This window comes from Tasmannia lanceolata, unplaced genomic scaffold (genome assembly GCF_043159265.1).
Source record: "Tasmannia lanceolata isolate RefF3 unplaced genomic scaffold, GAP_Taslan_0.1 ptg000025l, whole genome shotgun sequence".
Taxonomy (NCBI): Eukaryota; Viridiplantae; Streptophyta; class Magnoliopsida; order Canellales; family Winteraceae; genus Tasmannia; species Tasmannia lanceolata.
This window is the reverse complement of record NW_027518702.1, coordinates 1423060-1556627: the sequence shown is the minus strand read 5'-3', so window position 1 is coordinate 1556627 and position 133568 is coordinate 1423060. Positions and strand designations below refer to the sequence as shown.

The 133568-nt window shown below is 39.8% G+C and overlaps 6 protein-coding genes and 1 long non-coding RNA gene across 9 annotated transcripts; 5 read left to right on the top strand and 2 right to left on the bottom strand.

Moving 5' to 3' along the window:
- Positions 1 to 12074: 12074 nt before the first annotated feature.
- LOC143858032 (cold-responsive protein kinase 1-like) lies at positions 12075 to 37960 on the top strand. Of its 2 annotated transcripts, XM_077368619.1 has the most exons (8): positions 12075 to 12259; positions 25381 to 25513; positions 28935 to 29050; positions 29127 to 29249; positions 31786 to 31996; positions 32108 to 32339; positions 35997 to 36147; positions 37098 to 37960. In XM_077368619.1, the coding sequence occupies exons 2-8, from the start codon at positions 25441 to 25443 to the stop codon at positions 37464 to 37466; spliced, it is 1275 nt and encodes a 424-aa protein (XP_077224734.1). In that variant the 5' UTR covers positions 12075 to 12259; positions 25381 to 25440; the 3' UTR covers positions 37467 to 37960. The 2 variants fall into 2 exon arrangements, with proteins under 2 accessions (XP_077224734.1, XP_077224735.1); XM_077368620.1 differs by lacking the exon at positions 29127 to 29249 and having other exon boundaries at positions 37098 to 37924.
- A 3142-nt stretch (positions 37961 to 41102) lies between these two features.
- On the bottom strand, positions 41103 to 47521 carry LOC143857966 (lanC-like protein GCL2). The gene is made up of 6 exons (XM_077368532.1): positions 47307 to 47521; positions 46999 to 47177; positions 46787 to 46898; positions 45847 to 45963; positions 45456 to 45770; positions 41103 to 41590 (listed from the first exon to the last, which is right to left on the bottom strand). Exons 1-6 carry the CDS (start codon positions 47457 to 47459, stop codon positions 41252 to 41254), a joined length of 1215 nt encoding a protein of 404 aa, XP_077224647.1. The 5' UTR covers positions 47460 to 47521; the 3' UTR covers positions 41103 to 41251.
- A 17631-nt stretch (positions 47522 to 65152) lies between these two features.
- Positions 65153 to 66666, top strand: LOC143858122 (uncharacterized). Its single transcript, XM_077368754.1, has one exon. The coding sequence runs from the start codon at positions 65224 to 65226 to the stop codon at positions 66502 to 66504; it is 1281 nt and encodes a 426-aa protein (XP_077224869.1). The 5' UTR covers positions 65153 to 65223; the 3' UTR covers positions 66505 to 66666.
- A 1338-nt stretch (positions 66667 to 68004) lies between these two features.
- LOC143858074 (epoxide hydrolase 3-like) lies at positions 68005 to 113437 on the top strand. Of its 2 annotated transcripts, none has more exons than XM_077368669.1 (5): positions 68005 to 68155; positions 68251 to 68465; positions 69068 to 69238; positions 70293 to 70528; positions 113019 to 113437. In XM_077368669.1, exons 1-5 carry the CDS (start codon positions 68086 to 68088, stop codon positions 113263 to 113265), a joined length of 939 nt encoding a protein of 312 aa, XP_077224784.1. In that variant the 5' UTR covers positions 68005 to 68085; the 3' UTR covers positions 113266 to 113437. The 2 variants fall into 2 exon arrangements, with proteins under 2 accessions (XP_077224784.1, XP_077224786.1); XM_077368671.1 differs by lacking the exon at positions 113019 to 113437 and adding an exon at positions 70732 to 71171.
- On the top strand, positions 79066 to 83174 carry LOC143857750 (uncharacterized). The gene is made up of 2 exons (XR_013238745.1): positions 79066 to 79351; positions 82854 to 83174. It is a non-coding gene; the product is annotated as an uncharacterized LOC143857750 (long non-coding RNA).
- On the bottom strand, positions 82741 to 85493 carry LOC143857749 (peroxidase P7-like). The gene is made up of 4 exons (XM_077368212.1): positions 85264 to 85493; positions 83666 to 83857; positions 83317 to 83482; positions 82741 to 83226 (listed from the first exon to the last, which is right to left on the bottom strand). Exons 1-4 carry the CDS (start codon positions 85474 to 85476, stop codon positions 82835 to 82837), a joined length of 963 nt encoding a protein of 320 aa, XP_077224327.1. The 5' UTR covers positions 85477 to 85493; the 3' UTR covers positions 82741 to 82834.
- Positions 110451 to 113034, top strand: LOC143858075 (epoxide hydrolase 2-like). Its single transcript, XM_077368672.1, has 4 exons — positions 110451 to 110603; positions 110705 to 110919; positions 111621 to 111791; positions 112561 to 113034. The coding sequence occupies exons 1-4, from the start codon at positions 110534 to 110536 to the stop codon at positions 112798 to 112800; spliced, it is 696 nt and encodes a 231-aa protein (XP_077224787.1). The 5' UTR covers positions 110451 to 110533; the 3' UTR covers positions 112801 to 113034.
- Positions 113438 to 133568: the final 20131 nt, after the last annotated feature.

Sequence of the window (133568 nt, the reverse complement as noted above, 5' to 3'; positions counted from 1 at the left end):
GTGTCACACTTATCTTCGTATACTTTATTTTATATCAATCATGCCTCAATTGAATAAATTCACTTATTTCACACAATTCTTCTGGTCATGCCTTCTCCTCTTTACTTTTTATATTCCCATATGCAATGATGGAGATGGAGTACTTGGGATCAGCAGAATTCTCAAACTACGGAACCAACTGGTTTCACACCGGGGGGCCGATTATTGACCCAGTGACCGGGGTAGAGCTAGTTGGAGAGACATTACCTAGCCTTTGTCCGCATCAGTGGTTGTCCCACCACCGGAAGCAGAGGAAGCTAACCGAGTTGACTAAGAATCAGTCGTTTACCTCGCTCGGTTTTCTTCTTTTTCTTTTTCACTAGGGTCAATCAGGGCCGACCCGGCTCGGCCCAATCAGGGCGGGTCAGGGCTGGGCTATACTCTGTAGGGCGGGCATTGGGTTGAGGTTTTTAGGCCCTGACTCAGGGTCAGAGCTGAGGATAATTGGAAACAGGGTTGGGCTAGGGTTTTAAAAAACCCGGCCCAACCCGACCCTGCTGCAGCCCAACTCATATCAATAAAATGATTTGAACCATTTATTGAAAAAAAAAAAAACATGGGTGCCTCCTCTCCTTTTTATATCCAGTGCTAAATCGATGGCTATAAAATAAGAAGAATTCTTTGGATTTGAAGTTTGCTGATTCTTTCTTTTTAATTATACTAGTAAAATGCACGTGCGATGCACGAGCTATCCATTTAAATAATCCATTTAAAATTGTACAGACTACATCATAGGTTTATCTAAACCGTTCATGTGATGGAACACAACATCAATAGGTTGTGCCCGTAAAATCATTTTCATAGGCTGATCCTAGCCCACCAATCTATAGAGGTTTCCATGATTGTTGTTCCTCTTAAGGTGCCCAGAATTCGTCAATATTTTTACAGGTGTTCTGCATTCGTAATATCAACATTTCTGTAATTTGACCCGGCATAGTGAATAAGGAAAAATAGTTTTTTCACCATCGTTAGGGGTGCAACTTGGGTGTCAACCCGACCCAATTCGGGTTGGGTTGGGTCGGGCTAACCTGATTTGATATGGTACCAATTGTTGACCACCTCAACTCAAGCCGGGTTGTTTTGGATTTTGAGAACCAATAGTGAGTCACCAATAATCAATTTTTAACTCACAATCGGTTCTCAAAATCCAAACCAAACAAGGACTAACAATTAACGAAGGGAAATATTATCCGAACTACTATATTTTGATGATCACACTCCTCACTTTATTCAAGTACGGTATGGCCCGCAACATAGGATTATCCAAACCGTCCATTGTGGACTGTGGAGACTATTTCAATGTTGAAAAAGAAAAACACACGTATACAAAACTTCTTCAGATGGAACCCCAATTCGGGTTTCGGGTCGGGTCGGGTTGCTCGATAGCCCAACCCGACCCAACTCGATTTCCAATTGGGGTTGATTTTTCCCAACCCAACCCAACTTGATTTGCGAAAAAGCTAGGGCTGGCAATTTAACCCGGAAAACCGGGGATCCGCCCCGCCCCGATTCATTACATTATAAAAAATAACTTATTTAAAATTTGAAGATCTATCAAATGATCATTTCATTTCCCATAGGCTTTCACAGCAAATTAATGAAAAAAAGACATTTGAAGTTGTGCAAATATCATTTTCACAAATCTACCAAGATTTTATATGTAAGCAGTTCTCACATTTCTTATTTCATTGGGCGGAGATTGTACGGGGATTTTTTCCTCGGCGGGGATGGGGATTAGATTCCCCCCGCGGGGTGGGACTCCCCCAAATCCCTGAAGCGGGGAAGGGGAATTTTCCCCGAGGTGAGGACGGGAACGGGGAATGCAACATTCGGCCCCACCCCGTTGCCGGCCCTAGAAAAAGCTTAACCCGACCCAACTCAAATTCGGGTTGAACCCGACTTGGGTGGGAACATCCAAGTAACAACGACGGTTTGAAATTATATATAGTGCTAATGTTCTCACTACCATATTTTATAATGGCACTACTCACCGTATTTTGATGATCGCACTACTCACTCTATTAAAATGTACAGTATGGCCCGTACCCTGTGTCGGTACTTTTCGTATGTAGATTATTACAATTTTACCCTGAAATAATTTCTCATAGAGATAGATGTTAGATATCAGCAAAGGGGTTAATGGTAAAAGAATAATGCTGACGTGTAAATCACAGACAAAAAGAAAAGAAATTTCTTTTGGATGGGCCACTTCCTACATAGGTTGTTCCCCAAAAATAATTTTCATACGTTGATCCGAACCCTCCGATCTATATAGGGTTATAGGTTGATCTAAACCGTCTATGTGATGGAACACAACATCAATCGGTTGTGCCTGTAAAACCATTTCCATAAGTTGATCCTAGCCCTCCAATTGATATAGGCTGATCCTAGCCCTCCAATCGATAGGGGTTTCCATAGTTGTTGTTTCTCTTCAGGTGCCCGGAATCCATCAATATTTTGCAAGTGTCCTGCATGAGTAATATAAAGTAGTTTTTTCGTCATTGTCATATGTCTTTACCTCTTCTTGGTAGTTTTTTGCCGTAATTGTCATAGACAGGTACCCTGTGTTTGTACTTTTCGTATGTAGATTACGATTTTACCCTCAAATAATTTCTCATAGAGACAATGTATGGATCAAAAGGTGGGACACAAACGGAAATAACCGCAAATGACTCAAATGACCTTACATGTGGGATACAATTGGAATTATGGCAGTGGGACACAAGCGGAAATAACGGCAAAGGGTGAAAGAACTTAACCCATCATTTTTCGTTTATATATAGTAGTTAGATTAGATTAGATTACTTAGCTTAATATTGTTTTTGTTTATTTACTTTTCACAATAATACAAGGGTTATTTACTGTTACGTGTCAGAGAGTTGCATTATTGACATAAAAATGTCACTTGTTGAGAAAAAATGAATAAATGCTAATTTATAAAAAATCAAAATTTTAGGACCAAAATGCCCCTCAGTACATTTATTCTGCTTCTCTTCTTCTTTTTACAGTTTTACTTTTACCCTGTTTTTAACCTAGTTGAAGTGCTTCTTCTCCGGCGAAACCTACTCTTTTCTCCGGTAATACGTAAGAAGGTAAGCCTGAAATCTCATTCTCCCTCTCTCTTTATATTTCTAATTTTTTTTCAAAACTCCATCTAACATCATTTCCTTCTCTCTCTCTCTCTCTCTCTCTCTCTCTCTCTGTGTGTTTAGGGTATTCAAAGGTTTTTTTTCCTTGAAATGCAAAAAATTGGACCCATCAGCCTTCTGCCTCGTCAAATCTTTCTCAAAAAGGGTTTCGAGATCTCCCCCTCTTCTTCTCAACGCAAAAATAGGTACTCGAAGCCAAAACAGGATATTCGAAGCCAAAATTTACTTGGTTGAAGCCAAAAATTACTTGGTCGAAGTGAAAAATGTGTTTCCTGTAACATTCGCCGTTGTGTTTTTCGCTTCGACTAAATTTTTTTAGGCTTCGAATAACTGGTTTTTTTGCTTCGACTAACATGTTTTTGGCTGCGACTAAAACTTTTGAATTCCAGTAACATTTGAAACTTTTTTCGTCTTTAACTAATATATTTTAGCTTCGAGAAATATTTGTTGGCTTCGACTATCACGTTTTGGGCTTCGACAAACTTCTTTTTTCGCTTTGACTAACACGTTTTGGCTCCGACTAAATTTTTTTAATCTTTGACTTCTTTTTTTGGCTTCAACTAACTTTTTTTTTTGCTTCAAGTAACTTTTTCTGGCTTTGAGTAATTTGTTTTTTGGCATCGACTAGTTTTTTGGCTTAAGTAAATTTTTTTTTGGCTTCGACTATCATTTTTTTTTGCTTCGACTATCTTTTTTTGGATTCAACTATCATTTTGGGCTTCGAATAACTTTTTTTTGGCTTCAACTAGCATTTTTTGGGCTTCGACTATCATTTTTGCCTTCAAATAACTTACATTTTGCTTCGAGTGCCTTGCTTCTTATTTTGGCTTCGACTATTACTTTGTGGGTTTGAGCTATCGATTTTGGATTCGAGTTACATTTTTTTAGCTTCAAGTAACATATTTTTTGGCTATGAATAACCCGTGCGAGTACCATTTTGGCTTCCACTACCCTTTTGCCTAGTGAAAGCTCTTTGGGCAACTGATTTTGGCTACAACCACTAGAAAAGGGGAAATACTTACAAAGATAATGAGATTTTGGATATTTGGAGGAGGAAAAAGAAAATGAGAAAGGGGCGTCTCTAGAGAACTCCTTCTAACCTCTCAAGACAAATGAGCATATGCCAGAGAAATGAAGATGTTTCGCCGAAGAAGAAGGCTTCTATCGCCGGAAAATGGGCCGTTTCACACAAAAAGGGTCGGAGTAAAACCTAGAAATGAAACTATAAAACTTGAAAGTAAAAGTAAAAAAGTGTAAAAACAAAGAAGAGAAAGATAAAGTAAGGTTAGGGGTATTTTCGTCCTAAAAAGTCATTTTTTTAATAAAACAACATTTCTTAGAGTTTTTTCAAAAGTCAACATTTTCTCGTCATTTTTTCAAATGTCCAGCATGTAACAGTAAATAACCCATGGGTAAATTACTGTTGCATGCTGCAAATTTGAAAAAAATGACGAGAAAATGTTGACTTTTGAAAAAACTCTACAGAATGCTATTTTATTAAAAGAAGGATCTTTTAGGATAAAAATACCCCTCGGCTTACTTTAATCTTTCTTTTCTTTGTTTTACAGTTTTACTCTTTTACTTTTTCTTCCAGGTTTTACACTTTCTTTCTAGGTTTTACTCCGACTCATTTTGTGTGAAACGACCTAATTTTCCGGCGAGAGAATCTTTCTTCTCCGGCGAAACATCTTCATTTCTCCGGCAGCGGATGCTCATTTGTCCTTAGAGGGTAGAAGGAGTTCTCTAGAGACGCCCCTTTCTCATTTTCTTTTTCCTTCTCCAAATATTCAAAATCTCATTATCTTTGTTGTGTTACTGTGGCTAATGGAAAAAAGAGTTCCGAATGTTACTGGAATTTGTTACTTGAATTCAACATTTTAGTCGAAGCCAAAACGTCTTAGTCAAACCAAAAAACAGTTAGTTGAAGCCAATCAGGTGGTAGTCGAAGCAGAAAAAATATTTGTGGAAGCTAAAAATTGCTTGGTCGAAGCCAAACAACACAATGGCGAATGTTACTTGAAACACATTTTTGGCTTCAAATAACCTTTTTTTGCTTCGAGTAGTTGTTTTTGCATCGAGAAGAAGAAAAAACGTTATTTGAAGCTTAAATAAATTAGTCGAAGCGAAAAACACAAATGCGAATGTTACTGGAAACACATTTTTGGCTTCGACCAAGTATTTTTTTGGCTTCGACCAAGTATTTTTTGGCTTCGAATAACTTATTTTCGCTTCGAGTACATGTTTTTTGCGTCGAGAAGGAGAAAAACAGTTATTCGAAGCCTAAAAAATTTAGTCGAAGCAAAAAATACAACTACGAATGTTACTGGAAACACATTTTTGGCTTCGACCAAGCAATTTTCGGTTTCGACCAAGTATTTTTTGGCTTCGAATAACCTTCTTTCGCTTCGAGTACCTATTTTTTAGTCGAGAAGGAGAAAACAGTTATTCGAAGCCTAAAAAATTTAGTCAAAGCAAAAAACAGAACTGCGAATGTTACTGGAAACACATTTTTGGTTTCAACCAAGCAATTTTTGGCTTCGACCAAGTTTTTTTTAAATTCGAATAACCTGTTTTCCCTTTGACTACCTGTTTTTGCATCGAGAAGAAGAGGGAGAGATCTCGAAACTCTTTTTGAGAAATATTTGAGAAGGAAGAAGGCCGATGTGTCTAATTTTGTGCATTTGAAGCAAAAAACCACCACAAGTTTTCTTTTGCAAATGCAATTTGGAAGCTCCAGTAACTATTTGGCTTCGATTAAACTGTTTTCCCTTCGAGTAACTATTTTTGGCTTCAACTACGTTTTTTGTCTTCAAGATTGAGAGGGAGAGACAGCTCCAAACCATTTTTCAACAGCAAGAGGGAAACCCTAACTGTAATGGAAGATAAATTTATAAAATAAAGCAACCCTAATTTATTCCATTACTTCCCTTCAACAATGAGAGAGAGAGAGAGAGAGAGAGAGAGAGAGAGAGAGAGAGAGAGCTTGTGCCTACTTTAGAAGAGAAGAGAACAGTTCGCCGGAGAAGAGAACATTTCGCCGGCAAACCATCTTCCTCGTATATATGCTTGATGAAGGTAAAAGGTAAATGGAAAAAATAAAACAAATGCTAAAGGGTATAAAGGGGCATTTTCATCATTGAATTCCCTTTTGTCTTTAAAAATAACATTTATAAGGGTTTTGGAAACAACAAACATTTTTTGGTTAATTTTTAAAGACTATAGCACGTAACAGTAATTTACCCTAATACAATAATAGTGTGGCAGACTAAACCTGTCAAAGAAAACAAAATTTCAACAATTCCGTATATTGGGCGGAATTGACAAAAATCCATTGTGAGATTCAACCTTTTCTTTCCTAGAGACGTCCTATATCTTCTTTTGTAACTTTTTTCGTCTTTAACTAATATATTTTAGCTTCGAGAAATATTTGTTGGCTTCGACTATCACGTTTTGGGCTTCGACAAACTTTTTTTTTCGCTTTGACTAACACGTTTTGGCTCCGACTAAATTTTTTTTATCTTTGACTTCTTTTTTTGGCTTCAACTAACTTTTTTTTTGCTTCAAGTAACTTTTTCTGGCTTTGAGTAATTTGTTTTTTGGCATCGACTAGTTTTTTGGCTTAAGTAAATTTTTTTTTTGGCTTCGACTATCATTTTTTTTTGCTTCGACTATCTTTTTTTGGATTCGACTATCATTTTGGGCTTCGAATAACTTTTTTTTGGCTTCAACTAGCATTTTTTGGGCTTCGACTATCATTTTTGCCTTCAAATAACATACATTTTGCTTCGAGTGCCTTGCTTCTTATTTTGGCTTCGACTATTACTTTGTGGGTTTGAGCTATCGATTTTGGATTCGAGTTACATTTTTTTAGCTTCAAGTAACATATTTTTTGGCTATGAATAACCCGTGCGAGTACCATTTTGGCTTCCACTACCCTTTTGCCTAGTGAAAGCACTTTGGGCAACTGATTTTGGCTACAACCACTAGAAAAGGGGAAATACTTACAAAGATAATGAGATTTTGGATATTTGGAGGAGGAAAAAGAAAATGAGAAAGGGGCGTCTCTAGAGAACTCCTTCTAACCTCTCAAGACAAATGAGCATATGCCGGAGAAATGAAGATGTTTCGCCGAAGAAGAAGGCTTCTATCACCGGAAAATGGGCCGTTTCACACAAAAAGGGTCGGAGTAAAACCTAGAAATGAAACTATAAAACTTGAAAGTAAAAGTAAAAAAGTGTAAAAACAAAGAAGAGAAAGATAAAGTAAGGTTAGGGGTATTTTCGTCCTAAAAAGTCATTTTTTTAATAAAACACCATTTCTCAGAGTTTTTTCAAAAGTCAACATTTTCTTGTCATTTTTTCAAATGTCCAGCATGTAACAGTAAATAACCCATGGGTAAATTACTGTTGCATGCTGCAAATTTGAAAAAATGACGAGAAAATGTTGACTTTTGAAAAAACTCTATAGAATGCTATTTTATTAAAAGAAGGATCTTTTAGGATAAAAATACCCCTCGGCTTACTTTAATCTTTCTTTTCTTTGTTTTACAGTTTTACTCTTTTACTTTTTCTTCCAGGTTTTACACTTTCTTTCTAGGTTTCACTCCGACCCATTTTGTGTGAAACGACCTAATTTTCCGGCGAGAGAAGCTTTCTTCTCCGGCGAAACATCTTCATTTCTCCGGCAGCAGATGCTCATTTGTCCTGAGAGGGTAGAAGAAGTACTCTAGAGACGCCCCTTTCTCATTTTCTTTTTCCTTCTCCAAATATCCAGAATCTCATTATCTTTGTTGTGTTACCGTGGCTAATGGAAAAAAGAGTTCCGAATGTTACTGGAATTTGTTACTTGAATTCAACATTTTAGTCGAAGCCAAACGTCTTACTCAAACCAAAAAACAGTTAGTTGAAGCCAATCAGGTGGTAGTCGAAGCAGAAAAAATATTTGTGGAAGCTAAAAATTGCTTGGTCGAAGCCAAACAACACAATGGCGAATGTTACTTGAAACACATTTTTGGCTTCAAATAACCTTTTTTTGCTTCGAGTAGTTGTTTTTGCTTCGAGAAGAAGAAAAAACGTTATTTGAAGCTTAAATAAATTAGTCGAAGCGAAAAATACAAATGCGAATGTTACTGGAAACACATTTTTGGCTTCGACCAAGCAATTTTTGGCTTCGACCAAGTATTTTTTGGCTTCGAATAACCTGTTTTCGCTTCGAGTACATGTTTTTTGCGTCGAGAAGGAGAAAAACAGTTATTCGAAGCCTAAAAAATTTAGTCGAAGCGAAAAATACAACTTCGAATGTTACTGGAAACACATTTTTGGCTTCGACCAAGCAATTTTTGGTTTTGACCAAGTACTTTTTGGCTTCGAATAACCTTCTTTCGCTTCGAGTACCTATTTTTTAGTCGAGAAGGAGAAAACAGTTATTCGAAGCCTAAAAAATTTAATAAAAGCAAAAAACACAACTGCGAATGTTACTGGAAACACATTTTTAGTTTCAACCAAGCAATTTTTGGCTTCGACCAAGTTTTTTTTAGCTTCGAATAACCTGTTTTCCCTTCGACTACCCGTTTTTGCATCGAGAAGAAGAGGGAGAGATCTCGAAACTCTTTTTGAGAAATATTTGAGAAGGAAGAAGGCCGATGTGTCCAATTTTGTGCATTTGAAGCAAAAAACCACCACAAGTTTTCTTTTGCAAATGCAATTTGGAAGCTCCAGTAACTATTTCGCTTCGATTAAACTGTTTTCGCTTCGAGTAACTATTTTTGGCTTCAACTACGTTTTTTGTCTTCAAGATTGAGAGGGAGAGACAGCTCCAAACCATTTTTCAACAGCAAGAGGGAAACCCTAACTGTAATGGAAGATAAATTTATAAAATAAAGCAACCCTAATTTATTCCATTACTTCCCTTCAACAATGAGAGAGAGAGAGAGAGAGAGAGAGAGAGAGAGAGAGAGAGAGAGAGAGAGAGCTTGTGCCTACTTTAGAAGAGAAGAGAACAGTTCGCCGGAGAAGAGAACATTTCGTCGGTAAACCATCTTCCTCGTATATATGCTTGATGAAGGTAAAAGGTAAATGGAAAAAATAAAACAAATGCTAAAGGGTATAAAGGGGCATTTTCATCATTGAATTCCCTTTTGTCTTTAAAAATAACATTTATAAGGGTTTTGGAAACAGCAAACATTTTTTGGTTAATTTTTAAAGACTATAGCACGTAACAGTAATTTACCCTAATACAATAATAGTGTGGCAGACTAAACCTGTCAAAGAAAACAAAATTTCAACAATTCCGTATATTGGGCGGAATTGACAAAAATCGATTGTGAGATTCAACCTTTTCTTTCCTAGAGACGTCCTATATCTTCTTTTGTAATTTTCTGCAAGACTTTAATTAAACTCTGCTGAAAAATGTTCATCTCCACCCTCAATCCATGCAGACACGCTGACATGGGGTTGGTGCATACATTGGGCCCATCTTTGACATGTGAAGGTAATATAAGAGCTAGCCCACTGCATTCACCATTTACATTAAATTTTACACTGAACTTATCATAGGTTTATGATTATCCTAAGTTTTGATGCAGTCTATCTATGGTGGGGACGAAGAAATGAATGGTTTAGATGATCCAACATTTGGGTCCCAGTTATACTTTTGCCGAGCTAAATTCTCTGGGACATCATATAATTTCTCATATTATAATGTTGTTTAACTTTAAGCCACTCAAATTGAACTTTTGTCAAAGTAGAAAGGTGGTTGTAAGTCTCATGCCCGAGGCTGTCCACACATCATAATCATGTGATAGTTTGGCGACTCATCACATAAATTTAGACTCTTGGTTTTAAATATGTTTATTTTTACCTTAGAAAGACTTTCAGGTAATTTTTGTATAAAATCATGTTGATGAATAACACATATTAATATTTTTTTGTCATAAGATCACTGCCCTAATAAAAAAATTGTTTAATAAAGACCAGAGTGACAGGAGTCGTTTCCCTTATTGGAAATAATGGGAAATGATATTTACGCCCCTTTTATCACCAGGGACACCCATTTGCCAGTATACTCAGCAATCAAAGCCTCTGAATTTTTCTGACATAAAGTACATGAGCCCCCTTTTTGCCATTAATACACTGACGCTGGGTGTCCCTGGTGATGAAAAGGGGCGTAAATATCACTTCCCGAAATAATTTAGGTGAAAAGGACTCAGCAGTAAATACTAAATGCCAATCAAATAATGTTTGGAAAAGGAATGGGAAATGATAAATTCACCCTTTTTCTTTACATGGGACAGCCCGCTCCGGTGTACGTGACAATCAGGTCCATTGAATCCTTCACACTTGAAAAGTACATCAGCCCCTCCGCAGTCATATTTACAATGAAATGGTTATTCCATATTTGTGCAACTCCCAAATATCTTAAATCGACTCCCATGTGTCTTTCTCTCTCCTTTGGGTTAGGGAGAGAAAGACACATGGGGAGCCGATTTAAGATATTAGGGAGTCGATTTATCACTCCCCTTTTTATTATTGTTGATTACTTAAGCCCTGTTTATTTGAGATTATGACAACTGATTGTGAGCCCATAAAACCGATTATGGGACTCAAAATTACACTATTTTTGAGCCCCATAATCAGTTGGAAGGCTCACAAATTGGTTGTCACAATCTCTAACGAATAATAGGGCCTTAGGATATGCTTCTTTCTGACATGAAATGGGTGTAGAACAAAATTTATGCTCATTTTTATGTTGAAAAGTGGATGTAAAATTTGTTTTACTCTCATTTTATGAGGAAAGAAACATAGCCTTATTTGACATTATTATAATAATTAATATTTATCTAGAAAAGTGTATATAAAAAGAAGAGTGGGACTTATAGCACTGTAAAAGGCAAAGGCATTAAATGCACTCTGAGTTTCGGACAACTTTCAACCAATAGGGGCGCCCTCTCCCCTTAGTTATGCAAGGGCGCCCTTCAGTTTAGACTTCCTCTTATTAAAATAAGGAAAACCCAAAGCTGATTTTGGTGTGAAAGCCTTTGGAACAAGATGGACTTTGACTTCAACAATATATTTTTAAGGGTTACTTTCATATTGTTAAAACTGAGATTGTCCAAATAAACAAAATTCTTGAGGTTAACACATCTAGACGATAGGTCCGGCCAGATGAGCAATTCAAGCCTTAGGACCTCTTTGAAAATCTAGACAAATTATTTAGATAATGATATTTATAAATTATACATGTATAACTAGGGATTTGCTAGCCACCTTTGCAAAAAGCCATTTCGCTCCCATCTTTTGCATGTGATGACAGCGCAAAATGGCTCTCCGCATAGGTGGCTAGCAAATCCTCTTATAACTATAAGGTTTCAAATCACATGGAGGGCCATGCAAGTTTTCACATTATATATAGAAAAAATACTCAATAGTTTGGGAATTTCGCATAAAGGCATTTTGAGGCTGATTTTTGCATCACAGAAGAGATGAATTTGAGATGAATTAAATAAAGGGTAAAATGTAGAGTACACCGCCTCAACTTTCTTACATTTTCAACGATAACCCTCAGTTTTCAAAATCATCAACGACACCCCCTGACTCTTTACCGTCCAAGAAGTAGAGCCCTTGACTTTGTACAATATAGTTGAAAATTCATCAAAGACACCCCTGGATAATTTTTTTCTTCCCGTCGACCCCGTCACGTAACAAGCATTATTAAAAACTAAGGGGGTGACCTCTCAAGCCGCGAAATGCAAAATTCCCTAGATGTTCTCTCAAGCCGCGAAATGCCATTTTGCGAAATTCCCTAGCAAATCTCACTCAATAACTTGCTAGGGGCTGACTTCTGTATTCGAGAAGACCCAGCTCACCAATTACTTGTTTGAAACGTGGAGAGAATAGAAATAGAATTTGTGATGTGAAGTTGCCAGGAAGGCCAAGAAGCTTGACAAGGAAAAAATGAAGAGTTTTTCTTCTTAATGACGGTTTCGTGTCCTCTTTAAGGATAAAGGAATTTTGCACCACCATCTATTTGCCCATCATTTTAATCCCCTTGATAGGATTTCACTCTCTCGTCTGGTAATCTTTTTCTTATAATATATTTGCAGATTAATTTTTTTTTTTTTTTTTTGGGTTTTCTTGAATCCTTGAATTTAAAGTTCCAGTTTTATTTTGAATTTGTTTAGAACCCAGAATAATTGATGAAAATATATACAGAGAAGCTCAATTCTTTATGCCCTGTTTGGATTGCAGGAATTTTCTGAAAAAGTTTGAAGGGAAAATATATTTCTAACAGTTCTTACTTTTTTAACCCACCAAAAACAGATAACTTGAATCAATTTTATTCAATTTTAACTTAGAGGGACCTTTAATTCATGATGATCTTCCTTTTAATTAACCATAAACATATCATTTGCTTCCAAATTGTGTGAAGAATTATTTTTCCTGAAAAAACATTTTCCATCAGAAATGTTTTTCTTGGAATCTAAACAGGGCTTTAGTTCCTCATTCATATATTGTGTCAATAAAAAGAAATCTTCAATTTAAACAATTCAACGCGGAAGAGGTTCATGAAAGAGCACATCTTTTTTTTTTGTTCTTTTTAATATTACATGGTATTCTAATCTTACATGAGATGCTTTTATTCTATTGGGCTGCATCATGTAATCGGTTTAGTACATCATAATTGCATTTTTTTTTTTTTATGTTCATATTCTTCTTCTTCTTTAGTTTGCTAGATTACTCGCGCCTCTCTCTCTCTCTCTCATATATATATATATATATATATATATATATATATATATATGAGAGAACATTTCCTACACACTTGTGTAGGTAAGTTACCTACATAGATGGGGTGTGTACCAAAAATCAGCTCCATAGGATCATTCTAACCCATCCATTTGTGGAGGGCAAAATGGACAAACCACAAATCTGCCCATTTTTGCCCTCCACTTTTGGAGGGGTTAGGATGATTCAATGGAGCTGATTTTTGGTACACCCTATCTATGATAGGGCCTTGCAAATGAATGCTTTGGATCACCACAAAAAATGTGGGACCCATGTGATTGGGCACTCGAGCGTACCATAAGCTTGGTGATGGGGTGTAAAAATCCCAGCCTCTCACAGGCCGCCACCTGTCCAGGAGTAGGTGAACTCTAGCCTCTCACAGGCCGCCACCTGTCCTGGAGTAGGTGAACTCCAGCCTCTCACAGGCCGCCACCTGTCCAGGAGTAGGTGAACTCCAGCCTCTCACAGGCCGCCACCTGTCCTGGAGTAGGTGAACTCCAGCCTCTCACAGGCCGCCACCTGTCCTGGAGTAGGTGAACTCCAGCCTCTCATAGGCCGCCACCTGTCCAGGACACCTGTCCTGTACACCTCACCAGGTTTTCCCCTATAAATAGGGGATCAAAGCTCAAACCAACGGGTAATGCGAAAAACCCTCTCCACCCAAACTCTTAGACTTCTCCCCTTCACTCCTGCTCATACTGACTTGAGTGTCGAAGGGCCTGTCCGGAGTAAAACCCGGGTTGGTCTTCTGACCTCGCTTGCCTTGTGCAGGACTCAACCCTCATAGCAGGACTCGCTTCCAGCCACTTCACTACTCGTTCACTTCGGTCCCCCCAGGACTCAGCTCCTTTGGTTATCTGGCTCAGTTCTTACGTCACTGCTGTACCTGTTACCGATTTTCGGTCTAACAGATTGGCGCCATCCGTGGGACCGCAGAACTAAAAGTCGTTCTCAAACACCTCATAAAAAATGGCAGGGCGCAAGAATGCGCGTGTACCGGCTGCACTGGCTGATCAAGCCGTGCTGCCTCGCAGGACCCGAAGTTAGCGAATCGCCTCGTTGGTAGTGGCGGCCTCTGCAACAGCTGAGCAGAGCCCTGCTAGCTCAGAGCACCTGAACCCCCTGCCCACTCCGGAGCAAGTTCAAGCTCTATTTCAACAGATGACAGCTCTCGTCGGGCAGTACCAGCAACTGCTCCAGACGCCTTCACAACCTCCCCCAGAGGCTCCGCGATCTGTCCAAGGAAGGCCAGACGTCCACAGGGGAGAGTCGTCGCGCCATGGTGAGGATCGAACTCACCACTCCACCAGACAAGTCCATCACCCCACAGCGGGGTATGCCCGAGCAGAACCTTACCGCCGTCAGAGGTCACGGTCCCGCTCCGCACCAAGGCCCCGAGCTCACGAAGACCGTGCTCCACCAGTGAAGTCCCGGTCTCGTCGAAGGAGTCCGGAGAGCCAGTCCGGCTCCGCGGTAAGCCGATCAATGGGAAGAATCAGGCCCGCGGAGCACAGAACGGATCCGCTCCTACAGAGAATGGAGGAGATGGATCACCGGATAGAAGAGCTGGCGAAGGATCAGAGCCGGCCCGCCTCCAGGGCGTTCTCAAGCAGAACGCCGTTCACTGATGATGTCTTGGGTGCTCCAGCACCCAGTGGCTTTAAAATGCCCGCTGTCCCGCAGTACGACGGGACCACTGACCCCGTCGACCATTTGGAGACATTCAGAACAATGATGCTCCTTCACGGCGTCTCCGACGGCTTCATTTGCAGAGCGTTTCCAACGACGCTAACTGGCGCGGCGAGAGACTGGTACTCCAGGATCAAACCGAACTCCATCAGTAATTTCGATGATTTCGGAGAGGATCTGGTACGCCACTTCATGAGCAGTCGCAGGCCGAAGAAAACGACAGCATCTCTGATGGCTTTGCGACAGGGCGACAATGAACCTCTGAAAGTGTTCGTCCGCCGCTTCAACAGGGAGGCACTTCAGGTGCCCAATCTAGATCCCTCAGCAGCTATGAATGCGCTCCTCGCGGGTGCCAGATCTCATGGCCGGGGCAGAGGAGTACATAACGGTGGAAGAAACACTGGCAGCTCTTAATTCAAATCGGAGGATAACCTCCGAAGAGAAAAATCCCACCAAGCAACGCAGGGAGGATAAACCTCCCCGGAGAGAGAAGTCTCCGCCTCCTCAAAGAAGAGGAGAGAACTTCACGCCCCTCAACACATCTAGAAAACATATATTGGCTGCCATCAGCGAAGAAGAATTCGTGAAGTGGCCTGCGAGAATGATCTCCAAAGGGAACAGAAGAGATCCCTCAAAATACTGTTGCTTCCACAAGGACCATGGCCACGACACGGATGAGTGTTGGCAGCTCAAAGAGGAAATTGAGCAGCTTATCGGCCGCGGTTATTTGAAAAAGTACATTCGAACTGATGGCCGCAAACAAGAGCGAAGAGAGAAGAGCCCCCGAGGCCGCAGTCCTCGAAGATCACAGCCGCCCCCTGCTCGTAACAAAACTCCTCAGCCGCCTAGTACGCAGCAGGAGGCACCTCGATCTCAGCCAAGGGGGGTTATCGGTACAATAATGGGTGGACCAGCCGCCGGGGGCACATCCTCTGCTGCCCGCAAAGCATATGCGCGACGAGTTAACGCCGTGCACACAACCAGCAAAAAGACGAGAACGGAGAATGAGATCTCCTTCTCAGATGCAGATCTGGACAACCTTATCCTACCCCACGACGATGCACTGGTTTTAACCATGCTCGTTGCCAACTGGGAGGTGAAGAAAATTCTCGTGGACAATGGGAGCTCAGCGGACATTTTATACTACCATGCCTTCGAGAAAATGATGATAGGCGACGACCGTCTGAAGCCGGCGAACTCGGATCTATTTGGCTTCTCCGGAGAGGTTGTAAAGGTGGTAGGGCAGATTGAGCTCCCCGTTCTTGTCGGAGACCCACCTTGTCAAGCCTTCGCCATGGTCAACTTCCTGGTAGTAAAGGCCACCTCGGTCTATAATGCTATCCTGGGACGGCCTGGCTAGAACCTGATCCGTGCAGTGGCCTCGGCTTACCATCAGAAAATGAAGTTCATAACGCCCAATGGCGTGGGCGAAGTCCGAGGAGATCAGCCTCAATCCAGGGAGTGCTACGCGACGGCACTCAAAGGCAAAAATGCAGTGGAATCACTGCCAATTGAACTACTTGATGTAAGGGACGAACTCAGGGGGAACCAACCCGTTGAAGATCTCATCTCCATCCCACTATGCCCAAAAGACAGTGAGAAGGTGGCTCTGATCGGTTCTTCACTCAGCAATAACATTCAGCATCAGCTTGCTGAGTTTCTCCAGGAGAATGCAGATGTTTTTGCATGGGTTCCTGCTGATATGCCAGGCATTGACCCAGAGATCAGCACCCACCGACTCGGCGTCGATTCGACCTGTAGACCGGTCAAGCAGAAGAGGAGACATTTCGCTTTTGAAAGGCGACAGGCAATAAAAGAAGAAGTGGAGAGGCTTTTGAAAGCTGACTTCATTCGCGAGATTCGGTATCCGGACTGGTTGGCAAATGTAGTCCTAGTCAAGAAGGCAAATGGAAAATGGAGGACCTGCGTCGACTTCACCGACCTGAATAAAGCTTGTCCTAAGGACAGCTATCCACTCCCGAAGATCGACCAGCTCATTGACGCCACGGCGGGTCACGAATTGTTGAGCTTCATGGACGCCTTCTCCGGATACAACCAGATCAGGATGTACGAGTCAGATATACCAAAGACCTCCTTCGTCACAGATCAAGGGACTTATTGCTACCGAGTTATGCCCTTTGGCCTCAAAAACGCCGGAGCTACTTACCAAAGGCTAGTGAACCGACTCTTTCAGCACCAAATCGGCCGGAACATGGAAGTCTATGTGGACGATATGCTGGTCAAGAGTCACAGTGCGCAGGATCATGTATCTGATCTCAGGGAAACGTTTCAGGTCCTGAAAAAGCACAGCATGAAACTTAACCCCACCAAGTGCACCTTTGGTGTCAGTTCAGGGAAGTTCTTAGGATTCATGGTAAGCCAGCGAGGGATAGAAGCAAACCCGGAGAAGATCAAAGCTGTGATGGAGCTCACTGTTCCAAAAACTATCAGAGAAGTCAAGCGGCTCACGGGAATGATAGCCGCACTGGGACGCTTCATCTCGAAATCAGCAGAAAGGTGCCTGCCTTTCTTTAGTGCGGTGAAAGGACTTAAGGCCGCGCCCTGGACGGAGGAATGCCAGACCGCATTCGAGGAATTGAAGAAGTACCTGTCCTCCTCACCACTACTAACAAAGCCGGAGCCGGGCGAGGAGCTATTTCTGTATCTCTCCATTAGCTCCACGGCTCTGGCAGCTGTTCTCGTCCGTGAAGAACACCGCCAGCAAAAACCTATCTATTATGTCAGCAAGGTTCTTCACGACGCAGAAACGAGGTACCAGCGGGTCGAGAAATTGGCTTACGCGCTGGTAATGGCGGCCAGAAAGTTAAGGCCTTACTTTCAAGCCCATACCATAAAAGTCTTGACTGATCAGCCACTCCGGCAAGTACTCCATCGACCAGATATCTCCGGGCGACTTGTGAAGTGGGCCGTGGAGCTAAGCGAGTTCGATATCCAGTACGCACCTAGGCCAGCCATCAAGGCCCAAGTATTGGCAGACTTCGTGGCTGAATGCACCATCCCCCAGCAGCTCGTTGATCCTGAAGCAGTACAGCTCCCAGTTGCAGAGAGAACAGCTCCTGAATAATGTATAGCAGAGGAAATCCAGACAGAAATTAGGCCACCGTCAGCCGAGCAGGACTCCATAACCAGCGCATCGACTTGGGAAGTATACGTCGACGGATCTTCGAATAAAAACGGCTGTGGAGCCGGCCTCATCCTCACTGGGCCTGATGAGTTCACTGCGGATTACGCCCTGAGATTCAGATTCCGCGCATCCAACAATGAGGCAGAATATGAAGCCCTCCTTGCCGGAATGAGCCTAGCAATTCAGACCGGCGGCCAAAAATTAAAAGCATACTGCGACTCGCAGCTGGTAGCAAACCAGATCCAAGGGGTCTACGAAGCTCGAGACGAGCGTATGATTAAGTACCTCGCCAAGGTTCGCCAACTTTCCAGCCGGTTTGCAAGTTTCGAGGTCATCAGAGTACCAAGAACAGAAAATGCCAAAGCCGACGTACTGTCAAAACTGGCTGCCTCTGGATATACTACTCTCGGAAGCATACACATAGAGTTCCTACAAAGGTCCAGCATCGAAAGTAAAGCCATGGAAGTCATGCAGTTGGAAGATGAGCCGTGCTGGATGGATGAGATCGTGGGTTATCTGCGCGACGCTAGACTCCCGGAGGATAAGAAGGAAGCCCGCAAGGTGATACAGAGAGTTGCCCGATTCTCCTTCAGTGGCGACAATCTGTATAAAAGGTCATATACTCTCCCATATCTGAAGTGTCTGAGGCCGAGCGACGCCGCGTATGCGCTACGGGAGACTCATGAAGGAATTTGCGGAGAACATCTGGGGGGCAAAGCTCTGACGATAAAAGTGTTGCTCAGAGGACTGTATTGGCCTACCATAAGGCAGGATGCACTGAGTCTGGTTAAAAGGTGTGAGAGGTGTCAGAAGTTCTCTCCCACCATCCACCAGCCCGCTGTAGCAATGGCTCCAATTATTAGTCCACTCCCCTTCGCAGTATGGGGGATGGACATCCTGGGCCCTTTCCCACCGGCCTCTGGAAAGCGCATGTTCGTGGTAGTGGCGATCGACTATTTCACTAAGTGGGTGGAGGCAGAACCTCTAGCACAGATCACAGAGCAAAATGTGCAGAACTTATTCTGGAAATCAGTAGTGTGCCGATTTGGGATTCCCCGTGCCTTGATAACCGATAACGGCAAACAGTTTGACTGCCGGAACTTTAAGAAATTCTGCTCCGATCTAAAGATTGAACAGAGGTTCACTTCGGTGGCTCACCCCCAGACCAATGGGCAAACGGAAGTGACTAACAGAATCCTGCTTCAGGGGATAAAGAAGAGACTGGATGAAAAAGCTGGTCGATGGGCAGATGAGCTCTATCACGTTCTATGGGCATACCGCACTACTCCTCGTACGACAACTGGTGAATCGCCGTTCAACCTCTCCTTTGGTACTGAGGCTGTGATACCGGTTGATATAGGCGCTCCATCTCCCAGAATCACCAGCTTCAATGAGCAGCTTAACAGCGACGGGCTCCGCGCCAATCTCGACTTGCTAGAAGAGATCCGGAAGAATCTCGAATCCGGGTCGCTGCTTACAAGCAGAGGGTATCCAATTATCACAACTCCAAGATTCGTCCCAGAGAATTCAGGACAGGGGATTTGGTCCTGAGAAAGGCAGCGGTCTCCCAACCGACGAAAGTCGGAAAACTCTCCCCGACTTGGGAAGGGCCGTATCGGGTGAAAGAAGTTATCCGCCTAGGAAGCTACAAGCTAGAGACACTGGAGGAGTACTTATTACCCCACGCATGGAACTCTAAAAATCTCAGGAGATATTATCAATAGACAAAATGTCCTGCGTAAAAAGGTGACTTTGTAAATTTGTAAATTTGTTATTATGAATAAATAATGTTTTTTGCAGACTCAGTTTCACCCTTACTCACTGGAAACCCAGTTCACAAAACTTGGGTACTCACTGGAAACCCAGTTCTTAAACTTGGGTACTCACTGGAAACCCAGTTCACAAAACTTGGGTACTCACTGGAAACCCAGTTCACAGCACTTGGGTACTCACTGGAAACCCAGTTCACAAAACTTGGGTACTCACTGGAAACCCAGTTCACAGCACTTGGGTACTCACTGGAAAGCCGGTTCGTCAAAATTTGGCCATCAACAGCCTTGGTCCCAGGTTATCAAAACTAAAGGGCAAGTCGAGCAAGTCACTCAGTTAACAGTTAAAGCTTATTAGAGACAAAGAAAACAGAATAGGACAAGTATGATTTCATTAATCAAAGTGTCGGGCCTCGAGGGCCATTACAAAATTAGCCTCAAAAGGCTGTCAAAAATTCCAGGGTCTCAAGGACCATTACAAAATGATAACAGAAAAATACTAAGCATCTGGAAGAGAGGTGATGTCAGCAGGAGCATCAGCAGGGGCATCTGGCTCCTCATCAGAAATCTTCGGCCTGGCAGGAAGAGTCATATTCTCCATCACTAAGTTTGGATTGCAGGCCTGGAGCTCCTGGAGGCAGTCGTAGTATCCAAGACTATAAGCCTCACTCGACAGGCTGAAAAGTTCAGCCTCCTTCGCCTCTGTGGCCTCCTTCTCTGCTGCCTCCTGCCTCTCTTTGGCTCTTCCTCTTTGGGCCTCCATGGCTTCGGCAGCCTTGACCAGCTTCTTCTTCTCTGTGGCCAGATCCTCTATCAACAGCTTCTTCTCCTCCTGTACTCGTCCGATGCTCGTTTGAAGCTCTTGGACCTCAGTGGCCAGCTTTCCGTTCACCTCTTCAGATGTGGTGATGGCGTCGGAGAACTTCTTACTCTTCTCCTTGAGATCATTGTAGTATAGTGAGATCTGCAGAAAGGAGCAAGCATCAGCGATGTATAGACAAAAGAAAAAAATGGGCAGAAAGGTAGCAAACTACATCTTTTTCTTACTTGGTAAAGCGAGGACAACACCGCCTCCTCCCCTGTAGCTGGCGGCTCACGAAGGACCTGTTGCTTGTCCTTCTGCAACAGACACTTGCTCATGATCTCCCCTGCTACTCGGCTCTCGCCTAGGGCAGTATCATCCTTCAGAACGGCCCAATTGGGCCGAAAAACGTTCTCACTCAGTCCTGTAGGAGGACGGGCTCCAGAACCGGTTCCAGTAGAAGCACCACCGGACCTAGAAGAGCCACCACCCTGGGCAAAGGGGCCTACTAGCTTCACTGTAGTCTTGGCCCTCTGAGCTGGGGGTGGAGGAGTGCCTCGTGATGGGGCCGGACTTGCCAGTTCAGCCGCCTTTCTCTTTTGGCGCTCCTGTAGTGCCTGTGTAGCACCCTCCTGTGCCCGCGGCTGGGCTCCCTGTCTTATTTTCTCAACTGTTGACTGTTTCTTCATCTCTGCAAAGAAGCAAGCAGTCAGAAGCAAGTATACAAAAATAAACGAATTCTAAAGACAGGTCTAGCTACATACGTTCTGGAGTCGCGGCACTCACGCCCAGCCCAACCAGCATCTCCTCTCCTGAGAACTCTGCACAGCGGATAAGGCCCGATTGCTCAATCTCCTTCCGCATCAAGGCGAAAGTCTCTCTATCCTCACCCTCGAGGAGCGGCTTTCGACTTAATTTGGAAGTGTCCGGAGTGTCCCACACTAGAGGGACAGGCTAGGGCTCACTGGCCTCCTTATCCTCGACGTAGAAGAACCTATTCTTCCACGAATGTATTGACGAGGGGATGCCGGTAATGATTTTTAGCTCAGGGCGCTGGCTGATGTAGATCCAGCCCCCTTCCTTATGCCTCTTCAGATGTGCGCAAGCACGGAATAGCGACAAACTCACGCTCCTCTCTAACCGGCCGTGGACGAGATACAAGAACCCAGTCAGTAGTCTCCACGAGTTCGGAGCTACTTGAGCTGGGGCCAGTCCGTAGTATCGAAGCACCGCTGCGAAAAATGGGTGCAAAGGAAATCGGAGTCCCGCCCTCAGTGACTCCTCGTAGATACAGAGATCCCGGCTCTCGTTACAGGCTCTGTCTCCCTCTATAGCTGCCCTCAGTTCAAATCTTGGGGGCACGCAGTACTTGTCTCGAATATCCCCCAACATGGACCTTGTGAGGTAATTTTTCTCGACCAAAGCTCGCAGATTGTACTTTGGGTTGGCCTCCATTCGCGCTCTAGCGATCACCTCCACCGCCCGGCCAGGAAGGAATGCTGTGGACGCCTCGCCAACGTCGCTTTCAACACTTCCTTCTGCTCGGGGGAGACTACCAGTCGGGAGTGGGGTGGTGTTCAAGTCTAATATCACTTCGTCCCTGACCCCTCCGTCGTCGCTATCTACGAGGTCGATCCTAGCGGAGAACTCAGCCATTACAGGCTCTTGAGGCGGCCTAAATTCTGAACTACTACTAGTGGAGGACTCCGTACCGGACTCAGAACGGGAACTACTATCAGACATGTGTAAAGAGAAGGGCTGAGAGGAATACCGGTGAGTAGAGCTCGTCGAACCCTTGCGCCACTCCAACTACGAACTGCGAAGTCGAGCTCACAGAGAGAGAAGAGAAAAGAAGATAAAAAGTGAAAAGTAAAAAATGAAAGGGGAAAACCTCCTTTTATAAACTTTTCAGAGGCGGTGGGGCAATAAATGCGATGCACGCATCTTGAGAGCACTCAAATAGCGCCACGTGTCCCTTATTAATGACGGGCACATTCTCCCACTCAAGAATAGGGTCAAACACGCGCGTCTCTGCGCGCGTAAAAATTTGCATCTCCAGAAGAAATTTCCGTACTCCGTGCTCCGCGCTCCGTGCTCCGTACTCCGTGCTCCGTACTGGATTTTCCCCAGCCGGACTGGATATAACGTGTTTCAACAAAACGACAAAAAGCAGTCCGGTCCGAACCGGACTGGGCGTAAGACGACAAAAATCAGTCCGGCCCCAGCCGGACTGGATATAACGCGTTTCAACAAAACGACAAAAAGCAGTCCGGTCCGAATCGGACTGGGCGCAAGACGACAAAAATCAGTCCGGCCCCAGCCGGACTGGATATAACGCGTTTCAGCAAAACGACAAAAAGCTGTCCGGTCCGAACCGGACTGGGCGCAAGACGACAAAAATCAGTCCGGCCCCAGCCGGACTGGATATAACGCGTTTCAGCAAAACGACAAAAACCAGTCCGGTCCGAACTGGACTAGGCGCAAGACGAACTCCGGACTCCGAACTCCGGACTCTGAACTCCTTTCTCCGAACTCCGGACAGAAAACGACGCGTCCTACAAAACGTCAGAATCAGTCCGGTTAAAGCCGTACTCCGTACTCCGGACTCCGGACTCCGAACTCCTTTCTCCGAACTCCGGACAGAAAACGACGCGTCCTACAAAACGTCAGAATCAGTCCGGTTAAAGCCGTACTCCGTACTCCGGACTCCGAACTCCTTTCTCCGAACTCCGGACTGAAAACGACGCGTCCTACAAAACGTCAGAATCAGTCCGGTGGAAGCCGTACTCCGGACTCCGAACTCCGGACTCCGGACTCCGGACTCCGAACTCCGGACGCCGGACTGGACTCCCAGACCAATTCCAGCCGGACTCCGGACTGGACCTCCAGACGGAATTCCCCGATTCACTCCCAGACAATGCCTACCCATTCAGAGAAACGATTGATCACACTTTCCCAAGTCCCTCAATGACTTGGAAAACTTGGGGGGCAACTGATGGGGTGTAAAAATCCCAGCCTCTCACAGGCCGCCACCTGTCCAGGAGTAGGTGAACTCTAGCCTCTCACAGGCCGCCACCTGTCCTGGAGTAGGTGAACTCCAGCCTCTCACAGGCCGCCACCTGTCCAGGAGTAGGTGAACTCCAGCCTCTCACAGGCCGCCACCTGTCCTGGAGTAGGTGAACTCCAGCCTCTCACAGGCCGCCACCTGTCCTGGAGTAGGTGAACTCCAGCCTCTCACAGGCCGCCACCTGTCCTGGAGTAGGTGAACTCCAGCCTCTCACAGGCCGCCACCTGTCCAGGACAATTGTCCTGTACACCTCACCAGGTTTTCCCCTATAAATAGGGGATCAAAGCTCAAACCAACGGGTAATGCGAAAAACCCTCTCCACCCAAACTCTTAGACTTCTCCCCTTCACTCCTGCTCATACTGACTTGAGTGTCGAAGGGCCTGTCCGGAGTAAAACCCGGGTTGGTCTTCTGACCTCGCTTGCCTTGTGCAGGACTCAGCCCTCATAGCAGGACTCGCTTCCAGCCACTTCACTACTCGTTCACTCCGGTCCCCCCAGGACTCAGCTCCTTTGGTTATCCGGCCCAGTTCTTACGTCACTGTTGTACCTGTTACCGATTTTCGGTCTAACACTTGGTACACTCGAGCGTACAATCCTTTTCCTCACACACACACACACACACACACACACACACACATATATATATATATATATATATATATATATATATATATATATATGTTATGTTATACTTCATTTTCCATGGTTTCTTAAAGCTCTTCATCTCAATGCCCACCTTGAATTTGTGTTAATGAACTGGTCCATACACTCATACACTGTGGAGAAGCTATTCTTGGTATTGGAAAGAAGAAGTTGACATGTTTGGTAATCATGTAAAGCAGTTAACATCACCTTAATCAAATTTAGGTTTGGAAATATAAAGATTACAATATCAATCAATCTCAACTGCTCTGATTGATTAAATCAGTTTCTAGCTGCTAATTCATGGCTGTTGTGGCCTATTCCATCGGAAGTAGCAGGAGGCGAGAGCTCAAAAAAGATACACAACGATATTTCCAAAGGCTGAGATTGTGAAGGTTGGACGTGGGTGTAAGAGTTTATGGCACTGATTATCATATTTTGGTCGGCCAATGGACTGAGAATCCCACCAATTTCCCTTTGGAAATTGGTGGGTCAGGGCTAAGGAGGGCAGAAAATTGCAATGTGCAGGTTAATGGATATTGATGTATCTTAAGTGGAAGATTAGCTAATATATATGGAGGAATTCCCTCTCCATTTTTCTTTGGTCTAGATTCAATAATTCCAAGTTTTATATGCTACTTAGATGGTACATCTTCAGGAAAGTAAAATGCAGATTTTAGCTTATAAAATCCAAAATTTCGCTTATAAAATGCAGGATTTTACAACCGTGGATTATAAAATCCATGTACCCAAATGGCTCCTAAAAGTTTCTTGGAAATTAAGGGAAGTCTTTTGATTTTGTATCAGGTGGAATGTGGGGAAAAAATCAAGGAGATTAATGTGGAGTAATGGCTGTAGCAAAATGTATTACATTTTTGTGTAGAAAGAAGAAAATAATTAAGAAAAGCTTGGTGACTGGGGGCTTCTAGGGTGTACATTATTGTGAAGAAAGAAAAGAAGGGAAACAATAGAAGTTAATGGTGTACTCCCTTGTCAATAAAGCTTTCTCTTTGTAAATTTTTTGTCCTATCAAACTTTTAAGAATATGTCCCTGTTGTCTGTTGTTCTGTTTTTTCAATTTTGACTGTCGAAGTCGGAGGAAATATGGATATGAAAGTTAGATAAAATTGCATACACCAACTCCTTGGTCTTTTACATGTGATTTTGCTTGCTGTCCTTGATTCTAAACAACATCCCCTCCCTCTCCTCCTCTACCGAGTTATTGGTTGTATAAAGTTTTTTTGATTCCAAACTTTTGATGGAGATAAACAAAAATTTGTTTCATTTTCTAACAGTTTGGTTCCCACATCGCATAGAGAAAGGGGAATACATAGAATTTCAGAAGATCCAACGACATGTCTCGTATGCATATGCGTTGCTGCTGCTTTGGTTCATCAAGAAGGGGTTCATCTGAACAAGATGCTGATGGTGAGAAATTTATTATACATTTATTCTCCACCTTTCTGTTTCTATACGTTACACAATAAAGTAGCAGCCCTTACATTGATTCTTTCCTTTTGGCTTGGTATTGGCACTCGCTACTGAATTTAATATGTAATGGATTGTTGTGCTCTAAACCATGCTCATTTGTTTTGTTCTATGATAACATCCGTGCCAGACTCTTCCTTTCCATCCTCCTAGGCCTTTTATTGTCATTCTGTCATCTCTTTCAATTTGATGTTTTTAATGTTTTTGTTGAGAATTTTTTCTTAAAAAAATTTGAGTCTTACACGTTCATGTCTTCTTTCTAACGAAAATTCTTTTCCTATCAGCTTGTATTTCTGTGATTCACAGTATTCTTGAAGAAAACTTCCACTGGCTACTCCTTGAAGAGAACTTTCATTGGTTACACTTTTAAGATTTGAAGATGTTTCCCTTGCCCTTCTGTCAAGGTTTAGAAGCATGAACCTCAACCTTGAAGAGTTGTTTTGTTTTTTTTTTTAAGCCTTTTGAGTTAGTTTGGTTACAAGATATTAAGATTGCAGAGATTAGTCCATCTGAGCAGAGACCTGTTGAGACTTGAGATGAACCATATGATCAAAAGAAGTGTGACCTTGATGGTTCACAATAGCAAACTTTGACATATGTAGTTGGCTCGGTGATTCTCTAAATAGATGAATGAGTCTTGAGGCCATTATTGGGAAAGATTTTGTGGATGGACTTTTCTGAACACTTTTGGAGTCAACATGTTGTTCATTGGGGACTTCCTCTCTTGTCTATTTTTTTTTTCATATTTGTTAAAATCCTAAGATTTAAGATCCAAATCGGAACTGAATCTTATTAGATGCAATTCAAATCCTTGAGTTAAATGCTATGCAACACTAATCTTGCAACTTTTAATGACTCTTATAATTCAACTCATGAATAGTACGATTGAGTTACATTCAAAATCTCATGGTTGTTAATGGCAACTGTTAGTAATGTTTTATTTATTTATTTATTATCTTATTTTATTATTTCTGGTTTATTTTTCTTTAGCAAAAACTGTTTAATGAAGGCCCTTAAGCCTCTATTTCATTCTATTTTACTCCCATTAGAAGATTCGGTTGTTTTGGATTTTCTATTCAACCTAAACCCGATACTTTATTCTTGAGTTTTCTTCACAGCGGGGACTACAACATTATCTTTTGCATAAGGTTTTTATGGATTCATACACTTTTGTTGAGCTTCTTTTCTTCAAATTGTGGTAGCGAATCTCGAACTCAATTGTATCAACTATCAAGTAGGAGAAATGAACCTTTTTCTTTGGGTAGGATTTTGTGTGTTTGGAATTTTAATCATGTTTGGACTTTTAACATTTTGTTAAGGAAAAAAATGTTTCGAATTGATTGGTATTTGGTCTTTGTTTAGATTTGTTTGGCTTCAAGCTGATATTATTGATTTTTTTAAGAAGATAGATTAGATTAAACAAGCAGACATTACTATGAGGGCAGAGGTTGCCGAACATCCAAATTCTCGCCAAGCACCCTCCCATTTTGCCTAAGGAATCAGCCATAACTTTAAAACTATGAAACACATGAACAAGAGCTAAAACAGACTCAAACCAATCCACAATAACTCTAATCTCGTCAGTGAAACGTCACCGCCCCAATGACTGGCTGCCCACTCAAGAATTCACATTTGACGATGTTAAAGTATAAAAGATAAATAACGCCTTTCTTTAACAGCTTAAGCTTTTGGAGAAGTTGGTAATTTAACATGGTATCAGAGCCAAAGGTCTCGAGTGCAAACCTCCTAGATAGCAAAAATCCACATGTGATGGTCGGCCCAAAGTGGGACCACATGTGCCACGTGTTTGCCAAGTGGGCCACACGTGCAGGGGAGTGTTAAAGTATAAAAGATAAATAACGCCTATCTCGAACATCTTAAGCTTTTGGAGAAGTTGGTAAGTTAACAGACGAGTCCCCTCAACAATCGCCAAAAAGCTGATTAAGCCTGAAGAATACAGCCTCAGTGCTATCCATGATGAGCACACCCAGATGCGATCAATTTAACTCCCGACTAAAATCCTTCATACTACTGGCCCAAAAAATGATAAGATTCTAATATAGTTGATGAAAATGGCTTAGTTTTGTACTTCCGGTATGAAGTAAAGAACCAAAACTAACTCTCTCGTATATTACATTTTTTATTTATTTTTCTAATATTTCCATAATAGATTACATTTTTATGAGTTACAATTGAATTTGATTCAAGTCTACCATTCGATTTTCAGCCATTGGTTTTTCCATTTAGTTCTTTGATTGCTATTTATTCTATTTACACGGTATACCTTTTTTCTAGCCAATATCTTTTCAATTACTTAGAGGAGAAAACAACATTGGTATAGATATGAGTTACAACGTATACACTTTAATTAGTTCTAAGTCCTTACTTAGGCCTTACCTTCTGTCAAAAGTCCAAGTACTGACATGAGTACAATATCTAAGGAAAATTTATTTGTATAATGATTGGTTCCTTCTAAATGTCTCTTGAGGTTTAGTTATGCATTTGTGGTACATAGGATGTGAATCTCACTTTTGCTTTCCCAAACTAGTATAGTATGAAATGTTCAGTCTTGTTGGAATGGATAAGGAAGAGAAGGAGGAGAAGAGTGAGGGAGAAGATGGTTAGTCTCCACTAAAGGGAGCTCACATGTAATATGATGTATATATAAGCCCAACTTAGGGTTACATGGGACAAAGACTAAAATACCCTTCAACACATACGTTAATACCAAAATACCCTTCAACAAGTCTGTCTTATACTCAACATAGCCCATAACTTTCTATATTGTAGACCATATGTAGCACTTTTTTAGACTCTTGAAGGCTCTTGAAGGATTTAGGCTGCAATTTACTGACAGCTTTTTAATTATGACTACGTATAATGCAAAAACATTATGTTTTTTTTCTGATGTGGGGGAAATTTTATCTGATTGGATCAATGTATCCTACCAAGATAATTATACATAAACAGTCCATTGACCTGTATAAAAACAGCTGATGTACCGGTTTGACTGGTTGCGTCTCTTTTTTTAATTTTTTTTTTCTTTTCTTTTTTGTTTCCAAGTTTTGAAGGAGGTCCAGTGTGATTCAAAAACGTAGTTCGAACAAGAAATGCATTCCTCCTATACTAAATGAATGTTAGAACAAGAAATGCATTCCTCTGAAATAAAATAAAATCAAAATGGAAAGTGATTTAATTGATTATCTCATGCAGGTTAGTACAGACACATACATTTGAAAGAAAGGGTGGTTCATAGCAAAGTCTTTTGACCCACTGTCTGATCTGTAATCTTCATGTGATTCTCTGGTCATACCGTGCTTTTCTAGATTTTAATTTCCATTTCCTTGTTATATTTTGCTAGGGTATATGTCGGCTAAGAATATCAAGCTTTTTTCTTACAATGAAATCAGTTCTGCGACAAAGAACTTTCATGCAAGCAATAGGATCGGGCGAGGAGGTTTTGGAACGGTCTACAAGGTATGCAAGTATAAACATTTAAATGGTTCTTGTTTAGTTCTATGAAAGCAATGACTTAAGTTTTTGCTGGTTGCAGATTTTCTGGTTTCATCTTGCCTATATGGCTCAAATTTTGAATTATCCAAGAAACTTCGATTACTTAGACTATGATACTCAAATACAGTATGGATACTACTTAATGTTGAAGTATCGGACACCGGTATGACATTTTGTATGTTTATTCTTGTAGCAACTGGTACCATTGTTCAGTATATACAAGTTTCAAGTGAAAAGGGATTCGAGAAACTAAAGTTAGATTTGCATTTTCTTTCTTATGATCAGAATAGTCCATTGTCCTCATTTAATCACTCCATATTTAAGGCCATTAAAGGAGTTGGGCTCTCTGTTGATGTGTTTGCCTGTGCTTTTATATGCCAAAAGGTAGTCTGTGCTTTGCTTAACTTCGATTGAAGCTTGACAGGCAATCCAAGGCTTTCAGGTATTAGAAGGGTGTGATCAGAAACCATAGAGGAGAAATCAAGTTAGCTTTCATTTGGCATCTTAGGATCAAAGATTATAGTGGAACAGATTTAGTAGTAAACTTATTTGATGGGAATCTTGGTTCTAATTAAGAATAGTGGAACAGGTTTTGGAGCCCATGGGGACTTGCAAGATTGCCTGTTTGGTGAAGTGCAACTGTGTATCTTGTCATATTTTGAGAGAAGAAAATGAGATAGGGACACACGAGTAAGGTTATTAGATAGGAATCTTGCTTGCAATTAAGAAGGAAAGGTTTTGGAGTCCATGGGGACTTGCAAGATTGCCAGTTTGGTGAAGTGCAACTGTGTATCTAGTCATATTTTGAGAGAAGAAAATGATATAGGGCCACAATTTCTAGAGTGGCACAGTCGTTAGTATTCAGCAATCTCTCCCCTTGTATAATAGTTTTCATTTCTTTTGTTTCCTAATAAAGTCACCATTTATCCATACGTTAAAACAGATAGTTGGGAGGATTAAAGTAGGGGAATAGATATTAGGAAGGTAGCATTCAAAGTTTTGAATGGAGATGCCTCTGTTCCCATTTGATCAGTGATAAATTCCCAATTGTTCAAAAATGGAGAAAAGAAAAGAAAATAATAGAAACTGAGATCCATCATTTGGATTCTTGACATAATAATTTTTTGAGTTTAAGGTGATCGGTGTTTGTTCTAAAAGGTTGGCACGTTCAATTGGCAAATATATGTTTTATGTGCACATCGGAAGAGGAATCCATTTCACATCTCTTCATTCATTGTAAAGTAGGTTCTTGCATTTGGGATCAGGTTCTAAGTTGGTATGGGGTTAGCTGGGTCTTGCTTAAAGTGATACAAGAGTTGATGCAGAGTTGGAGAATAACGGTATTGGTTCTTTTGGTCTATCGCTATGGCACCTTATACCATATGCTATCATTTGGAACATTTGGAAGGAGTGGAATCGACATAAATTTGAAGATAAATGATTTGCCATCAATCGGTTGGTTTGGAACACCCGGCATGCAATGGTTTCTTGTGCTCTTCAAAACCAAGCGTTCTTTGGATACTCGGTGTATATCATTATTAGGAATTGGGACACATTCTTGAGATGTAACACTCGAAAAAATGAAGTTGTTGCGAGATGGAAACCTCCTACAAACGACATCAAACTCAATGTTGACGGTTGCTCTCTTGGCAACCCAGGCAAGACAAGCGTTGGGGGCATTTTTTCTTCAGGTGATATCATCTATTCATTTGCTGGTCCTATCGGCATAATTGATTCCACAAAAGCCGAGGTTCATGCCCTTCATCGTGGTTTGACCATCTTTACAAGTCAGCTGGAGTGATGCTCGGAAGTGGAAAGCGATTCTTCTAATATGGTGTTGTGGGCCAAAGGGAAGAGCGACGGTCCATGGAGAATTGGTAATCTTATTGTTGAGATCACAGAATTATGCTTGAATGATGTTTTTTCTGTCTTTAATTCCTAGAAGTGCCAACAATTTGGCTGATCGCTTGGCCAAATTGGGAGCTTCTAGTGACTCCTTTTATATGTGGGTGTGTTGGGTTGGGAGGGGGGGGGGGGGAAGGGATGGGGGATCTTTACCCGGTGAAGTGCTCTTGTAATCTTTTTCCTTCATTAATGGTATCTCCTTAAAGAAAACATGGAATTAGTTATTAGTTGCATTTAAAATTTTAAAAGAAAATGTTTAATTGTTAGACGTGCATATTAGTTGGCATACTTGATACACCCTCTTTTTAATTGTTTAATATGGCAAACATAACTGATTTCCCATTCCCTTTGTTATTTCAAAACCCATTGCTTCCTATGAAATAGAAAGCCCCAGAGGGAAAAACTGTGGATAGAAAAATAGAAAAGAATATGGAGTTTGGAGACCCCCTCCTCTTTTAACTGAATGCTTCATTGTCTGCAAAATATTAATGGGGAAGTTTTTTGTTGAAACTCGGGGAATGTCACATCTTTCTAATGGCTGTTTGTTCGAACCTCTCTAGTATTTCTTGAATGTTCAACTTTTTTATTTTTTATGTTATGGTCTCAACACATGTAAACACAACTCTTTTCTTATTTTTGATGTTATGGTCTCAACACATGTAAACACAACTCTTTTCTTATTTTTGATGTTATGGTTACAAGGCATGTAAACATGAATCTTGTCCATCGCTACGTTCAGATTATTATCTTCTGTTTTTCTTAATTTAATTTTCTTTTGATGCTCTGTTTGCCAGGGAACCCTCAAGAATGGTACCCAAGTTGCCGTGAAGTCGCTCTCTACCGAATCAAAGCAAGGCATTCGTGAATTTTTGACTGAGATTGATATAATCTCAAACATTAGCCATCCAAACCTTGTGGAGCTAATTGGTTGCTGTATTGAAGGAGAAAATCGTGCTTTGATCTATGAGTATGTAGAAAATGGCAGCCTTGATCGTGCATTATTAGGTAAAATTAGACAACAAAGACTAAAGTATGGGATATGAATGTATTCTTAATATAAATTATGCCAAATGAGGCATCATAAAGATAAGTATTATTCTCTTGCCTTGTGTGCAGGGAGTAAAAGGATTAGACTAGATTGGGACACAAGATCTAATATATGCATGGGAACTGCCAGGGGTCTGGCATACCTTCATGAAGAACTTGATCCATGTATAGTGCACAGAGACATAAAAGTTAGTAATATTCTTCTTGACGGGAACCTTGCACCAAAAATTGGAGACTTTGGTTTGGCTAAACTTTTCCCAGACAATGTTACTCATCTAAGTACACGAATTGCTGGAACAGTGTAAGTAACCTTCCATATTTGTTGAATTTTATCCCTTTAAAAAATGTTGTTGAATTTTGACGTTTAATATGTTCGTTGTCCTTTCTTTACTTCGGCATTATATCATAAAATGCTTCTTTACTAGTGGATCAATTCAATTTGAATTTCTGGTTGCTCAGATACCATTTATTTTGTGACATCGGCTGTGCATGTCAATGTATTGGAAAGCGAATTGGATTATTAATCATAAAAAAGGGCCATATTTCAAATTGTAGAACTGTAACGTAAATTGCAAGTTTTCCTTGAAGTTTAATAAAATTAAGAAAATATTCAAAAGAAAAGCTGTGAAGAGTAAGTACTACTAAATCAGTCATCTTTTTTCAGTTCACATCAAATTATAAAATTTAAAATTTATAATAAAATTTCGTGGCATTATTATCTAGTTATGAACTGAATATAGCATCTGGATTCTGGATCAATTAGACAAGCCAAGAAAGAGGTCGAGTTTAGCACGTCAACTGCAATATTATTTCTTTGCCCTTCAATCCTTAAGACAAAACTATGAAACCTTTAACAATCATTACACCTGACAAACTCCATTTTGACTGTTTCTTACGATTCACGTGTGGTCTTCTTCAAATAGGATTCTAGTTGTATATCTTTGGATTTTAAACATCAGTGTACATTTTTTTGCAACAGTAAATGTTGCATATCACCATGAATGAGGCTTATTTTAACAGAAGTTTTTATGCCTTCATTTTATCTATATTTTGGATTGGCCACCCTTGTCTAAGCTGAGCCAATTTATTACGAAAGAAAATAAAAAAAAAGATAATAATTACATTTGAATTTAGTCCTTTTCTAAACAATGATCATTAAATAATTGAAATCCATAAGGAAGTTGCATACAAGAATGTCTTTGTCTTTTTAATGGTCGGCAAATAGAATTAAAACAAACAATAGCAAGGCAAACACCAAGACCGAGGACGTCTCGAAAAAATAAATCAACGAACTAAACAAAAAACAAACGCAAAAAAAGTACACAAGAAATGAGAAGCTCCACATGTGCCTCAGGGAGGAATTCAAACACTAAGATGTCATCTCAGTTGATTACAAAACGAGCAAGTCGGTCAGTCTCACAACCAGCAGTACACTAAACGTGTTGGATTTCCGTATTATGCCACTCACACGTACAGAATCTCTTCAATAGCATTTGTGAACCTCCATTCTCAAAGGATAACAAACATCGTCTCTAACCCATCTGATTACATTGATAGTCACCCTTAATGATAAGATAATCAAGCAAATCTTGATCCACAACTGGATACCAAAAAGAAGAGCTTGCAGCTCAACCTTACTGTAGTCCTGGCCAACACGGCCCGAGAATCCCCATCTAACCTCCCTCGAAGAGTTCCTTAAGAAGACCCCCAATGCTAGCTCGGTCTGGATTTCCAAGGTTTTACCTGTTGAAGTTCTGTTTTAGAAACCCAGGAGGAGAATCCCATTTAGGGTGAGGGAGATCCTCGCCACAACTGCTCAACCAGATAACTCCCAGGACTTGTAGAGAGAAGTTGCTGAAGTACTCCTAAACATTGTAAGGATTGTCGCCCATTGGACAACCACATTGCTAGGAGTTTCAATGGGCCCAGATGGTCTGATGGATACGAAGGATCCGAATATTAAGATGGATCTGAGCCATGCCCATATGATCCATAAGGTCTGAAATTATTTTGGATTATGACCCAGGCGTAGCTGCAAAATCCGATGGAGCATCGTAGATCTGAATTGAGAGCGCCTATGAACGAAATAGCCTTCGTATTTTTGTTCATTTTTAAGTTGCCCAAGCAATGACATTTGTAGAGTCTCCTTCAATGACTAAGGGATCATAAAAAGTGTTGGCATACAATTTCAATCCCCATAGAAGGGCTCTTGCTTCTGCCTCATTGGAGTCACACACACACCTATTGACCCAGAAAAGCTTTAATAAAGAACGTCCATCGAAATTTCGGAAGATGCCTTGATATCTGCCCAACCCAACATGAATTGCCTTTAGAACTCCCATCAAAATTAAACTTGATCCATCCACTAGGGGGAGGGAGCTACTTTGGAATAACTTTAATTTGCAAACCTCTTTCCCAAATAATAGTACTCCTCTTCCTAATTTGCCAAAGGGTCCTCCATTCCAATGTAGGATAATGATGTAGGGTTAAGGTTTGAAGGAGGAGGAAGAGGAGGGAAGTTTTAGGGCTTTTAGGGTTAGGGTTGATTGGAGAAGGAAGTGGGGGAGTAGTATAGTCTTTAGAGTTACGGTTTAGGGTTAGGGCTAGGAGTATACTTTTGGATGGGATGATTTTTGGGTTAGTGGAAGTAGGTTTTGGAGAAGATGGTGGAAGAATTTGATATATTTTTATCGGGGAGCCGTCGGTGTTTGGTGGTGGTTCGAGGTGGAGGCTGCCGGAGATCGGATGATGATGTTGGGTGGTTGGCTATCGTGCATGGTTAGGGGCGGACAATAGCTTTGGGCCTTCGAGCGGGATTTTTGAAAATCGAATTTGCCAGCGGATTGCAGTGGAGAAATTGGTGTGATGTGGCATGTCACAATCTTGACTTGGGGGTTCCACAAATATGGCACTTTTTGCTTTATTCGATTCATTTGAGGCTATTGGGTAATGTAAGAGGTTATGGGTTTTTCTTTTGGGCCAAGGAGAATGCTCCTGGGCAATTCATACTATGTAAATCTAGTGGGACCACTAGTCCCCATTGTAATTTTGCTGGTATGAATATATTTGTCAATTTTCAAAAAAAATAATAATGATGTATTTTAATTTCTTCTTCACTCCCAATACTTTCTTGACTATAAGATTCTGTTTTGGCTTAGCGAGTCTTTTGAGTCGAACAATTATTAGTTCAATAGCTGAAAGCTTTGCAATGGAGGTAGGATGATGGTCCATGGTAATGTTAATGGGCTGAGTAACTGGTCCTTTGTCATTTCTGTCAATTTGGAAGCTCCACTCCAGTTGCTACTTCAACACAAGGTCAAGCAAATGCAAATGAAGATTCTTCAGCTGTTTGTGGTTTGTACATCTGAATGCAATGGTATCTCAATCGCACTAGCTAACTTTCTAATTTTTTTTTTTGGGTGTGCGTACGTGTGTGTGTGTGTGTGGGGGGGGGGGGGGGGGGGGGGGTGGGTGGGTTGGGTGGGTGCCATAATTTTTAAAGGATGCCTTTCCAGAGTGATGTCTGGAGTCTAACTTCACAACAACAATGCTCTATCACGAAAGAACGACATGCCAGTTTGAAGAACATCAAGGAATTCTTCTGTCAAATTGAATTTGAAAAGGAAAGAGACCATATTCGATAGAAAACATATAAAAAGAACTTTCAGCTACCATATATTTTATTTTTCTAATAGTATCTTTACCGAGAAGAAATAAGGATGATTCATAAATATTCATTAGTCCGTCAACGTCTTGCTGCTCCACTTGCTTGAATTGTCTTCAATCTCTTCGTCAGCGAATGGAACCACACTATAGGAGATCTCACCATTCATATTTTTCTGTTGTTTTTTTAAACAGTGATGTCTATCCAATTTTAATTAGTGGGACTTTCATGAAGAATGCATTCTTTTTCTTATATGTATTTAATATGTTCAATCCGACTGTTGTTGCATTGCAGTGGTTATCTTGCACCAGAGTATGCAATGCGTGGTCAATTGACCAAGAAGGCTGATATATACAGTTTTGGGGTCCTTATACTTGAAATTATTAGTGGCAGAAGTAGTGGAAAGTCAATCACTTCAGGGGCACAGAAGTACCTACTGGAATGGGTCAGTTTTTCCTTACATTTGAACATATTTTTATAGCACTAGAAAAAATGGTGGGTTCTTTGCAGTAATATGTTGATCTTGATTTGCTACTTTGCTTGGCTTTTTTACTCCTGGAACTGTGCTCAGATTGCCCTGGTAAATATACTTATACTAACATTTTGGCTGAATTTTGTGGAAGATGTGGTCTTTGGTCAACCGCAGCCAACCCATGGGGGCTACTTGCCCATCACGACCCTACACATGACCGTGTCACATGATCTAAACTGTATGTGCCCCTCAGTGACTCTACCAAAGTTACATGGTCAAACACTCCTAACCATCACATTTTTTTTCTCAACAAGGTTGTTTAAACTTTAAACCAAAGCTGATCAATGGTCTACTTTTAACGAACAAAATCCCATTAGTCAGGCAACTAGGATTGCATGGTCAGTGTGATTTTGTATTATGGTGGATGCTGCACATCCACAGTAAGGCCCCACTGAGACACTCATCTTCTCATTAGCTACATGTGTATGGTGGTAGTAGTTGACTGACTGATTTAGTCATAATTGACCCAATGCTAACTCTTTATGAATATTACTAGGCCTTGTGTTTAGCTTTTGATGAATAACAACTTTATTAAAGAAAAGATCTTCTGCCTATTTTATTTTTTTAATCTAAAGTTCTTGCCAAAGGTGCTGATTTCTTCAACACTTTCTGATTCGAGCTTGGAAATCTGAAAAATTATTTGCTGCAACTGTATTTAGCTAAAATTTTCATATTCTAATTCCTGTCAACACATTATGTTTTTAATTTCATTTGAACAAACTATTGTGTGTAATGCCACTTCTAAAGAATCAAGATATTGGATTTGAGACACATAAATCATGGTGCTCCTCAGTATCAAAGCACTCTGATGCCTCTATTGCTGTAATGGCTTTCCTTTTTAACTTTGAAGGTTGCATTTACAGGCCTGGCAGCTCTATCAAGAAGGGAGACTGGTAGAACTGGTGGATCCAGAGCTAGGACAATACCCAGAAGAAGAAGTCATTAGATATTCAAAGGTAGCCCTTTTCTGCACCCAAGGGTCAGCCCAACGGCGGCCTTCGATAACCCAGGTTATAGACATGCTTTCGAAACACTCCCGCCTCAACGAGAAGCTACTAACACCCCCAGGCATCATTCAGGACTTGGTGAAAATTGGAGAAGGCTTGAAAACCACAAGCTCAAGCAATTCACCAGCACTGCCTCTTTCAGCGGATTATAACTTGCCAAACGTTGACTCGACAGACCCATTTAGTTCTGGGCCATCTACTTTTTCCGAGATGACTCCCAGATGATCCTTCGATGGAAAAGCATATACGTTGGAGTCACCTGTTCGGATATCCAACAGAAATCCATGAGTTTAAAATGCTATCTAACTGTGCTTTTCCATTTGGAGAAGGGATTATGGGTTTCCAATGGAAAGAGGAAGATGGGGCTTGCAGATACAAGGAGCAGACAAAATGCTGATGAGGTGCTGATATAGTTATTGGCAGATTGCAGATACGTAGGCAAAGACAAAAAGGTGATTTGGTTAATGGTGATTTGATTATGAGAGCTAGTGGGCAAGGGGTAGGCTTTGCAGACTTGAGGGAGTTGGGTTCCAAAAATATGAGTGAAAAAATAAGAGTATATGAGGGAGAATATGTCACAGGTAGCTTATTTTTTATTATTTTCTTTGGTTTAGAGAGTAGAAAACCGGTTTTAAATGGAAATGTGATTTGTCTTCTCTTTGTTGGAAGATGGAACTTTTATCCATGTTTGTGATGTTATAATGTAATTAATTTGCTAATTTGCTGTAATGGGAAATGATTTTGGAGGATTTTGGAGGCGCAACCTATTTATGTTGTGGCCCATCAAATGGTTAGCTTGGATCATCCTCTGGTCTGGACTGTACACTTCGTTTTTGAAAAATATGGGTGGGGCCTACAATTGGGCATTAATGTTACTGTACGGACCACACCATAGGATTATCCAAACCATCCATTTGATGGGCCACAATGTAAATAGGTTGTGCCTCGAAAATCATTTCCATAGGATGATCGCAACTGTCCGATCTATAGAGGTTTCCATAATATGCAGTTTCTCTTTAGATCGGAGGGCTGAGCGTAACCTATTTACGTTGTCGCCCATCAAATGGATTGTTTGGATTATCCTACGGTTTGGGCTTTACAATTCATTTTGAAAAATATGAGTGGGGCCTGCCTTGTTCGAAGATTTCAACAAATTAATTGTTGGGTCCACTAACTGTTCATGTTGCAGGAAGGAAGAAAGACCAGTTTAGTAGTGTTGTATCAGTTGCAGACTAGAGGAGGGATTTTATCCTAAAAGGGGTATCACTGCGCGGTGAATGCGAAGACGCCCTCATCTTACTTTCAAATGACTAGATCATGTTATTTCCTATCATTTATCAATGAGCACTGCGAGCAAAATGGGAGCAGACCATGAAATTTTCAAATCAGAGTGGGGAGAAAGTGTAGATAACAGTTGACTCATTATTCCATGCCTAGCAATGAAATCCATCGTAAGATCAAGGCCAACAAAAATCAACAGTTTTGCTATCTACTGGCAGGTCCTAAGCAGGACCCTTAACAGCAACCTGCCATGTCTGGCAAGATGATTTTTTGAAAATAAGCTCAGGAAGATGTTAAGAAATAATTTGAATAGTACCAACTAATAAAGAGCAGTTAATAGGCATAGACTAATGAAGTTATTTTCCCAGACCAGAGAGTATAAATTCAAGACATCATCATACAACTTTTATCTCTTCTTTTCATCCAGGAGTAGTCTGTAACTTAGAACTCTTCTTCCATCTATATTTCCCTCTGTAATTCGAATTGTGCATGGTGAAGGCACATCCAAAATATCAATGAATCTTGCCTCTAAGATGGTATTCTATGGTTATGTCTTTGAGTGGATTTCTTTTCCCTTTACACTAAACAAATTATTAAGTTCTTATTAACAAGGCATTCGAACCAACAATTGTTTGATCTCGATTAGAAATTTACTCGAATTCGAGGCATTCAAAACCTTCGATCAGAGGGTATCTCTCATCTGTTATTAGAGTGTAGGATTTTTGCACCAACACCCTCTTTTTGGCATCCTCGGTGGGACGTTTAGTCATTTAGTCATAAGAGAAAAGAACATGCTGTCAAAAATTCAGAAATAGGCCTGAAAAGAATGAACCGGATAGACAGGAAGTCTAGGCTTCAAGGGGAGTCTCGAATTTCTCTCCTATGAATATTGAAATAGTTCAGGCAAATCAAATACTACTGAGCATCCAAAGATTGTTGGGCCTGATGGGGAAGATTGGCCGAGATCAGATCTTAAGGGTTGTTCTATGAGTATTGTGGTTAGACTAAATGGAGGATTTATCTCCCTAAATATAAATGATCATACCTTGATTATGTTGCGACCACAAGCAAATTCCTAGAGGACTCAAGGCTATGAATTTCACATTGTTTTTCGGGGAATTGAATCAGTCGACTCTTGAACACATTGGCAGATTCACATGCCAGTGCGGGAAAGTAGGGAATAAAAGGGTTTTTCAAAATTAAGGCCACGTTTGGATACCTCATGTTTTTGTATTTGGATTTGGATTTGAGTTTTGGATACAAAATACATCAATCATCCTCATGCTCATGTTGTACAAGAGAGAGAGAGAGAGAGAGGGACGTCTTGCTGCTGCAGCAGCAAGGTCGAGGAATAGCGAGGGTGAAGGTAATTGCCACAAATATTGATTCCAAATAATGTCTCGTAGAACAGATTTGCAAATCCGATTTTTTTTTCACTGTTGTAGCTTATTTGGAACTCTAAGGATTGGTTCCAAATCTCAACTGCAAATGTGAGAAATCCAAATCTAAATCTTGTGGGTATCCAAACGTGGCCTAAGATTATTTTTGAACTGGTACATTAAGTTGCCATCCAATTCCAACACATTGGCAGATTCACATGCAAATGCTGGAAAGTAGGGAATAACAGGGTTTTTAAAACTAAGATTATTTTTGAATTGGTACACAATAAGCTGCCATCCAATTCCATTCAATCGTGGGAAGACATGAAGAGGGCGTTCTATAGCTAATTCTCGAGGTTCAAACTATAGGTTTTGATGGCAGATCTGTCCATGCTAAGACAACAATAGAGAGAGAGAGAGAGAGAGAGAGAGAGAGAGAGAGAGAGAGAGAGAGAGAGAGATGCATCACGTTTGGGGAAATGCTTAGATTGATGTGCGGCTATACAAGGTTAGATCGAGTTAAAAAGTGAAGACATCCATAAAATGGTGGGATGTCACCAATTGAGGACAAGATGAGAGAGCACCGCTTAAGATGGGTTGAGCATATCCAACGTCGGCCTTTGGATGCTCTAGTGAGAAGAAGTGACTCGTGCCAAGTTGATGGGGTAAAAAGAGGTAGGGGCGGACCGAAAACAACTTCGGTAGAAACAGCGAGAAAAGACTTGAGGGCTAGGAACAATACAAAGGCTTAGTTGTGTTGAGTTGAGAATTACATTTACGAGGTTATTGGGGCTCGTCATGGCATTATATATGGTATTTAAAATCAAGTTTAATTAGATAAATAAAGGAAAACGCTTTGAAAACGGAATATGTCTAAAAAATAAAGACATATTCGGTCATTTTCACTGTATTAATTGTGTCTCATGGGGGATTCGAGCTCTTTTCATTGCTTTTTTGTGGATGTAACACAATAATTGATCCCAGATTTTTCTTCCTCTCACTTTGTATTTGTTCATTGGGCAGATGTCCCTCGTGCTTCTCTTTTTAATAAACTCTTGCTTTCCCAACAAAACATAAGATAATTTCCAGATTCAGCTCAGAGGAATTCCTTTGAACTGCAGACAACCGAAAACCTGTTCATAATGGTAAATTTTTCCAGATTCTCCCCCCCTGTACTAAAGATTTTCTTAATCACAGCCAAAGCCAAAGCCAAAGGATATAGATAGCATAAGACTATTTCTATTTCCTATGTAGTATCTCTTATCTGATACATACATGCCCAGAACTGTTCTTTTGAAGAGATGCAAAAGGACATGAAATTCCTCTACCCCTCAGTAGAAAGAAAGAGTTCTAAATTTCATAAGCTGGGAACCTGGCCTCAGAAGGTTCAATCATGTCTAGGAAGAGATAAGCCAGGCCACCCGAACCTTCGAAGAGCGAAAGTGGGCGATCACCACCATGCATTTCCCCATCCGATATCAGACGGTCGGATTTGTCAACCAGGAAGCAAGCAAATGCTTTGGCCCTGTACAAAAACTCGACGTTACCTGTCACCCGGTAGAGCGAGAGAAAGACGTAAGCATTCCCACTTACGCCATGACAGATCCCAACCTTCCTTAGCAACCCTCGGTTCCAGACCACTTCTCCAGCATCTGCAGCTGCTTTCAGAAACTCCTCGTCACCAAACACCTGACCATTTGTTGATGGTAATAAGCAACAGTTTGAGAAAAGACTCGAATCCCAGTAGAGATTCACCTTTGGAAAATATAGTGAAAGAAAGATAAGCCTATTTAATTTGTTCAGAGCGTCTTCCCAAAACATATTAATAGGAAATTTAAGGAAACTGCACGGTCACCTAAGCAAGGATTATCTTAACATTATATTGTGAGGGTTGTTAGTCAATATTAAATTGGAGTTATATAATTCATAATAATTTTTTTTTTGAATGGAATATAATTCACAATATTTTTTTTTGAAAATTGACATAAATATATTAAATTCATACGAAGATTACATAGTGGAGGAACAAGGAGTCCATTAGTAAGTACATCGCATGATGACCTAGGAGATAACTCCAGGTCCCTGGAAGAGCAAAAATACAAAAACTTTTCCCCTTTCCCCGTTCCCTTCTCATACTTCACACCCCGACAGAATTTCCAACTCTACGATCTATTCATGATTAACGTCCCATTCACGGGTGCCACCGCTTCCAATTTCCATTTTCAATGATAAGGTGGAAACTTCACTTCAAGCCCTTTCCCATCCAAATGTCGCTTCAAGCAGCTATGTTTTGTTAAAGAACGCCTTTTCTCCCCAATTCAACCTCTTATAGTAGGGAGACTCTCCTAAACCCAACAATCCTTTCAACTTAGCACTAATAATAATACTAAGATAGTCAGAGAAACCATTAACGCTCCCAAACCTCGAGAAGCAGCCTTAATTTGGTTTGTTTTTGAAGTTTTTATCGAGAGAACAACTTCCAGAATGGCTCTCTGAACCTCCAAGACCGCATCTTTGCTTCCAAAAAGAGCAGGAAATAAAATCCTGAGACTTGAGAATCATGCCAGAAGGGCGCGATCCGATGAGCCTTTTTTTAGAATGCCCAGAGTCTTCTTTGGCTTTGGTTTCTGACCATCAGGACCTTTCGGTTTAGATTGTCTAATTCGCTTTAATTCTTTATCAGAAAAAGGTCTCACCTGCCCCCTTCGATGCTAATACAGATCCCAAGAGATTATCATCAATCCCTGAGGGATCCACAAACTTAGGAGCCTTGGGACCACTGCCCTTTTTCTTTGATGGGGATTTGAAATTTGAGTTTGAATGGTAGGATCCCAAGGACACAACAGTCTTCCTGCAGGGATTCCTCCACTCAGCCGGTAACCCATTTCCCACCTCCGGGATCACCGGCGGCCTTCTACCATGAGATAGGCCCACAAGTGGGTCAACCATTGGAGCCAGAATCGGCGGAATCAACGGACTAATCGGGTTCGAACTTGTCGTTTTATGGGGGCAGTGTTATGTGGAACCGATTGGGGCTCATTGCTTTATAAGAACTGGGGTATTTTAATTCCAATGGTAAAGCAATCACCCAATATCTGAATCTGTACAGAAGGGTGAGATAACTTCCATCTAGAGGTTAGGATTTTAGCCGACACAAATCTCATACAATGATCATGACTTCCTTTCATCCTTACTTCCAAAACCGGGTCAAAATTTTTTCCTAAAGCTTCCATCGTAGAGGTAGCCCAAGGGTGTAACAAAATTCTGTAAAAATTAACCCAAATTTCTTCTGCTCCCTGCACAAAGTCCTTATGCCAAGCAAAAAGAGATAGGAGCTGGCTTCCACATGCCTCGAGGCCTTTTGCCAGAACCCCGGCAGCCAAATCCGTGGAGTCAAACATGAAACGAACTTCATCCTTTGCTAGCACAGGGATTGGTGAGAGAAGGGATGTTCCAATAGCTTTTAGCCCATTTCCAAAGTTCATCCAAGGTCCCATTGCCGTCCCTTCTCCTACCAATCAGACACGCCTTTAAAATGTCAGTCCACATTTCCACCTCCTTCCCCGAAATAGATAAAGTCGAGGTCCCTTCCTCAACAAATGTCAGGATCTCCCCGGAATCAGGCCACCACATACTCTCATCCTCAACACTAGTCAAAGGCTTCTGTGACTGGTAGACAGGAGTCAAGATATGAAGATGAGCAATTGTCTGTTTGCTTTGGTGACACCACCAGCATTCGATTCCGACATCTAAAGTTAAGGTAGTCACACGTTGAGCGAAGCCAATCCCCAGGCCACCTCTCTGATGCTGCCCATTTAGCTGTCTTCCCCAATCTCAAAGAATTATAATTCAAAATATTTGAATAACAAGTTAGTGAAACGACATCTGAATCATTAACTTGGTACTTATTTTGCTAGTTTCTTTACATTTGGGTGCCAAAATTTAGTCTTGTGTTGTTTTAGGAGAAAGTTTTATAAGACAGCTGTGAGGCAAGCCATGCTGTACGGCTCAGAATGTTCGGCCACCAAGAAGCAGCACGTGCATAACATGAGTGTAGCGGAGATGCGAATGCCTAGATGGATGTGCAGCCACACAAGGTTAGATTGAATTAATAATGAAGACATTCGTAAAAAGGTGGGGGTTGGCACCAATTGAGGAGAAGATGAGAGAGCACCGCTTAAGATGGTTTGGACATATCCAACGTAGGCCTTTAGATGCTCTAGTGAGAAGAGGCGACTCGTGCCAAGTTGATAGAGTAAAAAGAGGTAGGGGCAGACCGAAAACAACTTGGGTAGAAACAGTGAGGAAAGACAAGATAGCTAGGAACATAACAGAGAACATGACCTTGGATAGGATAGAATGGAAGAAAATGATCCACGTAGAAGAACCCAACTAGAGCCAAGATTAGAGCTGGGTAGATTTCTTTCACCTTCTTCATGAAATTTTTCTAAAGGATTCATTTAGCCGACCCCAACTAGTTTGGGACAAAGGCTTTATTGAGTTGAGTTGAGGAGAAAACTTCCACACCCTTGTAAGTGAGAGTTGGTTTGCCATATGGTAAGAGGACAAAGCTGAGGGGGAGGTAAACTGAGGCACAAACCGGGGCTGGAGGAGGAAATTACACGGTGTTTGGTGTCAGTGTACCATCCCCCTCCTAAGAGGGAGAAAAACAATGGTGAGTTTCATTTAGGCCCTGTTTGTTTTGTATTTTGATTCCAAAGCTTTCATTCTTTTGGTAGTGAGCAGCACATCATCAAGTTCCAGGGCTTGTCAATATGAGCCCTTTTGGACCATGATTACATTCTAGAGGTCGGTAATCTTTGCCTTAAGGAGTGTGGCACACAGTCAATTCTATCCAAGAAAGGTGACACACACCTATTTGACACAGAAATTTGGTTGCTCGTGGTTTTGAATTCTCCATACTGGTTTCATCATAAAGACATGAAAGAGGGGCGGATTCTCTTATAATATTCACTGGTTGTTTAGTACTACGGGGTTACTGCTTCTTAGTGGTTTCTTTTTTATTTTTTGAATGGTAATGCTTCTTAATGTTTCTTCATATCTGTTTAAGCACATCTTACCAACACACGCAAGGAAATAATGGTTGTGTCGGTCTTTGTTGTTAGGGTTTTGTTTCTTGCAAAGTTTGAGGAAGAAATAAGAGATCGATACAATAGAAACTCCCTTTCCATAAGTTATCTACGTGAAAGAAGATTAATGAGGTGAGTGTGAAAGGGAGAATTGTTAATGGCTGTTCTCCTTGTCTTGTGTCATATTTTCTTTACAAGCCATCATCTTCCATCAAAGGATCTTTTTAAGTTTTGGTCAAGATTGTGATGGTAGGACGGCGAAATAAGCATCACCTTTTATTGTGTGTGGAGCTTCTTAATTCTACACCCTTGACCTTTTGATGGGTATTTGGTCTATTGTTTCATGAATTAGGTGCTTTGGTTGAGATCTCATTATCCACCACAATCAAGAGAAAAAACATGATGAGAAAGATCACAACATTACCTGAGCAGTTACCACTCAAAAAAAAAAAAAAACACATTACCTGAGCAGCTTTGGCAAGGGTGAGAGCAAAACCAGGAGCACCATGACACCAATGCACAAGGCGATCTTCTTTGTTCTCCTCACTTGAGGGGTAATTCCCACTTGGGAAACGATTTCGAATCATGTAGCGAAGGGTACCTTTGACATACTCCTGATCTTCCGGCTTCAGCTCCATGTCCATCAAGACATGCATGATCCCTACCAAACCATGAGCAGCTCCCCAATACTTCTTCCCATGCCATTCATACATCAATGGGCAGCTCCCATTGTTGGACAATTGAATTCCATCCTTGATCATTTCCTTCACTATTACACCCTACAGAGTCCCCAATTTACATAATATCTGTCATCTTTACCCTAGAACAAGGAAAACAGATAAGATGAACACTTACTGTGTGCGATGAAGGGATGGTCCCCTTTCCTATGTGTCTATTTAAGAAGGAACATGCCCACAAATATCCAGCTCTCCCATATAACAGCTCATTTGGAATTTCTCCGGGAATCTGGATCTGTTACAATGAGAGAAGTCATCACATACCTCAAGTAAACAAAGAAGCTAACAAGTCCAGCACCATGGTTGAAGAATATGGTCATTTACAGAGAAGTTTTAGATAATCTGAACATTAACATAGGCTACAGTCCCTGTTTTCTTTGTCTTTGTTCGCGCTACGGATATGAGAAATGTACCCAAAAGACGGACAATGAAAACTCAACCTTGCTATTTATTCATGGATCTAAACAATAACATTAATGAAGGGTCTCTTTGGATGCCACTAAATCTGGTTCTTATTTGGAAATAAGCTTATGTTCATTCAGTCTTATGAGCAAATGTGAAATTAAAGCCTCCTCAGAAGCTTTATTTAGAATATTAGAACCACTACTTGCAAATAAACAGATTTTAGTTCAAAATCTGTTTATTTGCAAATAATTTTTGGAGGTATCCAAAGAGGCTGAAAGTGATCACTTTATGATTATCGATTCAATCAAGATATACGCCAACAGAAGGATAGAAATTTCCTTCTAAAGGTAAACAATTAAACCCTTTACTTCCTGCTGCGCATGAGGGTTTGTGTTTTCATGGGAACAAGTTTCACAGGATACATCTAGGAACCACAGCAACAAAAGAGAAATGGAAGGCAAATGCAGAATAAAGAACAACAAAATACTGGTTACAATACAGAAATAGTAATTGTTAGTTTGGGAGAGGAACCCAATTGCGTTTTGGGTTTTCATTTTGAATGGTGACTTATGTGTAAGATTGCGAACTAAAATTTTTTTTTGGTCCCAAACAGTCCCAAATCATTCTGGTCAGATGGGTTTTCTGAGCATTACCTTTTTGAATTGGGTGAGGTAGTGATCCATCAATCTCTGATCTCTAGCCTGCTTCGCAACCACAGCACCAAGAGCACATACGCCAGCACGCCCACAGATAAATGTCCCAAACCTGGATACCAAAATAGAAACTCAGTTTTTAGGAATAATAAGATGTTCCTTATAATAGTAATACTTGAAACAAGAAGAAGAAGAAAAAGAGAAAGAAATACCCAGAACTTCTTGAAGCAGAATCACAAGCTCTAATAATCTCAGTACAGAAAGTAAGGTCAGCATTGTTGTTGGTAACTTGGTAGGCTTTGAATAGTAAGAATGCAGTTCCTAGAGGACCTGTGTACATACTGAAATCCTTTACACGCCCTCCGGCCCGTGTCCATGTCTCCTTCACTATCTAACAATAAGAAGAAGAAGAAGAAAAACCCACAAAATCAAAGAAGGAAGCACGATTTCTTCAACAACAAAGAGAAATTAGTAGAGAGAGAGAGAGAGAGAGAGAGAGAGAGAGAGAGAGAGAGAGAACCTTGTCTTTAAGATCCAAAGCGAATTGCATGAGTTTTTCAGCTGTTTTTGGATAGGGCAGAGAGAGAAGGTTGGTGAGGGAATCCTCGGTTGTTGTTTCTTCAGATTCTGTAACAAATTCTGGCATTTCGTTGGGGAAGAAGCGATCTCCCATCTCTACACTTTTTCCTTGATTGAAGAAGAAAAAACCCTGGTCAAATTCTCCAAGAAGAAGGAGAGCAGCAACCCTCAGATAAGTCGCACGCTACAAGTGGGTCCCACCCTGAGAAACACTGTAGATTGTGGGCCCCACATTTTAAGCTCATCAGGATCGTACATCCTATAAGTCTAATGTTTTTTTTAGGGAAATGTTACCAGCACGACCATATTTTGATGAACGCACTCCTCACTTTATTAAAAAGTAAGGTTATGGCCCACACCATAGGATGATCCAAACCGTCCATTAGATTGGCCACAGCCTAAATAGGTGGTGCCTCAAAAATCATTTCCATAGGTTGATCCTAACCCTCCGCCCTATAGAGGGATCGAATCTTAGAGGGTTGATCCTGACCCTGACCCTCTATAGATCGAAGGGTTAGTATTAACCTATGGGAATGATTTTTCGGGCACAACCTATTTAGGCTGTGGCCTATCTAATAGACAGTTTGGATCATCCTATGGTGCGGGGCCATACCTTACTTTTTAATAAAGTGACGAGTGTGTTCATCAAACTATGGTAGTGTTGATAACATTTCCCTTTTTTTAATATGAGGAGATTTTATACGGTGTAAGCCTTTAGTCCTGTATTTTTCAAAAAGTACTGTACACCCCACACTATAGGATGCTCCAAACCATCCATGTGATGGGCCGCAACATAAATAGGTTGTGCCCAAAAAATCATTTCTATAGGATGATCCCAGCCCTCTAATCTAAAGGAAATATGAAATGATATAATGTTTCCGTTTCCATTCCCACCTAATCGAAATCTCAATAGATTTGTTCAAACTTCATCAAAAACATGTAAACTCAATCGAAATACACTGAAAATAACAAAATTTGACAGAAATGACCCTAATAATCTTAGGGGAGTGATAAATCGACCCCCCAAATTGACAAATCGACTCCCCATGTGTCTTTCTCTCTCTTCTAGGTTAGAGAGAGAAAGAGGAGGGAGAAAGACACATGGGGAGTCAATCTATCCATTTGGGAAGTCGATTACTGCCCTAATCTTATCATTGTGAATTTCAGACCATAAGAAATATAAAGGTGATATTTTGAATGCTGATACACACATCAAAGAATGGTTGATGATAATTATAACAGCAAAATAATTGGGAAATGATATCCCCACTCCCTCGTTTTGACAAGTAACACTCACCTATCTGAAGTGGAGGAGATGGGGGCATTGAAAGAAGATTACAATAGGCTGATCTTACAAGAAGAGATAGCGTGGAGGTAGAGGTCTAGGGCAAAATGGCTAAAACGAAGGTGATAAAAATATGACATACTCTCAAGAGATCACAAGTTCAAGTGGGCGAGGGAACCATATTAGAGTACTATAGGTTAATGGGGCTTTACTTGAAGATAAGGATGTGATAGTGAAGGAAATTGTGACATTTTATAAGGACCTGTACTCCTTGAAAGGGGTTATGCGACCTAGACCAGATGATGTACCTTTTAGTACGCTGGAGGAAAGGGAGGGGATTACCCTAGAGAGTTGAAGAGGAGATAAGATAGCCCATTTGCTTTGGAGAGAGATCGAGCCGCGGGTCCATATAGTTTCTACCTATTTTTAAGGCATGTTAGGACTATGCCCAAGCGAATATCCTCAAGGCTTTCAAGGAGTTCTTTGAAGGACTGGAGTTGAGTAAAAGAACATGAGTGAACTTCATAGCACTAATGCCCATGGTGAAAGGAGTGCTTAATATCGAGAAATTTTGTCATATAACCTTAATGGGATGTCAAAGGTCACCAAAACGGTTAAAGAAGGTACTGTTAGAGTAATTAGGTCAAGCAAGAGGTTGCTTGAAGCATTACACCCAAGGTATCTAATTTGGAATACCAAGTTTGTTGCCTCCAACCCCTATATATATTAGATACACTAGGGTTTTAATAGGTTAGTGGGCTCTAGCCCAAATAGGCCCACTACACCGGTCCATTATCTTATTGGGCTTATATTAGAACATACATGGGTTATATTATATACCCAACAATCTCCACCTATGTTCTACATATAGCACAATCCAATAGATAGATAGTGTAATGTTCAAAACAAAATATTGAATCATCCACATCACCATATGGTCTATATCATAAAAGATCTGTAATCCAACTGAAAACATGAATCCTTTTATGACAAACCAAGAGTTTTAGATATACAACAAGTTAAACTCAACCAAAAGGTAGTTTCACATATAAGTGAACCACACTGATCTTAGATGAATTCATTCATGGGGTATGATTCTCATCGAGATCCAAAATAAAGTTTCACAAAAAAGTGAATTCTATGCATACTGAAATGCAAGCATAGTCTTTATGACTTTAGAAGATATACTCATCAAGTAAGTCATCTTCATCAAAGTCCAAATCAAGATAAGCTCCTCATTTTTTGCCAATCCCTATGAATTACCAAATATGAATTTCATGAAAATGAATTCAATCATTTGTGTAAAACACTAAAGTATCTAGTTCTACCTGAAGAAGAACTTAGTACAATTCCATAATTCACGAAAGTCTCTAGTTCTACCCGAAGAAGAACTTAGTACAATTCAAAATGGCTGAAAAAGTATCAGTATCACTCTCACCATAAACATCATTGTCAAGTTTCAATAAAGAACAAGACCTAAACAGCTTCTTTTGCAAATAACCATTCCTAATTGTCAAGTTTCATTAAAGAACAAGACCGAATAGTTTCTTTTGCAAAGAATCATTTCATGTTTCTTTTTGGAATGTTACAGTCATCTTATCCATATTTGAGTTAAGCTGTATCATCAAGTTTGGAATGTACAACCTTTCCCAAAAATGACATGTCATCAAATGTGGAATGACACACAACAACTGTAAACATCATCAAAACATATCAAGTGCCTATCTTGGCCAAAAGGGAGATTCGAAGATTCAAAATAACATGGATGTAGGTTAAGTCCTATCTATACAGACTTTAACCCCATCTCCCCTACAATTTTGAATATTCGATCTTTGGTCAATCCCTTTTGTGAGAGCTTCGACGTATTATCCTTCGATTTCGTATCAATCAAAGTGATAATCCCGTGTTCTTGAGATAATTCAACATGTCATTTTTCAGCCTAAGATATCTCCTCTTACCATTAAAGAGTGAGTTCTTCACAACCATAGTTGTTGCTTGATTATCATAGAGCACACTGAAGAAACTAATCCTCAACCGGGTCAGTGGAATATCCATAACCATAATTAGATTCTTTATCTCTTTTACTTCATTTGCAACTGAAGTTAGAGCATAAAGTTCAAATTTGACTTCCACACAACAACAGTAGATTTGTTGTCCCATAATTCTGATCCCATGATTCATCAGAATATCCTTATAGGATAGGATGGCCACCATAACAAAGAGCATAATCTTGAGTACCCTTAAGGTATCTCATCAACCTCGTAAGGGCATCCCAGTGCTCATAGCCAGGATTACTAGTGAAACGACTCAGCATGCCAACTATAAAGGCTATGTCTGGCCTAGTGCAACACAAAACATACATGAGACTACCAATCAGTTTAGAATAATCTAACTGACTCACACTGTCTCTTCCTTAGAGATCAGCTTCTTGGTATAATCAAAATGGTGTCTCAATCGGTTGGCACTCACTGCATCCTCAAAAGGAAAGTAGTTTTTCATATAATGGGCTTGGCTAAGGGAAATCCCTTGCCTGTCAAAACTTACTTTCATACCAAGAATGATGTCAACAACACCCAAGTCTTTCATGTCGAAGTCTTTACCCATGGTTAGTTTCACATTACTCACCACAGAGAGAGATTGGAAACAATAATAAACATCTATATACAAGCAAATAATCATGACATTATTCGACACAAAACGATAGTAAAGGCATTTATCCGAGTAATTGATTAGAAAACCCAAGCTCTTTACTACCTTGTCAAATTTTTGATGCCACAATTTAGGTGCTTGTTTAAGACCATACAAAGATTTGTGTAACTTACAAACTTTGTTCTCGAAACCTTCCATGACAAACCCTTCAGGTTGGTTCATGTAGATTTCCTCTGACAGTTCTCCATTGAGAAAAGATGTCTTTACATCCATTTGATGTACAATAAAATGCTTAATAGATGCCAAAGCAAGAAGAATTCTTATCGTGGCCAAATGACAGACCGGTGAGAAGACATCAAAGTAGTCGATCCCACTTACTTGAGTATAGCGCTTAGCTACTAAACGTGCTTTATATCGAGCTATGGATCCGTCAGGATTAAGTTTCTTCTTCAATATCCACCTACAGCCCACAGTCTTAGCCCCTTTTGGCAAATCGACTAGCTGCGAAGTTAGATTTTTCAACAGAGAGCTCATTTCATCATCAATGGCTTCTGCCCACAACAAAGAGTCCCTAGAGCTCATCGCTTCCGTATAGGATGATGGATCATTCTCTAAATGGTAGGTCACAAAGTCCTCACAAAAATTTTTGGGTACTCTATCTCTTGTAGAAACTCTTACAGGAACTGAATTAGAAATCAGATTGGGACAAGTGTCAGAAGTAACTAGCTCAGACTCAACCGGCAATTCTGTAACCATCTCTGTATCGCCTGGTATGGTCAAACCCTGATCTCTGAGAAATTTATTCTCAAAGAAAACTACATCTCGAGATTCTATAACCATATTGGTTAATAGATCAAAAAACCAAGCAGCAGCACTATCTTCTGCACCTCCTAAATAAACACAAGTGTTTGTTCTAGTTCCCACTTTAGGTCTCCTAGGGCTGGTATCCTTACATAAGCAATACAGCCCCAAATCTTAAGAGTGTCATATCTACAAGGATGCTTATGTCATAACTCATACGGAGTGGATGAGCATTTGGAGTTTGGCACTCTATTCATGATGTGATTTGTAGTCTCCTCCTCTATCACTCCTAAAGCTCTTAATTTTCAAGTTCAGTTGCAATTCAACTCAATTCTTGAAAACTTTTAAACTTATCAAAAGCTTCATCTTTTGATTTTAACAAAGAAATATGACAACATCTTGACATATCGTCTATAAATGTGATCAAATACTTCCGACCACCTCTAGTAGTGAAACTTTTAAAGTCACACAGGTCATAATGTATCAACTCAAGAAGTTGTGTGCTCCTAAAAATCTGACAAAAAGGTTTTCTAGTGATCTTAGTTTGAGCACAAACCGCACACCTGTCAAACTAAATTGACATAAGATTATAAGTTTTAGTAAGTTGGACCATTATCCGATAGTTTACATGTCCCTATCGGTTGTGTAACAACTTAGGATCAACAAGTGGTGAACTAGCCGGACTAATAGTCTCGTTTGCTAAACTCAATCTATATATACCATTGATGAAGAAAGAACAGCCAAAATAATAAGAGTTAATAATTAAAGTTACTCTACCACCCAAAAAGATAAACAAATGCTAGCATTATCTAAAAGACTAAAAGAAATTTTTAAAGTTAATATTTTTCCTGAAGAAAAGACCAAGTTCGCAGTACCAGAGTGAGTTACCTCTGCCTCTGCTCCACTAGCCACTGTAACTGTCTCTTTCGCTGCAACATCAACTAAAAGTTTTTGGGAGTTGCAAATATGACATGTGGCTCCTGTATCTAACCACTAATTTGAAGAAGTACTGGCCTTACCGTTGCCCAACATAGCAACAAAACCATGAGGCTCAGCCTTGCTCACCATCATATGAGCTTCCTTCTGTGGTGTATCAGATTTAGACTTTTTAGGTAGCCTACAATTTGCCGCAAAGTGACCTAATTTTTCACAGTTGTGGCACTTGCCCTTCTTTTTCTGAAAGATAGTCTTTTTGGCCTCCAACTTGGGATTGTCACTTTTAGGTGACTTGAATTTCTTAGAAAATTTCTTGGGATTTGATACCACGTTAGGAGCAGATTGTCACTGTCTAACCATCTCGAAGGTATTCCTAGCTCGATTCTCATCTTCGATTCAAATGAATCGTTTGAGATCATCCAATCCCTTTTGCACCTTTTTCCTATACACTTCAGTTTTAAAAGAATGCCATTGAGATTCATCAACTTCTTCAAGCGTATAAGCAAAGATACTTGTGGACCCTGATCCGAGAGAGAGGTGGGGGACGAGCCCCCAGCGGCCTCTTAGATCATCCACGTGTGAAGGAGAGCTCTACCAAGGAACTCTCGAAACGGATGACACCCTCATAGCATAGCACGAGTGACGATATAAAAGAGACACCTCTCGATTCGGGAACAAGTCCGGATTTGAAACGTACCTAAACAAACGCAGAGTCGCCATCCATGGTATACGGCCATGGATCCTCAAACAAAATAGGCTTTGTATACCATGGATAACCAGAAATGAATGAGTTCGTACCTGATTACGAATGGAGAAGGTCTGAAGAGCACCCCCAATTCGTCCAAGTGTAAGCACCTGGTCTCTTATGCCATTTATTATTAACCTCAAAGAGTTTCAAGCGAGAATCATATGAAATAGGAACAATTCTCAGGAATCGTCTACCTAAGCATGCATTTCCTGAGGATAAAGAAATAAGCATATACAAAATGAAATGAAAAATGTGTCACCTAAGCAAAGCTAGGTTATGAGTGACATGCCTAATAGGTGTCTAAGTTCTGGTGGACATACACATGCAAGCTACAGCTAAAGGTATAGTATCAGTACAAGACAGTAAGAAAACACAGCAAAACATACAACACAAATCAACTCTATACATGACTGGACGTAAGTTAAGACATGTCTACACGGTCTGTGTCTTATTGGGCTTATATTAGAACATACATGGGTTATATTATATACCCAACAGGTACTCCCAAAGCTAATATCCAGTAACCAGTCATCCTTTGGAGGAGGGGGACAATTGATAGGCTGTGCTATGATCACTAATGAGGTGGTGGATCTCTACGTAAGAAAGGGGAGAAAGGAATATTCTACAAAGAATGGGATTGCTTGGATTATCTTTGACAAAGAATAGGATTTAGATAAAGATGGCGAGGAAGGATCCAGAAACGCATATCATCAGTGTGGTTTTTCAATTATGGTAAACAAATCTCCAAGAAACTTCTTCAAGTCTACTAGAGGTTTAAGGTAGGCAATCTTCTATTTCCGTTTTTATTTGTGATTGTGGCAGAGACATTGAGCAGAACGATTGACAAAGGAAAGTCTTTGGGCCTGATTGAAGGGTTTAGGATCGGAAATCAGGGCGTGGAGGTATCTCATCTCTAGCTTGCAAACGACACACTGATATTTAGTGCACCAGATGTAGAGAAGGTAATCAAGCTCAAGGCAATTCTTCAATGTTATGAAACGGTGATAGGACAAAGGACAAATTTATGTAAATCAAGGATGCTTGGCACTAATATCTGCTTAGAGGAGATGTAAGGGTTGGCTAGTCTCCTTGGATGTGCTGTGGACCAGCTTCCAACAACATATATGGGTCTCCCATTGGGAGGGGGAAGGCTTAAGAAGCACCAATGGGACCCGATAGTAGAACAAGTGGAGAGGAGATTGGACATGCGGAAGCAAAATATGGTCTCTCTTGGGGGAGAATTACTTTTATGATGGCGGTTCTATCCAACATTACGACTTATCAACTATCGGTTTTCAAATGCCCACTGAGTTTGGTCAAAAGATAGAGCAGATCCAAAGAATATTCCTTTTTTTTGTTTGGAGGGGGGGGGGGGGGGGGGGGTCAAATGAGAAGCAAAAGATGCCCTTAGTTTTTTGGAAGGAGGTTTGTAAGCCAATTAAGGCGGGGGTCTAGGAAAAAAGAGAGTAAAAGACATAAATAAAGAACTGCTAGGGAAGTGGCTCTGGAGGTTTGGAGAAGAGAAACCCTATCTATGAGTGAAGATCATTGAAGAAAGTAAGGAGGTACCAGGAAAGTGGATCTTAGATGACAAGTTTTGGCCTGTGGGTGCTACAATATGGAGGGTAAATCAAAAGTTCAAATTCAATGAAGGGATAAGATTTAGAGTGTACACGATGGAGAGGATTAAGTGTTGGTCTCATAAGAGATGTGGGAATGCTCCCTTGAAAGAGGTCTTCCCAGATCTTTTTGCTGTGGTGGTACATAAAGAGGCTCGGGTAAAGGACTTCTTTGAGGGGAGAATGGTATCTCTTGGAATATCAATTTCAGAAGGAACTTCTTCGATGGGGAGCTGGACCGAGTAGTGAGCTTACATGAGTTGCTAGAGACCTGCTACATCAAGAAATCTAGTGAAGACAAAAGGGTTTGGATCAGGTGCTCCTCTAGGCTATTCAGAGTCAAATCATTCTACAATATGATTGCATCTAATCCTGTAGCTTCGCTACTGAGTAGAGTGTGAATATTCCGACACCACCCAGGGTATGTGCCTTTGCTTAGAGTGCATGCTAAACAAAATACTTAAAGTGGATCCCCTGTGCAACAGTCATAGTCATATGATGATCGTTGACTCCTATGCACTATGTGGAAGTCGGAGAGAGAGTGGATCACATGTTCCTATATTGCAAAAATGGCCAGGCATGAGTGGACTAGAATTCTTAACAGATTCGGTATAACATGGGTTTTCCTCTCTAAACTCTCTGATTTTCTGGAATGTTGGTCTATTGCTCCTTTGCGAAAGAAAGGGAAAATCTTATAGAATGTGGTATTGTTATCTACCATATAGTTATTATGGAAAGAGAGGAGTGCCAAGGTTTTCAGGGTTCTAGTAAAAAGCCCCAACTTCATATTGACGAAAGTGATTGCGCTCACCATAGCTTGGGTTAGGGCCTTACCCAGCTTTATGTTCGTATCTACATAGATCTTTGGTACAGGTTGAAAGAGGTTTGAACCAATGGTGAGTAGAGGAAGCCCATTTGCCAAGGATTGGATCTACTTAGACAAGGCTATCTAAAGCTCGATTGCGGCAGGGAATCCAGGGCCTCCTGGAGTAGACGGCCTCCTAAGACATGAAAATGAAGTAATGAAATGGGCCTTTTCTTGCCCTATTGGGACTACAGATTCAAGTAAGGTGGGAGGTTAGAGCGGTCCACCAAGGCATTAGTCTAACCAAACCCAACATCCTTGATAAAGTTATATTAGAAGGTGATTACCTCAATGCCAAAAATTGGTTGAAGGGGAGCCTTTCCCATCCTTGGTGGTTCACCCACTGGATAGATGAAATGATAGAATGAGTGGAGGGATCTTCCATCTCCCTCCATCATGTAAGAAGTCCAGCCGACAGGACAATAACGAGGCAGATAGACTAGCACCAAGGAATCTCTAGAGGTTTTTGATTTTCTTCCTCCTTATGGGTTCACAGCTCAGTATTCGTTTTCTTTTATCTTTCCCTCTCTTGTATTGACCATGGTAGGGGGGAGTGTCTGATGCAAGAGCTTGGGCATCATTCCTCTTCAATTCTAAGTTCTTGAGCCACCCATGGGTTGGCTTGGCAATTTTCTTTGAGTTTCAATTGGGAATAAGCAAGTTTCGTAAACTCAATAATCTATTAAGCCTTTACTAAACTGCATAGGGGTATTTTAGGAAGGCCAAATTGTTGTAATGGCTACTATATATAGTCACTTGCTTCTTTTTCATTGGTATTGTATTTTCGAAATTGAGATTTGAACATTTCATTTTTTGGAGGGAATTCTCCTTTTGGAGAAATTTCTGTTGTGAAATTCACTAAGGGAAGGAATTGAGCTTGAATTTTCAAGCTTCTCCCTCTTGGACGTCATCACTCTCCTTGCTTACAAGGATCAAGACCAATTGTTGTAGATCTGGACATCTTCACGCTCAGATCCAATAGTTGCTAGAATACTACGTCCGAAAAGAGAAGCTCTGTTGTGCCATTGTTTGTGCATGTGGTCCTTGACTGCAATTGCATGATTTTAGATGATAAAGTGTGGTTTCTCCCTTAAGATCTACAGGTAACCTCTGGAACTTTTGGTGATTGCTTAGATCTGTGAGGATCAACATGTTGAAAGGGTCTTCTTGAAACGAAATGGATTTAAGCCCTAGGAATTTGAATTCAGAACAGTTTCAAATTGCAGTGAGCACTGAACGGTCGTGTGATTATGTTCTTGGAGTGCTTGTGTGAATTTTTAAGGTTCTTGCCATACTTTGACCACTGATGAGTCCTCATCTTGATTTCTGTTCTCGAAATGAAGGAATCAAATACAAAAATCAGGTATAACTGACTGTCGGTTCTTCATTGTGGTCATACAAAGCGAGAGCTCATTTGAGTCTTCTTTTTGAGTTTGTTTTAACTCAAATTTCAGGCTACAATTCTATATTTTCTCCCCTTCCATTAGAATTTCATGAATTGTCTTTTGATCTGATGATTTTCATATTAAAATTCCAATGGAAAAAGTGTAGACTATCACCAGTAAACCAAGTCTATTTCAGTTCACTAGAGGCTACTGTTTTTCCTTTTGAATCGGATTAAAAGTCTAGCCGTCCAACAATCTTTGAGGAATCCTCCTTTATATGCTTAGACATACAAAATCAGTCTCTTCCAAGTGGAATTTTATATGCCAATAGTGATTTTTTAGTTGAAGGAGTATGAAGAAATGTCTCAGAAAAGAAATGCAAGTACTATAAATTCTGGAATATGATGTCCATGCTGTTTTGTAGAGTTTCAAGCAGACCTATATTTGTGCTTAGTTCAGTGACTGTTTGGGGTTGTCTGCTAAGTAACTAGTAAGGGTCTATCATGACTTGATTAACTTGATGATATCCATTTAACTTATTCTACAATGTGTGATAATCGTATTATGGGTCATGTCTATTCATCAGGTGTTCTGTTGAAGAATTCTGAACAAACCTGGTAGATTAGACTATTAGAGTATGATGAAAAAAAAACAATGAAATGGAATTCAGGTTCCCCCATTGCAGTAAGTACGCGACCAATACCAACAGTTTCTCACACTGTATTTTTAAACAAGTATCTAGTTCCTCAGGTTTCTGTGTATTTTTTTTGAATTTACCACATTCTCGATATCATCTGTAGTACTCTGATTTTCCTAATTTCTTTTGCATTTTCCATTTGTCTTAAACTTTGTTGATATAATAGCAGGGAAAATTGATCTGGTTAAGTCCCATGAGTCCACTCTGTTACTTCTCAGTGCAACCGTTAGGGGTGTAAACGAGCCGAGCCGAGCCGAGCCGAACCGAGCTTGGCCAGGCTCGGCTCGGCTCGGCTCGTTAAGCTCAAAAGCTTGGCTCGGGCTCGAACCATGCTCGGCTCGGGCTCACGAGCCTTACCGAGCTCGGGTTATATTAAGTTCACACCCCTCATCTTCCCTGGACAGCCCTATCTAGTGTAATTTGACTACTTTTTTTATACTATGGGGGGTGGTCCAAGTAACAAATGGGGTTCCAAAAATGAAGTGACATATTTTGCCTCCCCCTTTTACTCCCTGGATAACCCTTTTAGTGTATATATTAATATAATATATATATATATAAATATATTAAATTCTTAACGAGCCCAAACGAGCCGAGCCGAGCTGAGTCTGGCCTAAATCGGGCTCGGCTCGTTAAGCTTAATGAGCCTGGCAAGCCGGCTCGGCTCGGCTCGTTAAGGATTCGAGCCGAGCTCGAGTGAGCTTCTGAGCCCGAGCCAAAATTGACACCCTTAGCAACCGTGATCGAATCATCCTAGACCGTTGATCCTATGGAATTTTTATTTTTTTTTGGGTGGTTTTCTAGAGTTTAGCTGCTGAATTTTGTGGCCTATTATGTAATGAAGTTAATCTCTGTTTAGCATGGGCTTAGACCAAGAGTCTCTGTCTATCCAATTAATGGTTTCAATCATTCTAATGCAAGTGTTATAACAATACTTGGCCTTGGACGACTAGTCTCTTTAATAATTAAGGGACTCCACTTGGACACTCTTAATTTGCTTTGAATCCTACTTATTCGTCCTTTCTTTGGTTTTTCTATTAGCTTCCTACACACAATACCAAACCACTCTAAGTTGCATGACAACACGGTTGCCTGTTACTATCTACTCTTAATAATAATGATAATATCTTAACCATTCCAAAAAAATAAAAATAATGATAATATCTTCACGTATTATGGCAAAATAATGTATTCGTCTCTTTTTTACTTGGGACAGACCCCTCTAGTGTAAAAGAGTAGTCATAATCATGGTTTTAAATTTCGGTTTCGGTATGTGTTTCGGCGCTCACTGAAACTGAAATTTCGGCTGAAATCCTCTCACTATTTAAAAAAATTATATTATTTATTACCAAATTTCGGCCGAAATTTCGGACCAATACTTCATATTATTAAAAAAAATTAGATTTTTGTCTTAAAAATTCTGAGAGTTCCCCCATTTCGGCCGAAATCCGAAATTCCGTGCGATTCCATGCGAAATTACTAAAATTTCGGCGAAATCCTATAGGGCCTGTTCAGCTGCGCCTAAGAAACGGAAACGGAAAGGAAAATAGACCTTGTTTCCGTGGAAAGTGAGTAATATGGTCGTTTTGTTGCCCATAAACGGAAAGCGCTGAGAAAAAATAAGTCATACGTGGAATCCCAATAATCCGCGTTGGCAAAGGTCTTTCCGCCAAACCAAATCCGTGCGTAGGACTCGGATTCGAGTCCTTTTCCTCGATTTCCGCCAAACCACTAATGTTTCGGGTATAGTGGATTTTGGTTTCGGTCTAGACCGGACTGAACGGTCGAAATTTAAAACCATGGTCATAAGTTCACTAGAGGGGCTGCCCCAAGTAAAAAAAAAGGGGCTAATATATCGCTTCCCATGTATTATATTTTATTGTTTTGGAGTGATAAAAAAACAATCCATAATTAAACGTTAAATGGTTTGCTATTTCTTACTATCTCTACCGAAAAACGGTTTTCTATTTCTCACTTACTCAGCTCGGAAAGCAATCATGTGTTGTTAGGCTAAAATAGAAAAAGCTTGAAGAAGAAGGGCATTTTGATGTCCTATATATATGAACAAAACTTGGCTCAGGTCGGGGTCTGAGGAACTTAGTTAGTTCCTAGAACCCCTATAATAGCAAACAGTGCGAGGGTGTGGAAATACCAATTCCATGCTTACTTTTTATTTTCAGAAGTAATTGATATTTCCACACCCCTTGCTATTAGAACATAATGCAAGGGGTCTTGACCTGAGCCAAGTTTCGTTGTATATATACTATCATCCAACTTCCTTATTTAACATTTCCAAGGAATCTATTTTGCTTGGCAATGACCTTAGACTTTTGATAGCTCAGTTTCAGATCTATCAAGCAAAAACAAAGGAGGCTTATCCTCAAAACAATGAAATACTGGAAAAGTTCAGGACCTAAAAAAATCAAAACGTGCGAGGAGGACTAATAAAAAAATATGAAGTAGAGGGCAACTATACGTCATTGCAAACGTGATACTAGGATCATTCCAACTCATAACCAAACGAATGAGAAGAATAAGAAGTCTAATGAACTCACGGGTCTTATACAATTGGATGAGAGGAGTTTCTACGTTGGTTGATTTGGCAGTAACGAAGAAGATGGATCAAATAATAAGGGCGGCTCAATATATATAAAAACTCTCATCTTATTAATATAAACTTGTCATATCAAATGAAGCTCTTGTCGAAATTTAATTAGTGTTTTTAAATTTTATCAAGATTTTATGTTGGGCAGTGATAAATCGACCCCCCAAAATGATAAATCGACTCCCCATGTCTCTATCTCTCTCCTCTTTCTCACTCTAACCCGGAGGAGAGAGAAAGACACATGGGGAGTCGATTTATCACTCCCTGAGCATAAAAGTTAATTAGTAAGTAATTAAAAGACCTAAGCATAAAAGTTAACTTGGAAAAGTCAAAGGTGCACACTCATTAATCAAGATTATGGAGGATGCTTCAACATGTATCATTTTTTTTTATTCTTGTTTAATTCGTGATATGCGGATAATCAAAAGAATTAAATATTGTAAAATCTTTAGAAAATCAAGTTCAATATCTTGTATAGAGGTATCCTTAGTCTAAACTCGACCTCTCTGTAGGATCATACAAATGAAAACAAGGGAAAAAAATTAAAAGAATGGTACACCAAGACTTGTAATTGTGTGCAATGGTAAGGCACATGTCTAGTTCATGAGAGCTCTAATTTTATTAATATATTTACACCATAATGACTTAAAACAGGGGGCTAGGCCCCATAAGTCCGAATGTAAGAGTTCCAAAAGTGTAGATGTACAAACCAGCTAAATTAAATATAGTTTTGGAGAAGGAAAATTATATATGATTAGTAATATGTTTATTTGAAGCTATCTGGCGAAACATGGAGTTAGCTGGATGAACCAATTCATGTGTTGATTGCACGGAGGGGAATAGTAGTATGATCAGTGTGAAGATCAATGGCTCCAGTATGCGAAATTGGCATTTTGTTAGGAGAATTTCTGAAGAGTATGAAGGGCCGTAGTCATTTGATGGGTATCCCTTATGTCAGGTACTACTGTTGATGTTCATGGCAGCAAGGGCTTGAGTGTCACCACAGGTTGGAGAGCAAGATCCCAAACTAGATAAGAGTTAGTATACGGGAGATGAGTTCCTAATGGGAGGTATTGTAGCTCCAATAACTCTGTCCACTCATCTCGCCAGACTCAGAGAGTCCCACTGTAACTGGAAATTTCTAGTCCTACTACGAGTTGAATTTAGGCAAGTGGTCACCACCGGGACATTGTCCTGAAGATGCCGTAAAACAAATACCACATTTATCCTTCCACCATTCCTCATTTACTTGGTGGGTCCTATGGGAGGTGGAACACTGATTTGTTAGTGCATATGCCCTAAAGTCAGTACTTTGATGTATTTACTCATTAATTCATTAATAAAGTTTCGTTTCATGACATTCACCGGGTATAACAATAGAGTGTGTGATGTGCTTATTCCTTATAGCACACATTTGTCCTTGGATGATCGTAGGAATATCGTGCCCTTAGATTCACGTAGGAATATCATGCCCTTAGATTCACATATCCTAAGGGGCAGAGAGATATGATATTCTAGTTCTTTGTAGGCCTAAAAGTTTCTGGTTGGGTTTTTGACTGGACATCTTTTCATGTAGACAACCAGCATCAGACCTTGCCTCCATACACAAATTGGAAAATTAAAAAATTGGAGAGGGGTTAAAAGTTGCACAAATGGGTTTTGGTAAATGGTGAAACTACGGGACAATGCAACACACCGTTCGCGCACACGCATTGCACTATCCGCGCACGAACAGTGTCGGTAGGGCGATAGTGGAGTTTGACTTAAATTGAAAGTTACTTTCCTTACTAAGAGGTGGAGGATTCCTTGTTGGGAATCCCTATTGATCCCATGGGTTACCCTATGACCTGGCACTAACCATTAGTGATCTAAATCGAGAACTACTCTAAAATAGACCAAAGCCATAAGGTGGGCCTGCTGACCAATATGACTTCAAAAGAGTTATTCTACAAAAAAATGTTTTGACCGTTTCTTTGAAACTTTTTTTTTGGAAAATCAGTAGGCTGCATCAATCCTTTTTTTTTTTTTTTTTTAAGAAACGCATCTAAGCCTTTGAGTGCTAGGCCATGTTTGTAGTTGTTTGTGCAAGATGAGGTCTTAACCATGATCAATGAAATTCTATACAATTTAACACTATTTTACCACGCCCAACAGAACAACCAAAATTAATTCAAGAGCAAGGAGATTTTACGGGCACTTTTACTCAACTCAACTCAAATAAGCCTTTGTCCAAAACTAATTAGGGTCCGCTAATGAATCCTTTAGAAAATTTTCATGAAGATTTTATGGGTACTTTTAACGCATAAAATTGGCTTAAAATAATTGGAAGGATGAAGGATTGTTGGAGTAAATGATATTTAATTCAAGGTTAACATGTGGCATGCGGAAAGGAAACTCTTTCATGACCAATCTTCCAATTCTCCATATTTTCATGGGAAATATAATTATTATACACTTGAAAAAGTAACATGTAATGAAAAAAAAAGGTGGATTATCTTCTACATATCCCAGAATGACTTATCCTTGAAAATAGGGTATGATATCCGGAATAAAAATGATATTTTACCCCGAGTCATACCAAAAACAATGTCTAAAACGAGAATTTATATGATGGGTAGCCGTGAAAACACGCGAAGTCTTAAAAAGTAGGTACGGCCCACTTTTTTTTATGATCCAAACCGTTCATCTGTTTGTTCACAATGTAAATAGGTTGTGCCTCAAAAATAATTTCCATAGGATGATCCTAACCCTCCGATCTACACTGATCTGAAAATGGAGTGCCCCAAAAATCATTTATGAAATCTTCTACAGATCGGAGGGTTAGGATCATCCTCTGGAAATGGGTTTTTGGGGCACAACCTATTAACGTTGTGCCCAAACTGATGAACGGTTTGGAATCAGGAAAAAAAAAAAAGTGGGCCGTACCTACTTTTTTAGACTTCACGTGTTTTCGCGGCCACCCATCATATAAATTCTCGTCTAAAACATTGGTGGATGTGGTCAAAGATTGTATAATCCTCTCTCATTTTAGGGCATCTCGCATCAGCAATGGAGTTGGGATGGGAGATATCTGTGAAGACTCTTTTGGATTGACAAGGCTTTTGGCATATATTTCAATCAATTTCTATTTCAAACTTACAAAAAAAGGTTGAGATAGTCATGAAACTCATTTTTCTCATCTACTTAGTCGCCCCTTGTTTTTATCATCCACTTGGCGGATAAAGAAAATATAAATTTTAAGATTTGCTAGGGACAAACGCAGAAGGCATATCATGGCTGGGCTGTTGCATGTGAGACCGGCCACCTCGTATGAATTAAATTAATAAGACAAAATCTGAGCCTATGTGGTTGGTCTCACATGCAACAGCCCAATCGCAAAATGCCTTCTGGGATGGTCCCTAGCAATTCCATTTTAAAAAGGATGGTAGGGTCGCTGATGTGGCATTATAAAAGTCCACTAAAAAAGATTTTACTAGATTGAAAAAATCTCCGACATATGCTGCAATTTTTGAAAGAATTAAAAATCTTAATTTGTGCTTTATTACTAAATTTATAAGGGATTTGCGAAGGTCCATCGCAAAAGGCATTTCGCGGCCGGCCACCTCGTGAATGAAGACAAAAGCTCACGATGTGGCTGGTGATGTGCGACAGACCAGACAGACCAGCCGCGAAATGCCTTTTGTGATGAACGCTAGCTATTCCCAATTTATAAACCAAAATATCTTAGTTGTTAAATCACATCTTTGAGGGTACGTGGCAGCAAGGTTTTAAATTTCGGCCGAAATTTCGAATTTCGGTGAGACCGAAACTGAAACATTCCGAAATGTCGAGATTTTGGAAATGTCAGAAATTTTGGCAAATTTTTTTATAAAATATTATTTTTTTATTCCTTTATAGAATTTCAGCCGAAATGACCGAAATTTCAGCCCAAAAAAATGACATTAGGAGCGCCTTTACCGAATTTCAGCCAAAATTTCTGGATTTCAGCTAAAATTTCGGTTTCGGTGGGGACCAAAATTACCAAAAAATCGAAATTTAAAACCTTATGTGGCAGACTAACGTTTTTTAACTTTTACAGGGGTGCGAATTATCCTAGAGGGGTGGGAATTTATCATTGCCCTTTTTTTAAGGTAGCCTAACTGCAAGTAAATGTAGTTATATTTTGATTTTTGCCGCGTCTGCCATTAACAAAGCTTTCCAATTGCTTTGCTGCAACTCCATTCGTCCTTTTCAAAGTCAGAGAATGAAATCAATCCCTCCTTGCAAAGATGGATAGTGGAACTAGAACCCCTTTTCTTCTTCTCCCCAATCTGAAAAAGTTAAAGAGATGTTTTGTAATTCTCTTCTTCCTCCAGACCTCTCTCCTCTCCCTTCTCTTCTTCATCTTCTACTTAGCCATTCCTTTCCCTTCCAAAACTCACACCCTCTCATACCCTTTCTCAGGCAGAGAAACAACACCTATCTCTTCTTCTTCTTCTTCTTCTTCTTCTTCAATTATGTACGCGGTCAAGGAAGAAATTGCACCCATCAAACAGAAAACCCATCAAGAGCTAAACAATTTACAACCCTTTCTTCCTCCATTGAACATTTCTTTGTCTCAAAAGCCAAGATGGTTGAGGAGAAACAGACCCATGTTCAAGATTCTGCAGCAAACCCCGCGTTCCAAGCGATTTTCATCCAGAGCAAAGGAATTCTTGACTGGGTCTTGTGAGCTTTGTTTCTTCATGACTTGGATTTCTTCACTGGAATCATTTGGTCAGCGGGAGTTATTTACAATAGAGAGCATTTTCAAATCACACCCACATGCCTGTCTTCTTATAATCTCAACTTCTATGGATTCAAAGAGAGGTTTACATCTTTTAAGACCCTTCTCTTTGCGGGGTTTTCGGGTATCAGCAATATCACCTGATTTTTCTTACATTTTCAAGAACACCTATGCAGAATTGTGGTTTGATAGGCTAAGGAAGGGGAATATCAATCCTGGTGAAGTTTCTCTGGGTCAGAACATCTCCAATTTGCTCCGCCTTGCCCTGTTATACAAATTTGGAGGAATTTATCTAGACACTGATGTCTTAGTCCTCAAGAGCTTCTCTACTCTGAGGAATGTTATTGGGGCTCAGACAATCAATGTCGAGACTGGAAATTGGAGTAGACTAAATAACGCGGTCATGATATTTGATAAGAAACATCCCCTCCTTTACAAATTCATTAAGGAATTCATGCTTACATTCGATGGAAACAAGTGGGGGCACAATGGTCCCTATTTGGTTTCAAGGGTGGTCTCAAGGGTGATTGGGAGACCTGGTTTTAATTTCACTGTGTTGCCACCATTGGCGTTTTATCCAGTCGATTGGAGCAGGATACATAGCCTCTTTCATGGGCCCAGGGATGGTGGGCATTCGAAATGGGTGATGGCAAAGCTTGAGCAGATTCGCAAAGAGAGCTTTGCAGTTCATCTGTGGAATAGACAGAGTAGAAGTCTCCAAGTGGAAGAAGGGAGCGTTATTAGTCATATAATCTCAGATTGCTGTGTTCTATATAATTCATAGCTATCTGTTTTGTAAGTAGTACAATGGAGTGGAAGGTAATGAATCAACTCCTTCTCCAGATTAAATATTTATGTAGTTTACTGTAAGGGATCATCTCACTCCATTCCTTGATTTCAATATTTGAGAAAAAAAAGTAAGAAAGAGAAATTATTTTTCTTCTCAGCACAGGGTCTTCTCTTATTTCAATTTTATAAATGTGCAATGAATTCTAAGGCAGGATATTGACTATTATCTGATCTCTGCCTATCTTTCTCACCATCTCAAGTGATATTTTTGGTTTATCTGATGAAAGTTGGGCAAGATTATTAGTCTCTAGCCCAAAAGAGAGAAGATAGAACGATGCAGACGCTTATTACATGTGACACTGTTCTTGCTTTTGGGGTCATTCCTGAGAATTAGTCGTGCGGGTACTCTTGATGAGATTTCTGTGTTGTATGCAGTGACTGTCGTAGGCCACGTTAATGATCTCCTCCCTTTGGTTGAAGAAGCTTTCATCAATTGCTGCAGCATATTCATTTTTTAGTAAGGAGCAGCTAAGCAAACCAATATTTTGGGTGAGATAGAAAGGAACAGAAATGGCTTGGCTCACACTGAACTAAAGATTTTCGGAGGGATTTTCATCCTCACGAAATTCTCTCTCTCTCTCTCTCTCTCTCTCTCTCTCTCTCTCACACACACACACACACACACACACACACAAATCCAGAGAGGATCGAGTAGATCAATGTTAAGGACAATCGAGTTGCCCAAGGTTGAAGACAACATTGTTTTTCAATTTTTTCCCCTTTTCGTTTTTTGTTGTTGTTGTGGTTTCTCAATTTTGACTTTCCTGTTCTTACCCAAACATTAGAATTAGGCATCCCATACCGCTTATGGAGAGAATTGGAATAGGATTGGATTGGGTTGGGGATTCCAATTCTCGATTTCGGCGATCCAAGCGCACCCTCAAGGCAAACAGAGAATGGAGGATGCTGACTGACTTGCATGCTATGGTGATAGAATTGGCTCTGTTTGGATGCCACATGCAAGGCATCCTCTGGCAATTTTCCAAACAAAACAAATCAATTTTCTTCAACTTTATGGTGCGGAAATTTATGGTGCTTGGTTGCCAATGTAGCAACAAAATCCCTAAGAACTACCGGACAAGAGACACGTGTAATAATTGCTTGTCCGGTAATGGGGCATATCACATATCTTTTCATATGAAATAATCCAAAAAATAAGAAATTTCATAAGTAATCCTCCCTCTCCCGATTAACTTTGCATCCAAACAAGGATTTTACTTGGCTTTTCCGTGGTTTTAAAACCCTGCCCCCGCTTGATGGACTTTATTTGCCCAAAGAATGCTTAAGCATCCAAACAGAGTCTAGGAAAAACCTGAGTGGTCAATAAATTCTAAAACGAATGTAACACGTGAAATGTGCTCGTTTGGCATCATACGTCAAATAGTAGTTTGTCGGCTGTGACTTTTTATATTTTTTGAGGACACAGGTCAACTGAGTTTTTATATGTTGTGTGCTTTTTATATGATGTTTTAGCCCCTCCAATTACTTCCTTCCTTCCTTATCATACTCGATTGAAATGGATCAGATACAACACAAATATCTCAACATAAGAGGCCTAAAGCTTCACGTTGCTGAGAACGGAAAGGGTGCTAATAATTTTAAATATGCTTCTCCCCTTTTCTCCCAATCCAATCCCTTCTAGGTGCTTACTGGGTTTTTTTTTTTTTTTGAACAACAACAGGTCCATTAGTTGTAGTTTTCTTGCATGGATTTCCTGAGATATGGTATTCTTGGAGATACCAGATGTTGGCAGTAGCCAATGCTGGATTCAGAGCAATCGCCCCTGATTTCAGAGGTTATGGCCTTTCCCAAACCCCTCCTCAACCTGAAAAAGCATCCTTCATTGACCTTGTCGATGACCTCCTTGCCATTCTTGATTCCTTCTCCATTTCAAAGGTAACCCTTTTACCTCTTTCCCTTATTGTACTACTAATTATGATGAATTGCCCATTTACAAATTCATAAAAAGGGTAATATATGGGTAAGTTCATTATAGTAGAGTAATCAAAATGAGGGGGTTCATGCTTCGGATACAAAATTTGCTTGGAAGTTGATTCCCCTTAGCTTGATAGACTTTTGGGTCATTTGCTTTGGGTGATATCCTTCCTTGGAGCCTTTTCTTGCCCTTCAGGAGGTTTGAGAGAGAAAATTTCAGTGGTGGACTTGGAAGTTGTTTTGGTTTGGATGTCTGTCAATTCAAGTTTGTAATGATGTAATGATGTAACTAAGAATAGTTCTTTTTGTTTCGTCTTTTGGTCAGGAGTATACTCTTGACCAATCATACTATGTAAATGCTAGCTGGGACTCCTGGTCCCCAATGTAATTCTCATAGTATCAATATATCTTGGTCATTTTTCAAAAAAAAAAAAAAAGACTCAGAAATTAAAACGGTGGAGTGTTGATTTGATCGAATGATCCTTTTGGTTTTGCTCTAGTAATTTCAATTAATGTTTGAATTCTTCTTCTTCTTCTTCTGATGATGATGATGGTCAATCAAGGCGTTTCTTATCGGGAAGGATTTTGGAGCACGACCCGCTTACCAGTTCACTCTTCTGCATCCTGAAAGGGTGTTGGGAGTCATAACATTAGGGGCGCCCTTCATGGTTTCAGGACCCCATGCATTCCTTCGTGATCTTCTCCCTGAAGGCTTCTACATGTTGAGGTGGCAGGTACTCTACTTTTTCTTTCTTTTGCTCCTTCCTCAACTACTCAATCACTATTGTTAGATGGATCTGAGTTCTGGAATAAGAAAAATTAAACCATTAGCTGCAAATAAAATCAGACCCAATTGAAGAATATAACCATTAAAGAAATCAATTGAAGATTATCTGACAAGAAGAATAGGTGAATCTGTTTATAGCATATTCCACCCCACTATAGCCAACCCAACTCATTCATTCACCCAAGTAGATTTCTCAAGAATCAAGTGCTTCTACTGAATGGACTATTAAAAAAGAAGAAGAATAATTGCTTATCCTGGTCTTGTATTCTCGAATCAAAAGAAGTTACTAGATGAAAAGAGGGGGCTTCGATCAGCTGCTTTGGGTGTTATCTGTGTGTATTTTCCATTCGGCTAATCACTGTATTTAATATTTGTACACATATACAGCTCATTATATTATCATATTAAACCGTTTGAGTTTGAGATAAACTCTAGCTCAAGCAACCCAGTAACTGAGACTATTGCTTTGCCCCTCACTAGCCGCTTAATCTGTGGCCGTGACCTCCCATTCGATTTGGGTGTCCCCACCCCACCTGAAGCACTTGGAAACTTAGAAGTTTGATTTGTTGGCCATACCAAATAGTAGTCTATCAGGTAAAAGTGGGTTATCAATCCCTTTTAGGGCAGCCTTACCCAGTGGTTCGTTGGCATATTTTACCAACATGTTATGAAGTTAAAACCATTCCCATGAGTTCAAGTGTATAAAATTGGATCCAGGGATTTAGACTTTACAGAATCTTATCAAAATTCAAAAACAATGAACAGAAGTTGATTTACAAAGCACATGGGTTCTAGTTTCTAGACACTACTTACTTCAATCATTTAAATATACATGGAAGAGATGAAGGCTTTCCAAGAGTGTTCGTTGTCCTGCCACATTGTTACTATGGTGTTTAAGCCCGTGATACAATAGATCAAGTATTTAACATCTAGCCTCCTTTGCTCACCTGTAATTTTACTCCCATGTAAATCATATGCTGGTATGCTACTTTTTTTTTCAGGAACCTGGAAGAGCTGAAGCCGATTTCGGACGCTTCAATATCAAGACAGTTGTGAGAAACATCTACATTCTCTTTTCTGGAAGTGAACTTCCGGTAGCTGGGAAGGATCAGGAGATCATGGACTTGGTGGACCCATCCACTCCTTTACCCTTGTGGTTCACTGATGAAGATCTAACAGCCTATGCAGCTTTATATGAGAATTCGGGATTCCGCTTACCATTGCAAGTGCCATATAGGTAAGTACGCTGACAGAGCTATAAACATGTATCTGAATAGCCACCGTCATTCTTAGTTCTGTTTCATAAACTCCATCCCACTCTTTCTGATATTTTCAATACTGGGACTGTCAAAAGATCTTGAGGAAATGTACTTTTCTATCTTTTGCTCGAGGAGAGCTCTATTAGTCAATGTAATAACATAGCTTATGGGTTTGTCATAGGTCGTCGTTGGAAGCGTCAGGCATAACAGATCCAAAGGTCCAAGTTCCTGCATTGCTGGTCATGGGTGGGAAGGACTATGTCCTCAAGTTCCCAGGCATGGAAGACTATGTAAAGAGTGGAAAGGTTAAGGACTATGTCCCAGATTTGGAGATCGTATTCCTGCCCGAAGGAACTCATTTTGTTCAGGAACAGTTTCCCGAACAGGTGAACTAGCTCATCATCGCCTTTCTCAATAAACATGCATGACATGTGTTCTACTTCAGTTAAGCGACCCAAGCATCCCATCTTTACATATCTATGTTTGTAAGTTTGTGGCTTTCTCAATAAATATATATGATCATGTAACCTACACACTTGAACGTCATAACATGTCAGATGTTTTGTTGATACTACAACGGCATATTAAATCAATGGACAAGAATGATTGCCATTTATTTTATTCTCTCTAGTGGTTTGAAGTTAAATTTACACTTCTGGATGCTTTATGTCAAAATGAAAATAAAAATCAGGCCCAATGCTAAAGGCATTTGAATCTCATACCATGTCAGATGTTCAATACATACTATGATGGCAACAGATCCCATATAGACTGAATTTGTGGTTTATACATCTGAAACCCAAAGCATTCCAAATGTACACTGATAATTGCACCTATATGTCTTAAAAATAGATCAGTTATAGCTGAATTTTTTTTTGTCTCAATATGTGCTTCATTTTTACATTGGCACTGCCTATATCTGTACAATTCTTTAGTAAATGACATCATGATCAGGTTCAATGGAAGTTCAGCAATTCCCTTCCCTGATCATAATGCAACAACTATGTAACTATTGGTAAGCAAATTTGATCATTGCCACATGATCAACCAATACCGGTTTGAATCTTGGAGACGTCGAAAACTTAGATTTGTTCAATTTGCGGTTCCAGCAAAACTTTTCACAGGGAGAAAGATGAACAATCTCATTGCAAACCTGATAAGCAAACTGAAGTTCCATAAGGATCTGACAGATTGCTGAGAAAGAATGCCAGGTTTCCTAAAAGGTCTTTTGCTGCTTCAGGTCATATGGATAGTTACAAGGGTTGAAGGCCTAATTCTTAGACTACATATAGTGGGGATAATTGATGGTTGAAGAACTGATTGTTTCAAATAGAAGGAATTATTAGTAATAGCTAACGAGAAGGAATGGGCCCAAAAAGACTGAGGTGGTGAAAGTACAAGCAAGGTAACAAAAACCAGAAAGAAATTACATGAGTGAGAAAGCAAACAGAGTGTTCATAAGGAGGAAGGAAGTCAAAAAAGCTCCAAGTGGGGTATACAGAGTCCAAAGCGGGCCAGTCGACCGGCATCAACTTTAGAGGACCTGCACTCATGCTGAAAGCGCACCCTGTGACCTTCAATTTGCCAATGATTTCTTCAATCGCATCAACGAATCTCCACGGGTAATGAGATCCACATCGCCGACTGATGACTAGAATATGATGCGTTAGTCTGCCCATTGTTTTTCTTGGGACATACAACCTAGTTACACATAAGATATAAGAACCATTTGCATTATCTTAGGGTTAAAAAACTTATATTTAGTTAGGGCATATAAGGAGTCCTAAAATTCATAATCCACTTAAATTTAAATATTGTTCCAGAAGCTTTAAAAATCTTTGATATTATAGTTACAAACTTTTCTCCCCTCCACCACCCTCGGAACACTGAATTGAAACCATTTCACCTAACCCTAAACTGAAGCCCTGCCCCTTAGATTATATAAATACCCAGCACATGTACTAAAAATACCACTAATAACATGGTTAACCTCGTGGTCTGGGGCTCTATCCCTGGGTGATGATGCCCCACCGAGCGTAAAGTGTACAGTAATACATTGGTGATCACTAACCAACAGAATACAGACATCTATCACAGCAGTCTCATCTGATAGAGTCTAAACCTAGTCAATTTACATATTGGCATATTGGCATTTAGTCTCTCTACCAAAGAGTGGCATCATTCCACTGTCTCTCATACAGGCTGTGGAAAGCCAGAAAAAAATGGTACAAAGCAAAACCTTATAAAAAACAATGGGCATGCTAACTTTCAGTGGCACCTTATGCATGTCAACGCACCAACATTGCTTAACCTCTATCCTTTTTTTTAATGGTTAAACCAATATTCTTCATGCAATGTCTTTCAAAAACACAGAGGGAGGGGAGTAAACTGCACCCACAAACTCTCCATTAGGGACTGGGCAAGACAACATCTGGGCAAAACATTTGTCCTAAACTTGAATAGAGAGAGAGAGAGAGAGAGAGAGAGAGAGAGCGCAGAAGAGAGGTCTAGTAGAGAGAATGCAGGTTCAATGCAATGGAAGATTCAACCATCCCCAGCCCTAGCTAGTTGATTTTTTAACAAATCATAGGCAATCTGTGACAATCCTATGAGGTTCGTACATCGGCGTCATCCTTAAACGGGTTCTGTTGAAGGGGCTAGCTTTACAGCACAAACTATTCAGGCGATTAATCATCAATTCTGAAAGAACCCACGTCCAAAACATTCACAACCACACAAGAATTCTTATCTAAATCACGTACAAATCCTCTCAAGACTACAAGCTAGACTCATAACTCTTCCACTTCATCCAAAGCAAGAAATCTTATCTAAATCAAACATTTGCATATATACTGTCTCTAAAATGGGAACCGTTATCCATCACCACGCCCTATCAAACCACATTTAAAACCCAAGACTCCTATGTCCTAGACCGCCTTACATTTTACAAACAAGTTTCGGAACCAACAGATGAACTCTACAGCTACCCTGTATCTGATTATCCAAATTTTCAGGTGAGCTCTTCCTGGCATCAATGGAACAACCCTTCTAGGCCACCAGCCTCTACTCTGAAAATGAGACCCCACTCTTGCTCGTTAATAATTCCTTAAAAATACAGACCATCTCAATGCATTGTGGGACACTGGAAATTCTGACTGGATTCAAGTGCTTTCCCGACTCTCCATTGGGCTATTTCAAGTAACTCTTTGAATCTTGTTCTTCGCATAAAATGAGGCAGGTGATTCTAGTATCTACCACTTCGCCAAAATTTAGCATTCTTTATTTTCTTGTAGCAACCTGTACAAGGGAAACCAAGAAGGGGCTCTCAGACAGTAAGGGCTCAATATTATTTTTACAATGGCCACACGGCTAAACCCAAGGACTGAGATGGTCGAATAACAAGGGAAACCAAGAAGGGGCTCTCACACAGTAAGGGCTCAACATTATTTTTAGAATGGCCACACGGCTAAACCCAAGGACTGAGATGGTCGAATAACAAGGACCCAGTATTTCATTCATTCTATTATTTGAGTATGAATTAAATAAAGGCAGGGAGTGCTGAAAACCTTTGACCTATCTGGGGTGGGGGCAATTAAGGGGTTTAATGGGTTTTTGCTGTATGTTTTTTTTTTTTTTTTTTGCATTGGTGGGATGCCTTGTCCCCGTTGATGTAATCTTGCTTACAGAAATTAATAAAGTTGTTACGTTTCAAAAAAATATTTAATTCATCCTCTGCCTATCAAAGATTGACAAGGGTCAGCATTTATTCCACTTGGGCAATAAAGAAGAAGCTGATAGCTAATGTGTGAACTTGTATACTCTCTCCTCTGGTATATAAGCAGTTGCAAGAGAAACATTGGGCAATCGAAAATGAACTCCTGCCAGACTGTTTGGCCACTTAGCATTGAATGTTAACTTACCATCTCCGCAAATGGACTCATTTCCAGATTGGTTAGATCCCATAAATCTCTTCTGTCAATCCAGCAACTGTGATCAACATTATGTCTTCAATTAATTCATTAAAATACCCAATGCATTTAATTCGAAATCCAGGACATCACACCAGATATCATTCTTATCAGCCAAGCGAGCAACTCTTATCAAGAATATTGGATGCTTGATGGTAATTGGATGCATTTCCAAACTTCACAAAGCTGAAAGATAAATCTAGTTAAGTCTTCTAGTTGGTTAAGGACTCTTGGTAGTTACAAGTTTGTTTTACATAGGATAAGTTTATGAATTTTTTTATAAAAATACTTGTTTAGTTGTGAAAGATTAGAAGTTTTATTTGGAACTTTATTCCTAGTAGGCATTTTTCATTAAGAAGATGAATTGGTTGAGTTAGGCCAAGAAACTCTTTTATACAGGCAGGCTCTTTGATGCAGGAGCATCCCCTTGGAGTGTTTACGTCGGCCTTTCATGACTCTTTAGCTTAGGGTTTTTTTTATCTTGCTTCAATTGCATTAGTGTCCTATTCTGTAATTCTAGTTACTTTTGTCCCTTCTTAGTCTATTTGGGTTAATTAGGGGTAAGATCAATTGTCATCTCAGGAAACCTATAAAAGGCAATTTTCATTTCATTTTGTAATCAGCCTACTTGAATTTAAATGGAATGAGAAATTAGATTGGAGACAATTCTCCCTAGGGAGAATTCTTGGGCTGTGCATTATTCGGTTCGGTTTTTGGATTTTTCAGTTCGGTTTCAGTTACACTATTTAGCATATTTCGGTTTTCGGTTTCTGGTTCGGTTTGTAAAAAAAAACTTCGGTTTTAACCGAACAACCGAAGTATTGATGGCAGTAAAAGAAAAGCCTTAAAAATTTATTTGTTATTTGATATATTTTATGTCACTCTCTTTTTGACTTTTCAAACTAATTTAAATAGGGGAAATGACTAAAAAAGAGGGCTTTCTACTGATTATGACGTGGCAAGGGGGGTGTTTTCTAAATTACAAATTTGAAGTGATGTTGACTAGTTTGGATGGGTTTGGGACAAAAATGCCCTCATTGTAAAAAAATGTTAGTTTTACTTTTACTTTTTCTTTTTTTAACATTCTCTCTCTCTCTCTCTCTCTCTCTGCAAATACCTTGCCGGCAGAAATTTTTCGGCAACTCTCTCTTTCTCTCTCTCTCGCTGCAAATACCCCTTGCCGGTGGAAATTTTCCGGCAACTCTCTCTCTCTCTCTCTGCAAATACCCCTTGCCGGCGGAAATTTTCTGGCAACTCTCTCCGTCTCTCTCTCTCTCTCTCTCTCTCTCTCTCTCTCTCTCTCTCGCTGCAAATACCCCTTGCCGGCGGAAATTTTTTGGCAACTCTCTCCGTCTCTCTCTCTCTCTCTCTCTCTCTCTCTCTCTCCCTCTGCAAATCTCACCAGCAAATCTCTGAGAAATTATTTTTTTTTCAGAACTCCGAGATTTCCTCTCGGAATTCCGCAGTAAACAACATAGTATTCGGAAGTTCGAGCTTTTCTCTCGGAATTCCGCAGCAAACATCACAGTTAGAAAAAAAAGTTCTCAGAATTCCAAGAACTGTTCCATGCACGTTTAAAACTCTGGAACTTGCTATTTATTTTTTCAATTGCCCCTTCTATTTTTCATTCTTTTTCCCTTCTCTCTCAAACCCTTTCCAAACCCTAACTCTATTAACAAATTTTCCTCAAAATTCCACAAAATCTAACCATAATCCATCATCTTCTTCCTCCAAAACCCTCTTTTTTAGCCAAAAACCCAAAACCATTGGTAATCATAAATAAACAACTTATAAATACTCTAAAACCACTGCTACTCCAATATAAACCACTTACAGACACTTTAAACTACTGTTTACGCTATATAAACCACTTGTAAATACTCTAAACCACTGCTTACCCCTATATAAACTACTTACAAACACTTTAAACTACTGCTTACACTGTATAAACAACTTATAAACACTATAAACCACTGCTAAGCCTATATAAACCACTTATAAACACTCTAAACCACTTATAAACAGTCTAAACCATTGTTTACCATATATTATACACTTATAAACCCTCTAAACCACTGCTACGCTTATATGAACAACTTATAAACACTCTAAACCATTGTTTACCCTATATAAACCACTTGTAAACACTCTAAACCACTGCTTACCCTATATAAACCAATTATAAACACTATAAACTACTGCTTACCCTGTATAAACCACTTATAAAGACTATAAACTACTGGGAAGCCTATATAAACCAATTATAAATATTCTAAACCACTATCGGCTTATATAAACCACTGTTTACCCTATATAAACCACTTGTAAAAACTCTAAACCACTTCTTACCCCTATATAAATCACTTACAAACACTATATAACACTGCTTACACTGTATAAACAACTTATAAACACTCTAAATCACTGTTTACCCTATATAAACCACTTGTAAATACTCTAAACCACTGCTTACCCCTATATAAACCACTTACAAACACTATAAAACACTGCTTACACTGTATAAACAACTTATAAACACTCTAAACCACTGTTTACCTACATAAACCACTTATAAATACTTTAAACCACTGCTTACCCATATATAAACCACTTACAAACACTATAAAACACTGCTTACACTGTATAAACAACTTATAAACACTCTAAACCATTGTTTACCCTATATAAACCACTTGTAAATACTCTAAACCACTGCTTACCCCTATATAAATCACTTACAAACACTGTATAAACAACTTATAAACACTCTAAACCACTGTTAATCCTATATAAACCAGTTATAAACAATCTAAACCACTGTTAGACTTATATAAACAACTTATAAATACTCTAAACCATTGTCTAAACCATTGTTTACCATATATTATACATTTATAAACCCTCTAAACCACTGCTAGGCTTATATAAAACACTTGTGAACACCCTAAACCACTGTTTACCCTATATAAACCACTTGTAAACACTATAAACCACTGCTTACCCTATATAAATCACTTATAAACATATAAACTACTGTTTATCCTGTATAAACCACTTATAAACACTTAAAATCACTGATAAGCCTATATAAACCACTTATAAACACTATAAACCACTGCTAGGTTTGTATAAACCACTATTTACCCTATATAAACCACTTGTAAACACTCTAAACCACTGCTTACCCTATATAAACCACTTATAAACACTATAAACTACTTATTACCCTGTATAAACCATTTATAAACACTTTAAACCACTGGTAAGCCTATATAAACCACTTATAAACACTCTAAACCACTGATAGACTTAGATAAACCACTGTTTACCATATATAAACCACTTGTAAACACTCTAAACCACTGGTTACCTTATATAAACTACTTATAAACACTATAAACTATTGCTTAACCTATATAAATCACTTATAAACACTCTAAACCATTGTTAAGCCATATAAACCAATTATAAACACTACAAACCACTGGTAAACCTAAATAAACCACTACTTAGGATTATAAACCATTACTGAGGATTCTTAACCAAAGAAGCTATATAAACCACTTATAAACACCCACTTAGTGGCCTTCAGTAGTGGTTTATCGTAGTGAAATAGTGGTTTAACTTAAGAAATTAGTAGTTTACAGTAAAATAACAATGATTATAAAATGTTTAAAGTAATTTAAATATGATTAAATAGTGATTGAAGGCTTTGTGCAATGGAAGACAGTAGTTTAACAGGGAGAACTTTCATTCAAGTTTGTAAACATGCCTTATAATGGAAAGAGAAGGGAGAGGGCTAGAAATACACACCTTTCCATTGAATGAATGCTTTGTGCAATGGAATGGTGGTTTGTAGTGAAGGTTTTTGCGATTTCGGAATCCAATAACGTTTTTTTGCAATTGTTGTTGCAAATGGAGGCGTTGTGCAATGCAAGTAAGGGTTTGACATCTAAAAATGAGGCTTTCAGCAATAGAATGGAGCTTTTGGCATCTAACAATGGAGGTTTTTGGGTTTTTCAGACGTACGTTTTTTTTTTTGTAGGTAGGAGGAAGAAGAAGAAGAGGGAAAAAGGTGGGTTTTGGGATTTGTATTGTAAATGTAATCATTTCAAAAAAGGTGATTTGAGAGAGAGAGAGAGAGAGAGAGAGAGAGAGAGAGAGAATCAAGGACATTTTAGTCATATACACTCTTGATTGGTGATTTAGAACCCCTCTTGACACGTCATAGTCAGTAGAAAGCCCATTTATTTGGTCATTTTCTCATTTAAATATTGGCATGTGGTCTTGTCTTTTCCGCCCAACAGTAGTATAATATAACCCTTTTTTTAATGCAAAATGTGGTCTCGTCTTTAATGCCTTTTGTCACGTCAAATCAAATTAAGAGGTGGTGTATTATTCTATAAGGTGAATAAAAAAACAACTAGCACAGCTGGCTACTTGCCTAGGGTTTGTATCGTTTTTTAATGCAAAATGTGGTCTTGTATTTAATGCCTTTTGTCACGTGAAATCACATTCAGAGGTGGTGTAAGATCAAAACACAACTAGCACATCTGCCTACATGAGGGTTTATACGTTATGCTTTTTAACACACTCACACTCACTCACTCTCTCTCTCTCTCTCTCTCTCTCTCCTGTAGTTTTTACAAATTAGGATTTTCAGAGGCTAAGATTGAGAAGTGAGAACTGAAGAAGAATAAGATCTCCACAGCACGCGGCCACGCCTCCACGTCCGCAAGACCACTCTAACTCCGGCGATTGTCATCGGCCACGACTCCAACTTCGTGACTCCACCCACGGCTGTCATGGCCACCACTATCTCTGTTTTAAAAGGTACAAAATGGGATTTCTCACTCTCTCTGTTTTAAAAGGTACAAAATGATTTGTTTTCTACTTTTGTCCACTTTTTACTCCTAAAATACAAGCTGAAATGGGGGGTTTATAAACTTGTTCTTGTCTTACTCATTAATTCGGTTATAACCGAAGAATCGATTTTTTTTCGGTTTCGGTTCAAGTTCGGTTAGAACGTAATTCGGTTCGGTTTCGGTTTTCTTTTTTCAGTAACCGAAATATTTCGGTTCGGTTATTTTCAACTATTTCGGTTCGGTTTCAACCGAATGAACAGCCCTAGAGAATTCCCTCTTGTAAATTCATCCAAGGATAGAGGGATTTGGATAGGGCTGCAAATGAACCGAGCCGAGCTGAGCTTTGGGGTGTTCGGGCTCGGCTTGTTTAGTTTTTAAGAAGGCTCGTATTCGGCTCGGCTCGTTTAGTTTTCGAAAAAGCTCTGCACGGCTCGGCTCGGCTCGTGAAATATTCGAGAAAGCTCGGCTCGGCTCGTTAAGTGGAACGAACCGAGCTTAAGCTCGGCTCGTCTCAAGAATGATAAAAACATATATATGTGGGATTTGAACCCAAGCCCCCTCTAAATCCGGTGACTTAACCACTCGGCCAAACCTTCATTTGTAACAAACAACCCACATTCTTTTATTTTATATATAAAAAACAAATATAATCCAAGCTTTAAAGCTCGGCTCGGCTCGTTTTTGAACCGAGCCTAAAAAGCTCACGACCTTTTCCGAGCCGAACTATACAAAGCTCAAGTTCGGGTCGTTTATTTTGGCGAGCCTAATTTTTGGGCTCGGGTTCGGCTCGTTTAGTAAACGAACGAGCCAGAGCCGAGCTTTTAACCAGTCAAACCCAAACATGTTCGCGAGCCAGCTCGGTTCATTTGCAGCCCTAGTTTTGGAAGCTTGATCACCAAGTTTCCTTCTCTTTTGACCTTCACATTGTAATTTAAAAATTCAGGGCTAGCATTAAGTTTTAGAACTTACTGTGCATGGACGAATTCTAGGTACTCGCTCTGTATTGCACGATTCTACTCATAACCTAAGGAATCCAAGCCTTTTAGTTGTAAGCTGATTCCATATCAAGAAGTACTCGATGTCGACACTCTTAAATGATCAACATGATCTGAATGTCCATTTGGACATACCCTGATTTTTTTTGAAGCCACTCGAAACATCAGATCCAAATGGGGACAACAGCTTGTACATCAAACTGTGCTCCAAGTTGAAGTTTAGATCCTCCTCTTCTCCGTACCAATTTATGTAGTTTAATCCACATTTTAAGAAATCCTTACAGATTACAAAGTCTTAACAAGATTTGAGAAGTGCATGTTGATGTTCTGTTCGTCTGAGCTTGATTATTAAGATGCAGAACCGAGAGAGCCCCATGCGTTTGAAGTATTGCGAGCCGACCCTATCAAGACTGATTCAGTGAAACACAATATCAAAACTCACCCGGAGTTAGAAGAATTAAGGGCAATCTCTAGAGAAATCCAACCAGCTGACAGTCCATCCTACTCTAGTTCAGAAATCTGAACTTAGTGACTAATTTTCCAATCTCCTTGCCTCTACAAATCATATAATTGCTTAGGTCATCACTTCCATGATTGGTCACCAATTCCCCTGTAAGTTATTTTACATCACTCTTGGACGTTGCTATATAGGATGAAGAAAATTTTGAATCTCTTTAATAAAAAAATTCCTTTTATCAGTTTACCTCTTCTCCTCTTTTCTTTGTTTATTCTTTTGTGTTTTTGTTTGGGTTTCCATTTGTTTATGTCGGTAAGCTCCCACACTAGAGATTTGATTACATGATTTGTTTGATTCTAAAAATAACCACTTTCAGATTACTCCTCCTTTCTCAATCGAACTCAAATGTGCATACAACCTACTTTTTCGAGATTTATGGGTGTTGTGCCCATTGAAGGTTCTTAATTCGAAGAATAAAGACACAATCAAAATCTCATAAGCCACAAAAGTCGTATTTGGGAGAAATCTTCCTATACAATCCGATAAAGGAAGAGTTGCCATTGGAATTAGGTTCCAGGACCCAATACCAAACATACATCCCCATATTGGTTTGTTCTATATATATACTAGCATCTATCTCATGCCTGCCAAGCTTCATTCTGCTAAAGCAAATAGGAAAATTGATTTTCTAGATATGAGTTTTCTAAATGCAATTCTGTTACTAGAAGTACTAAAAAAATTCATTTGGATTCTTCGTTCCAAATTGAGAATCTAGAGAATGATTTAAATTATGTGTAGAGAAAAAACTTGTAGGGTGAATAGATATGTCCTCTCTTTTTTTGTTGGGTAGAAGAGGGAGAGGAGAGGGATGTTATAGGGTGCTAAAATCAAGGAAAAAATATTTTTTTTCATGAATTTTGTGCAAGCTTCTTTTTGTGTGTGTGTGTGTGTGTGTGAGAGAGAGAGAGAGAGAGAGAGAGAGAGAGAGAGAGAGAGAGAGAGGAATTATTGGCTTCTAAAGAGATAATGTGAGGAATTATTGGCTTCTAAAGAGATAATGTAAGAGATTTTCGTTTTTACTTAAGGGGAATATTGTTTAAAAAGGAAAATGATATGATTAGTATAATTAGATAATATTTTCAAAACTATGCAAAGAAGATATGAGAGCCGAGGAGTATTCTAGCTTTTCATCATTTTTATGTAATTGGGGTATTTTATTTATTTTTCATGACTTACTGGTATATTGGTCATTTTTACCACGACCAAGGAGTATTCTAGCTTTTTTATCATATATGGGGGTATTTTGATCATTTTTTTTGTCTTAAAAGTATTTTTGTCATTTTCCATGACGCAGGGTATTCTACTCAATTTTACCCGATACGGCATATTTTGATCATTTTTTATTACATGGGTATGTTGGTGGATTTTGGTTTTGAAAGAATTCAAATCCAAATCCAAAGAGCATCTAAACAAGAGATTTTTTTAATTTAGATTTGAAATCCAAATCTTTACATGGTCATCCAAACGACACTATTTATAAATTTGCGAATTTTAAAATTATGAGATTTGATAAATCCAAATTCAACTCCAAATCCAAATTCAAGGTGCATCCAAACACAAAGGTTATTTAATCATGTCTACTTGATCATTTAGTGTAACTAGTCAACTGGTTAAATAAAGGGAAATGATATCCAGTGTTTTGATAAACATGCGCTCCACTTGTCTGTCTTGTAGTATTTAAAGAGCTTTTTGAGAACTGTAATATCCTCTGAGATCTCTTTAAATACTACACGACAGACAAGTGGAGCGCATGTTTATCAAAACACTCTGGCGCTGATATCATTTCCCTACATAAAAGCATAGTTTTCATAGATAAATCTCAAACAAGCACATAAATAACTCCCATCCAAAACTCTCCTTTTCATCTGTTTTATTGTTAGGAAACACAAAACCTATAAAACCCAAACAGGATATATGAAATTCAATCCAAGAATGATCCTTAGTTCCTTCTCCTGCAGTTTTTCCTGATCTCCCCATTGGAACCGGTGAGAGGTTTGATGTCCCCCATCTTTATCATGGCTGCGACGAAGTCGGAATTGAAGGTGCCTGGGTTGTTGCTATAAGTCCTGACTTGGGAGTCTGTTGATCCGCCATTGAACAATTGTTGATCAGAGTGAAGAAGGCCCCTCCGATTAAAGAGGTTCTTGTAGTAATTGTTATCAAAGGCTGTAGGCGTTTGAAGATCTAGAGGCGCCAAGTTATTGTCGCCTGAACCTGAAGCCCTTGGGCAATTTCCCTGTCTTGTACTTGCGAAGGTGCTATCGATGTTGCTCTCGTTATATATCCTATTTCTAAAATTTGTACACCTTGCTTGTCCAATGGTATGTGAACCTATTTGAACGAACTCATATGAGAAAGAGGGAGAGAGACAGAAAGAGAAAGATAGAAAACTAGAAAGCTAGAGAGAGATTTTATACGTACCAGCTAAGGCGACCATTTCCCTAGCAGATAGACCTTGAGCACTAAAGCTAGAGATTAGGTTGCTGAGGCTAGAAGTTGGAGGGGGAATGCTGTTATTAGCTGCAGCTTGGCTAGCAGTCCTTGCATCTCTTCTCCCAAGTTTGACATTCCAACTAGGCCCTCCAAGCTACACCACATACCACATACCACATAGTGACTTTAACATGATAAGAAATCTTTACTTCAGAGATATGAACAATAATCAAAGAAGAACGTGCAACAATAGATGTTCTCCTTCTACAAGACATCAGGTCAATCAAGACCATCTAAATGAGACATTAGGCATCGAAGGTAGAATTTAGTTACTTACTATGACGACAGAGTCTCGAGAGGCAATAGCCAATATGTCGGCACATGACACAACTCCTGGGCACACCTTCTCTACATTGGACTTTATATTGTCCACCACGTTGAATCCTCTAGCTGAATTCCGATTGGGAGCGGCATTTTTCTCTCCGATGAAGTTTGATGTGTCGTCAAGAAGGAGCGACCCATCGCAGCCCTACACCAACACAATTGGAAGGTCTGTAAAGTATGAAAGTATAAAAAATTAAGGCTTTTAAGATTGTCATATCAACCCAAGTAGGGCCATGTACCTATTTTAGGAAACTCCCTCTACATGAAAAGTTATTGGGGGGGGGGGGGGGGGGGGGGGGCGGTGGGGTTTGAATACTTTGCTTTATTTGCACAAACAGTCTCGTAGTTTCACAATTTACAAATAGAGTCCTTTGAGTGAATTTTGCAAATCAAGTCCTGCCATCAATTTGTGACCAAAATGCCCAAATTTTTTACTTATAAGAGACCCAATTCAAATCCATGCATCAAGTGAGACCCACAATTTTGCCTCATGCTTTGATGTGGTAGGTTCCACGGAAGATCCCTGTATATGGTGGGTCCCACAAAGACGTAAAGGTGGTGAGATGGAAGTACCACCCCTGATAATTGCAAAAACCCCAATAGCAGCTTCTCAAAAAGTGAGCTGCGGTTAGATCAAATATCAAGGAAGGGATGATGAGTATGCCTTTGTAGGCCCGCTCATCATGTGATCTCTCCCCTTCACATGCACATGTCTTACCGAGATTTTATATGGTGTAAGCCCTTATAGTCCCTTATTTTTTTAAAAGTAATGTACGACCCACACTTTTTACTGATCCAAACTGTCCATTTGATGGGCCATAGAAGAAATAGGTTGTGCCCTAAAAATCATTTCCAGAGGATGATCATAGCCCTTCGATCTATATAGTTTTCCATAATATGAATTTCCTCAATAGATCGAAGGGCTATGATCATCCTCTGGAAATGATTTTTTCGGCACAACCTATTTATATCATGGCCCATCACATGGACAGTTTGGATCATCGTATGTGTAGGCCGCCGGGCAGTACTTTTAGAAAAATAAGAGACTATAAGGGCTTGCACCATGTAAAATCTCACGTTTTACCTGTCAGCTCTTTTCTGTAAATTACTTAATGACACAAGGAAATTACATTAGAGCACCATTAGAAAAGTCCACGTGGCTTCCCAAGATGTGCCTTTGCCTTTTTTATTGGTGCAAGTAATGGATCACACCCAAATTCATACGGCTTCCAACCACCATAACAAATGAGGGCCGTTCGGGAATAATATCATAAATATTAAAGAGTGATTTACTAGGGACCATCGCAGAAAGCATTTCCCCGGCGGGGTGTTGCATGAGAGAACAGCCACTTCAGTAATAAGACAAAATCTGAGCCTATTTGGCTGCTCTCTCATGCAACAGGCCACCCGCGAAATGACTTCTGCGATGGTCCCAAGCAAATCCCTATTAAAAATTACTATCTCTCTATATCACATAACTAAACTACATACAATCGAAGCATCCTAAATCCTAAAATCACTCTCTAGAAAGACATAACCATAAAAAATTACATTGACAAAGCAATCATGGAAGAACAGGCGAAGAAGTGATGCGCCCATCCGACGCTCATTTTGTATTGCAGAATTGACGGTACACTTCACTGTGGTAAAGAGATTTGGGCAAGAATTCGAGTAGAAACTGGTGGAGAGTTGGGCAGAGGAGGTGCCCAAGAAGAGCAAGAGAAGAAGAGCCAAGGTAGTAGAGAGCAAGGAGAAAGAAGCCATAGCTTGCTAATATTGGAGAGGAGTGTGGCAAAACATGTGTGAATCAATCTTATATAGGGTCTAATTAAGAGGCTGCGGTCTTTATCCAATTAATATCTTTGGCACCGGCAGTTCACCTACTCCATGCGACCACTGCATGGAACCTAATTACGTTCACATTTACGTTTGAAAATTAGGTCCATAAGGATAAACAAAACACCTTTATGTTTTTGGCAGACTGATGAAGGGGTTTGAAAATGAGATTGGTTATTAGTCAACAAGAATCATGATTTAGCCAAAAAGTTTTACTTTCCTAACACTTTTTTCTATTAAACTCCAACCTACTTAACAAAACGCCTTTGAATTACGCTCACCCTACTTTGTTTTTGCATTCTCATTCAAACTACAATCATTTTAATATGAAAAATATTACGACTATATAAAAATATTTTTGAGTAGTAAAATCTTTATTTTTGAATTGATCTGAGGGTATATTCATTGACAATGTTCAGCGAACTAGTTAAGGATCATATGAATTTTTTTTTGAAGTTACAGATTTTGTTGACTAGGCTGTTGATGCAGGTGCATCTATGCCGTTCGAAGGCCAAAAATTTCAAATCCATGATCGAGCCATTTTGGACCATCGGATTACAAACTTGATAACATGCATCGACAATCGGGATCGAGATTATGCGAGATGATATTCTTTGAAGGCCAATCAAGTTGAAATTGCCACGAGAACGGGATGGCATAAAGATCAACGGCTCACGTTTATCCCATAGGATTAAGAGTTTTACTTTTATAGAATTCTAGTTTAATTAAGATTTCTTAGTTAGGACGATTTTACTAGAAAGTGGCCATCCAAAATCTCAGAAGTTTTAGGAATTTGAGTGTTTTTAGAACTTTTTAGAGATATTTTAGGAGTTTATCATATCTTTTGTTTCCTAAATTTACTAGAAGTAGGAGATTGTGTTCACTCAGGAAACGTCCATTAAACTTCTTTTGTTCGGAAGAGAAGTTGTAAGTTTTCTTCACGAAAACTTCGATTTGTCTTTTATCTATCTAATCTGTTTTATGCAGGTTTTAAACTTGTTTTTATGCAAGTTTCCATCCCCATTGATGCAGCCGTTCCTGCTTCAAATTTCAGCCATCGATCCACTATCCCTAACCTTGATTATCTCAGCCCCAAACAACGCCTGAGAAAGAGTTTCTTTCTCAGCCTATAGCCACCATCTTGCTGTTATCTTATTAACCCATTTGTTTCAAGTAAAACCCACATATAGAACCGGACACCCCTTATTGTCTCTTCTAACCATTCAACACCTCATATCAAATCAGCCGAGAACATCTTTTTTCCCATTCTTCCGTTTCTTGTTTCTTTCCCAAAATCAGTTTCTTCTTTGAACTCCTACTGCCTAAGAACCATTATACCCTTAGCCTTTAAAGAACTTCCAAAAAGGATTTCTATTAGTTTTCGTGCCTTTCCAATATCCGCCCCTACGTCAGCTGTAGAGCAAAAGGGGTAGGGTATTGATAGTGTTAGGCCCAAAATCGGTAACAGATGAGGCAGTGACGAAGGAGCTGATCTGGCAGGTCCAAACTACTGAACTGATTGAGAATTATGATCTACACAGAAGTACACGAGGTCAGAAGACCAACCCGGAGTCGTAGCTCCGGACGGGCCCTTCGACACTCAAGTCAGTATTGGGCACAAAATTGGGAAAACCAAAGCTAGAGATGATGGCTTTTTTAGGGATTCGGTCCCCCTTCTTGGCATTTCTGAAGGGTATTTATAGTGAAGGCCTTGGGTAGTTGGTTTACCTGCCCCCAGACAGGTGTCAGCCCATGAGTGGACTAAATTTTATCTGCCCCTAGCAGATTACCTGTGAAATTCCAAGGGTAGGCCTGTATACTATTCTAATGACAACTTATGAGGAGGGAAAATTAGGTTACTAACAAGTTTTAAGCTTTTGAAAACTCTAACCCAATTTTGAAGAATTAAGAGATCAAAAAGGCAATTAAGCATACAAGTTAAATCATAAGTGCAATGCAAATATAAAGCAAGAGATAAGAGAGAATGCACCCGAGATTTAAAGTGGTTCGGTCCTCAAAACGCGAGGCCTACTCCACTCCACCAACCAAACCCTTGATGGCTTCACTATGTTGATCTTCTTAACTTCCACGAAGATTGGTGCCAATTACAATTCCAATTGTCTTTAACCTTGGTGGCAATCCTCACCACGGAGAGTGGGCTTCGCTTCTCCGAACACTTGCCCTAATACAATCATTTGAATAAGAAAGAAAGAACAAAAAATCTCACACAAGGGTTTACAAGGTATGTAGAAGATGTACAATTTTGAGCCTAATGATCCAAATCCTAATTCTAGAGGATGAGAGGCATAAACACGCTTGATTCACTCTTAGGATGTTCAAATAGAGTTTTTGAGTGTTAGGATTGATGGTTGGGAAGTTTAGAATACCCATATATATGTATATATATAACCCAAATATGACCGTTTGAGTGGCATAGTGGTAAATCTGGCAAAATCCCCAACGATCATAATTTTGTTCCCGACATAGTGGTCTCGGAGTTCCGAAAGTTTTTCTCGAAGTTCCGAGAATTTCTCTCGGAGTTCCGGGAATACAAACAGAAGATGGAAAAATGCTACTGGACTATTTCTCGGAGCTCTAAGGAATTTCTCGGAGTTCCGAGCTCAGAGCTCCGAGAAGCCTATATGCAGCTGGTTTTTCAATTCTTTTTCTTATTCATTTGGGCTTCCAACTCTACACCAAGTTGGGATTGTTTATGAGGGTTCCAAAGTGTTGGAACACCATAAGGACAATCTCTTAAACATTTAGGGGTGTGTGTTTTACTTTATTTATGCCTCTAAACACCTAAACTAGGATTAGATCTTTACATTCTAAAACGACTTCGATCTTCAATTGCGATGCTTGAAGTCTTCATGCGTCTTGGATCTCCGATGTCTTGGCCTTCCGAATGTGGTCCAATGAGAGCTTCTTGGCCTCAATCCAAGCAATCTTGTCTTTATACAATCATGATCTACAACTTAGACAATCAAACACATTAGTGATAAAAAATCACTTGTGTATTGGAATCATCAAAAGAAGATGGGAATGCCAAGGTGAGAACCATTGAGCTTACAATCTCCCCCTTTTTATGATGACAAGCACAAGAGATTTTCCAATAAAAGCACACATATATTTTCTTACACTAGATTTTTCTCCCCCATTGGCATCATTAAAAAAAATGGGGTAAAAATAAATCAAAGGGATGGAATTTACAATTTTAAGCTCCCCCTTTTTCAAGGAAAAAGACAAACATAGAACTCCCCCTATTTAAAGTTTTTATTCAACACAAGAGGGGATATTTAAACAACCATACAAAGATATTCAATTTTAAGTGCAAGCCCCTAATCTAAACACATATGAAGAGGTATAGGGGCTTTAGGAACCCAAGCTTTCTTGGTTCCACCACAATCCCTAATCGTAGATGAACATTGGAATTGGTGGTGACCACTGATTCCACAATAATGGCATCTAACATGAGGGTTAGATAGACTAGTCATATCATAAAATACATGATTAGGTCTATGACTAGCCTTTTTCAAGATTATGTCAATAATTTTATCACCATTTAAGAAACCATGGAGATATAATGTTAACCTTTCATTTTCATTATGAAGATGGGTTATTTGATTTAAAAAATCATTAGTGTCATCTTGATAAGATTTGGAAGAGCTTGTCACATTATGAAATTGTACTAATTGGCAAGATTTCTCATCCAAAATACCTTTAAGGGTTTTAATCTCAAGTTTAAAATTTTCAATTTGTTCTTGAGATTTAGATATGGAAGAAGATGACTCATTTTTCAAGACATCAAGTTCATTTTCTAATTTTGAAATAGATTTTTTAAGAACTTTATTTTTTAAAATTTGAGAATGCAAGGTAATGCATAATTCATCATAAGATATGTTTCCACTATCACTACTTGATGAATTACAAGAGGGGTTAGAATTTACATCATCTTCATGGGTGAGTACCATGAAGCAAAGATCATCCTTATTAGCTTCCCCTTCACTTGAGCTTTTTTCGAAGTGCTAGAAACATCCCAAGCGGCTACAAGACCCTTGTTCTTCTTCCAATCCTTCTTCTTTCCTTTTTACTTCGAGGAAGATGAGTTGAGAAGAGGGCACTCCGGTCTTTTGTGTCCCGTCTTCTTACAATTATAGCATCTTATACCACCCTCAACTTCACTTTCTTCTTCTTTTTATCCTTTTTGTGCTTCTTTCTCCATAAGCTTTTGAATTTTCTCAAAGCTTCTTCTTCATCACTATCCGCCTCATTTGAGGAAGATGAGTCCGCTTTCACCTTGAGTTCTAAGGATCTACTCTCTTTTTCTTTCTCTTTTGGCTTCTTCTCCTCTTGTCGGCTAGTGAGGAGCATCTCATGAGTGTGTAGACACCCTCATTTTGCTACACTTTAACCAACAATAACCTAATATATTGATCCGTGGAATTTCATTGGTAAAATATGCATCCTCAAATTTTCTAAAAACCAAAATGATAAAGAGATGTACCTGGTAAGATGATTAGATCCGAAAAATTGAAAAAATGCCCTGATTGGTGACTATAGAGTATTAAATCCATGTAAGAGTCCCTCTATCATGGATTTATATGTTTTAGGTCATTAATGTCTCGATCTGACTTTACGGATCTTCAATCGGGACAAAATAAGCTAGGGTCACTTCACAGCCCGGGACCTGATTCCATTCCGAGACCTTATTTCCGTAAATCGTTAGATCAAGGGCAGATCTTGACCTGGGCGTCTTTCTTTACCAAGAATTTATGATCATTTACTCAAAATAATATCAATCAAGGTTAATCTCAAATCAGGATTAAACATTTGGTTACTTGACTAAGTAAAAAACTAGTGAAAAGTCACAGATCAAGGAGGGAGAAGCGAGATCCGTCAAAATCATCCCATTAAAATCATTGATAGCAGAACTTTTTGATGTCTCAATCATTGTCAATATCATGGTTTAATGGTTTTAACCGTTAACCCAAAGTTGATCGAATCTGTTGGTTCGTTTATATCGCCGATTTGCTCGATCTTTGGAAAAACGATCTACAGGCGGATATCAGGAGCCCTCACTGGTCAAAAATTTCAAAATCAGTATTTCTATGGCAATATTGGGTTTAAAAGAAAGAGAAAAAATCAACGATTCCAACGGCGAAAGAATTATCAAAATCGGACATTAAAATCTCCTGAAAACCGCATTTTTCGATTTTCACATTCAAAATATTTGAAAAATCTTTTACAAAGATTCTAGGAGACTTGGAGGCATCATCTCATCCATTCTTTTGATCCCCTAAGGATTGCAATTGATCTCAACCACCCAATCTTAGTCCATATCTTTGTAAAGATTTCAGGATATTTGGAAACCTCATCTCGCCCGTTCTTTCGATCACATGGAGATTGCAGTTAATCTAAGCCATCCAAGCTGTTGCCATTCTCAACAAAGGCAACCAATCTGGACATTTCCCTTGTCTTGAAATTTGCTTCCAAATCCGCAAAGATTCCAAGGACAAGTGGCATCATCCTGGACCTTGAATTGTTCCTAAATCTTTAGTGCTTGATCCTGGCCGCATAAGTGCCTGCCATTTTGAACATGGCCATGGCTAAAATAGAAGATGCCAAAAAAGAGGGAGAATATTCTAGAAAAATTTGATCTTGGTCATTCATTTCCCTTCCTTTTTCCATCACTCAATCTCTACCCTACACCTCTAGAACCCAAAGATGGCAACTCAGCTCCTCCCTCACCTATAAATACCCATGCTCTCTTCTCCTCTAGACAATTCAATACTCCAAGAGAGCCGACGAAGAACTCTCTTAGCCACTCTTCCCTCCAAAAATTCGTCCAAACCCCCTCACTCCCTCATTTCTTCTCATTCGCCCTCTTTGGTTGTGGAATCACTAAGGAATCCGTTCGAAGTATCTTCAAGGAATCATCTAAAAATCAAGGATCGACATCAAACGGCAAAAGAGGTAGGTCTTTTATTTTTCAATTAAAAATTCATGGCATATAAGGCTGGTATTCATGCATATCTCTCTTAGTTTATGTCTCTCTCCATCCCTCTTCTGTCTATTTTTTTTTTATCAAATACCCCAACCCACACCATATGCCGCACCCCCAAAGCCACACCCTAAGACTGCACCCCTAGTCTGCACCCCAACTCGAGTTAAACCCGAGCCAAATCGAATCCAAAACCTCTTAGGGTCCCGTCCCCATTCGACTATGCTTTAGGGTCCCACATCCAACCAAACAGCCCCCCTCGGCTTAGATTAAATCCCAACCCCACACAATCTCCATCGCCCAATCTCATAACCATCACATGCCTGTAGCTATAACTTCATAACTAACTTCAGCCTAGACCTGGCAAACGGGTAACACGCGCGGGTACGGGTACGACCCGTGCGGGTACGGACCCAACGGGTATGGGTAAAAAATACCCGCGATTCTGTGGGTAGCCATTTCATGTACCCAGACCCCACCCGGGCAGGTACGGGTCAACCCGCGGTCACCCGCAAATCCCGTAAATATATATTGTAATAATTCTGTGATTTGACCGTATCCGTTTTTCCGGTAATTGTCATAACTTTCTATATTTTATTAGTATTTTTTTTGTAATTTTACAACTTTATAACCCTTTCTAGGTAATTTTTCATTTAAAACTTTATAAACTTTAGCTATTTTACTTTTTCTATGTAATGGCTTTTTTTTGTTTGCTAGCAGCATTTGCCATTGCGCAAACTTTGCACCCAGATGGCCACATGCCGAGAAGTTGCCATAGGAGAAGTTTGGCAGCAAATTATTATAAAATAAAAAATAGAAGGAAATGTTATCAACACTCTGTTTTCTTATGAGCGCACTCTCACTTTATTAAAAGTATGGTATGGCCCACACCATAAGATGATCCAAACCGTCCATTAGATGGGCCATAGCCTAAATAGGTTATGCTACAAAAATCATTTCCATAGGATGATCCTAACCCTCCAATCTGAATGTTAGAGGGTTGATCCTAACCCTCTATAGATCAGAGGGTTAGAATCAACCAATGGAAATAATTTTGGGGCATAACCTATTTAGGCTATGGCCCATCTAATGGACGGTTTGGATAATCCTATGGTGCAGGCCATACCGTACTTTTTATAAAGTAAGGAGTTCCCTCATAAAAAACACTAAAACAGTAGTGCTGATAACATTCTAAAAAAAAAAAAAAAAAAAAAAATACGGTAAAAATGCGGGTGCCCGCGGGTTGACCCGACCCGACCCGTGTTTTTGCGGGTTGGGTCACCCGCGGGTTAGATTTTGACGGGTCACTAAAACTTAAACCCGTGCCCGCAAATTTGCGGGTGGGTCGGGTCGACCCGGGCACGGTCGCTTTTGCCAGGTCTACTTCAGCCACCTCATTCACCCATGGCATAAATCCCAAAAGTTACATCCCATGGCCCATGTTCTCATCCCATTCATACCATCAACCCATCCATAGCGCCATCTCACCTGACCATGTGCCGTCAGCCCTCTTATCATTTAAATCATACCCCATGTCTCCCACCCATAACAAACAGCACATGCATTCCTTCATTAATGTCACATCCCTGTAACAACCAATTCGAGCATGCGCCCTACCCCCCATGGCCATAAGCCACCAAACTTGCCATCCCAGTGGTCTCGGCCAACAACTGGCCTATGGCTATCAACCCAACTCCAACACCTACGCCATCAGACTATGCCATGTCTATTAATCCCATCATCCCCCATCCTCTATATCCATAGCCGAACATCAATCTACATCCATTATCTATTCCACCTCCACATCTATTACCTACCCATTAATTCCATCAGAACACATCCACACTCATGACCATTAATCCTAATATCCACACCCATATCCATACATCCATAATTCACATGCCCCCCACCCATTAATTCTAGCACTGCACCCCACCACCCTATCCAAACCCAAGCAAACCAAATTGAAATATTCAAGTACACCGTGTGATTCCCAAAATTACATGTGTGCACATTTAACCACCAAAAATCCCAATCGAATCCAACCGGTCTAATCCCTACTCAACCCGAGTCACACACATCCAACCCCGACTCACCCCGGTTCAACCCGAACCACGCCTAGCCAATCCCAACTCGGTCTTACCCAAGCTGCACCCAAGCCAAGTCTAACCCGAGCCGCACCCAACCGGATCCAAGTTACACCAAACCCAAACCCAATCCCTCAACCAAGCCAATCCAACCCAACCCGGTCCAACCCAAGCCAACCTGAACCAACCCGGTTCAGCCCCAACCAAGTTCAGCCCCAACCCAACCGGTTCAACTCAAACCCAGAACCCGATCTCAACCCCAACCGAGCAGCCCTCATCCCCGTCCCATGTTCCACAGCCATATATTTTACAGCCACATAGCCCATCCCCATCCCGTAGTACGTTATCCATAGCCCTAATCGGCCTCACCTCGCCCACTACCTCGGTCCAATCCAAGTCAACCCGGTTCAGCCCGTCTAATCTGGACCCAATGCAAGTCAGCCCGGTCCAAGCCGGACCCAATCCGAGCCATCCCGGTTCAACCCGGACTCAGTTCGAACCAACCTGGTTCAACCCAACCCAGCCCAGACCAGCCCCTCAAACTCGATTCAACCCACCAGGTCCAAGGTTAACCCGACCCGAACTCGGATTTGCAGCTCGCACCCCACCAACACATGATCATCATAACATCCCATGGTCATCTACCTCCAGCCCTATCTCTCATCCAATGACCCAACACCCGTCCGTGTACTTCATCAAACCCATGCAGCACCCTGTAATTCGTATACCCAATCATGATACATATGCTCTCCCCCTCCATCCTCAACAGTAAATCATCTAACTACAGGTCCATTACCCCATCCCCATGGCCGTAGGCCTATTACCCCTATACCCATAGTTAGTATCCCATCTCACCGCCGAATAAGAATTAAACCCAACCCAAACTATTTCAACCAGACCTAATTGGTCCAGCACAACCAAACCCATATGGGTTCCACCCCTAACCGAGCTTAGGCTGACCTCAAACATGCTTGGATTCATCCCAACCGAACTTAAGTTGGAAATCAAATCATGGGATGTTAATCATGCATGTAATGTGCACAATCAACGCCATCCCAACAGAACTATTTCCACCCAAACCCATGCGGGTTCCATGTACCCAGTTCCAACCCAAATCAACCCGAGTTAACCCGAGTCAACCCAATCCAACCTAACTCTACCCAACCCAAGTGGACCTTCATCCATGTCCGAGCCCACCCAACTCAACTTGTCCTATGCCCATTCCCAAACCCAATTGGTCATATCCCCGAGCCTAATTAATTAGCCGAACAACTTTTGGCCGAATCTTACGGACGATTCCTCCTTCCAAGTTCCCAAAATCCCACTCCCAATCTAAATTCCCCATCCAAGTTTCCACTTCTCAATCCTAGCTTCCATAGCTAATCCCAAATCTCAGTTCCAATTCTCAATCTCAACCACCAATCGGAACTACGTGTGGCTTGATCCCCGCGACGGGGTACGTAGGCAATTTGGCAAAACCAAGTTCAGCCGCACCTTTCTCCATCCTTCCTGTTCCCTCACACCCTTCTTCGTCTCTTCCATCCCTCTTTCTATCCTTTCTCCCATTCTCAAATCATTGATTGCATGTTTAGTTCTTTGGTCATTTCGCATGATTAGTTACTTTGCTTCCCATGCTTAGTTTCTTTGCATGTTTTAAAAATGGCATGTTACTTGTCTTTGACAGAAATTGCATGTTTAGTTATTTTGTTTGAATTGGGAACTCTTTGAAATTTGAAATCCTTAAAGAACCTAAGAACTTTCACCTAATTGGAAAATTACAATTCAAGATCAATTGTAAAAATATTTTAGGTTCTAAACTTAGAGGTTGCACTTTAGGTTCCCCAATAGAATCTTAGAGCCCAAACTTCATAAATATACTGAAAATGCAACTTAGGTCCATTGCATTAGATCTAGGTTCATATAGCATAGGTCATTCTAAGTCAAATCAATTAATTAAATTCAACTTAAACTAAATCTCATCAAATCTCATAAAATGTCAAATCACTCATATAGGCATCTAAGCATTCTAGCTAGGCATTTAGGATCATCACTCCTGGCCCGCATGAGTCTAAACTGTGAACGGCTAAAAACATTAGAATGCATCTAGGTTAATAAAGTTCACATTCACCCCCTTTGTTAAACCTAAATAATTAAACCTTTCAAAAGTTAGGTAAGGTCGGTGCTGTACACTTCGTGCGGTACACCTTCCGACTTCGTAACCAGGTAACTTACCCAGAACTCAAAGCGTAGACCAAATTAACAGAGTTAATCATGGGTCCTAGATCCCTAATCTAGGTGGCGACTCTGGTCAGTTGCTTCTTTCGTGAAGTTAGGATTTTTATCCTAAATTTCTGAAAAAAGCAATCATATTCAAATCCAATGGACAAAGGCGCTATCATCATCGCAAAACACACCCTCGTGGGCCACCCCCCCTCGGGATGGGATCCACAGAGTGATAAGAGATCCTACAAGCTCCTCCATAGTTAGCGTCTTGAGATCCTTTGATTCTTGTATGGCGGTGACCTTTGGATCCTAATGTGGAGGAAGTGACCTAAGCAACTTACTCACAAGCTCATCAGTAGGATAAGATTTACCAAGATTGGTTAATTCATTTGATATTTTAGAAAATCGGGTATACATTTCGGAAATACTTTCATTTTGACCCATTCTAAACATTTCATATTTGCTCTTTAACAAGTTTATTTTGGAATCCTTGACTTGTGATGTTCCCTCATGGGTAACGGCAAGAGTATCCCAAATAACCTTGGCGGAATAAAAAAGAGCTACTCTATTAAACTCCTCCATAGATAAGGCACAAAACAAAGAGTTTATAGCTTTGTAATTTAAATTTGCATGCCTTTTCTCTACAACATTTCATTCTTCAAATGGTTTGGAAGGCAAAGTGTATCAATTTTCAACAATATGCCAAAGCTCCACATCTATAGAGAGAAGATAGATGCGCATCCTTGTCTTCCAATGTCCACAGTTGGACCCATCAAAGAAAGGAGGTCTAGTTGTGGAATGGCCTTCCGGAAGTCCGATTCATTTATGTTTGCCATTTCACAATTAGAAAATTGTCAATGATCTTATGATCTTTCCCTTGTTAAAATTTTAAAAAAAATTTACCAAAGATTTTAAGAAAAGAAAATCTTTTAAGAGCCAAGGCTCTGATACCAAGTGAAATTCCAAGGGTAGGCCCGAATACTATTCTAATGACAACTTATGAGGAGGGAAAATTAGGTTACTAACAAGTTTTAAGCTTTTGAAAACTCTAACCCAATTTTGAAGATTTAAGAGATAAAAAAGGCAATTAAGCATACAAGTTAAATCCTAAGTGCAATGCAAATATAAAGCAAGAGATAAGAGAATGCACCCGAGATTTGAAGTGGTTCGGTCCTCAAAACGCGAGGCCTACTCCACTCCACCAACCAAACCCGTTGATGGCTTCACTATGTTAATCTTCTTAACTTCGGCGAACATCGCTGCCAATTACAATTCCAATTGCCTTTAACCTTGGTGGCAATCCTCACCACGGAGAGTGGGCTTCGCTTCTCCGAACACTCGCCCGAATACAATCGTTTGAATAAGAAAGAAAGAACAAAAAATCTCACACAAGGGTTTACAAGGTATGTAGAAGATGTACAATTTTGAGCATAATGATCCAAATCCTAATTCTAGAGGATGAGAGGCATAAACAAGCTTGATTCACTCTTAGGATGTTCAAATAGAGTTTTTGAGTGTTAGGATTGATGGTTGGGAAGTTTAGAATACCCATATATATAGAAAACCCAAATATGATCGTTTGAGTGGCATAGTGGTAAATCTGGTAAAATCCCCAACGATCATAATTTTATTCCCGACATAGTGGTCTCGGAGTTCCGAGAGTTTTTCTCGAAGTTCCGAGAATTTTTCTCGGAGTTCCGGGAATACAAACAGAAGATGGAAAAATGCTACTGGACCATTTCTCAGAGGTCCGAGGAATTTCTCGGAGTTCCAAGCTCAGAGCTCCGAGAATATTCTCGGAGTTCCGAGAAGCCTATATGCAGCTGGTTTTTCAATTCTGTTTCTTATTCATTTGGGCTTCCAACTCTACTCCAAGTTGGGATTGTTTATGAGGGTTCCAAAGTGTTGGAACACCATAAGGACAATCTTTTAAACATTTAGGGGTGTGTGTTTTACTTTATTTATGCCTCTAAACACCTAAACTAGGATTGGATCTTTACATTCTAAAACGACTTCGATCTTCAATTGCGATGCTTCAAGTCTTCATGCGTCTTGGATCTCCAATGTCTTGGCCTTCCGAATGTGGTCTAATGAGAGCTTCTTGGCCTCAATCCAAGCAATCTTGTCTTTATACAATCATGATCTACAACTTAGACAATCAAACACATTAGTGATATAAAATCACTTGTGTAATGGAATCATCAAAAGAAGATGAGAATGCCAAGGTGGGAACCATTGGGCTTACAACCTGGTTACTCCTGGGAGCGGTGTTAACCTATTAGTGGGTCCTCCCTTTTGTGGGCCACGTGTCAGCAATCAATTGGGGGTTATTTTTCATACCCCATCATTTGCCCCCTGGTTCCTCAAGTCGTGTTGATGGCTTGGGGAAGCATGAAAGAGTACTTGGGAGGTGGATCGTGCAGAACTGTAGATCATATTTGGTTTGGACGGAAGGACAGGGCCTCGAAGTGAAAGTCTCTGGTCGGCGGAAGTGGTCTGAACGGTTTTCGACGATCAACATTTCCAAGTGGAATTCCTGTCCGGCCGCATGTTCTGAACGGCGTTGGACGAGCAGACGCATCGAGTGAAATTTCTGTCCGGTCGCCCGTTCTGAACGGCTTTGGACGAGCAGAAGTATCAAATGGAATTTATGTCCGACCATACATTCTAGACGGCTATGGACTAGCAGAAGATCATAGTGGAATATCCTGTATGGCCATACATTCTGAACGGCTTTGGATGAGCAGAATATTGTTGTGGAATATCATGTCCGGCCATACATTCTGAACGGCTTTGGACGAGCAGATTATCGCTAGTGGAATATCCAGTCCGGCCTTACATTCTAAATGGCTTAGGACGAGCATAATATTGTAGTGGGATATCCTGTCCGGCCATACATTCTGAATGGCTTTGGACGAGCAGAATATCATTGTGGAATATCCTATCCCGCCGTACATCTTGAACGGCTTTGGACGAGTAGAAGATCATAGTGGAATATCCTGTCCAGCCATACATTCTGAACGGCTTTGGACAAGCAGAATATTGGAGTGGAATATCCTGTCTGGCCATACATTCTGAACAGCTTTGGATGAGCAGAATATTGGAGTGGAATATCCTGTCTGGCCATACATTCTGAACGGCTTTGGTCGAGCAGAATATTGGAGTGAAATATCCTGTCCGGCCATTGTAAGCCTAAGGGCTCATCCTCTTATCTTGTTTTGATGATCAACAAATCTAAATTGATTAGTTCTTTATAGGCTAATCGTTTGCCTTGAGTGTTGTGCTATGGACAAAAAATTCACAGGATAATTTATTATAGCACCAACATATAAAGATGGCCTATGCTGGAAATAAACCTAACAAAGGACAAAGGAGCTAGAGCACACTTAGACAAACCATACCTTGGAGGATCAACCAAGGAGAAGCTCAACACAATCATCTCAAGGCATTGAACACACAAAGGAAGATCACGAAGGCCAAAGCTTGTGGATCACCAACCTGAAAAGAAGCTTGAACCAACACTTGAAGATATCAAGCATTGAAGCTCAACCATAGAAGATCCCAGCTCAAGAGAAGAGTTCAATGGAGTGGTAGAAAGGGTAGAATGTATTTCTATCTCTCTTGCATTTTCTCTTGTCAAGGCACATTATTTAAACCCCTAAAACTAGTGAAAAATAATATTTTGTAAAGAGACTACAACACACCCTTCATTGGACTTAATTGGAATAATGAATGACCATGTGCTGTCCTCACATATTTGGACCCTCATGACATTCCATTTAACATGATAAAATTGAGTTCCAAAAGCCCAAATAAAAACAGTACTAAAAACAAGAATAACATGCTGTTCATAGGCTTCTCAGAACTCCTAGATTTCTCTCGAAGCTCCAAGTTCGGAACTCCGAGAAATGGTCCAGGGAGTATTAAATGGAATCTGGTTGAATTCTCGGAACTCCGAGACCAGTGTATTTACAAAAAAAATATAGCCGTTGGAGACTCAGCGGCTACTTGACTGTCTGACCTAAAAATAACCGTTTTGCCCCTAAAACGGTCATATTGAGTTGGGACACTATATATACCCATCAAATGGGTCTAAACTACATGATGAACATTGTCCAACTCTAATAAACCCTAGAAATTCATTTGTGAATCATTTTCGGGTTAATCTCTCACCAATCCTTCATTGTGTCTTGACTTTGGAAAAATCCACTTGAGTTTGGTTAGGCTTAAACATGTTTATCTTTGAGAGCATCCTTGGAGCTTCAACTTGAATTTGTAGCCTATATAGAGGCAAAGCTTTTATCTTCTTCTTTGAAAAACGCTTAGATCTCAGCGGTGTAGGAGAGATAAGAAAGGTGGAATGGCATCCTCATTTAATTCCCTTGGGTTGTAAAAGCCTCGGAGCCAGGCGTTGTAGAGGCCTCAATAGTAGAAATCCTCAAGTGTGACCTTGAGTAGAGTGGAGTAGGCCGTTGGCCGAACCACTATAAATCTTTGTCTCACTTGTGTAATTGGTATTTCTCTCTCCCTCTCCCTCTCTTATTTGTGCTTGCATTTTTACTTAGAATTTAGTGAGTTAGCATTGGCATTAAAACTTGAATATATTTACATTGCTAAATTGGCCACCTTAATCTCTTAATTAAGTTTGTTAATCAACAAAGGTTTTGAACTTATAATAACTTGTAATATTTGTTTTATATTCAACTAATTAAACTTAATTAAGAAGAACATAAAACTAGGGTGATTTTGGTAAAAATTTTTAAAAGGTAAAGGTTTTATAAACATCCTATTCACCCCCCTCTAAGTTGCCAAACCAAGTCACTCCTCGGATTTCAATTGGTATCAAAGCTTAGGCTCTTGATTAAGACCCTAGCCAGTTAAGAGTTAAACGATCTAATTTTTTGCAACTTTAAAAGATGGGATCTAAACAACCTATTTTAGATGGTTCGGATTATGGATCATGGTTGATCCATATGAAGACATATTTAAATGGTCTAGATAAAGATACGATGAAGGTAATAGAAAATGATTTTGTATTAAATATTAAATCTAAAAATTGAGTGATTATGACAACAACTTATCTTCATTAAACACTAAAGCCCTAATTACAATTTGTTGTGCCTTACCTCCCTCCATGTATGATAAAGTATCCTCTTGTACAATTGCAAAAGAGATTTTGAACAAAATTGAAAAGGTTAGTCAAAGTGAAATTCTATTCTTGATTGGAATACTTGATGAATCACATAAAAATACTTTAGAAAATGTTGATTTCACTTTTGAAGAACTACAAAGTGCATTTCAAGAATTGGACAAGAAACTTGAGGATCAACTAGCCAAAAATTCAAACTTGAAAACCTAACTTGCTAGTATGAACAAGGAGTTTAGTTCATTAGAAAAAGATCATGCATATCAAAGTGAGAAAATTGAAAAGCTAGAACATGAAAACAAACTCCTTAAAGATGAAGAAGATAAAATCAAGATTTTCTCATCTCTTAAAACAAATAATTTAAAAATAGAAATTAATGACTTGAAAATCAAGAATGAGAATATTTTGTTGGAATGTTATTGCTTGTCATCATAATTTACAAGAGAATGCTATTGCTTGTCATCATACTCACTCTTGTAAATCATCATGTTCATCTTGTCAATCTACCTATTCATATGCTTCTTGTGACTATTGTGGTAGATATGTACATTACAAATCTAGATGTACACTTAGATTTGTAAAAAATAGTAAGTTTGTTTGGGTTAGAAAAGGCTTATCCTATAGGACCAACTTGAGTGTAACCAACTTGGTTTGGATTCCTAAACCCCCAATTTGATCTAATCTTGCTTATCTTAGATTTAGGGGATGTGCTTAATTGAAAATTATTTGAAAACTTGTTTGCATAAATACCTTGTGTTTATTCTTATTTGATTCTATTGTATCTATGCATATTGGTTCTTAAATGATAAATCCTTTTGTAAATTCAAAGTCTATACACTTAAACTTGATCACCATAAGACTTTGCTATATTTAGCTAAATTGAATACCATTTTAGAATTGTTAGTCTAAGTGCCCACATTCACAATCACTTCAAATCAATTGTGCACTTAGTATTCATCCACATGTAAAACCACAATAGAGCATTCAATATGAAACCATAATTGTGCTTATAGGAAAATCAACCATACCTTTCTGCCTAAGGGTGTCAATTTTGGCTCAGGCTCGGAAGCTCGCTCGAGCTCGGATCGAATCCTTAACGAGCCGAGCCGAGCCGAGCCAGCTGACCAGGCTCGTTAAGCTTAACGAGCCGAGCCTGAGTTAGGCCAGGCTCGGCTCGGCTCGTTAAGGCTCGTTAAGAATTTAATATATTTAAATATATATATATTATATATTAATATATACACTAAAAGGGTTGTCCAGGGAGTGAAAGGGGGAGGCAAAATATGTCACTTCTTTTTTGGAACCCCATTTGTTACTTGGACCACCCCCTAGTGTAAAAAGAGTAGTAAAAAAACACTAGATAGGGCTGTCCAGGGAAGATGAGGGGTGTGAAATTGATATAATTCGAGCTCGATAAGGCTCGCGAGCCTGACCGAGCCGAGCTGAGCCGAGCCTGGTTCGAGCCCGAGCCGAGCTTTTGAGCTTAACGAGCCGAGCCGAGCCTGGCCAAGCTCGGCTCGGCTCGGCTCGTTTACACCCCTATTTTTGCCCATGTGTTATGGTAGTTGCAAATAGTTAAATTATATGATTTTATCACATCACTCTTGCAAAACCAAAAAGAGAAGAGATCCATAGGTTTAAAGACTTGAACTTAAATGAAATTTTTTGGCAATCAAATAGTACTTGAGCAAAAATTGAGAAAATGCCAAAGTATTATTCTTTGAACTCTATTTTAGACAAACATGGCACTTGCTAGACAATTGAGTACTTAAATTGTTTTAATATATCTTTTCTAGCAAAATTGAGGAACTAAATGCTATGTCTAAGAAATCACTTCAAATTCTTTCTTAGACATCTTTGTGTGCCATAGGTAAACAAACATGTTTATTACTTTGCATCTGGTTGTCCTATAAACCCATTATATTACATGCTTAATGATTGTCACTGTATGTGACAAGAATCATAGATAGGTTGAAAGTAATGTACTTTCAAAGACCTTTAATTGAATAATCTCATGACTAAGATGAACCTTAATATGTACCGATATTTTATATGTATTTTGTTCAAGTAGTCATGATAGTTCATATTGAAATATATGTGTCCAAGATAGTGTCACTAGATGATTATATCCTTAGTGTCATTGGATCTTTCCCTAGATTCTTAAAGAATATATTGTGTAGGAAAAATTAAAAATGGTCTAGATTCAATGTATTTAAGTAAAATTGAAAATATCTTGTGAATCTAGTATCTTATTTGGGCATATTTCACCTTGGTGGTGATACCCTATACCTTGTGATGGGAACATGTGTCTCCCACACATTTTTATTTTCCTATGGGCTTATGCACTTTGTGCCTAATGCCTTGTCATTTCACTTGTGGTTGTGGATATAGGTAAGTGTTTGGACCTTGCACATTATTTGTAATGATTATCTTGTCCAAACATTATAGACTATCCATGGAGGCTTTGATATGGATCATATCTTTTTTCATGTGGTATACTCTCACCCTCATGGATCATGGATGTCTCTCTAAGATATGGTATTTTATTGACCATTCTCACTATGTATTAGTCCTATAGAATTGAACTCAAATTGGTATATATATAGTCTATAGTTATCACCCCTTGTTTGATAATATCTACACGTATGAGATGTTAAACCTTTATCTTAAAAGTCACTCAATTGGTACCCTTAGCCTTCTTAGTTTCTAAGAGGGAGACGGTGCATTCACCCTAATTAAAATACTTAACCATGTGACATTGTGCCTACATCTCAAACATGAATAGATATACATTTATATGTGATCTCCCTAGCTAGTAATGTATGTTACATACTTAGGGAAGTAAAGCTTGAATTTGAAAATATGATATCACATTTAGAGGGAGCATGAGCCAAAAAATTGTAAATCTTTTGTGCTATGCTTGTTTATCATGATGAGCTAGACCATGGCTATCATTTTATCATGATAAATCGACACTTGGAGAATAAGTGTTATTGTAGCCCAAGGGTTGAGTCTAACATGTCATCTTTTGAAAAATATATCCAGAAATCCTTAGAGTCTATGTGAGGACAACCCTTTGGATTCATGCATTGCATGATTCTTTTTCAAAGGAACAGGTTTGAAGACAAATTTTGTCCTTAGTGGCTTATTGTATGTCTCTTAATGTGTTTATCACTTCACATATGATAAGTACACTCATTTAGAGCATTGTTGCTCCATGTGTGTTGTTTGGGCTTGTCTTATGTTCCTATATTGGCATCATCTAGTATGTGTTTTGTATAAGACAAGAAGCCCATAGCCTAGGTCTTAGTGGCATATTCTTCTAGGTTTTTGGACTTATCTTGGATGGTCTAATATGATATCATCTATTCTAAGAATAAGTTTTGGTGGCCAAGTATTCCATTGTCATATCTTTGGCCTATTGTGTCATGTCATGCCTTAAATCTTAGGTTTATCTAAGGCCAATGACAAATACTAAAGGGGAGAGCTAATTGTTGTTATCTATGTTTATATGGATCATTGTAAGATGCTTACATTATCCATTCAAACATTTTCTCACTAATTGTGCAAAAAATTTGAATATCTTAAAAAAAATTAGAGCTTACATGATTTATCATTTTAAACCAAAGCTAAAAATTGCATATCTTTATAGATATACATTCATAGGAGTGAACTAAAATTGATAATCTTAGTTTATATGGAGTTGATTGCTTATCATGTGTACCATCACTTGGATTTGATTTCAATTGGATATTTGTATTTTCATTATAAGTTTTGCTGTCATGCCATAAAAGTAATTAAAAAGTTATCACTATGAATGACAAATTAAAGAAAAGGTTCTTAACTTGAAAACATCTATTCTTGCTTAGGGCCGGTCGACCGGGGTAAGCTGGGCGACCGTAGATATGTTTTCTGGAAATCCAAAAAACATCTAAGTTGGGCTTGGAGGTCAACCGCCATAGGTACGGTCGACCGCGATAGTGTTTTGAGCCAAAAATTTATTTCAAACAGGTAGCCCTCGCCTGGCGATCGCCCTAGGGCCGGTTGACCGCGCCGGTATGTGTGGACCCCGATCCCGAGGAAGGTGGCAAGGACACAAGATCCACGCCAATCCTCTGAGATCTCCACACGTGAAAGAGAGTTCTACTAAGGAACTCTCGAAATAGTGCCTCTCACAACATGAGTGTCGATGTAGGTGAGATACCTCTTGATTCGGGGATGAGACCAGAACCGAGACGTACCTAAAATAACTCAGAGTCGCCATCCAAGGAAGTAGCCCCTGGATCCCAAACTACAATATGTCGCAACGGATAACCAGAGATACAAAAGTCTGTGCCTGATGATGAATGGGGAAGGTGTTTAGGCGCCCCCAATTCGCCCGAGTGTAAACACCCGGTCTCTTATGCCATTTATTTATTAACTTTGAAGAATTTTGGACGAAAATCATGTGAAATGAGAACGGATATCCCCGAGAAGACGTCTACCTAAACATGCATGACTCGGGGATGAAAATAATAAGCACACACAAAAGATAAATAAAAGAAGTGTCACCTAAACATAGCTAGGTTATGAGTGTCATACCTAATTGGTGTCTAAGTTCTGATGGACAAACACATGCATGCTACAGCTAGAGGTATAAGGTCTGGACATGAAAGTAAGAAAACGCAACAAAACACACAACACAACTCAACTCCACACACGACTCGACACGACAAACCCTAGACTCTAACGTGATACTTGACTCGGACCAGGATGGTCATCCCGGCTGATCTACGTATCCCGGCCTCGGAAAGAATCAGAGTCAAAGTAGTTCGGTGGCCTATTCTAAGATAGGATACCTAAATGTGCCGAGACCACACTAGACTCGACATGACAAGACACGACTCATGTTTAAGTTGTTTAAGTATTTTAGGCACACCTATATGGTCCTAAACTAATGCAAGTAAACCTAGTTTAATGCAGGTGAGGCCTACATCCTATGTGTAACTAGGCTGTATGTCCTAAGAAAAATAATAGGCTAACTAAGTGCATCCTAATCTAGCCATCGGCTCGACTAAGTATCTAACCGACCACGACTCGAGACCTCCTAATTCTAGGGACACTCACACGACAAGACACACAAAGTATCAATATAACCAGGACATGCACCTAACTCTAAGACACCCCAAATATCTAGGACAGACTCCTAACTCTAGGGGAGGATCTTTTCAAAAACCGGTGTAAAAGATTTGTTTAAAGAATTTTTGTGTTTTTGAATGATTTGAACATGCTTATTTTGAAGGTTTGACTGGACTTAGGATGAGAGTCCCAAGCTGCCTACATACCTCGTGGAAGAGGATCAAGCCAACGTATTTCGGAAACAGACTTTCCTAACTACTCTCCTATGACTCTGACATTTCAAATATTTTTGATGTCTGTTGTTTTTGAATTTTCATGTTTTTAAGTGTTTTTGTTGTTTAAAGTGTTTCAATGTTTTTGTTCTTTAAAGTTTCCAATGTTTTTATAAATTTTAAAGTGTTTTCACCATTTTAGCCAAAGGGAACCCATATGTCTGCACCCCGTGATCCGTAACATGGAAGAGAGTCAGTGTTAAGGGCTAAATCCCTAGAGCTAAAAGGGAACTCCTATCTAATGACAGACTCACAAAAGGAATATACAGACTCCTAAACATCTATAAGAGCAGGACAGACTCAGAAGATTTGCAAAGGTTTGACAGAATCCTATACCTCACAAGGGTTGGACAGAATCTCATGACTTGATGAAAGGTTGGACAAAATCATAGCTCCCTATGATGATAGGACAGACTCCTGAAAGACCAACTCTTATGCTAAAAATTTACTCTCTGGCTAAGCACAAACTCATATACTAAAAGACTGACTCCTAGTGCGTAACCCTAAGAGAGAAGTACTAATGAGACTGGGCTAGTCTCCGAGATGATAAGGGAACAACTAGGACAAATGAGACAAAAAAAAGGGCACAAGGGTTCTCCCATTGGTCAATTTCCATTTATGATGGCACAGAAAATTACAATCGTAACTGTGATAAATGGAAATTGACCGATGGGAGAGTCCTTGTACCTGATTTTGGCAAGGGCTCCTGTCAGTTTAGCATTCCTCAAGATTTTTTTTTTTTTTACCTCGAAGGAACTTTAAAAAAAAAAAAATTAAGGTACCTATGTTTGCCCCTCTTTATGGCTTGTTGCATAGTAAAGTAGCAAAGGAATAAACTCATGCATGAACTAGAGGTCTCAATCTCCTATATAATAGGGTTAGAAGAAAAGACATCTATAAGATGCCCGGCTTGGGTGCTCCATGTTTAAACGTAGAGTAGCCAAGGAATTGGGCACAAAAATAAATAAATGTGAGGAGGGTGGCCAAGGGAAGTAAAATAAGGAACTATGAAAACAATATACATTGACCCCTCTTAAATTGCAACATGCATGCGGTTTTGATAAGTATTGTAGGTCAGAACAACAAAAGTATTATCTCGATCTACTATAGTATTATGATGCTAATAAAAATAAATAATAAAGTAAAATGAGAATTTATATGATGCCCCAACCGTCAAAATATGAAGGGCCAGGTGGCAACCCACTTGGCCCTTGATTTCTGATCTAGTCAAAACACATTTTTTGAGTGTTTTGATCGGATAAAAAATCAAGGGTTGTAATTTACCCGGTCGGCCATCATCAAAACCTATTTATTGTAAGGGTTTTGCTAACACTCTTGTAAGGTCATTTAATGGCCCTTAGGATCATGAATTTACACATACATTGCTGGAAAAAAAATCTCAAGACGAGTGTAAAACTGTAAGGGTTTTGTTAACGAGTGCCCCTTCATTGAAAACTTAAATTTGCCATAAATTTACACAAAATTTAAGAGTTTTACATAGTTTTTGAGTCTTTTTCTCAAAGAATGTGTAGATTTAGGTTTTCAATGCATTCGTTAACAAAACCCAAAGTATAAGGGGCCGTTTGGATACGCGGATTTTAGAATCCGGAATTTCTTCGAAATTGTAGCTAAGAGACAAGTAAAGAAGCGGACCAGCCGTCGTTTTTGACTTCTCGCCCTTCTTTCCATTAGCAAGAGAGCAGCAAATCCTCTTATATTTCCAGGTTTTAGAAATCTCAGGATGTGGGAGAGATTTTAAAAAACTGAATTTCTCACTTAAAATCCAAGAAACGTTATCAGGACAGCAGACATCGACTTGATCATGAACCCTCTTTTACACTGTATTCAAACTAAAAAACTTGGATTCTAAAATCCGCGTATCCAAACGACCCAAAGTATGTGTAAAATCATGTTCACGAGGGCCATTAAATGATGCTTAACAAGTGCCCTACACAAAATCATTATTATAATAGCACGAACTTAAAATAAAGAAATAATTAGTGCAGAAATCAGCCCTCCATAAATAGGGTCGATTTCTTTATTTTTCACATACCATGTTTGGATTGAAAGAATAACATTTCGAATGAAAATTTTATCTTGGAATTTTTTACTTCCTATGCTGTAGAGGGGAATGAAATGACATGGTTAAGGTAGAAAAAATGCCTCATGGTCCCTAGGGGCAAATCCTTATAAACAAAGGTCTTCTCTAGTTCTCTACCTACGGTTTATCTGATGAAAGTTGGGTAAGATTGTTAGTCTCTAGCCCAAAATATAAAAGATAGAACGATGCAGACGCTTATTACATGTGATAATGTTCTTGCTTTTGGGGTCATTCCTGAGAATTAGTCGTACGGGTTTCTAAACGTACTCTTGATGTGATTTCTGTGTTGTACGCAGTGAATGTCGTAGGCCACGTTAATGAAGTGAACTCCTCCCTTTGGTTGAAGAAGCTTTCATCAATTGCTCCGGCATATTCATTTTTTAGTAAGGAGCAGCTAAGCAAACCAACATTTTGGGTGAGATAGAAAGGAACAGAAATGGCTTGGCTCACACCGAACTAAAGATTTTCGGAGGGATTTTCATCCTCTCTTTCTCTCTCTCTCTCTCTCTCTCTCGCTGATAATGTTAAAGACAATCGAGTTGCCCAAGGTTGAAGAACACTGTTTTTCATTTTTTTTTCCTTTTTTGTTTGCTTCTTTGTTGTTGTGGTTTCTCAATTTTGACTTTCTGGTTCTGACCCAAACATTAGAATTAGGCATCCCATACCGTTTATGGAGAGAATTGGAATAGGATTGGAATGGGTTGGGGATTCCAATTCTCGATTTTGGTGATCCAAACGCGCCCTCAAGGCAAACAGAGAACGGAGGATGTTGACTGACTTGCATGCTATGGTGATAGAATTTAGGCTCTGTTTGGATGCCACATGCAAGGCATCCTCTGGCAATTTTCCAAGTAAAACAAATCACTTTTCTTCAACTTTATGGTGTTTGGTTGCCAATGTAGCATCGAAATCCCTAAGAACTACTAGACAAGAAATATGTGTAATAATTGCTTGTCTGGTGATGGGTAGGGCTGCAACTCGGGTCGGGTTTTGAAGAACCCAACCCTACCCGAGAAATATCTCGGGTCGGGTCGGGTTTTTTGTCGGAAAACCCACGATTCCCAAACCCGGCCCTACCCATGATAAATCTCGGGTCGAGTTGGGTCGGGTCGGGTTGGGTCGGGTTTTTTTACGTTGACGCAATTTTTTAAGAAAAACTCTTGTTCGGCAAGGCAACTCAACTCATAGAAGTAGAAAAACTCAAGCATGGCAAACTCTTTAGTGCACTAACTAATAATTAGTCCAAAGAGAATAAATTGATGCATTACCAAATGAAAATGATTATACTCATATGAGATAAACAACAAACTATTTAATGCATTAACTATTTAGTTGAACCTTGAAACCCTAGAGCTAAAGGGGGAAACGAATAGAAGATGGAAACAGTCCTTGTGATTGCGTGCTTTAGTTTTACTTTTAAGTGTTCACTTTTAAAGTAACAAAGTTTTAGAAAAAAAAATACATACTATAACTTAAATAACTTGGGTCGGGTCAGGCCCCTTCAAACCCAGCTCGACCCGAGATTCATGCGAGCTTTTGGATCGTAGACCTAGCTTGACCCGAAACCCGAGAAACATGAACCCAACCCAACCTATTTTCGGGTCGGGTCGGGTAAAACCCGACCCAAGTTGCAGCCCTAGTGATGGGGCATCACGTATCTTTTCATATGAAAAAAATTCAAAAAAGAAGAAATTTCATAGGTAATCCTCCCTCTCCCGATTAACTTTGCATCCGAACAAGGATTTTACTTGGCTTTACCCTGGTTTTATTAAGCATCCAAACAGAGTCCAATGGGAATGCATATAGGGTTAGTTTAGTCTTTTTACCTGAGTGGTCAATCAATTTTAAAACGAACGTGACACGTGAAAGGTGCTCGTTTGGCATCATACAGCAAATAGTAGTTGGTGAGCTGAGGTTTTATATGTTTTTGAGGACAGCAAATGGTAGGTGAGCTGAGTTTTTATATGATGTTTGCTTTTTATATAAAGTTTTAGCCTCTCCAACTTCTTCCCTTCTTCCTTGTCAAACTCGATTGAAATGGATCAGATACAACACAAGTATCTCGACATAAGAGGCCTTAAGCTTCACGTTGCTGAGATCGGAAAGGGTGCTTATCATTTTAATTATGCTTCTCCCCCTTTCTCTCAATCCAATCCCTTCTAAGCGCTTACTGGATTTTTTTTTTTTTTTTTTTTTGAACAACAACAGGTCCATTTGTTGTAGTTTTCTTGCATGGATTTCCTGAGATATGGTATTCTTGGAGATACCAGATGATGGCAGTAGCCAATGCTGGATTCAGAGCAATCGCCCCTGATTTCAGAGGTTATGGCCTTTCCCAAACTCCTCCTGAACCTGAGAATGCATCTTTCATTGACCTTGTCCATGATCTCCTTGCCATTCTTGATTCCTTTGCCATTACAAAGGTAACCCGTTTACCTCTTTCCTTATTGTAAGACTAATTCTGATGAATTGCCCATTTAGAAATTTGAGAAAACAGTTCCTGGGCTCGAGTGCAGATAAGCTTATATGCGCTCGAGTGCAGGAAACATGGTGGGCCTACATTTTTTGAGTGATCCTAAGCATTCATTTGAAAGGCCTCATCATGGATGGGGTGTGTACCAAAAATCAGCTCTATTGGATCATCCTAACCATTCCATTTGTGGGGTAAAAAAATGGGCAGATTTGTGGACAAACAGTTTCTGTCCATCCCCTTACAAATGGACACCCTAAGATGATCCAATGGAGCTGATTCTTTGAACAAAGCCCATCCATGATGGGGCCTTTCAAATGAATGCTTAGGATCATCCAAAAATGTGGGCCCTCCCTTGTTTCCTGCACTCGAGAGCAGATAAGCTATCTGCGCTCAAGCGCAGGAACTGTTTTCTCTAGAAATTTATATAAATAAAGAAAAATATGGGTAAGTATTATTGCTAAGTAATCAAAATGAGGAGTTCGTGCTTTGGAGACAAAATTTGGTGTAAGCATATTTAGTTATCTCTTTCTAGGCCCCGAAATTAAAACGGTGGAGTGTTGATTTGATCGAATGATCCTTTTGGTTTTACTCAAGTAATTTCAATTAATGTTTGAATTCTTCTTCTTCTTCTTCTTCTTATGGTCAATCAAGGTGTTTCTTATCGGGAAGGATTTTGGAGCACGACCCGCTTACCAGTTCGCACTTCTGCATCCAGAAAGGGTGTTGGGAGTCATAACATTAGGGGTGCCCTTCATGGTTTCAGGCCCCCATGCATTCCCTCGCGATCTTCTCCCAGAAGGCTTCTACATGTTGAGGTGGCAGGTACTCTACTTTTTCGTTCTCTTACTCTGGGGCTTTGATCAGCTGCTCTGGGAATTTTCCATGTGTATTTTCCACTTGGCTAATCACTGTATTTATATACATATATAGCTCGTTATATTATTCCATTAAACCGTTTGAGTTGAAGATAAACTCCAGCGCAAACAACCCAGTAATTGCAACTACAACTCCCCTTCAATTTGGGTGAGGTCATGTGCTCCTCACTCCAACTGGAACACTTTGGAAATTTATAAGTTTGATTTGTTGGCAATACCAAACAGTAGTCTGCCAGGAACAAGTGGGTTATTGATCCCTTTTAGGACAATCTTACCCAGTGGTTCGATGGTATATTTTACCACAATGTTATGAAGTTAAAGCCCATCCCATGAGTTCAATTGTATAAAATTGAATCCAGGGGTTTAGTTTTCACTTTTCACACAATCTTATCAAAAATTCAAAAATAATGGACAGGCATTGATTTACAAGACACATGGGTTCTAGTTTCTAGACACTACTTCCATCAAGCATTTAAAAATACATGAAAGAGATGAAGGCTTTCCAAGAGTGTTCATTGTCCTTCCACATTGTTACTATGGTGTCTAAGCCCCTGATACATTTAAGAGATTTGTACCACAAATAATAAAATAAGGCATTTTGGTGAAGCTCACCCAACCGCAGAGACAATAAATGAAGTATTTAACTTCTACCCTCGTTTGCTCATCTATAATTTTACTCCCATGTAAATCATATGCTTCTATGCGTATTTTTTCAGGAGCCCGGAAGAGCTGAAGCCGATTTTGGGCGCTTCAATATCAAGACAGTTGTGAGAAACATCTACATTCTCTTTTCTGGAAGTGAACTTCCGGTAGCTGGGAAGGATGAGGAGATCATGGACTTGGTAGACTCATCTACTCCTTTACCCTCCTGGTTCACTGATGAAGATCTAACAGCCTATGCAACTTTATATGAGAAATCGGGTTTCCGCTTACCATTGCAAGTGCCATATAGATAAGTACGCCTACAGAGCTTTAAACAAGAATCTGAATAGCAACTGCCTATCTTACTTCTGTTTCATAGCCTCCTTCCCACTATGTCTGATAATTGGTTAGTGAAATGGTGTTTTGGATACTTGGCCTGTCAGAAGATCTTGAGGAAGTGTACTTTTATATCTTTTGCTCGAGGAGAGCTCTATTAGTCAATGTAATAACATAGCTTGTGGGTTTGTCATAGGTCGTGGTTGGAAGAGTTAGGTATAACAGATCCAAAGGCCCAAGTTCCTGCATTGCTGGTCATGGGTGGGAAGGATTATGTCCTCAATTTCCCAGGCATGAAAGACTACCTAAAGAGTGGAAAGGTTAAAGACTATGTCCCAGATTTGGAGATCATATTCCTGCCCGAAGGAACTCATTTTGTTCAGGAACAGTTTCCCGACCAGGTGAACCAGCTCATCATCGCCTTTCTCAATAAACATGCATGATCTTGTATTCTACTTCAGTTAAGTGAGCCAAGCATCCCATCATTACATATATATGTTTGTACGTTTGTGGCATTCTCAATAAATATACATGACAATGTAACTTAAGATGTCAGATGTTTTGTTGATACTACGATGGCGTATAAAATCAATGGGCAAGATTGATTTCCATCTATTTTATTCTCTCTAGTGGTTTGACGTTAATTTTACACTTCTGTTGGGTGATGGAATGGAATGGCAGGTAATGGATTAACATACTCAGACTTGTTTCTTTCCTAGTATCTAATTTGTCTGGACTCTGGATGCTTTATGTCAAAATGAAAAGAAAAATCAGGCCGAATTCTACAGGCATTTGAACGTCATACCATTTCAGATGTTCTATACCTACTATGATGGCAAACAGATCCCATATAGACTGAATTTGTGGTTTACACATTCCAAATGGACTGATAATTGCTCCTATATGTCTAAAATGGATCAGTCATCGCTGAATTTTTTTATTTGTCTCAATATGTGCTTCATTTTTTACATTGGCACTGCCTATATTTTTACAATTCTTTAGTAAATGACATCAGGTCAATGGGAAGTCGAGTAGTTCCCTTCCCCGTTCATAATGCAATAACTATGCAACTATTGGTAAGCAAATTTGATCATTGCCAGATGATCAACCTAAACCGGTTAGAATCTTGGAGACGTAAAAAACTTTAGATTTGTTCAATTTGTAGTTTCCAGTAAACTTTTTTTCACAGGGAGAAAGTGTGGACCCCGATCTGAGAGAATCGGTCCCGAGGGATGCGAGATCTCCCCAGCAATCCTCAAAGATTTCCACAACGTGAAGGAGAGCTCTACCAAGGAACTCTCGAAACGGTTGTCACCCTCATAGCATAGCACGAGTGACGATACAAAATGAGAAACCTCTCGATTTGGGAACAAGTCCAGATTCGAGACGTACCTAAATAAACTCAGAATTGCCATCCATGGATACGCCATGGAACTAAAAAAATAAATGCTCTGTTTGCAACTGATAACCAGAGATAAAAAATGTCCGTGCCTGGTTACGAATGGAGAAGGTCTGAAGAGCACCCCCAATTCGCCCTAGTGCGAACACTTGGTCTCTTATGCCATTATTTATTAACTTCGAAGAGTTTTGGACGAAAATCATGTGAAATGGGAACATACATCTCTGGGAAGACGTCTATCTAATCATTCATGTCCCGGGGATTAAATAATAAGCACACACAAAAGAAATGAAAGAAATGTCACATAAGAATAGCTAGGTTATGAGTGTCATACCTAAATAATGTCTAAGTTCTGCTGGGCAAACACATGCATGCTACAGCTAAAGGTATAAGGCCTGCACAGGATAAGAAATCTAAAAATAGCAGTTAATCATGAAATGAATTAAGATAAAATAAACAAAGTAAAGAATAAATAGAAATGCAGGAAGATAAAGAATAAGCATGTGAACGAAGTAAAGAATAAACAGAAATGCAGGCAGATAAATGAATAAGCATGTGAACGAAGTAAAGAATAAACAGAAATGCAAGCAGATAAAAGAATAAGCATGTGAGAAAGCCAAGAAATGAACACACACTATCATGATCCTATGCAAAAATCATCATCAATATACAAACACAAAGCCCTAAAGTGCTAACAACAGACCCTAAGACTTTAATGCTTAAGCCCGAGTCTTTAGATGATCTGATGTTCATCAAAAAAAGCTTACGTATCCCCGCCTTCACGAGAATCAAGGCAACGTAGTTCTTCCCACCTATTCTTAGCTATGATGCCTAAGACATCTAGACCTCTATCCTAGACTCGATCTAAAAGACCGGACTAGTTATTAAAGCTTCTTGTGCGATTATTTAAATTCCAGTGGTTGTGGATTTTAGGACACCCTATATGCCCTTTAACTAAATGCAGGTTAGCCCTAAGCTAATGCAGGTGGTTCCTACAACCTATGTATAACTAGGTTGTGTGTCCTAAGGAAAACAATGTGATCACTAACGCATCCTATTCTAGTCACCAGTCGGCGATGTGTATCGCTAACTGACCAGACGGAGGCGTAACAAACTCCTAACTCTAACACAAACACAAAACATTCAAAACACACACAGACGAAGTACACAACAAAATAAGGACAAACTCCTAACTCTAAAACTCTCTATCTAGAACAAACTCCTAACTCTAAAGGAAGAGCTTTTTGAAAACAAGATTTTAAAGTTGTTTATTCAAAAAAAAGATTTTGAAATGCTATTTACAAAAGTTTGGCTGGACTTGGGATAAAGATCCCAAGCTGCACTACGTACCTCGTGGAAGAGGATCAAGCCAACGTAGTTTGAAATACGAACTTTCCTAATACGCTCCTAAAACTCGACACTCTCAGATGCCTTGAAGTTTTCTGGTTTTCTAATATTTTTGAATTTTAAGATATTTCAATATTTTTTATGTTTGAAATTTTCAAGTGCTTTTACATTTTAGGCGTCTAAAACGAGTTAACACCCTTTCAGATAAAAGGAATCCGATGGAAGAGCCTCTATACCCGCCATATCACGGTAGGGTATTAAAGTAGGAAACAGGATCCCTAAAGCCTAAGGGGAAGGAAAACAAACGAGGGAACTAAAAAATCCGATACGAGAAAACAATCTCAAAGAGATGACCAAAAGCTGACGAAACTTAGCCAGTCTCCAAAGGAGAGGATATCTAACTTATGGAGTAAAACCCCTAAACAAATGACAGATGAAAAGCTTCTAATCCTAAGGGCAGACTTCTAACCAATGACACTAAAAATGGTACCGACAAGATGAATGGTGTCTAACAACTCTATAAGAGGGGACGAATAAGTCAGAGACCGCTAATAACGGTACCAAGAATGGGATAAAAATGAGTCAAAGACTCGCTAGAAGAAAGGGGTTGCTCTAATATGAGGCTAGGTAAGCCTCTTAAAGGGAAAACTCTCTAAAAAAGACAAAGCTTGTCTCCAAATAGGAGCTCTAAATGAGGCTTGTCTCCTAAAGAGAACTGCCTCACGAGACAAGGTATATCTCCTGATGGGGGCTCTAAATGGCTCTTTCACTGCCCCTGCAATGAAAAGGGTTCTAAACTATAAAGGTGGCTGAAAGACTAAGAAAGTATTCTAAATGACATTTTTGTCTGATGAGCTGAAACATGAAAGAACTTACCAATTATATGCAAATGAATGGAGTGCAAACCATATATAGCAAAAGCATTCACTAGCTTTATTTTTCAAGCTTATCATTGAATGTACATATTACATGCATCAGCTCAGGTGCCTGGAGCTCAAATAAGAGATGAAGTAAGCGCTATTAAGTTCTAACTCATACCCAGATATTTCATCTTTTAATGATCTAAAGGGAACAATTATCAAAGCAAGGTTTCATTGTAGAGGAAACAAGATGAGAATGCAACGTAATAAAATTTCTAACTAGGGATATGAGCAGGGTATATGACAGACACAATAATGAAAGGAGCTATTGATATTTATAACATCATTCAACTTGCCTTCTACATGCATCCTCCTCTCTTTCCTTTCTCCTTATTACAACTCCCACACAAAACATTCAAGCATACTGACCAGATACACACCTACCTTGTAATCCCACATTTAAAATCACCCTAAGAAGATTACCTGCCCATACTCTTCAACCACCTCAAGAAGATTATCATAAAGATGGTTATATACAACTCGGGTTGCTCTAATGGTACTAATGCAGTGCAAAAGTGCAGCGAGGGTGCTCTCAGCTTTGATCAACACAAGACTAACCCCAAGAGATCTCAAGGACTGATCCAAGTGGCAAAGAGACTGCTTCAGTCACCCCCTTGGAACTCGGCCAGGATAGAACTGCCCTTCTTCTTTAGGACACCATATATAAACAGGAATGACACATCCATCCTTAGCAGCCTCCGCTAAGGCAGGATTGTCCTCAATCCCAAGGCCCCTCCTAAACCAAATAATGGTCTTAGATGGACTGCCCATATTTAGAAATTTGCTCCTTAGATGGGCTTCCCATATTTAGAAATTTGCTCTCAAAACTAAGCTCAAATCCATCCCATGATCTACCCTAAGTTCTTGAATTATTTTTTCTCACATAGAACCCAAACCCAACAAAAAATAGAAAATCAGGCAAGGGTATCTTATAGGCACTACCCTGTTGCGATGATCACATACCTCCTTGCTTTCTTTAGACCCCACCTGAAGAAGACTACCACAAGCTCTAGCTCGCAAATGAAGGGGGGGCTTGAAGCATAGAACACCAAGAATAAATGCGACAAAAGAAAAAAAAAACGAGAACTCAATTGAGTGAAGATAACTGTGGTTGCACCACTTTTCCATCATGCCATTGATGAAGCTTTAGAATAATCAAGGGAAGGGTCTGCTGAGAATAGGTTAGGGATATTTGCTTATGTAAAAAAATGAAATGAGCTTGGTTGATGGGCTGAATTGTGCTTAAAAATGGGACTGAACATGGGCTGAATTGTGCTCAAAACAGGGGCTGAAATGTGCTTAAAATGGGGTTGAATTGCGCTTAAAACGTGCATGAAACAGGGGCAACTCATGGGCTGAATTGTGCTCAAAACAGGGGCTGAAATGTGCTTAAAATGGGGCTGAAATGCGCTTAAAACGTGCATGAAATAGGAGCAACTCATGGGCTGAATTGTGCTCAAAACAGGGGCTGAAATGTGCTTAAAATGGGGCTGAAATGCGCTTAAAACGTGCATGAAACAGGGGCAACTCATGGGCTGAATTGTGCTCAAAACAGGGATTGATTCATGGGTTGAATCTGCAAAAACAGGGGCTGATTCATGGGTTGAATCTGCAAAAACAGGGGCTGATTCATGGGTTGAATCATGCACAAACTGGGGCTGAATTATGGGTTAGTACAAACAGGGGCTAAAATGATGCCCAAATAATTTCTGCTCCCTATAAATCTGTCGTAAACAGTCGACACATACATCATAAAGAAATGATCCCCAAATCACATGTCCTATGTGCATAATGGAGAGAATCTCAGTTACCTTGCAAGTATCTAAGATAACTTGAGCTAACAGATGCTACAAGGAAATACTCACCATACCATATACCCAGGCATATATAAAAAGAACAGGAAATTTATGTTGTTTTGCAAACATCCCAAATTTCACAAAAAGATATTAACCCAAGCATCCAATTGTAATCCCGCCTTATTCACCTTGTCTTTTATTACTCAATGAAGCATATGCCTATCAAAATATGATTGAACTATAACCTGATATCATCACAATTCCCAAAATGATCTTGCAAGCTGTCAAAGAATTAGAATATAAATGAATACCTCTACAAGAAACTTTTCTACCTAGCACCCTTGAATAAAAAGAAAAAATTAGTTTTGTCTTCTCTTTTTTTTTTTTTTTTAACAAAATGGAAAATAGATCAAACACAGACCACATCAACATAAAAGAAATTGCAACAGAGGCATGCTATATAAAACAGATTACACAAACAAATTGCGAGAAGACAATCATAAACTCAAACACAAAGATAGTGACAATGAGATATACCTTGTTTTTTTTTTTTTTTTACTAGCAGCAACTCTGTGCTCATGAAGAAAATAAAATGAAGCTTGTAATGGGCGGCTCACAAATCCCTCTTTTTCTTCACCTCTGTAAATCCGCCCCAATCGATCTCCTCTATCTTAATTTCCACTTAGGTCAGTACAATTGGTGATGGTCATAGCTCGGAGGAATGATTCCCTAAAATCACAAACGAACAGAGGCCAACTTGACTGCCTCCTATTGCTTCTTTGCAAAGCTCCCTTTTCTCTAATGCCTTTCTCCTCTACTGCCTTTCTCTCTCTGAATCTCAGCCATTCTCAACTCTCTCTGTTGAATTTTCTAAACGAAAAATGGAATAGGATTTGGGTCTTGACGATAATGGCTGAAAAAGGGATGATGGGATTGGGGTTAAAATGGACTTTGAAGTGGGTTTGAGAGATGAGATGGGAGATCTGTTGAGGGAGATGATGAGGCTCTAATGAATTCGCCGGAATCAATGGCGAGCTCACCGGAGTTAGGGTTTATGGTATAAGATGGTAGAGATAGATGGGTTGATGGCTACCGGTGGTGGAGATGGGAAAAATGGAATGGGGTTTCACAGATATATATATATATATATATATATATATATATATATATATATATATATATGAAAATGATGGTGGCTATGGAGGATAGAAGAGATTGAAGTAGAGATGACCATGGTGATAGAAAATGGGTTTGCAGAGATGGGAGATGGAGATTAGGGTAGAAGAAGGTTGGGTTGTGAGGAATCCAAATGGGTCTGACAAAAATGAAGATGGAGATGATGGCTGTGAAGGAATGGTGGTGTTGGTGGTGGTTGGTGGCTTCTCAGCGGATTCCGGCAATCCGGCCGGAGAAGATGGGAGACAAATTAAATGGGTTTGATGGTGGCTGTGATGGTGATTTGGGTATTGGAGAGGGTTCTATAAATCTGGGGTGTGGGAACAAGGTGGTGTTGGTGGTGGGTTTAAGAAGAGGGTTTGGATTAGAGGTGGGTTAGATGGGTTTTGAAGTGGGTTTGGCTTGAGTAGAAGGAGAAGGGACGATGATGGAGGTGGTGGCTGTTGGGGAGACTTAAAAAGAGGGTTTAATGTTGGCCAAATGGAGGAGGATTTGATTGGGTTGTAATAGAGGAGATTTTTTTTTTATGTGGGTTTCAAGCTCAAAAAAAATGGGGATGGTGGTTATGGTGGAGCACCGGCCGGAATTAATGGCGATGGCCTTACCGGAGGTGGTGATTGAAAGGAGGAGATGATGGTGATGAGAGGGTTTAAATGGCGGAGGGTCGCTAATACTCTTTAGGGGGAGTGAAATGGGTTTAGGTTATCTTGTATGAGGAGGATAGAGGTGCTGGTGGAGGACCAAAATCCAAATGAAAATGGTGAATGGGAGGTTATATTGGGCAAAGAAGAGTGACGGTGCCGGATTCCGGCAAAGTTGCCGGAGAAGCCAAAGTTCCCGACTCTCTCTCTCTCTTGCCGGAGAAGCCAAAGTTCCCGACTCTCTCTCTCTCTCTCTCTCTCTCTCTCTCTCTCTCTCTCTCTCTTGATCTGCAAACCCTTTTGATGAAAAGGGGCTGATGGGAGGAGATGATGGGGATGGAGGTTGGTGGCTTCTCGCCGGATTCCGGCAATCCGGCCGGAGAAGATGGAGATGGGGGACATGGGATGGTAGCTGATGGTGGCTAAAATGGGTTTCAGAGGAATTGCAGAGTGAGGGTGGTGATGTGGGGAGTAGAGGAGTTGGGATCTGTGAAGATTTAATGGAGGTGGGTTGGATGGAGAGGAAGATGGGGTTTGTGATGAATTTGGTAGTATAGATGATAGTGATGATTTGCAGAGGGAAGGGTGGCCGGATTCCGGCAAGATGCCCAGAGTTAAGGTTTGGGTTCAACGTAAATGGGTTTGGATTTTAGGGATTTTTTTTTCATCTCCTTCTCTTTTTCCTCTCAGTTTTTTTTTCCTTCTTTTTTTTTTTGCAAACCCTATTTCGCTGCTTTTTGACTTTTGTAATGGGAAAACGATAAATTCGCGCCCCCCCTCCCCATTTCTTCCCTAGACAACCACTTATAGTGTATTTCTAATTACTCGTTGGCTAATAGGGGGCCTAAGTAGAAAACATGGGGGGTAAATATTTTTCTTTTCTCCACAAATCCTAGCCCTTCATTTCGCCCCTTGCATTGAATGGCCAGGGTCAAAACCCTAAAAATATCTAGGAAGCTTCCTAAGATGTCTCCTAACTAATCCTAGCCCCTAACCCCTTAGTAATCTAGATTGGGGCCTAATGGCGACTTGAAGGGGAAGAAAAGCATCTTTACTATTTACAAAATTACCCTGGCCAGGTTAATGCACTCCTCAATTATGCTGTACACTAATCTGCGTACCCATATATCCTCCTGGACAGCCCACAATGGCAAATTTGAACTAGTTCGCTCGCTGGCCAAATCAGCTCGGATTTCGACAAAATTTTGCAGGGATCTCTGTGGGACCCTAAGCTAACCTAAGGCACAATTTGGGACCTCAGAACACTAGTTTATTAGGGTAATTATTTAAAACAAAACGTAAAAGGGTTCAGTCAAAATGGGTGTCTACAGAAAGATGAACAATCTCATTGCAAACCTGATAAGTAAACTGAGGTTCCATAAGTATTTGACGGTTGGCTGAGAAAGAATGTCAGGTTTCCTAAAACGGCTTTGGTGCTTCAGGTCATGTAGATAGTTAGAAGGGGTTGAAGTCTTAATTCTTAGACTACATGTAGTGTGTAAAAGATTGCAAAGGACGAGGAAGAAAGGCTTTGCAACAGAAGAAGAAGATGAAGTTTGACCAACTCGAAACTTGTATTGGTCTATATTGTTGATATATTTAAATGCTGTGTACACGTTACAATGAGTTGGAAAATCCCCTGATTGCAGGGATGCTAATAATATACAAGGAATGTAAAAGCAACTATAGAAGAAACAATTAATAGAATATTTAGTGTCCTTATTTACAAGGACTGTTACAAGGGAAGTTGCCATGTTTGGTGAGATTTCCATTCAAGAGAGGATTCTCGTTAATAGCCCCCTCAAGCTGATAGGGAGGGGACGGACTTGAAGCTTGTCACGTAGGACGGTGAAGTGCATAGAGGTAGTGAAGATGTCAGCCACTTGGTCTTTGGTGGAGATATATCCGACATCAAGCTCTTTGCGAACAACTTTCTCTCTAATAAAATGATAGTCGACCTCGATATGTTTAGTACGTGCTTGGAAAACTGGATTAGAGGCAAGAGAGATGGCACTAATGTTGTCGTACCATGCAATAGGGGTTCGGGTGTGAATACCAAGATCCCTAAGGAGAAACTGTATCCAAGTTAATTCAACTGCAGATTGGGCTAAAGAGCGATATTCAGATTCTGTACTGGAACGAGAAACTGTGGGCTGCGTCTTTGCACTCCACGAGACTAAGTTTTCACCAAGGTAGACGCATTGACCAGATTTTGATCGGCGATTATTTAGATTACCAGCTCAATCAGCATCACAGAAGGCAGACAAGGTAAAATCGGATGGGACTATTAGAAGTCCATGAGTGACTGTCCCTTTGAGATAGCGCGAAATGCGTTTGACTGGGGTTAAATGAACCATCGTGGGAGAGTGCATAAATTGGCATACTTGGTTAATGGCGAAGGCAATATCAGGACGGGTCCAAGTGAGATACTGAAGAGCGCCTACAATGCTACGGTATTCTGACTGAAGGATTTGGGAGAGGGTCGCCAGAGGAAGTTGACATTTGGCCACCAGAATCCACCGGAGAAGAGTATGGCTTTGCTCCATCCATTTTGTACTTTGTTAACAGATCAACATCATACTTTTTTTGGGAAAGGAATAACCCATGACGCGATCGGTGCACTTCGAGGCCAAGAAAATAATGTAAAGGTCCAAGATCTTCTTTCTTGGCAAAAACATCTGCTAGCTGAGTTATTACAGCATTAATGAAGCAGAGTGACATCATGATGTCATCAACATAAATCAGTAGAATGATGAGATGTCCCTGTTGTCTATGCACAGAGAGAATGATCTGCAGAAGAGCCTCGAAAACCAAGCTTATGGAGATAGGTGGTGAACCAATCATACCAAGCTCGTGGAGCTTGTTTGAGGCCATATAAGGACTTGTGGAGGCGACAGACATGATGGGGATGTTGTGGATCAACAAACCTAAGGGGTTGGATCATGTAGACGTCCTCTTTGAGTTCACCATGTAAAAAAGCATTCTGAACGTCAAGTCGTCGGATGGGCCAATTGAAGTGAACTGCCATGGCTAAGACAATCCTTATTGTGGTAGATTTGGCAACGGGACTGAACGTGTCAGTATAGTCAACACTTGCATGTTGGTGGAATCCTTTGGCAACGAGTCGTTCTTTGTACCTTTCAATAGTGCCATCAGCCCGATGCTTTAATTTATAAACCCACCGGCAACCCACGATATTCATGTGAGGGCGAACAAGAACAAGAACAAGAGACCAAGTATCATTTATCTGTAGGGCATCAAACTCTTGGGCCATGGCATGCCGCCATTGAGAGCTTTTGTTGGCAGTGGTGAAACAGGAAGGTTCAGAGGCAGATTTCAAAGTGTGAAGGGCTGTAGGAAGTGGGTAACGAGAGGTTCGAAAAGAGTGTTTGGGTTTGCGAGTACCATCCTGGAATCGCGTCACCATTGGGTGAGTGGAAGGGCGCCAAAGAGGTTCCCGAGATTGTGTAGAAGTTGAGGTAGATGAGGGATAATGGTTATTGGTAGAGGTGATCGGTGTAGAGGAAGGGACATCAGGGGAGGTTGCAGGTTGGGGAATGGAATGAGAGGTACTGTCATTTGGAGAGGTCCTGGGTTGGGGTTGAGTAATGAGACTAGGTTCATGGGTGAGAGGACGAGTAATGGGTGTAGGTAAGATAGGTAAAGTGGATGACACTGGTGGAGTAGCGCTAAGGAGAAAGGCCGGGTTAGTGCTAACCGCAGCAGGAGTGAGTGGAGGCGTGGCCGAGATGTCCTTGAAGGGAATGTGTGCTCATCAAAGACCACATGGCGAGAAAGAAAGATACGACCTGTGGCAATGTCAAGACACCGATACCCTTGGTGATGTAAACTATATCCAAGAAAGACACATGTGGAGCACAAACACCCAAAAGTGCAAAGAAAAGTATAGTTAGGCGGCCTGCCAAAGAGACATTCTCATGGAGTGTGATTTTTAAGAATCCGAGAAGGGAGCCGGTTGATGAGATAAACGGCTGTGTTGAAGGCCTCAACCTCAAAGAGGGTGGGCATGTGGGCATGGAAGAGTAGGGTGAGGCCCATGTCAACAATATGTCGGTGTTTTCTCTCAGCGGCTCCATTCTATTCCGAGGTGTGAGGACATGAAACACGATGAGATATGCCATTATTAGAAAGTAGTTTTTGAAATCGATGACTCAAGAACTCATCCCCGCCATCAGATTGAAATTGTTTTACATTAACGGATAGCATATTTTCTACATATTTTTTGAATTGAACAAACACATCACAAGCATGGGAGCGAACTTTTAAGGATAAAGCCAAACATACTTTGTGCAATCATCAATAAAAGAAATATAATAACGAAACCCACTTATTGATAAAATAGGGGAAGGGCCCCAAATGTCTCAATGGATCAAGTCTAAAGGACGAGAAGAGATAGAAGAAGACAAGGAAAATGGCAGCTTCGTGCTTTTACCCATTTGGCATGAAGGGCAAATCGAAAAAAGCTGAGAAGCGTCAAGTACAGTAATTTAAAAAAGGAAACAATGCGTTGCAAAACATGAGAAGATGGGTGGCCCAACCGAGAGTGCCATATGGGTGCGGAGACTTATTCACCAATGTAAGCAATGGAGCGGGGTTTATTAATGTGGATGCGCTGCAAATGAGGGGGGTAGAGGCCATTCTCACTCCGTCCGCGGAAAAGCTACCTCCTCCGTGGCTTTGTCCAGATGAGTCAAAACAAATAACACAGTTATTATCATTGGTGAGACGATAAACGGAGAGAAGATTGGTAGAAATATTAGGAACATGTAACATGTTGGTAAGATTAAATTTTGCATGGGGAGTATGAAGGATATTATGACCAATGTGAGAGATACGCAAACCTGCACCATTGCCAACAGAAACCTTGTCAGTGCCTTGATATTCAAAATGCAAGGAGAGGTTCCCAAGGTCCGAAGTGAGATGATTGGTTGCACCAGTGTCTGTATACCAAATTTGATCAAGATCTGTGGGAGAAGTGGCCATAGCAGCAAGCCTTGGAGGTGGTTGGTGCCCTTGAAGCACAGAAGGAAGGCTATAACAATCCAAAGCCATGTGACCAAGTTGGCCGCATAACTGGCACGTAGGACGATTGGTGGTAGCGGGTGGAGTTGGAAGTAAACGAGAACCACGTCCTCCATGAGATGTACGTCCACGACCGCGACCACGATGGAAATCGTTTACCACCCCGGTTGTGCGATGACGTATATGAATTACGGGGTGTAAAAAGTGCAGTTGTTGTTTGATCCGATGATAGGGGCTATGGATGATGACGCGCAAGTCACATCTCCATGTTCAAGAGAAGACCATGAACAGAAGCAATAGAAACGGGCTCTTTTTGATTTGTGGCAGAAACATGCACAACAACGGAATCATATTCTTCGGGTACACTGCAAAATACTATTCAGATTCATAACAAAGTGGCCCACGGCCGATAACTCATCAACAAGACTCTTATGTTTAAGGAGATAATCTGTGATTGATAGATTACCTTTGTGAAGGTTCTGTAGCTGTCTTTTTAATTCAATCATGCGTGCGCAAGAGAGCGAGGCAAAGCGCTCTTCAATGGCAGTCCACACAACGCGAGAAGTGTGGAGGTCGACAACTTGAGAGAGAACATGTTCAGAGAGGGTTGCATGCAACCAACTTAAGAGAGTTTGGTCTTGTCTATACCATTCAATGTAGGCAGGATTAATGACCGATGTAACAGTCCCATCTTTGTCACGGAGAAACTTTTCCGGACATGGTTTAGAGCCATCAACGAAACCCATGAGATCATGGCTGAGAAGAAGTAGTTAAAATTGGGAGCGCCACAGTAGGAAATTACCCGAAACAAGGTTGGATATATTGGAAATGATGAAGGATGGAGAAGAGGAAGAGGAGGAGGAGGGGGAGGGGGAGGAATTGTTGCTGTTGGTTGACAAGGCCATGAGAAGAGAATAGGGGAGCTCTGATACCCTAAAAGATTGCAAAGGAAGAGGAAGAAAGGCTTTGCAACAGAAGAAGAAGATGAAGTTTGACCAACTCAAAACTTGTATTGGTCTATATTGTTGATATATTTAAATGTTGTGTACACATTACAATGAGTTGGAAAATCCCCTGATTGCAGGGATGCTAATAATATACAAGGAATGTAAAAGCAACTATAGAAGAAACAATTAATAGAATATTTAGTGTCCTTATTTACAAGGACTGTTACAAGGGAAGTTGCCATGTTTGGTGAGATTTCCATTCAAGAAAGGATTCTCATTAATAGTGGGGATAATTGATGGTTGAAGAACTCATTGTTTCAAATAGATTGTTCCTTCAAAATTTTTGCAGGTTGGCCAAGAAAGAATTTTAGGTTCTCCAAAAGCTGATTTGGTAATATTATTAGTAATAGTTACCAAGGAGGAATGGGCCCAAAAGACTGAGGTGGTCAAAGTATAAGCAAGGTAACAAAAACCAGAAAGAAATTGCATGAGTGAGAAAGCAAAGAGTGTTTGTCAAGGGGAAGGAAGTCAAAAAGGCTCCAAGTGGGGTATACAGAGTCCAGAGCGGGCCAGTCGATCGACGTCAACTTTAGAGGACCTGCGCACATGCTAAAAGCGCACCTTGTGACCGTTGATTGGAACAATTGGAGCACTTTAATTTTTCCAAATTAGATTTGGACTGTTGATTGGATCGGTCAGATCGGGCTCGGTCGGATTGGGTCGGTCAAGAAGCTCGGTCGGAATGGCCTGAGACCTTGGACACGTGGGATGATAGAACGGTCGGCCCAGTACACTCCAACGGCTAGTGCTCGAGCAGGTGCGATCCAAGTCATCGGATCGTATGTAACAGCTAGTGGATGATGACCATTGGATTGTGTCCCATCTTCGCAACGCTCATGAGCCAAAGGGTGCGATTCGCACCGTGGGTGGTTGATCTAGCGGTTACGGGGCTATATGGAGGTTTTACACAAACCAACAGTCACTCCAGGATCGATCTGGACCATAGAGTTGCGGATGGGCATGATCTAACGGCTAGAATCGAACCCACTCTCTCTGTAAGGGTGCAAATCAAACAGAAAGGGTGCCAGAAGCTGTATAAAAACAGCAGAAACGTTCCATTGCAAATAGAATTTGAAATTCACAGTGGGAACCAAATTTCCAAAGCAAATTACTCTCTTGAAAGCCTTTCAAACTACTGTATACTTTGTTAAAAAGAAAAACATTCAAGTATACTGTTTTCTGCAGAAACATTAACTTGTATCTCAAATACTTTTTTTTATGGGTTGTATCTCAAATACTTGTGCCTTCCAAAGGTGATTCTTGGGTTTGTTTCTGCTTAGTGCAAAGCGTCAACAACCATTTTGGTGTAGATTGCATCGGGCTTCATTGTATCTTGGAGGCAAATTCGTGGTACCCCTTGCACACTAACTGGTGGGGGCGAATATTTTCTTAAAGAAAGCAACATCGCGCCTTGAAGCATCTCTTTTCTTGTTTTATTTCTCACCATCTCCACAACAAATCCTCCAACACATTGGGCAATCCAAAATGAACCCCTGCCAGACTGTTTGGCTACTTAGCATTGAATGTCAACTTACCATCTCCGCAAATGGACTCATTTCCAGATTGGTTAGATCCCATAAATCTCTTCTGTAATCAACAATTTGTCATCAATTAATTTCTTAAACTACCCAATGCATTTAGTTCAAAATCCAGGACATCACACCAGGTATCATTCTTATAAGCCACACGAGCAACTCTTATAAAGAATACTGGATGTTGGTGGTAATTGGATGCATTTCCAAACTCCACAAAGTTGAAAGCGGATACCATGACCGGTGGAAAGTAGAAATCTAGTTACCAAGACTGGTGGAAAGTAGAAATCTAGTTAAGTCTTCTAGTTGGTTAAGGACTCTTGTTAGTTACAAGTTTGTTTTACATAGGATAAGTTTATGAGGTTTGTTTAGAAAAAACTTGATTAGTTGCTAAAGATAGAAGTTTTATTAGGAACTTTATTCCTAGTATGCATCTTTCATTAAGAAGTTGAATTGGTTGAGTTAGCCAAGAAACTCTTTTATATAGGCAGGCTTTGATGCAGGAGCATCCCCTTGGAGTGTTTACATCGGCCTTTCATGACTCTTTAGCTTAAGAGTTTTTTTATCTTGCTTCAATTGCATTAGTGTCCTATTGTGTAATTCTAGTTCCTTTGTCCTTGTTAGTCTTTTTGGTTTAATTAGGGGTAAGATTAGTCAATTGTCATATAAGGAAGCCTATAAAAGGCATTTTCATTTCATTTTGTAATCAGCTTACTTGAATTTAAATGGAATGAGAAATTAGATCAGAATTTGGAGAAAATTCTCCTTAGGGAGAATTCCCCCTTGTAAATTCGTCTAAGGATAGAGGGATTTGTACCTTGTAAATTCGTCCAAGGATAGGGGGGTTTGTGAGCTTGATCACCAAGTTTTCTTCTCTTTTGACCTTCACCTTGTAATTTAAAAATTCAAGGCTAGCATTAAGTTTTAGAACTTACTGTGCATGGACGAATTCAAGGTACTCGGCTCTGTATTGCACGATTCTACTCATACCACAAGGAATCCAAGCCTTTTAGTTGTAAGCATGGTTTTAAATTTTGGCCGAAATAAAAAATTTCAGAACGAAATTTCAGATTTCGGTTGAGACTGAAACCGAAATTTGGCAAAATCTGAAATTTCAGGTTTTACCAAATTCGGCCAAAATTTGGCAAAATCTGAAATTTCAGGTTTTACCAAAGTCGGCGAAATTTCAAGAAATTGAATTCATATAGAATTATTCTGAAAGTTCTGCCAAAATTTGGTAAATAATTAAATAATAAAATTTTTAATTACCGGATTTTGGCCGAAATTTCAATTCCGGTCAAGACCAAAATTATAACCGAAACCGAAATTTAAAACCATGGTTATAAGCTGATTCCATATCAAGCATTACTCAGTGTCGACACTCTTATAAGATCAACATGATCTGAATGTCCATTTGGACATACCCTGATTTTTTTTTGAAGTCACTCGAAACATCAAATCCAAATCGGGACAACAGCTTGTACATTGAAATGTGCCCCGAGCTGAAGTTTAGATCCTCCTCTTCGTCATACCAATTTATGTAGTTTAATCCACATTCTAAGAAATCCTAAAAGCATACAAAGTCTTAATATGATTTGAGAAGTGCCTGTTGATGTTTCCATCTGAGCTTGATTATTAAGATGCAGAACCGAGAGAGCCCCATGCATTTGAAGTATTGTGAGCTGACCCTATCAAGACTGACTCAGTGAAGACACAATATCAGAACTCAGCTATATGGGTTCTCATTCTCAGGTTCCTTGTTGGTTCCATGTGAAAGCAAAGATCCCACATCGAAAATGTAATAGATGTGGATGGGCTTTATAAGGACTTGGGCACCTTCCCCTTGACGGCTAGCTTTTAAGGGTGAGTTCTACCTGGGTCCCAACAACTGATTGAAGTTGGAAACCTTGGTAGAGGATGTCAGCCCATTTCTACTCATGCAAAACAAATTCCCTACACCTTTGAATCTTACAGAAGTCATTTTCCTTGCTTCTAATAGATAGGAAAACATGACAGGAGACATTAGATGCTGAATTGTTGTGTTGGGACTTGGGACTTTATATTATTTTTTATTAAAATCTACGGTTACGTTCTTGCTCTTGAAATAGTGAAACAGCCTCACCCGGAGTTGGGAGAATTCAGGGCAATTTCTAGATAAAAATCAAACCAGCTGACAGTCCATCCTACTCTAGTTCAGAAATCTGAACTTAGTGACTAATTTTCCATTTTCCGTGCCTCTACAAATCACATAATTGCATAGGTCATTACTTCCACGATTGGTCACCAATTCCCTGTAAGTTATTTTACATCACTCTTGGACGTTGCTATATGGGATGAAGAAGAATTTGAATCACTTTAATAAAATCCTTTTATTAGTTTACCTCTTCTCCTCTCTTCTCTGTTTATTCTTTTGTGTTTGTGTTTGAGTTTCTATTTCTTTATGTCGGTAAGCTCCCACACTAGAGATTTTATTACATAATTTGCTTGATTATGAAAATAACCACTTTCTGATTACTCTTCCATGCGCACTCGAACTCGAATGTGCATACAATCTGCTCTTTCGAGATTTTGTGGGCTTGTAATTTTATATGGTGTTGTGCCCATTGAAGGTTCTTAATTCAAAGAATACAAACAAAATCAAAATATCATAAGCCACAAAAGTCTATTTGGCAGAAATCTTCCCACCTGATAGGTCACTCCATACAATCCGATAAAGGAAGAGTTGCCATTGGAATTAGGTTCCAAGATCCCCATATTGGTTTGTTCTATATATATATGCTTGGATCTATCTCATGCCTGCCAAGCTTCATTCTGCTAAAAAAATAGGAAAATTGATTTTCTAGATATAAGTTTTCTAAATGCAATTCTGTTGCTAGAAGTACTAAAAAAATCATTTCGATTCTTCATTCCAAATTGAGAATCTAGAGAGCAATTGTCAAACGTGGCCTATATAACCAATACTTTAAATATATGTAGAGAAAAAGCTTGTGGGGTATGAAAAAGCTTGTAGGGGTGGGAGGCTTATGTCGGGATGATAGTGGCAAGGTGCTTTGGGCCTTTTGCGGTATGATTGGAGAGTGTGATGCTACGGAGGCGGAAGTCAAAGCGGTTTTTCAAGGACTAAAAAAGATTAGGAGGGATAGTTTGAAGAACTTAATTGTTGAAGGGGATTCTCTAAATGTGATCCGATGGTTGAAGGGTGGGGTAGTTCCTCCTTGGAGATTCTTGGCTCTTTTTGATGAAATGGAGGAAATAATCGCGGAATCAAATATTGAATTGAACCATATTTGGAGGTCCGTAAATGAGAAGGCGCATTTGTTGGCTAGGAGAGGCGTGGGGAGCGATTTTTTTAGATGGTTTGATCATCTTCCTCCTTGAGGTGTCCTTTGCGTTGTGCTTTTTTCTGGCTCTTTTTTATTCCTGTATTCTTGGGTTTTCCCTTCTCGGGGCCCCCTCTTTTATTCAATATTATTTGCCATTTAAAAAAAAGAAAAAACTTGTAGGATGAATAGATATGTCCTCTTTTTTTTTTAAAGAGAGAGAGAGTTTGAAAGTGGAAGCTATAAAGTGAGGAATTATTGGCTTCTAAACAGATAATGTAAAGAGATAATGTAAGAGATTTTTGTTTTTACTTAAGGGGAATAGTGGTTAAAAAGGAAAATGATATGCTTAGTATAATTAGATAATATTTTCATAACTATACAAGATATATAATTTTTTTTAACTCAAAGGAACTTTAAAAAAAATAAAAAAATTGAGGTACCTATGTTTGCCCCTCTTTATCGCTTGATGCATCATAGTAAAGTAGCAAAGGAATAAACACATGCATGAAATAGAGGTCTCAGTTTTGTATAGAATAGGGTTAGAAGAAAAAAAATCTTTAAGATGCCCCGCTTGGGTTCTCCATGTTTGGCTGTAGAGTAGCCAAGGAGTTGGGCACAAAAATAAATAAATAAAATAGTGAGGAGGTGCTTGTTGGTAGCCAAGGGAAGTAAAATAAGGAGAAAAAGAAATATGAAAACAATATACATTGACCCCTGATGAATTTCGACATTCATGCTGATTTGATTAGTATTATGATGCTAATAAAGTGTTGAACGAAACTTTTTGATTTGATTAGTATTTCGACATTTCCACCCTACGCATGTATTTGGGTGGAGATTATGGGTGTAAAATAGTGATTAAATAAATAATTATCGAAAAGTTTGGAAATTGTGCATGCGGGATAAGAACTTAAATTGAAGAAATAATGCAAATATATAGTAAATGAAAGTGCATGGGAAAGTAAGAGAAAATGGTGGATAAGTGCATAAAAAGACAAAATATTGTAATGGGGTTGGCCCAATTTATATGATGTAAAATTACGACTTATGTATGTGCAAAAACATAAAAAGTAAATAAGTATAGGGCAGTGATAAATCGACCCCATATAAGGCAGTCCAGAGAGAAAGAGAGAGATGGGTCGATTTAAGATATTAGGGGGTCGATTTATCACTGCCCTAAATATATTGTGGTCTTCTCTAAATGTGCTGTAAATAAATTAAAAATGTGCGATGTAAAGATAAATTGAGATGAATTTCATATATTGGTATGTTCTTGAGAAAAGAAGAATTAAACAAAATTTCAAATAAAATGCCATAGGAGTTTGAAGTGACGAGATAGTTAAGGTCCTAGCACACCTCATCCAAAGCAACATAGTAGTAGGTCATTATAGTGATTTGGACGTTGCTATATGGGATGAATAATATCCTTTTATTAGTTTACCTCTTCTCCTCTCTTCTCTGTTTATTCTTTTGTGTTTGTGTTTGAGTTTCTATTTCTTTATGTCGGTAAGCTCCCCACACTAGAGATTTTATTACATAATTTGCTTGATTATGAAAATAACCACTTTCATATTACTCTTCCATGCGCACTCGAACTCGAATGTGCATACAATCTAATCTTTCGAGATTTTGTGGGCTTGTAATTTTATACGGTGTTGTGCCCATTGAAGGTTCTTAATTCAAAATCAAAATATCATAAGCCACAAAAGTCTATTTGGCAGAAATCTTCCCACCCGATAGGTCACTCCATACAATCCGATAAAGGAAGAGTTGCCATTGGAATTAGGTTCCGGGATCCCCATATTGGTTTGTTCTATATATATGCTTGGATCTATCTCATGCCTACCAAGCTTCATTCTGCTAAAAAAATAGGAAAATTGATTTTCTAGATATGAGTTTTCTAAATGCAATTCTGTTGCTAGAAGTACCAAAAAAATCATTTGGATTCTTCGTTCCAAATTGAGAATCTAGAGAATGATTCTCCAACGTGGCCTATATAAATAATACTTTTAATTATGTGTAGAGAAAAAGCTTGTAGGGGTGGGAGGCTTATGTCGGGATGATAGTGGCAAGGTGCTTTGGGCCTTTTGCGGTCTGATTGGAGAGTGTGATGCTACGGAGGCGGAAGTCAAAGCGGTTTTTCAAGGACTAAAAAAGATTAGGAGGGATAGTTTGAAGAACTTAATTGTTGAAGGGGATTCTCTAAATGTGATCCGATGGTTGAAGGGTGGGGTAGTTCTCCTTGGAGATTCTTGGCTCTTTTTGATGAAATGGAGAAAATAATCGCGGAATCAAATATTGAATTGAACCATATTTGGAGGTCCGTAAATGAGAAGGGGCATTTGTTGGCTAGGAGAGGCGTGGGGAGCGATTTTTTTAGATGGTTTGATCATCTTCCTCCTTGAGGTGTCCTTTGCGTTGTGCTTTTTTCTGGCTCTTTTTTATTCCTGTATTCTTGGGTTTTCCCTTCTCGGGGCCCCCTCTATTATTCAATATTATTTGCCATTTAAAAAAGAAAGAAAAAACCTGTAGGATGAATAGATATGTCGTCTTTTTTTTTTT

Bases quoted from the DNA above. Each gene is read 5' to 3' on its own strand.
- LOC143858032 (XM_077368619.1), top strand. From the start codon at position 25,441: ATGTCTCGTATGCATATGCGTTGCTGCTGCTTTGGTTCATCAAGAAGG. The intron at 29,051-29,126 runs GTATGCAAGTAT...TGCTGGTTGCAG, and splicing joins GTTTTGGAACGGTCTACAAG to ATTTTCTGGTTTCATCTTGC. The intron at 32,340-35,996 runs GTAAGTAACCTT...GTTGCATTGCAG, and splicing joins ACACGAATTGCTGGAACAGT to TGGTTATCTTGCACCAGAGT.
- LOC143857966 (XM_077368532.1), bottom strand. From the start codon at position 47,459: ATGGGAGATCGCTTCTTCCCCAACGAAATGCCAGAATTTGTTACAGAA. The intron at 45,964-46,786 runs GTAATGCTCAGA...TCATTGTAACAG, and splicing joins ACCTCACCCAATTCAAAAAG to ATCCAGATTCCCGGAGAAAT. The intron at 45,771-45,846 runs GTAAGTGTTCAT...GGGACTCTGTAG, and splicing joins CCATCCCTTCATCGCACACA to GGTGTAATAGTGAAGGAAAT.
- LOC143858122 (XM_077368754.1), top strand. From the start codon at position 65,224: ATGGATAGTGGAACTAGAACCCCTTTTCTTCTTCTCCCCAATCTGAAA.
- LOC143858074 (XM_077368669.1), top strand. From the start codon at position 68,086: ATGGATCAGATACAACACAAATATCTCAACATAAGAGGCCTAAAGCTT. The intron at 69,239-70,292 runs GTACTCTACTTT...TTTTTTTTTCAG, and splicing joins TCTACATGTTGAGGTGGCAG to GAACCTGGAAGAGCTGAAGC. The intron at 70,529-113,018 runs GTAAGTACGCTG...GGTTTGTCATAG, and splicing joins CCATTGCAAGTGCCATATAG to GTCGTGGTTGGAAGAGTTAG.
- LOC143857749 (XM_077368212.1), bottom strand. From the start codon at position 85,476: ATGGCTTCTTTCTCCTTGCTCTCTACTACCTTGGCTCTTCTTCTCTTG. The intron at 83,483-83,665 runs GTAAGTAACTAA...TATGTGGTGTAG, and splicing joins CTCGAGACTCTGTCGTCATA to CTTGGAGGGCCTAGTTGGAA. The intron at 83,227-83,316 runs GTACGTATAAAA...TCGTTCAAATAG, and splicing joins GGAAATGGTCGCCTTAGCTG to GTTCACATACCATTGGACAA.
- LOC143858075 (XM_077368672.1), top strand. From the start codon at position 110,534: ATGGATCAGATACAACACAAGTATCTCGACATAAGAGGCCTTAAGCTT. The intron at 110,920-111,620 runs GTAACCCGTTTA...TGGTCAATCAAG, and splicing joins ATTCCTTTGCCATTACAAAG to GTGTTTCTTATCGGGAAGGA. The intron at 111,792-112,560 runs GTACTCTACTTT...GTATTTTTTCAG, and splicing joins TCTACATGTTGAGGTGGCAG to GAGCCCGGAAGAGCTGAAGC.